This window comes from Pogona vitticeps, chromosome 14, assembly GCF_051106095.1.
Source record: "Pogona vitticeps strain Pit_001003342236 chromosome 14, PviZW2.1, whole genome shotgun sequence".
NCBI lineage: Eukaryota > Metazoa > Chordata > Lepidosauria > Squamata > Agamidae > Pogona > Pogona vitticeps.
Window position 1 is genome coordinate 20,078,537 of NC_135796.1, and position 136,575 is coordinate 20,215,111.

General features: G+C 57.7%; 5 protein-coding genes and 1 long non-coding RNA gene across 12 annotated transcripts in view; 1 reads left to right on the forward strand and 5 right to left on the reverse strand.

Annotated features, from left to right (window-relative positions):
- Positions 1 to 10,894: 10,894 nt before the first annotated feature.
- MYO18B (myosin XVIIIB) lies at positions 10,895 to 80,110 on the reverse strand. Its single transcript, XM_078381868.1, is given in 45 exon segments — positions 10,895 to 11,156; positions 13,062 to 14,338; positions 18,404 to 18,571; positions 19,623 to 19,664; positions 20,752 to 20,885; positions 27,040 to 27,225; positions 27,569 to 27,706; positions 28,046 to 28,129; positions 28,553 to 28,669; positions 29,143 to 29,256; positions 36,608 to 36,763; positions 37,429 to 37,533; positions 38,008 to 38,118; positions 38,272 to 38,472; positions 38,680 to 38,803; positions 40,180 to 40,256; positions 40,258 to 40,335; positions 41,780 to 41,904; positions 43,267 to 43,378; positions 44,519 to 44,638; positions 48,093 to 48,182; positions 48,299 to 48,442; positions 49,032 to 49,160; positions 49,392 to 49,457; positions 50,410 to 50,519; positions 50,927 to 51,134; positions 51,964 to 52,147; positions 52,265 to 52,424; positions 52,590 to 52,737; positions 53,381 to 53,461; positions 54,537 to 54,729; positions 56,563 to 56,653; positions 58,711 to 58,884; positions 63,173 to 63,317; positions 66,257 to 66,320; positions 68,473 to 68,573; positions 68,768 to 68,910; positions 69,749 to 69,947; positions 70,422 to 70,604; positions 71,544 to 71,656; positions 71,868 to 71,934; positions 72,792 to 73,763; positions 74,183 to 74,338; positions 75,334 to 75,483; positions 79,916 to 80,110. Coding segments are annotated over 43 exon segments (7,428 nt in total). The 5' UTR covers positions 75,373 to 75,483; positions 79,916 to 80,110; the 3' UTR covers positions 10,895 to 11,156; position 13,062.
- A 1,604-nt stretch (positions 80,111 to 81,714) lies between these two features.
- Positions 81,715 to 109,470, reverse strand: GRK3 (G protein-coupled receptor kinase 3). Of its 2 annotated transcripts, XM_020801892.3 has the most exons (22): positions 108,655 to 109,470; positions 104,242 to 104,318; positions 99,645 to 99,721; positions 98,062 to 98,163; positions 97,527 to 97,601; positions 96,614 to 96,675; positions 95,299 to 95,350; positions 94,438 to 94,529; positions 93,844 to 93,943; positions 92,699 to 92,777; positions 92,286 to 92,416; positions 91,966 to 92,060; positions 91,245 to 91,352; positions 90,752 to 90,818; positions 90,445 to 90,545; positions 90,068 to 90,134; positions 89,315 to 89,410; positions 88,688 to 88,850; positions 88,145 to 88,281; positions 87,938 to 87,973; positions 86,690 to 86,803; positions 81,715 to 86,092 (listed from the first exon to the last, which is right to left on the reverse strand). In XM_020801892.3, exons 1-22 carry the CDS (start codon positions 108,765 to 108,767, stop codon positions 85,931 to 85,933), a joined length of 2,106 nt encoding a protein of 701 aa, XP_020657551.3. In that variant the 5' UTR covers positions 108,768 to 109,470; the 3' UTR covers positions 81,715 to 85,930. The 2 variants fall into 2 exon arrangements, with proteins under 2 accessions (XP_020657551.3, XP_020657552.3); XM_020801893.3 differs by lacking the exon at positions 87,938 to 87,973 and having other exon boundaries at positions 108,655 to 109,468.
- An 8,489-nt stretch (positions 109,471 to 117,959) lies between these two features.
- Positions 117,960 to 123,290, forward strand: LOC110083455 (uncharacterized). Its single transcript, XR_013539261.1, has 2 exons — positions 117,960 to 118,266; positions 123,007 to 123,290. It is a non-coding gene; the product is annotated as an uncharacterized LOC110083455 (long non-coding RNA).
- CRYBB2 (crystallin beta B2) lies at positions 118,493 to 123,176 on the reverse strand. Of its 5 annotated transcripts, none has more exons than XM_072983410.2 (6): positions 123,094 to 123,176; positions 122,030 to 122,098; positions 120,623 to 120,741; positions 120,179 to 120,311; positions 119,639 to 119,781; positions 118,493 to 118,677 (listed from the first exon to the last, which is right to left on the reverse strand). In XM_072983410.2, exons 2-6 carry the CDS (start codon positions 122,075 to 122,077, stop codon positions 118,509 to 118,511), a joined length of 612 nt encoding a protein of 203 aa, XP_072839511.1. In that variant the 5' UTR covers positions 122,078 to 122,098; positions 123,094 to 123,176; the 3' UTR covers positions 118,493 to 118,508. The 5 variants fall into 5 exon arrangements, with proteins under 5 accessions (XP_072839511.1, XP_078237995.1, XP_072839513.1 ...); XM_078381869.1 differs by having other exon boundaries at positions 122,030 to 122,099; positions 123,098 to 123,170; XM_072983412.2 differs by having other exon boundaries at positions 122,030 to 122,092; positions 123,094 to 123,157.
- Positions 123,291 to 127,292: 4,002 nt separating the features above from the next.
- Positions 127,293 to 134,294, reverse strand: CRYBB3 (crystallin beta B3). Its single transcript, XM_072983413.2, has 6 exons — positions 134,210 to 134,294; positions 133,071 to 133,150; positions 131,832 to 131,950; positions 130,886 to 131,018; positions 128,726 to 128,868; positions 127,293 to 127,598 (listed from the first exon to the last, which is right to left on the reverse strand). The coding sequence occupies exons 2-6, from the start codon at positions 133,143 to 133,145 to the stop codon at positions 127,433 to 127,435; spliced, it is 636 nt and encodes a 211-aa protein (XP_072839514.1). The 5' UTR covers positions 133,146 to 133,150; positions 134,210 to 134,294; the 3' UTR covers positions 127,293 to 127,432.
- A 1,388-nt stretch (positions 134,295 to 135,682) lies between these two features.
- Positions 135,683 to 136,575, reverse strand: part of KIAA1671 (KIAA1671 ortholog) — a 46,910-nt gene continuing 46,017 nt past the window's right edge. For both annotated transcript variants that reach the window (XM_072983406.2, XM_072983405.2), the window contains exon 13: positions 135,683 to 136,575. This exon is cut by the window's right edge and continues 2,307 nt beyond it. The gene's annotated coding sequence lies outside the window, so the exon portion shown is untranslated.

Below are 136,575 nucleotides of genomic sequence, written 5' to 3' on the forward strand. Positions count from 1 at the left end.
CACACTCAAATTAAGTGCTTGACTTTTCTCTGCACGGTGGTGGAGGTGTGTGTGTGTGTGTGTTTTCCCACAGAGGAATGTTTTATAGTCTCCTTAATTAGTGCATTAACCGGCCTCCACTTTCAACGCAATGCCCCTGGATTGCTCAACCTTTCAGGGACGCAGGCGTGGGCGTCTAGAATGGCCGGGGGGGGCTTTTCCCTCTCTCCTTGCTTGAGGGGCCGGAGGCCGGGGTGCCCTCCTGGGCCTTGTAAAAGCACCTGGGCTGAGAGAAGGGGAGAGAGAGAGAGAGAGATCCGATCTCATTTTCAGCCACAGACTAGGTGATTAATTTCCTTCACTGGCTGGCTGGGAAGTTTCTAATTTGGAGAAGATGATGGCTGGGTTGGAACTGTGCAGCGATGTCAAGGCAACCATCCGCCCAAAGTCCTCCCCGCACGCCACGCATGCACGGCAGCCGCTTCCCAGAACCTCCAGGGCAGGGCAGGGCAGGGCACAGGGGAGTGGGGTGGCCACCTTCCCCTTCCAAGTCCTGCCATCCAGGGGAGTCAGGATTAGGCTCTGTTGGGCAGGTGGGGGGGGGGAGAGGCTTGGCTCAGCCCCTGATCGCAGGGCCTTCTCAGGATGCCTCTAAGAGGGGGGCCAGGTTGGGGGCCTGATTCCCACGGGGCCCCGGTGGCCCGTCCGGCCCCTGGTTCTCGGCTTCTGGAGGCAGACCGGAGGAGCAGGAGGGCCTCCTCTTCGCCAGGCCCTCTCCCAGCGGAGGCAGCCCCCTCTCTCCAGACACGCCTTTATTTCCTTGCTGCCTGATTTTGTCTGTGAAAATCTTTCCCTGCCTGCTGGAGTGAAACCCTTTCAAAAAAAGGCCCCCTTTCCCCCATCTCTCTGATCAAGGAGCCATCCTGCCCGGCATTCCTGTCGCAAGGCCTCTTCCCAAAGAAAACGAGGGCAAGAAAGAGATGTGGGGATGTTGTAGAATTTTGACAGCTTCTATGTGTCCCTGAACAGAGAATTCTGTGAAACCTGGAAGCTGATGTACATAATGCAGAGATCTTTTTTTTTTTTTTTTTTTAAGAAAAACCAATGTGCTGAGCCCTGAAGGAAAAGAAAGGAAAGGCCATTTTGATTCCTGCCCTTTCTTCCAAGCACTGAGATGGACTATTACGGAGCATTTAAAAAATAAACACAAAACTTCCCACTGTGTAACTGCTTCCTTTCACATTAACCTGCAATGGAAGAAGAGCGCACTCGCCCTGGAGTTTCAACTCCCACGGATAAATCGGCCATAAAAGAGAAGTTTTCCTTCCTCCCTGAAGGGGCTGCGTTGGCTTCTGAGTTTCCCCGGAGAGCGTCTCCCTTGTCTGTTGCTACCAGAAATAGGTCCTTATGGGGAGCTGGAGAGAGAGCCCCCCCCTCAATGCCCCCCTCCTCAAGGCTGGCGGTGGAATGGTTGAGGGTCCCTTTTGGTATGCAAGGGGGGGAGTTTCTGGTCAGGCTCCGTCATCCATGTGGAATGGGGTGTGCAAGGGGTCAGTCCATGTGAGCACCCCCTACCCCAGCGCCCTGCCTCCCTTCTTTCCCCTCCCCACGAAGGCAATCCGGGGGGGGCTGGATCCAGTGTCACCTGCACCCATTCTGACCTCAGAGCATCTTCCTAACTGTTGCCATCGGTCCGCTCTCCTGCCCTCTTTCTTTGCCAATAAAGTCCTCCTGCCAGCAAACAGCGAGCGGAGAGGCAGCCTTCCTGCCTCAACCTCTTGCTCTAACTTCTCGGCTACTAGTCCTCATGAGGGCCAAAAACAATTGCGAGAGGACAGAAGAATGTGTTCTTGAGTTTTTCAAGAAGGGTGAACAGAAATGTAGCAATAGATACCACAGAGAAACAGGTTTCCTTTCTGGAAAAGCTGGTCGGCAGAACAAGAAAAGCCCAAGTCTGAAAACGGGGGCTGCAAGAAATATCAGACCCACCAGAAAGGGTGGGTGGGTGGGGGAGGGAACCCTTCTCTCTGTTTCTGCTGCCGCAACGCAGTGTTTTTAAGCAGCTTTATCTCGGCAGTATTTTTAGATCCCTTCCTCATGCCTGTTTGAGCCTCTTCCCCTTTTAATTGATTGCTGCTTTTAATTGATTGATTGGCCACGATTGTGCATTTTATTTCCTGTCCTTATGGAACATGTCCCTGGAAGCCCTTAGATATTAGGTTGCAACCAACGCTGGGAAATCTATAAATGCATGTTAAGTAGGAAGCCGTGTCCGCAGCACACCCACAACTTGTGTAGGATGGGGTTGGGGTGGGTGGGGGTCACTGCCATCTTTGGTGTGAGGATAAGGCATGTTACAAAAAGGCTCTCTTCCATCAGTTACAATGGAAGGGCGGGGGGGGAGGGAAAGAGAGAGAGAGAGAGAATGAAGAACGAATGCCAGCCAGCGCCGGAGGAGACCTCCAGCCTTTCTCTCACCCCGAGGACCATTTCTCCTCTGGCTCCCCGTCTCCCTCCCCCTAGATCTGTGGGTTCGCCTTCCCATTTTGCTGCCTGAGAGGAGGGAACGGCAGGCCGGGTGTGGGGCTCAAGGCTCCCGATTTGTATTCCGCGCGGGTCCCTTTTGCATTAGCCTCGGCTCAGGCCTTCACGGCGAGAGAAGCAAGAAGGACGCGGCTTGGCTCGCTGGCTCCAATTTATTTCCTCACCCGCTTCAGCAAAGACGGGCAGGCGTGGGGGTCGCAGAGCAACACCTGTTCCCTCCTGGTAATGGGAAGGAACCAGGGCCAGCCACCGCCTGGGTGCAGAGCTCTGCGGGGATCAAAAGGGAGGCTGGCATTGGCCTACACACACACACACACACACACAGAGAGAGAGAGAGAGAGAGACACACAGACACACACACACACACACACACACACACACACAAGCCCCCTCCCCTGACACACAGGGGCCAGCCTTGGCAAAACAGAAGCAGAAAACGCAGGCAATGGCCTCAGGAGCTCATAATGAAATGCTCCAGTAGCTTAATTTAATTTCTTTTTTGGTTTCTCTTCATTGCTTAAAATAAACACACATAAGATTGTTGAATTCCCATGAAAATGCCTCTAAAATGCTGGAAAATGCTCTTAATTGTAACTTTGAAAGCTAAACAGAAAACATTGCTGATTACAGCAGTGGGTTGGGGGCCTTTCACACAGAAAGGTAATTTAGTTTCCCCCCCCCTTCTTACGATGACCGGACACAGCAACTTTTTGGGCTGCAACTCATTTCTCCCAAACTCTGGATTTCTATCCTTCCTGCTGAAGCTCACCTGAGCCTGCAACCCTCTCCTCATCTTGTGGCAATGAGTTCCCAGCCCTGTTCCGTGCTTCAGATAAAGGCACCCTCTCTGTCACCAGCAAGCATTTTTGACAGAGGACCCTGTGATCTAACCTTGCAAGAGGAGATGGTTCTTGCGTGCTGTCATGTTGGAACCTAGCCTTCCGCCCCCCGGGGGGGGGGAATCCCAAATGCTCCCTGGCCCCAAAACTTCAGACATTCCCTCCGAGTCACTGGTTTCTCATCAAGTGATCAGAGCTTGCCAGTCTGAGGAGAGGCTTTGTAGCACCTGAAGGCCTGACTTTTTAAGGGAAAGATGTGATTTTGAGCTCTTTAGCCTCAGGCAGGACAGGGTTCAGGGCTGGCCCTGCTGAAAGGGCCCCTCACCTGTTACTACCTGGCAGCCCCACCTCCGGCCTGGGCCTCCTCTCTCTGCCAGGAAGGCTCCCTTTTGCAGAGTTTTCCAGCAGCCCTTGTTTGTGCAAGGGTTTTATTTGGGGGGGGGGGCGCTGGGGATGTCTTTGTTTGCTGCCAAGAAGCTTAGGGGGGTGTTTAAGAAGCTGCCCACATAGTCTCACTAAAGATTTCCTTCTCAACCCACAAAAGCATCATCTGTTTGGAACCTTTGATGCTGGTATATTTGCATGGAACGCTTCTCTGCAAACAGTCCCCTGGATCTGTCTTTTGGTTTCATTAATTGCCCGGTGACCTGCATGTCAACATGCCTGCTTCCATTACTGGCCCTTTGTCTTTATAAAGGAAAGCTTCTGTGGTTCTGATTGCAGTTTGGAGCTGAAATGCTTCCCTCAGCCCCTAAGGGCTTCTGGGGGATTCGTTTCCTCTTTTAAGATGCTTAAAACTTTCCTTCCTTCCTTCCTTCCTTCCTTCCTTCCTTCCTTCCTTCCTTCCTTCCTTCCTTCCTTCCTTCCTACTTTCCTCCCTCCCTCCCTCCCTCCCTACCTACCAGGAGAGGTCTCCTTGGTAGGCCCTGAGTTGTGTCTTCTGCACTTGATTTTTCCTGGGGCAGTTTTATGTCTGCTTTCTTTACTCCATGAGAGATTTCCCAAACATTCAAGTTTCTCTGGCCACATGCAGAGTGATGCTCTCTCTGGAGGAGGAGACCAAGCTGCGGAGGGAGGAAGGAAGGAAGGAAGGAAGGAAGGAAGGAAGGAAGGAAGGAAGGAAGGAAGGAAGGAAGGAAGGAAGGAAGGAAGGCCCCTTTCCTACAGACCTGATCCAACCGGCAGCCTGGCAGACGAAGGGGAACTGCAGCCAGGAAGGGAAAGGGAAGGGGCAAAGGGAAGGCAGCGAGGCCAACCAAGAGGGGGCAGCCCTCCTGCCGGCCTCCCTTCCCTCCCCATCTTCCCCACAAGCCATTGGACAGGATGGGGAAGGTGGCGCACTGGAGAGTTCGCACACAGCACCGTTGGCAGTTTATTTTTAGCTGCCTTGTCGAGAGACACACAGCCCAGCTGCCTCCAAATTTGTACTCCAAAAGCCCATTAAGCTTCAGAACAAACTGTTCACATGCGTATTAATGGCCGCTGGTGCGTCTGCGGTGCTGAATGCAGATGCCAAGCTGCTTCCTCCCACCTTTGCTCCCTCCCTCTCTCTCTCTCTCTCTCTCTCTCTCTCTCTCTCTCTCACACACACACACACACACACACACACACACACCATCAGCATTCCCAGCCTTGCTTGTGAAGGAGTAGTGGCAGGAGCAGATGGCTCTGGAGCTGGTGCCCTGCCCTAGCCATCATCCTGCTCCGCCTTTCTCTTCCCTAATCCATCTCCACCTGGAAAGGCATCAGGTCTTCCCAGCCCATGGTTTTCTCCTCTGAAAGGATGATGGGACCATCCAGGGCTGGTCCTGCCAATGGGCAGAACAAGGTAGTGGGCATTCTGGGCAGTCCAAAGAGGCATGGCCCACAACCTCAGGTCACAGTGAGTTGTAACAAACGCTTAGCAATGTTCCTTTTGCTAAGTAACAAGGCCCTGGGTAGCACTGCCGAATTTTGTGTAACCAGTCACACTGACTTCTTGTTGGAATAACTAGAAGAGGCTCCAACTCCAGAAGGCTCAGAGCCTAGAAAATGTGTCTCTATTTTGGGGGGGAACAGCAAACTCCAGAACTCCCACGCCAGCTTAGATCTCTCCTCCTGCCAGAGCTTAGAAGGGTCCCCCCCTCTTTTTTTTTGGCCCACAGGTACTCCCAAGATGGCCTGGCCACTGGCCCTCAGCTCCTCTGTGGCCACCCCCAGGGAACCGCCAGGCCAAGGGCAACCCGTCATTTTTCACTCCAGGGACGAGAGACGTTTGCTCTGCTCTGAAATGCAAGGCTTGCCTCTGCATCCTTCCTGAAAAACAAGGATCTGTGTCATGTTGGCACACACCCACATGCCGGTGTGGCAAAATAGCACCAGCGAAACTTCCTCCTCCAGTGTTTCTCCTACACAAGACGGCTGGCAGGGAGGGGAGCCAGAGCGATCCGTGCCTATTTTTAAAAACACGGAGGAGGCCGGGAGCATCTCCAACAATAGGTTCTAATAAACACCGGAGTCTGTAAGTGGGAGGGAGGGAGGGAGGGAGGGAGGGAGGGTGAGCACTCGTGTGTGTGTCTGTGTGTCTGTGTGCATGTGTGAGTGCGTGCCTCCAGGGAGTGAGTGAGTAAATGAACGTCATCAGCCTGGAAGGAATGGACCCTCCCCCACCCAGGGAAAAGGGGCTCCTGGGTGCGCCCAAGTTAGGAGGGGATTCTGATTCTGGCTCCACCACAGTGTGCAGGTGTGAGAGAGTGAGCGGGGAGACCGGGGTGTGTGTGTGTGTGTGTGTGTGGCCTGGATGGTAGGAGGAACCAATCTTTTTCTGGGGCTGGGATTCAGCACCTCGGAGAGTTCCAGTCAAGTTTTGGCTGCGTGGATGGGTTTCCTCCTCCTGATCTCTAGGGAGAACCAAAACCACTCCCCCCCCGCACCCCCACCCTTCTGGACTGAGCCCAAGAAGGCCTCAGAGCCATGGGGCAGGCAAGCGGGCGGGCGGGCAGAGAGGGGAGGGCAGCCGGCAGCCCCACACGGCAGCCCACGGGCAGAGTGGGAACGTTCCTGTGGATTCTCCCCAAAGGTACCAGGAATAAAAGCGCCCCTCGTTCTTTCAAGGGCATGTGGTTGTGTGTGTGTGTGTGTGAGAGAGAGAGAGAGAGAGAGAGAGAGACCCCGGTCTCCCCATTTTTCTCCCTGACTCCTCAACCCAACCAAAACAGGTTGCCATAAAAATTCTCAGCTGTGCTCAGTCACCCTAACCCTTTTCTCTCCCCAAATTACATTATTTATTCCAACAAAATGTGCTTACAATGGCAGAAGTGATTCCCTTAATTGAAACCACAGCCAGCATTTTAATAACGCTCTAAAGAGGATGCAAATATGCCTGTAAAAAGAGGCAGGAAAGCGGCGAGGCAGGAAAGACGGCTCTGGGGCTCCCTTCCTGCCATGACGAATGGCTCCCGGAGGCAGCAGATGGGCCTGGCGTGCCAGGGGCCCAGAGATACACTGCGTCTGAACATGGAGGTTCTGCTGAAATGTCTCATAGTTTGCTCTCAATCTTTGGGGGCTCGCGCGCCTCCTGCCAGGCTTGGTATCCAGACCTGGTCAAAGAGGCCACCCCTCCAGAGGACGACCACCCCCCCCACCCCATATCGTGATCTGGCTCACAGGGCCGACAGCCGACCCTTTGCCCCACGCAGGCTGTCTCGGGTGGCACTTCCTGCCGGCAGGCGTCCAGCCAGCCCTTCCTCTCTGCCCAAGATCGACCCCGGGGAGCAGCTGCGGCTGCCGCAAAGGTGGCCTGGTGACGAAGCCGAGCGGAGCTTTCCTGCCAGGCTTTGCCTCGCTCTCTCGGCTTTGCAGGGAGGAAAATCCTCCTGGGAGCCCCCGGGGCCTCCAGGTCCTTGTCCGCCTGCAGGTCAGCTGGTTTTACAGGAGGGTTTTTATTTCCAAAGAAAAGCAGGCTAGAATAAATTAACATGGTTAAGGCAAAAATCCCTTTAATAAGGATTTGGAGGGAAGGGAAAGGCCGATTAAATTATGCCGGCGCCTGCAGAGGGTGCCGATCCCCCCCGCCTGCCCCCCCTTTGGGAAAGGGGCAGGGGATTGAGGGGGTCTCTCTTGGTGACCTTCAGGCCCTCACCTTAAAGACAAAAAGAGGTCCTCAGAAGGGGAATGACCGGAGCCCTTCTCCTGCTATTCTCTCCCCAAGGAATCCAGGCCACCTTCCAACAGGTTCAACCCGAAAAAGGCAGTTGGTGAATTTTTATTTTAAAAGTCATGTCACATCTGGACTATTTTGTTTTTCAAATCTCTGGCATTAAGCGCTCCCAAGCTTTGTCTGAGTCTCTGCAAGAGCAGATGGGCAAGAGAGGGAGGGAGGGGGGAGGGAGGGATGGAAGGGCACCTCGGAAGCAGAAGCAGCTCAGGTGGCACCTCTTCTTTTGGGGAGGGCATTCGGGAGTGGGTGGGGTGGGAGTCATGTGGAGATGGAGGGGGGGGTGCAAGGAAGACCCGACTCCCTGCCAGCCCAGCTCCTCCTCTTCCTCCTCCTCCTCGCCACTTGCATGGAGCGTGGCCCAGAGCAGAGCACAGTCTGACCCATGCGTAGAAATAAAATCAGATGAAGCCGCTTCGTACCAGGCCCTGGAGGGGCTCTTCTATTGCCAGAGACGCCTCTAAATACGCATCAGCAGCCTGGCTCACAAGAGGGTCTCGTGACAGTTGAAAGGCCAGCCAGCTTCAGTTTCCTGGCTGGCAGCAGCCCCTCTGGTTCTGGGAAGTCAAGTCGAGAGGGTGAGAGGCAAGGCCACGGGCCGGCGGGCGACTGGGCAGAAAGGCCCGGCCAAGCCCTTGCCAGGAAGGCTGGCAGGGAGCATCCTTCCACCAAGCCCTTCCTCGCACGGTGTTCCAGCCACCCGTCGCCTTTGCTGCTGTAGGAGTTTTCCGGGCAGGAGTCAGTTTGCAAAGACTTGCAAAAAGAAAGATTGTGTGTGTGCGTGTGTGTGTGTGCGTGTGTGCGTGTGCTGCACAATCAGGAGGGGAGAGAGACAAACGATGGCCTGCAGAATTCTGCTGCCAGTTGCAAAGTTCCTTCGGAATAACTCGGCTCTTCTCTCAGCTGGGTTTATGGACACCCTGCAGGGCTGGGAGTGATTTAAGGCAGAAATCAGTCACTGATGAATGTTCTACAAAAGGGAAGCCATTGCAGACAAGCAGAGCCTTTAATGGCATTAATTAGAAATTTGGCAGGCTCTGGTGGCAGTTGGCCTTGCTTTCCCTCTCTCTCTCTCTCTCTTTCTTCCTCCCCCCCCCCCCACACTCCCGTCTGAGGTGGTGATGTTTCTGTCTTCCTGGATGTGATTCCTTAGAATTCATGAGTGGGGTGAGGTGGGGTGGAAATCACAAATGAAGGGGGCGTTAAGACTAAGAGGGGTTCCAGCGGTTGAGTCGGGTCCCCTGCCAGGCTCCACAGAGGGAGGGGCAAAATGGGGGCCACCCTTTAGACTCCCAAGTTTTGTAGCCAGCAAAACAGCCAACAGAGGAGATCCAGAGGCGGATCTGGAAGGAAGAGAGAGAAATGGCCAACCGTTCCGGAAAATCGACAGGAAACGGGCAGCGTGGTGTGACAGTTGAAAGGCTAACGGATTTAAACCACGGTGGTGGGGCTGCATCATCTCCACTGAGCTGTGAGCAAGCAAAGAAGCAGGACTCAATGTTACTTACTGGACCACCGCTCCTCAAATCAAAGGATTCTGGGAACTGTAGTCTAAATAAGAAATTTTTCCAGGGATGTGGGGCGATTGTCCAGGAGAAGTGTTACTAGACCTCTGAAGATGCCCTATGGCCACAGAGACTGGCGAAACATTCGGAAGAACAACCTTCAGAACAAAGAGCCCAAAAAACCCACAACAGCCATTAGATCCCGGCCGTGAAAGCCTTCGCGAATAGATTTTTTTAAAAATCAGAGTAGCTCCTGAGCTGTTAAAAGAGAGAGCTTCTCAAAATGATGAGTCCTCTTTGCTGTGTGATGATGTGTGATATTGACATAGGCAGAGAGCTGCAGCTTGGTGCAGACCTTGCGAAATCACTTTGGCCGGAAATGGTAATTTGGCGAACGTTAGAGGCCTAACTTGGTTGCAGAAGCCCCTACGACCGTCACGCTTTCCCCTGGGAAGGGAAGGGATCCCCCCCCCCCCAGCGACGAATGATCAGTCCTGACCTTTGTTCCTTTGCCAGCCGCCACCCCCACCCATGGCAGCTGATCTCCTGCCCTCTTCCTCCTCCTCCTCCTCCTCTTCCTCGCCCCCCGCTGGTGCTGTTTGATCAGCCCCTTTGATGTTTTATGTAACACCCTGCAGTTGCCAGAGAAGTAAGCAAGCTGCTATTTAAAGTTTAATCAGATCAGATCGGCTTTCCCTTCTAAGGGCGCCGGATCCATTACGTTAATGAGCTCTGCCACTGGGGGGCACTCGGCTTGGCCCCCCTCACAAACATTTCTGGCAACGCACCTTAGCTCACTTTTCATGGGGGGGGGAAAAGAGTTTTCCCTATGACGCGCCACTGACCCCCACTCCATCCGCTCTTGCTGGAAAAAAACTCTTGTGGCTTCTGCAGCAAGGAGCCTCCTATGAGACAGGACGGGGTGCAAAAACACTGGAAGTGGCAGGCCAGCTGCGGAGAAGAGAATCAGATGGGGAGCGGGGGGGGGACTTTTGGATGCCCTCGGTGGAAGGGGGATGTCCGGCCCAAATCTGAGTGGAAGACCAAGAACCAGGGGCAGGAGGGAGATGGGGGAGAGGGCGAATCTTGCCCCCGCCCCCCGGGAGCCACCCCTGTTGCACCCACTGGGCATTCCCCTCCAGCCTTAGGAGGGGATCCTCCTAATTATAATGCCTGGCCTTGCACGCCCGGAGGGATAGCCCTGCCTGCTTTGAAGTGGAGGCGGCAGCATTGTTTCTAAGCAAGAGAGAGAAAGCAACGGAAGGGAAACAAGGATCCTCCGTCGGGCTCACACAAGGCATCTCCTGGGGTGACTGGATCCTTGTCCTTCAGGGGCCACGGAAGAGCTTTTTTGCTGCTCCCACGGCAGCCAGCCACGATGGTCCCCCTAACCTTGGGAATTTGTTCCCATTCAGCATGGCTCCTTTGCCTGGCCCTTGAATCGTTTCCACCACTCTCTTTATTTCACACACACACACACACACGCACACGCACGCACGCACGCACGCACTCACGCACACACACACACATGCGCGCGCGCACACACACACACACACACACACACACTTCCGAAAGGTATCTCGGGAATGGAAATGTCAGCCCCCTGGGTACCATCTCTCCTGGGCAATGTCAGACTTTGAGCGCAGACACAAACACACACACACACACACACACACACACACACACACACACACACACACACACACACACAGACAGACAGACAGACAGACAGAAGGGCACCTGAAACAGAGCTCCGTTCCATCGTAAGGCCCTCAAAAGCCACTTAGTCCAAGCCCTGAGACACGCAGGGAGGGGCAGGAAAGAGGCCTGGCTGAAAGAAGCAAAGCTTTTATTTTATATAAATCCACAAGAGTTCAGAAAGCAGCTTCCCAAGGGAAAGTGCCTCTCTGCCTCTTCCCCTCGGTCACACAGACACGCATGCACGCACGCACACAAGCCCCCCCCTTGCTTTGGAGTCCGACACAAAGGCAGCCCCAAAGTGGCGAGAGATACCCCAGTATTTGGAAGAAGAAAACGATGCCTCCAGATCCACCTTGTGGGCAGGGGGGGAGACGTCTGAAGAAACCTTGGCTCCTGGAGGAGAAAGAAAGAAAGAAAGAAAGAAAGAAAGAAAGAAAGAAAGAAAGAAAGAAAGAAGAAAAGAAAAGAAAAGAAAAGAAAAGAAAAGAAAAGAAAAGAAAAGAAAAAGAAAAGAACAAGAATGAAGAGATGCCACCCTTACAACAAAAACCAAACCAAAGCAGGGTTGATCCGCATTCACCCACCGGCACCTCCATCCCAGCTTTGTGGAGCCGGCTTCCTCCTCATTTTCCTGCCCATCCTGTTTCGAAAGTCAGCTTCCACCACCGACTGAGCTCCCGGTCCCTTCGCTGGGACGGATCTCCCCACAAAAAAACTCGGGCGCTCCCCGATTCCATCAAATGACCAGGAGCTCAGCTGATGAGATTAAAAGCCGCCTCCTCAAAGCATCTCAGAGCCCCTGTGAATGTCACACCGTCTGCAGATAAATGGAAATACCATTTGCTAAATCTGAGCTGCTCAGATCTAGTTTCTTAATTAGCTGCTAACGAGCTCATCTGCTAGCAAGTTAAGAAGAGGACAGACACCTCCATTAGAATCTGAAGCATGAAAGCTTGGCAGGAGAAACAGACGTCAGGAGAGAAGAGAGCAAACTCCCAACCTGTTTCCTGGTCTCAGCGCCCATCGAGAGGGTGGGGTGGGGGGTCTCCACCCGCCCTGAAAGTTTTGTCCTGGGTGGAACAAGGGAAAGGGGGCGGCCGAGGAGGGCCTCCCACTCCAGAGGGAGAAAGAAAGCGCCTGGCGCCTGAAGGCCAGCCTAGTGTTGCTGAGGAGGTAGGAACCAAACCAGCTCCCGTGGAAAGGCACTGCAGGTAATCTGTCAACCAGATGCTCCCCCCCCCCAAAAAAATGTCCTGTGCTGTATTTTTGGAGAGCCACAAGGCCAAGAAGCAGCAGAAAGGACCTGCTCTGCCCCCGCCCACAACTCACCCCCATTTTGGGGCTGAAAAGGGGGAAAAGACGACCGGACCAGAGCAGCAAACTGCCCCTAATCCCGGCTGCCGATGGATGAAGCCTCCCTGCAAAGCCTCCCTGGGCTGGGATTCTCGTGGGGGCCGAGGATTTTCCCCCCCCCCCCGAGCACCCTCGTTTTGTGGACCACTGCGGCTGTTTTTCCTCCTGACGGACGAGAGTTAAGGGCGCGCACGGGCAAGACACAGGCACGGAAAGCACGAATGTCAGCGTGACACTCCCCCCCCCCCGGAGGCGTTGCTGTGGCTCAAGGGAGGAACCGTGGGCCCCGGCTGCCAGGCACCCTGCCAGTTCGGGTCCTTCTCCACGTCCTGGTCGTGGTGGAAACAGGGCCCCCAGAACACAAGGCCCTCAGCGACTCCGCTGCCCCCCCCACCCGCAGCTCCAGCTCCCCGTGAATGATTTAAATGCCCCGGCACCCCCCGGCCACCTCCATTACGCAGACGGCACTCTCTATAAAGAAATGCTTTATTAACACATCCAGGCCGCTTCAGCAGATTTGATCGCCGCGGGACCCCAGAGAAGCTACTCCAAAGAGAGGATCTTCTCACAAAATGCTGTCTAGTTTGTTTTCCCCGCATAATTGCAGCAGTGGGCTAGTTGTTGTCCTCGTTGCTGCTGCTGTTTTGGGCAAGGGGGTCAGTGTTCATTTCCACTTGGCTTAGGCAAATAAATCTGGGTTTCTGTCATGGCTACGTTATTGAGAAACTGAGATCTGCGTTTAACGTGCAAGGTTTGCGGCCTTTTAGTTTCAAGAAAGGCCACGTGGGGAGAGGCGAGATGGTGCACCAAGGAGAGGGCGATGAGGCTGGGGTGGAGGCGACGCTCTCCTTGCTCTCCCCAAGCGGGAGAGGGAGCGATCCACCGAGGCTGAAGGGTCTCCACGGCCCACCCCCCTCCCGCCCCACCTGAGGCTCCCCACCTTACCTTACTCTTTTCCTAGGTACTTCATCATGATGCTGTTCACGTCATCTTCTTTCCCCTCCGCCTCAGACCGTGGGGCTCCGTGGGCCCCTTCGCCGCCCGCTTTCCCCACACAGCCTTCCCCCTCGGGCCTCAAGGTCTTGGGCCGACTTTTGACGCTGTCCGCGCTCTTGCAAGACACCACGGACCCCGAAGAGGAGTCGGAGGAGTCGGAGAGGTTGCCGGGGTCCTCTTTGGGCCGAGGACTCGGAGACAGGAGGGTCTTGATCTCGGAGAGGAAGCTGCGCCCGGGGGAGACCTCGTCTTCGAAGCGGACGCTCATGGGCCTCTCGCGGGGGCCCCGGGACAAGCTGCTGGTGGACTGGGCTTTCCGGATGGCTGGCAGGAAATCCTCCGCCTCGGTGCCCACCTTCCTCTCATAGCTCAGGGTCGGTATTTTCCAAGCGAAGGGGTCACTTTCTTGCCCCACCTCCCCGAACCTCTTGCTCTGGAAGACCAGCGGTTCCCTCCCCAGGCCGGCCTCGGGGCCTTCTTCTACGGAGGCCTCCAGGCTGCTCCTCCAGGGCTTCTGGCGCGACGGACTGAGGGGGTCCCCATCCGGGGCCGGCGAGCCCAGCTTTGAGTAGGCGTCGTCCATGTTCTGGACCAGAGAATCGTACGACCCAAATCTGGGCGCCCGTTTCAGGGCTGGCGAGAGGCTGGGCCGGGCCATGTTGTCTGAGGAGACGCTCCTCAAGCTGGCTGAGCGCACCAACCCGGCCGCTCCCACCGTCTCTCCGAGTTCCTCCAGTCGGGCGGGGAACTCTTCGCTGTCCTTCAGCGTCCTGCACCTTCTCAGGGAGGAGGCTCCTGCTGTTTGGTAGATGGGCAAAGGGGAGGCATCGTCCAAGGCCAGGCTGCCCGGCTCTTTCTCCTTCAACCTCTTCCTCCGCAGCTCCTCGACGTACTCCGACAGAGCCGAGGACGAGCGGGGCGGCTTGTCTTCCGCCGCAGGCGAGGCCCTCCTGGCCACCGAGGGAGATGAAGGACACGGTGGTTTGCTCTCTGCCACCGTGGGAGAGGACAATCTTCTCATCATGGATGGAGAGGCTGCCCCCACGCCTGGGGCACTATCACCTTCCTCTTTGCAAAAAGGTCTCCCGTATTCTCGTCTTCGGGCCCCAAAAGAAGGGCTTTCCGCTTTGCCAAAGTCGGCCTCCCCTGCCTTCCTTCCGTTCTCCTTTCTTTTGGGGCCTAACGGAGACACCGGCAGGCGGCCCACGCCGGGATCTTTGCTTGTCCTAAGACACAAGGGAAAGGGAGACAGCGAGCTGGCTATGAGACGGAACAGCCAAGTACATGGAGGATTTTTGCCTCCCCCCCGATCTCACACCCGCAGGAACGCGTATCACAGAAAACACCACATTTAATTGTAACACTTCCACCAGCAATGGATTCAGGGGCAGGCAGCGTGCTCTCTCGGCATCCTGGGACGTCATTTGCTAGACATCGTTCAGCTGATCACAAATGGCTGAATTATTCATTTGAAATATTTGTATCCTGCCTTTCAACCAAACCTATCCGTGTAATTAGAATAAATATAAACGAGCTGCCAAATTGCTGGCAAAAGCCTCAACACCGGATTATTCGGGGCACAGTATTGTTGGAGCTATTTAAGACCTGCCACCTCTTTTAGTCCTGGCCCAAAACGACTCGCCTCTTTGACCTTGCGGTCCCTCCTCTGCCAGGGGCCAAGCCTCCAAAGAGGCAGTTCGGCTGCCGGGGGGGCGCATTAGGAAGAACCATCCCGAAGCAGAGTGACTCAGAGAGACCGGGCTGGATTGGGGCCCTGCGGGAGGGGTTAGACCCCATCTTCTGCTTCTCCTGAGCCATCTCAGGTGGAAGGCCCAGCCGGTGGGCCCCTCCACCCTTCGCGCTCCCTTCTGTCCTTCCTCCAGAAGGCCAAGACATGGCTGGGAGACAATCCAGCCTTGACACGAAGGGACCCTTCTGACGAGAGAGAAAGGATGCTGTTGCCATAGCAACGTCGGGCAGCTCGCCATCCTCACTGGACTCCTCATCCAGACCTCTCCAGGGTCAACAACCTGGAGGAAAATGTCCGGGCGGAAGCCTCTTGAGGCCGAGGGGAGAGCCGGGTCCTCTCAGGAGCCGACGGACCCAGGTCCGGGGCGTGGGAAGGGCCGGGCCATCAGCCCTTCCCGTGAGTGGTCCACGATTCAGACCTGGGTGGCAGGACGTGGGCCCGAAGGAGCCCCCTTTTGGGGATGAACCACAACCCGCATGGGCGGTTCCTGGGCTGCAGGGGCTACTCCCGGCAAAACCCTGCCCCTGTTGACCTCCGGAGACAGAACCCGCCCGGGCCCCTGCAGGGTTCGGGAAGCCACCTTCCCGCCTTCCAGCCCCATTCCTGAGAGCGAGACCGAGGCTCGGGGGCTTCCAAAATCAGGCCGTCTGCTGAGAGGTAAGGAGGCGGGAAGGTGCTGCCCCGAGGGTGCCCTCCATGGCTGCCCAGCCGGCGCTGTCAGAGCACACGTCCTACCCAGGTCCTGGCAAAGCCCGGGTCCCAGGAGGGTCAGGCCTCCAGCAGCCGGACGCCTCCCGGGCAGGCCAGCAAGGTCCCTTCGCATGACATGGAGCCGCCCGGCCGGCTTTGGCCAGAACCTCCTGCCAGTCCACCTGCCCTGGTGCAGCCGCCACCTCGGCCGCCACCGACACACTCACAAGAGCAGAGCGTGAAGGAGGCTCTCTGGCTGGCCTCGTGGGGGGGGGCGCTTCTTCCCGGCCTCAACCCCACCCCCGCTTCTCTGCCAGGCCGAGATGGCCGGGCTGGCCTAGAGTCCTCCATCCTTCGCCCGCCCTCCCAAGTTGAATGTTAAAAAGTAGGAGCTAAGATCGGATGAGACCCTAAAAGCCTTCTTCAGCCAAACAGAAATTTTTGTAGCGTGCAATCTGCACCAAAGCAAATGACATACAACAGTAATTAGCGAAGATTACACAGCAATTAGGGTGATTATGCTTATGCTAGTTGAAATAATTTATGCAATAATATCTGTACTCGAATTGACGCACAGTACATGTCCAGAAACAAAGGAATACATGCTGTAATTCTGCACCGAGGCTACGCCAAGAAGGAGGGAGAGGAGGGGAGGAGATGAAGGGCCGGGGGGGGTCCTCTCCCTCCCTCCCCCTCCCTTGGAGGAGTCCAGAAAGAGCTTCCCTGGCCGTTCTGGGCCCAGCAGAGGGCCTTGGCAGGCGCACCCCCGGGCACCGAGCCCAGAGCTCCTTCCGCCCCAGAGGCACCTTCCTCGGGCCCCCCAAGCCCCTCCGGCAATGGGGGGGGTGTCCCCTTTTCCTCCTGCCCCTGCCTCAGGCCTTCATCCTCCATCTTGCCTCTTTCCCTTCTTCCTCCAAAACGGCCTCTCCACAGGGTGACATCCCCTCTCTTGAAGCGGCCCCCCTTTGTGTGCCAAGCCCCCCAGCCCAGGAGCCTGGCAGACGGCAACCCACACGCCTCTGGGTCTCCGCAGGAGGAGGCCTCGACGCAGGGGTAGCTTCTGGAAGCCTCTCCCCAAGAGTGCCCTCTGCTTCCCAACCCCGAGGTGCAGGAACCCGAGGCAGGTGGGAGATGCCCAGCCAGCCTTCCCGACAGGTGGCATCAGAGGGGCTGCCCTGCCTCCCCCCCCTCCAGGACACACACTCTCTCTCTCTCTCTCTCTCAGCACACGCGCACTCTCCCTGGCTGACTAAGAGACTCCTGAAATGCTTTAATATTCTCTACCTTATGCAAACTTTGTAAAAACGACACGGCCCTGTTGTCGATTTTTCACGGCACAGCAAGTGCCAAGGAACTTAATAAGCGGCTTTTGCTGCTCGGCAAAATCCAGCAGAAATGCTTGCCATTGATTTCCTTCTCTTCCCCCCCTTCCCCGTAGTGTGTGTGACAGTGTGCACGCACTCATTCACACTTACACAGAGTCAAGATGATATCTGCTGGAAAGAGGAATGGAGGGAGGAGAAATCAATGCAACCCCCCCCCCCCCCGGCAGTGCCCCCACCCAAACAGGCAGCTGGCTCAGTCCGCGTCTCCCTCCGTTAACCCCGCCATACACAGCGGGTCCTGCCTCAGAAGCACTAGCAATACACTGCATGGGAAGGGGTCCGATCCGTCCCAATGGCACACCACACTGCCCTGGCGAGGGACAGGCTTGCTAGCAGCTTAAACGGCTCAGGTACATTAGGAACATTCCCTCACAAAAGACCTGCAGACTTTCTCAAGCACTAAATGCCAGCCAGCGACCTGGACAGCGAGAAAACGCCGTTTCTTTGGGAGTCCTTCAAAAACAGCCACTATTTAGCAGCCTCATAAACAGAAAGGTTAGCCACGGCGCTCGGTTCTTTCTTCTTCCTCCAGAAGGGAAGGAGTCGGGAAGTCAGCAAGCAGGCGTGCGTGCGTGGGTGGGTGTGAGCGCAGAATTTTTAGGGGGCAGTTTGGGCCGCCTGCAGAGGCACGGACAGGACCAGTGGTTTGCTCTGGATCCGCAGGCTGGGAAAGCCGCCAAACGCAACAGAGAGAGTGAGACAGTGAGAGAGAGGGGCTCAGAACCGCTTTGCAAAGACCCCCCACCTCCGATATCGTCCCCCCCTCCTCCCGTCCTCTGGTGCCACAGCTGGTGCCACGGCTGCCCTGCGTGCTGTGCAGAAAGCGAGCAACGTCTCTCCGGCAAAGTCCCACGCCGAGCAGAAAGAGGGGGAGGGGGGAGGCCGAGCAGCAGAGAAGCCTCGACATTGCCAGAGGCGTACCAGCACCCACGGTGCCCATTAGGGCAAGCTTCACCTCCTGTGACCCAGCACCTGACTGGATCAAGCCGCCGGAAGAGATGAGTGTCAGAAGGACTGGCCTCTTGGAGGCGGAAGCGCCGCCTCCTTCTTTCTCAAGGTCTGTTGAGCAAAGGGAAGGGCTGGCGAGAGGCGGCGCTTGGCCACAAGCGTGGCAGCTCTGCCGGACCCCCCCCCCTCCCAGCAGTGCCACGAAGCCCAAGGGCCTACAGGTGAAAGCCACACCGTCCTTGGGGGCTCCCGGAGCAGGGAGAGGCTCTCCGTCCCTGGGGTTCCCTGCGTTTGCGTTTCGGTCTGGTGCAGGAAGGGAACAGAGGAGAGACGCCCAGCAGCTTCCCACTTCCCGAGTTAAGGCCTGAGATTCATACACAGCCTGCCCAGCCAACCCCCCCCCCCCACGACACACGTTCCTTTTCTCCCTCCATGACGGGACAACTCAGAGGAGCTTTCCCCCCCCCACCTCCCTCCGGGTCCCCCATCCTCTGGCCCTGCCTGTACATGCTGCTCACCTCAGGCCTGGGGAACTCGAGCTGTCCACGGATGGCCGAGACACGCTCCCGGCCACGCTGGGGCCGGACGGGGAGGACCAGCCGGATGTTGAGCCCAGCCACGATGCGACGCTTCCTTCCGGCTCCAGGTGTAAGCTCACGGTTGAGCCCAGGCTCAGCTGACTCTCCCTGGGAGGTAGGCAGGCGGGGGGGGGAGGAGGAGGAAGAGCAAAGAAGCAATCCTTGTACCCCTTCCATGCAGGCCCCCCCAAATAATCAGGTCGCCCCCATGCACCCCGCCCAAAAAGCCCACCACAGTTTGTAATACTTTTACTAATAATCAAGTAGTTAAAAACCTTCACATGGTTCTCCCACAAATTACAGAAATGAGGCAGTTTTTGCCTGCAGATTTGGGCTGACAGACAGAGCAGGAAAGGAAACGGCCATGGGGAGGGAGGAGGAAAGCAAGCAAGCTGGTCGACTATCTCATGGTCAAGGCCACCCAGAGGTCTCTTGGCCCAGGGGAAGGGCCACAGAGGGAGACGGGACTAAAAAGTTCCCTGCACGGCTCTTGGCCCCTACCTACTGAACTGCCTCAGAGGGTTGTTGTAAAGATAAAACATGGGAGAAGAGAGCCACATACGGGCATGGGAGAGGGAAGGGCAGGCACGAGGTAAGGCAGGAAATAAACAGAAGTTCGTAGCCAAGGCCCTCGAGAAGAACGGAAGAGGCCCCTCCCTCTCTCCCCCTCCCCAGGGGCCGCATCGGTCACAAGTCGGGTCCTACGCTGGTCCTCCACGGGCTCATTGTGAATGTTTACCCTCATGCCTAGACCTTTATTGATTTCCTTCCAGCACAGTTTTTTCCCTTTCCCCTTGGGGTGGGGTGTCCAAAATGCTCCCCCACCCCAGACAAATTGAGACATCTTCTATAAAACTGCTGGGTCAAGGAAGTGAGGTGGTTAACTTCTTTGGGGTGGTGAAGAAGGAGCGTTTGGGAAGTGCCCCCTCCACCCAGCGCACGGAAGAGGGAACGAAACCCCAGATTAACGGGAAATTAATCACAGGGCATGTCCCGTTCTCCAGGGCCATCCGCTCTGGATGGGCTTGCATTCAGCAAACGAGCTTCCCGCACTTGCTAATCAATGAGGTTGATTCTCTGCTCACACGGCGACAGCATAGCCCCCCACACACACACCGTGTGTATGCAGGGGGGCATCAAAGGGGGGGTGTTCACTTACGTTTCTAGCCTAGAGCTGAGTGACTCCCGGGCTGTATGGACACTGCAAGGAGAGGGGGGGGGGAAAGAAAGAAGGCATCAAACACAGAGCCCTGGCTTTTGACTGAGGGAGGCAGAGGAAAGAAGCAGGGGTGGTGTGTGGAGTCCTTGAGACCAGACGCCGCCTTTTCTCTTTGGAGTTGGGCAGACCGACCAGGAGGAGTGTGGGCAGCTGCACTGAGCAGGGGAGGGGGGCTGTGACATAGCCCCAGATTTTCAGAGGGGGGTGGCTTAAGAAGGAGCAGGTCTCCAGACACCCTCTTCTCCTCCTTGGCATCTTGCAAAGCAGCCGACCCACTGAGTGCCCCCAGGCTGGGAGAAACCCATGGAAGGTGCATCAGCCGGCCACCCAGCCAGCCAGCCACAGAAAGCCTTGGCACAGCAATCTCTTTCCCAAGAGGCAAGAGGTCTTAAATCTGCCACTGGTGCCCGGGCCTTATCTTGACCGGCCAGCAGGAAAAGATGCATGCTCTTTGCCGGACTGGGGAGGGGAGAGAAGCTGCATTTCAGAAGTCTCCCTGCTCCCGACTGATTTGCTCTGGCAAGCTGAACAAAGGTGGCCGGGTGGGAAAGGGAAGGCAGGGAGAGTGAAGCAAACAGAGAGGCCAACATGGCCTGGTTTCCCTGGAGATCCAATCACATCTACCTCCTTCTCATGCAATGTTTTCCCTCCAGGTACCCAATTCTTTCAGAGCACAACCAGAACCGAACAGTCTAGTTCCCAAAGATGAATCTTTGACCTGGGAAAGCTGGTCACAGATTTCAGAGAAAAGATGAGAAGAATATTACAAAAGGCAGGTGAGGCAAGTGCCAGTTAGGACAACCAGACAGCTTTCCTCCTGGCAGGAAGCTCCGCTTCCAACAACGTGCTCACTTGAGCCGCAGAGTGTCACAGGAAAGCCTGGCAGAAGCAGATGCCCTGATTCTGAAAGAGGCCTCTTTCAGTAAGAGGACAGGGGAGAAAGCGTTGAACTATGCCATTTGATAAACCTGACCGATGGCGGGCCTCTACCCAGAGCGGTGACGTGCCACGAGAAGGAAAGCTAGGGACACCCGGCAGCCCCGAACCCCAGAGGTCTTGGCTGACTCGCCTCTCGTTGTCACTCTCGTCACTCGACTGGACCTCCTCCAGGGCCACCTGCAAGTCCGCAATGCGCCGGATGGACGTCTCCAGGTCGGCTTGCAGCGTCTGCCTCACCGCAGAGAGCTCGTCCACCTGCTTCTCCTGGGAAGGGAACAAGGGCCGAGTTTTAGGGCCTGGCGGAGGAAGGGAGCGGGCAGAGAAGCGCACCACGAGGAGAACCTCTTCCCGCTGGAAGCCCAGCTTTCCCCCTCCTTCCTTCGAATCTCCCACCCACCAGCTGCAGCGGCGGCGGCGGCAGAGAACTGCATGGGGCTGCAGCAAGGCCACCGAAGCAGGAGGGAGCCTCGCCTTCCCTGCTTTTCCCACCCCTGGGCGTGCCTTGACACACCTCTCCCGAGTTCCTCTTGGCCCAGCCTGGTTTTTCTCCCCAAGCAAAACCGTCTCTGCTTGCCAGGCAGACACCGTCCTCAAAGGGGCCCCTTCCACGGGCACCAAGCCCTTGCGGAGCACAGAAATCTGCATCAGGCGCAGAAACACCTTGCTGTTGTTGTTTGGTGCCGTCAAGCTGTCTCCACCTATGGCAACCCTAAGCAATGCGGGATCTCCCAAATGCCCTGCCCCCAAATTGATCAGCTCTTGCAAACTCAAGCCTGTGGCTTCCTTGAAGGGAGTCCATCCATCTCGTGTTATTGGGTCGTCCTCTTTTCCTGCTGACTCTCAATGCTAAAGTTGTGTCATTCTTCCGTAATTGTGATTTTTGTCTTCTTCGCGTTCAACAGCAGTCCTGCTTTGGCATGTCCTCCTTTCTTGAAGGAAGGAGGTACAGGACCTCTCCTGCAGCTGCGAGACCAGTAGAAACAACCTCTTTTGTTGGGAAATACCTTCGGTGGGTCTGTATAATTTTACCAGAAAATGAAAGCTTTTGATTCCTTCTGGACTCTTTTTCAGCCACAACTCTTACAAATCTCCACCGGCAGACTTGGATGGTGAGACAGTTCACAGATTTTCAGTGCTTCTGTACACATTTTACCCAAACTAGAGGAGAATTTCGGAATGAAGAGGGAAAGGCGGTTCCTTCCAAGAGAGGGACCTGTCCCGGGTGCTGAAATGTGTTCCTGTTAAAGAGCCCCAGGAGATCAACAGCAAGATCCCAAACCTGCCTCAAAAGCTGTTAAAAAATAAAATAAAAATAAAAAACATTTTAAAAGGGGGGGGGTGTTTACTGGGAAGGAAGCCAACGTTCTCAATGGCTCCTTCACAAGCACCCCGGAGAAGGCATGCAGTGAGACAGGGAAAGTCACGCAAACGCCCTCTGCCAGACGGTGGCAGGCCTTCCTTGGGGCAGGCCAGCCTTTGGGGGTCAAAAGCCATCAAGAAGCTATCAGGGGGCAGGCCAGACGCAGGGGGGTGGTGGGGGCGGGCAGGGGGGAACGGCCTGCTCTCCCGGATGTGCCAGGCCAGCCTGGTGCCGTATTTCTCAAATCATCTCTGAGCTCGTGTCCTTCCCTCTCGGGAGGGCGGAAAGAGCTCCATCACACTCCGTGCGGGAAGGGCTAAGCTTTTGTTCCTCCCAGGCTCTCCTTGGAGGAAAACGTGAGCCACTTTATTTCAACCGATGCAGGCAGGCATGGAGAAATTGCCTCTCCGACACAAGCTGGGGGGGGGGGCGGAAGCATGTGGTGTTGAACAGGCAGGGGCCGTTGTTATCGGCAATTTGTAAACATGGAATCAGAAAAGCAAACAACCGATCGGTGCAAAATTAAGTGCAGCCCTTCCAATGTCTTCTGATAACGACAACAGCGATTAAAATCATTTCTCTCCTCCCCGACTCAGGCACTTCAGTGCCTCCCCCATCACCTGCCTCTCTCCCTTCTTTTTACTTTCCCTCTTCCTGACATCCCAGAACGTTTGCCGGCCAGCAACAACAGGCGGGAAGAGCTCAGCAAGAGGGAGCATCCCTGCCTGCCCACCCCCCCCGCCTCCACTCCCCATCCGATGCTCCCTAGACCTGGATCTCTATAAGAGGATCCAGACCTTCCTCCTCCGTCTGAGAGGGGAAAGAAATGATTAACACACAAGGCCATCTTGGGGCCTTTCATTAGCAAAACCATTTCTCTCCTGCTACTGCAGATGCTCTCCATACGTCAGCTTGGCCCTCGCCTCCTTTTCACGGCCTCCTTTTCACGGTGGAGAGTGTGTGTGTGTGTGTGTGTGAGAGAGAGAGAGAGAGAGAGAGGGAGGGAGGGAGGGAGGGAGGGGAGAGAGAGAGAGATTTACAGCCTTCTGGTGGAACGCAAAGGCTGAAAGGTTTTCAGGCTGTCACAAGGATTTAGAGGCTTGGGGACGCAGTGGTGGAAACACGGCCCGGCCGAACCACTGAGGCGTGAGATGCTGCCATGCGTGGCCCATAGAAAGCAGGTGGGAGGGAGCGGGTGGGGGGGAGCCTCTTACAACAGAAGGAGGGCCGGCTACATTGCTGCCTTGCGTAGAGCCAGAGAGACTCAGGTGATATGGGCGGAAGCGTGTGGCCCCACTGGCACACGGGATGAGGTTCGTGAAAGGCCCATCGCAATCCATCCTCCAGGCTGATCTGAGACGATCGCTTCCATCACTGGCCGCCCTGGCTGGGGGAAGATGGAAGGCGTGGTCTACGTGCAGGGCCCTCCCGAGACCATCATTGGCCCAGTTGGCTGGGGCCTCTGTCAGCTGAAGGAGGCCTGCAGCCTCTGGAGGAAACCAGGGAGAGACTTGGAGGAACCTTCTCCATGGTGCTGAATCCTGGTCTGGAGACACTTGGCACAGCCGTGCCTCTCACAGCCACACACAGAGAGAGCGCTGGATTTCACGGCACCAACAGCACCCTGCAGCCGGGATTTCACAGCATGTAATTTCCGTGCGCTCAGAGGTGAAGGGCTGGATGTGACCTATTAGCGCCATAGTTTCATTCCTTGTGATCCTGAAGCTACAGATGTTCTTCATCTTTTCGGCTGGCTCAAAATGCTGCCTGTGGCTTGTTTTGAAAAGATCCCAGAAGCAAGTGTTTCGGTTCTAAAAGGGAGAGAACAGCCGCCTCTTGGAGGGGCCCGCTTTGCATTCGGGAGATGTTAAGCGAGGGTGATTATTGCTCCAGGTTGTGACAGTGTGTTTGAAAACCTGGGAAGTTAAGTATCAAGGCAGTTATTTGTGTATGAAAGCTATTTTAACGCTGCCGCTGATGAGATGAGAGTCACACGAGAAGGTATCTGTGCACCACGAATAGGAGAGGCTGCTTAAAGAGAGATGAAGTGGGAGGAATTTGACATAATTGAACACTTCTAAAGACAGATAATGGATCACATTTTATAGCTGGCTCCCTTGCCCCCTCCCCTCCGCTTGATATTTTAGGTGCACCTTGAAAATGCATCGTCCTTGGTGCATAAACACATCAGGCTTATTGATGGCAGAACTTATGGTATTTTCAGGAAATTGAACGATATCGGAGTGAGCTATTACGCAGAAGATTTGGGCCTGATCAAGTTAGGAACAGAAATAAGGAAAGATGACTCAACTCCGTCTGGCTCCTTTTTCCATCCTGGAGTGAGCGCACAGTGACTGGGATTCTCAGCCCACATTTGCCCAAGTTTGTGGTCTAAAGCCTTCTCCACGGAGGTCTCTCCAGCGACCATAAAAAAAAGGTGGCACCCTCGTTTTTTGCTTGGCGGGATGGCATGCATTTATGCGTTTGTGTGGACTGAGGGCCACATTCAATGTCAGACACATTCTTGGGGGCCACAGCTCTGTGGGACTGAGGGCCCAAGGGTGGGGTTGGGGATTCAAGATGAAGTTGGGGAAAGGAGAGAAGCCTGCACTCAAGGAAAGCAGCTCAGACTGTCTCACACACACACGTGCGCGCATGCTCCATGGGACAGAAAGCAACAGCTAGCACAGAACCCAGAGGCCCTCTGGGTCTCCCCCTTCAGGGGCGGGTAGGTTGTGACCTGAGAAAACCCAGCACGGGACATCTGAACATGACAACACTGATCTGCCTGCCCAGAGGGTGGGGGCATCGCGACAGTCCCGAGAAGCCAAGCTGGTGGGTCCACAAGACGGGGTTCTCTGGCCATGGCAGCCTGACAGTGGCACTCCTTCCCCCGGGGGGAGGGGGGAGTCAGCCGGGCTTTGCCCATTTGGGATCTTTGCCAAAACTCTACAGGGCGTCCACGCAGCTTTCAGTCCTGAAATGGAGGTGAAGGTGGGCGGTGCAAGAACATGCTTATCCCTACTGTTGACTGTATCGTGCCTTGCTTTGTTAGACCTGGTGGACAGAGGAGTGAGACTAATTCATAATAATCCATATTCATCATCCCCATCATCATCATCATCTTTTCTGCTCCTCTGCTTCACTCAGGTGGCTGCAGCTCTCGTGAACTCCGGACTTCAGAGCCAGAAAAGAAAAGAGGGGGAAGAAATGCGAGGAAATCAAACACAGGGGGAACGGCGGCCGATTTCACCAGCCATGGTTTCCCCGCCCGAGCAGGGACACAGATGGGTCTTTTCTGCTCAGGCTGACCTGACACCACAGAGAACAGTTTTAAAAATAATTTTAAAAAACACACTCCTGGCCTCATTCTTGCACCGGCACTATAATAAATGTGCGGCACTCACTGGTTTGGGCTGAAAAGGAAAGTGTTGCTTTGGGGGGGGTGTAAAGGGAGACCCACACCAGAGAGAGGTATGCCCATCCATCCACAGTTCGCAGGACTGGAAAACTCTTCTTTTGAGCTTCAAAAAGCTAGAAGCAGCCTCCGACGGGAGTTGGGCAGAGGTTTGGAGTGAAAAGGAGCGGCCTGTGGATTTGGGAGGGAAGAACATCTCCCTCTTCTGCCGTCTCAGGGGAGAAGGAACAAAGGTCTCTTGGCTATCCGTGCCAATGATGGCAAGAGTCGTCGTTAGTGCCCGGGGATCTTCGGAGCTGCTTAATTGCTCTCAGATGGATGGGGCTCAACTTCATCCAAGGTTGATTGGAATCAGCGTGCGAAGGTCAGCATTCCTCTGCACGGGACTAGAGAAAAGTCCCACAGCCTCTTGCGTGACTTTTTCCAACTCTCTCCTGACATCCCCGTGGATTTCACCTCCTCCTTTCGCCAGCGCAACTCGCTCACCTGGATTCCTCTCCCCCTCCCCTTGTTGCTTCTCTCCTCCCCCCCCCCCAGTTTCCAGCTGATGGGGAATCAACAGACCCTTTTTGAGGTGTTACAGGATTATTACCAAGCACTTGGCGTCTGCCAAACCAGCAGCCAGAGCCGAGGAACTACGAAGGCGTGCAAGTGAGGACAGTTTTTGCAGGCGCTGAAGCAAGGAAAGGCGCCCAAAGGGAACCAAGGACAGCTTCTCTGATGGCATCGTCTGCAATTAAGGAGGCTGATCCCTGTCAGGAGGATCCAGCACGCAGCAGGAAACGCCACCTAAATGATGTTCCACGAGGGAGGAGGAAACCCTCCTTTCCCCCAACAACCCTCTGGCTAACTTTCGTTCCTCCACGAGGTTTAAGGGGTAGGTGAGAAAACGTCTCACACGCACGTGCACACACAGCCCCTGATCTCAACCAGGCCTTCAGGATGTTGCCAAGATTCACCGGGAGAGGCACAGCCACCGCCATGAAGGTTGGGGGGTGGGGTGGAGAAAATGCCTTCCCCCACCCCGACGAACAGCCCAGCCCAGCCCCCCCTCCCCGTCATGTTCTGCACCCATTCAGACAAAGGAGGAAACCTCTACTCCTGAGGTAGCCAAAGAGCAAATGATGGGGCGAATATGGCCCCTCTCCAAGATTATTTGTCTGCCCCCCACCCACCCCCAAAAGAAGGTGAAGGGCCACTCCTGGAAGCAGCCTCCGCTTTCAAAGGGATCAGGGCCCTCCACTGGAGTCCCTTTCTCCCAAAGGGCCCCCTTCCTTCTAAAACTGGAAGGGAGCGCCTCTCCGGCTGCCGGTGTCAGTTTAGGTCATGGGTGGCGCTTGGAGAGAGGCGCCTGCAGCCCCCAGAGGGTGACAGGAGCCAAAAATGCCTCACCGCCACCCGGCCGAGCGGCCTTGCTCACTCCGGCTCTCCTCCTTTCTCTGGTGGACCCCCAGACCCCTCCCGCAGCCAGCATGGCCCCTAGGCATGGCAGACCCAAAGGACCACCTGTTCCCCAGAGCCTGGCGGGATGCCTCACAGCCCCTGCTGAAGCCCCACTGAGCTGCCCACGGCGGGGCCGCCCTGGGGAACGTGCCCACCCCCAGCCCCACCCCACCCACCCCGGTTACGGCCTGCCCTACCAGCTCGACCCGCCTGCGATGGGCCTCCAGCTCCCTCTCGGCCAGCTCCTTCAGGTCCGCCTTCATCTCCTCCATCCGCATCTGGTAATAGCGCGCGCTCTCCCGCTCCCGGGCCTCGCCTTCCTTCGCCTTCTCCAGGTCCTCCCCCATCTTGATCACACTGTCCCGGAGGCGAAGGACCAGCAACTGTGGAGAAACATGGGAGGCCCATTATTAGGGGACAAGCAGGAGGTGGGCTGGGCTGGAGAAAGGGGGGCGCCAGGCTCTGAAAGGGAACCACTCCAGAGACCAAGACTGTGGTGGCACCACGCTGCCCGCTGCCCGCTGGTGGAGGATGGAGCGGGCACGATTGCAGGGGCGAGAGGCCCCGGCTCCCCGGTGTCTGGGTTTGACCATCAAGAAGCCCCTTCCCACCTCCCGCCTTGCCTCTTTGCAGACTGAAACGCGGTGTGGGTTCTGCGCTCCCCCTTCGGATGGACCCACCGCCTGCCGCCACCACCCCCAAAACGCAAGGTCCCCGCCCCGCTACCTCAAAGCGCTTGATCTGGACGCTCTGGAACTCCATCTTGTTCTCCAGGTCGCAAATCAAGGCTTCCTGGCGACTGACAATGGAGCGCTCCACCATGGCTTGTTCCAGGTACGTCACCCGGGCCTGGGCTGCCTGCAGCTGATCCGAGAGAGAAAGAGGAGGGCCCCGGCCTCTCAGCTCCTGCCCTTTGGGAAGGGCCCGGGGGGGGGGGAAGAGGGGGAGAGGGGGAGCGGATGCCCTGCCACATTTAATAACCCACACTTCCCGGTGGGAGGGAGGGAGGGAGGGAAGGAGGGCGCCTGGAAGCATGGTTTGAAGACAGAAACCTCCCAGTGCCTCTATGTGATCTAGGATGGGAGAGATTCCATCCCAGAATATCTTGGTAGCCCAATCCTAGTTTCAGGAGCATCATCTGGTGAGCCACCTCCAAACACTGGAGAATGGGATTTGGGGTTCAAGGGAGGGGGGGAGGCTTACTTTCTCCTGCAGGCTGTGCTTCTCCTTCTTCATCTCCTCCACTTGGTTTTGCAGCTCCCTGATCTGGCCGATGTCAGCTGCAGACTGTTGGGGAGGCAGGCGGGGGGGGGGGAGGATGAAGAGACAGAGAGGGAGAGAGAAATCAAAATGGGGCAGGGTTTAAGGCAAGAGTGAGGGGCTCCCCCGCTTCTCTGAAGATCCAGGAAGACAGGGCTGTTTTCCCCCCCCACCAGGACTGGCCTCCTGGAGGCCCCCACCAGGCCACACGAGATGGAAAAGCCACCCTCTCTTGGGGGAGAGGCTGAGGCTGACGTGGGCCCCAATAAGATATTTGTGGCCATTTTGTGACGTTTTGCTACCTTCCCCAGGTATGCTTCAGGCCCAGAAGGAGAGGGCAGCTCAGCCCATCTCCCACCCTGGCAAGCCGCTGCCATGCCGCAGCCACCCTGCCTGGCCCTACCGTGCCCACACCCACCCACCCCACCCGCAGGCAGAGCCCCCTCCCACCTGAGCAATGAGCGCCTTGTGTTTGGCCATCAGCTCGTTCAGGTCCTCCTGGTCTTCCTCGATGCGCTGGAGCAGATCCGCCTTCTCGTGCTGCAGCTGGTATAACTGCTCATCCACCTGGGGCAGAAGGGAGCCCGGCCGGGCTGGCGTCAGAAGGAGGGGGCCACTGAGGGGGGGGGCCAGCCACCTCTCTCCCACCTGGGCTTAAAGGGCCCGGCATGGCTTGGGGGGAGGGGGGGAGGGGGGCACACTTGGTGGGGGGATCCCAGGGTGACCTTCTTGGGGGGGGGGGGAGGAGAGAGAGAGTTTGCTTCAGGAAAAGCCTTCTTGAAACCCCAGCTGGGAAGGGACGAAACGCTGAATTAGGCACATGTCCAGACGCTCTCGCTTTCCCTGCCAGCCACTGACTTCCCCAACTCTCGTTCCACCCAGGGAGGATCTGTGGAAGGGAAACTCCCGGGGGGGGGGGGATCGTGCCCCTCGATGGCACGGAAAGAGGTCCTCTTTTGCCTGGGCTCCCCACGGACCCCACAAAGCGAGCGGCTGAATCCAGGCAGCTGGGCCTGCCCCCCCCCTCGCCGAAGACCTACCAAAATCTTGTTCCGGCTGAGGGCCTCCAATTCTGTGTGCAGGTTCTCCACCTCCAGCGCCAGCACTTTCTGGGCCTTGTGGGCCTCCGCGCCTCTGGCCACGCTCTCGTCCAGCTGCAGGAGAAGGCGGAAGTCAGGGCATCGCTCCTCAGGCATGCATTTTCTCCCCCCCCGCCCGCCCGCCCGCCCCCCCCCCCGGTTGAGCCAGCTCAGCCCCTCTGCCTCCACCACTGCCCAGGGTGCTTCCCCATGAACGCCTCCCCCCTTTGCCCCCATCTTGCCAGGTTACAGGTCGGTCGCTCCGGAGAGCCGGGAGGCCTGCTTCCTCCAAGGGGGCCCCTTGCACCAGAGGAGACTGCAGGCTTGAGGCACCCTCCTCTCCCCAAAACTGTTTCGGACCCCCCCCAACACCGCACGGACGGGGGGGGGCTTTTCGGCCACAGTGTTCTGGGCGCCACGGCTCAAAGAAGGAGTCTTTCCAGGTTGTGGAAATGAACCTCCTGATGGAAAATTCCCCCCCCCCCCAACAGATCAGGGATTCTGGGAGTTTCCATCCAAAAAAAGGAACTGCCCGTAAGCCTCGCTGTCGCTCCTGGCTGTTTTCGTCCTACGGACAGGGAGCACGCAAAGATTCGCATTCCGAAACAGCGTTGTGATGGGGCAGGACTGGCCGGCCCTCTTGGGGAGGGGGGGGGCAGCAGCCGGGGACAGCGATCCGGCCGGAATCAGCAGAAGCTCCCCAATCCCTCCCGGACCCCAAACGTTGAGTCCAGCCTCCACAGCTGAGCCAGAGAAGCACTCAGCATTTCTGAGCGAGCGAGAGCGAGAGCGAGAGCGAGCGCGCGGGTGGGCAGCCTTATTACCTGAGCGATCCCGCTGTGCCTTCTTGGGGAGACTTATTTTGATGAAACAGCCTCGTTATTCACCACCCGTCCCCAGACGAGTCTCAGAGGGAGGGGGGTGGCGGAAGGACAGCTTAGGTAGCGACTTCACTGCAAGTGATAGCAAATCCCTTTCCACGCCAGGGCTCAAAATAGCCCCCCCCCCTTTAAAAATGATGCAGAACGCTTTGGAGATTATAATTAAAGTTTCTGGCCCAGGGGGCTCGACGTGATATGAAATCACAGCAACAGAAACAGCAACCAAGGATTCTGCTGGGGGAAACGCAGGAACAGCACAGCCTTGGCTAAGGAGGCCAAGCCCCTCACACACACAATCGCACACACACACACCCCACACACTGAGAATGTTTACACACTCCCGAAGTTACCTCCAGGGGAATGAACCATGGCTGGTCAGGCGGGGAGCGGGAGGGAGATCCCACATGTGCCACCAAAGCAATTAAATAAATATGTGACGCTCAAGACAGGCAACAAATGCTGCGCCCCCCCCCCTCCAAGAACCTATTCAAGCAAAGCTACCAAACTCATCATGATCGTAAGGAAGAATCCGCCCCCACCACAAGTGCTTGAAGGGCAGGTCCCAAGAGACAAAGTCCTCCTGGACGCAGGGAGAGCGGGCGCCGGTTGCTACCCCACGCCAGGGCCCACGTCCCACAGTCACGGGCCAGGGTGGGAACGGCAGGGCTTAACGGAATGAAAGCCACGGGAAGCGGATTTGGGAGGCAGTGAAGAACAGACAGCGCCCCACACCCCGAAAGCCTCTCCCCAGCCTTCACCGCAATCAGAGGACCACCGCCGTTGAGCCCCCAGAGCGCCGGGTTAAGGATGCAGCGAGGAGAAGGGAGAAGGGGCCGGGGGCCACCGGACACGGCCGTCTGCCCCGAACCCCTGAGCGCAAAGGCCAAGCACATTGCCAGGTCCCAGGCAAGGGGGGGACACACACTGGGGTGGGGGCTGCGCTGCTGCTCCCTCCCTCCCATAAGTCTAAGCCCAGAGACCTCCAGTCAGGTAAGAGGGACCTTCTTCGCACCCAGCAGGGCTATTCGGAACTGATCACTAAGTGCAGTTTCAAAAAACCTTTATCTTCTGAAATATTATTTCCCTCCTTGCACAAAAACACATGTATCTTTCCTTCCTTGCTTCCTTCCTTCAGAAAAACAAAACACGCTAGCAGAATGGAATTTTCCCACTTGGGAACAAACACACTGAAATTCCCATCAAAAAAAGGATGCATAATGGATGAAGGGGATCCACCGTGTGAAGTTCGCGCCGTGTTCTGCCATCTGTTGGCACCTGTTTAAAACGAATGTCTCTTCCCCCCCCCCCCCCATTCTCCGCTCTGAAAAGATCTGAATCCTGACGAACAGGCAGAAAGGGGGAAACAGAAAAGAAAAGCAACTAGAGGCATCTAAGCCAGGGAGCCCTTTCTTCTCCCTCCCTCCCCCCCCGACTCCTCTGAATCCCTGACCAGTTGCCCAGTTTTCCCAGAGGGATCCTTTGCACCAGGCAGGCCTCCGTCTTGAGCCTCCAGCATCCCAGACTGGCCACCGAAATGGGCTTCAGGAAGCCGATGAACCAGGCTTGAGGGCAACTTCTCTTCGAGTGGTATACTGCTCCTGCACGGGGAAGCTCTGCTCCGTCCCTGTGGCCAATCCTGAGAGAGCTTTTCTCCTCCCACTTCCTGTATTCGCCTGTTTTTTAAAGCCACCATGGATTGTGGCCAGGAGACCCTTAAGCGGAGGGATCTCTCCCTATCTTCCCACGAAGGCTGTGCCTTTGGCCGCCCCCCCCCCCCCGTACAGACCTTCCTCCTGGACCCACGAACCCCCCCCCCCCCATACGGGACCCGACTTCTAAAGCTACTTAAAGAATAAATCCCAGCTACGGGCGGCGGCTGTGCCTGGGCACGGTGCTGGCATTTAAGTGCTGGAAATTATTTCATCCACAAAACTCCTTATTTAATGGGACTGCAGCTTTTTCTTTAAAAAAAAATTAAATAAAGTCACCGCCGCAGGGCTCATGACAGCTTTGCTGGCATTAGGAAACTTTCAGTATGGAAATCCGAGACTTGGGCCTCTGCTCCCGGCAGTCAGTTCTGCCGCTGGGCCCCAATCCGCTCACAGATTTCCTGGAGAAGCAGGCGTAGCACATGCTTTCCTTTCACATCTGCACGCAGGATCCTAGGAAGCCAACATGAGAGGGCCCAGGCCCGCTCTGCAGGGAGGGCGCTGACTCTGCTCCCAAGCAAGAAACGTTCACAAGTGCTGCACCTTCTTATTGGGGGGGGGGCGGGAATTCCTGCACTGCCCCTCCCTCCTGGTTCTGCCCTGTCCGTTTCCTTGGAATCGGCAGGTTTTGGCAAAAGGCCACGGGGGGGGGGGTCCGGTTTCCTGAAAACCCTTCCCTTTGGTTTCCTTCCTTTGCCACGTGAGCAGCCGGTCCACAGAACACAGCAAATCATAACGAATTGCCAAATGAAGGCCAGGCGAGTGGGAGGGAAGAGGGGAGCGGATGACCGCCATCCATCTTCTGCGCTAGGGAAGCCCCCCCCCATTCATTCACCCACACAAACACACCCCAGTGACCAGCGGGCATCCGTTCCCTCATTTCTGGAAGGTGGCCTTAACCCCTCGGAGGAAGGGGGGCAAGAAGGCGGCTCTCCATGCCAGCTTCAAGGAAGAAAGGCGCCCCACCCCATCCAAGGGTGGAGGTGGCAGGACCTGAGGGTCTCCGTGGCCCCCTTGGCCCACCCAGGGGAGGACAGGCGCTTGAGCCTGGCAGAGAAGGACTCCAAAGGTCACCCGCGTACCAGGCCAATAACAAAGAGGAGAGCAACCAGCAAGGTTTCCGGGGTGGCCTGAAGTGGCAAAGGCCAAGGGTTTGGGCGTGGGGAGACAAGGGGCCAGGCAGGCCTTTCCGTGACAAACACACACACACCCTCTTTCTTCCTAGATCTTCACCCTCCCCTTCCAACCCGGCAGCCTGGTTGCTAAGCAAGCTTCGCCTTAAAGGAACAAATTATTCTGCCAATTAACCCTCTGCTCCCGTTACAGCCCGAGGGCAGCCCTCCGTTACCTCTCGTGGCAGAGGAAGAGATGTGGAACGTGCCACTTAACGCAACGCCTGCTTGTGTCCGGCACCGGGAGCGAGAAAGCCCTGCACAGCAAAGGTGTGGGGGGCTCAGCAACTCCCCACGGAGGGCGAGAGGAAGGGCCCCCCTTGCACACCCCACTGGGCAGACCCCTGCCACCCTTGCCAAGACCAGAATCCTCTGTGCGGCAGGGACGGGGGCTGGGGGAAAGAGTCCCACCTTCCTAAATTGGAGGGTTGATCTCTCCCCCCCTTGCACAACCTGACACCCCTGTAGCCAAGAAGCAGCGGCACACACACACACGCACACACACGCACATGCACACCCCGTCTGCATCGTTGCTCTCTGTCATTTCTGCAAATTGTCTTTGCTGGAGATTGAAAGCCGTTCTTGACCCTTGTCTTCCCAAGGGTGCCCCAAAACACCCCAGGATAATAATTTGGCAGCGCTCTCTCCCTCTCTGGGCAACCGGGCCAGGAAAGAAAGGTCTGCCTCCCTCCCCCCTCCTCTCCGCTCCCTCCCAGCCCCCAGCCAGGTAGAAATAGCTTGCCGCCCACAGATGCTCTTTACCCAGAATTACGATCCCAATTATAGGCATGCACTGGCTGTAATTGCCTCCGTTCTGGAATGGCGCCTTTTCAACGGGCATAAGTGAGGTGGACCATTTATTGAATGGCCCTGGGAGGCTCCGCTCACTCCCTCGGCACCCCGGCCCTTGCACGGCACCCTCCAGGCCCCCCGAACCCTACGCCCCCGTTTCCACACGCCTCTCGGCTGCCGCCCCTGCCTGCCCACCCAGGGGAGAGGGCTCTTGTCGCTCCGGAGAGAGCAGAGCCGCGCTCCGGGCCTCTTCTCCCGTGCTTGCTTTGAAGACTGCAGTCAGTTTGGAGGAGGGCCGGGATAAAGGCCGGCGGCTCAATTCCTCCCCGTTATCAACTGAAGCCTCCAAGAGGATCCCGAAGGGTCCCTTCTCCTCCAGCCGAGAGCCCGCCTGGCTTTCCTTCTCCCTGTCAAGCAGCGGCCCGCTGTCTTTGCAAAATACATCTGCGGGAAATTACAGGCAAGCCAAGAGTGTCTCTCTCTGTGTGTGTGTGCGGGCGGGCGGGGTGCGGGTGTGGGTGTGGGGGGGACTCTCTTCTGCCCACAAAAGAAAGCGGCCACCATCCTAGCTTTACCAATTGTCCTACCGACGCAAACTGCACCGTTTTGTGCAAAACCCGGGCAACGGGTGCAAAACGCAGGTCCTGCGGTGAGACCAATGACATCGGGAGGGGGTGCCTCCTGCAAATCCCTCCCTGCACGGGTGGGGGAGAAGAGGGTATCCCTTCCTCCTCCTCCTCCTCCTCCTCCTCCTCACTGGTGAGGAAAGGAAACACAAACATTTACATGACCCCAAGTACATTTTTCTACCACAGCCATGAACCGATGGCCCCTGTGGGCTTTCCCTGGGGAGGGGGGCAGGCCGTCCTGGGCTCTGGGGCAGGCCGTAGTCTCCTGTCCTCAGCCAGCTCTCTCGCTCTCTGTCTCCTTCCCCCCACCGCCTCGGCCCCCCCACTGCTCCCTCTTGGACCCTCCCCTCCCCCTCCATCCCCCTCTCTTCCCCCCCCCCCGGCTCCAAAAGGGCCCAGCCTTCCTTCTGCTCAGGAAAGGGCTGGGTTAAAACCCCACCAAAGCAGGGGTGCTGCCTTCTCTGCCCACAGGTTTGGCCGCACAACATCTCCGACACCTTCAGGCCCCTCCTACACACACAGCCGTGCACGCACACACACGTGCAAGCACACACACGCACCCTTTTTTTTTGTTCTCTCCTCTCTTTTTTCCTGGCAACAGATGCTGAAAGCCAGGCTTGGTAATTGCAACCAGCGAGAAAGGCAGAAGCAAACACACTGAGGAGGGACTAATTAGCCAGGGCCATGGAAATAAAGACAGAAAACAATCTATTTAACTAATTGCCTTAATTAGAATCTAAACGCTTCCTGAGAAAGACTCCTGTCTACACCGAAGGCATTTAAAAAAAAAAACCACGAAAGCAACCACAGAGAGAGACCGAGGATACAGGTGGCTGGGCTTTGATCTTTGGGGTTTGGTTTTTTTCTTTCAAAGTGAAGCCCCACCACCCGGAAACCCTTTCAGCCTGCCAAAAAAGGCAGGCCCACCACAGGGGAGGCTTTGGGGCTGACCCATCCCGCAAACCTCCCATTCCGCCCACCTTGGCAGAAAGGCCCTGCTCCGGAAAGGGAGGCAACCACAGCCTGGTTATTCTCTCTGTCAGTGCCCTGCCCTTCCCCGGCTGACCAATGAAGGACAGGCGGGCGGCCAGCCTGCTGACCCGCCAAGGACGCCCGGCCTCTTCCACCGCAGCTTTGCAGGTTATAAGAAAGGGGGAGACGGGCAGGGGAGGGCCTCCTCCCAGGGCTCAGAGGCCCCCAGCTGGACGCGCGGGACAAAGGGGGCCACGACATGAGGCCAGGCCTTTCGGATCCGTCCCCTCCCCTCAAGCCACGGAGGTTTTCCCCACGGGAGACCTCCCTGGACCAGAAGCAGCCGGGTGAGCAGGGACCCCCGTGGCCCAGAAGAGGCCACTGGCTTCCTCCTTGGCCGAGAAGCCCGGGTGCTCCGTGTCCCCCCCCCCCCAGAGGGGAAACGGCCCGAGGCCTCTCCCTCTTGAGCCGGCCATGCAAGGAGACCCCCCTCCCGGTGGCCAACAGGGGCCGGTGATAAAGGCAAAGGGACCCCCCCAACACCCCCCCACACACACACACACACATACCCCAGGGCCCACACTTGCTTGCTTGCTTCTTTCCTTCATCACCTGCCTGCCTCTGGAAGAGTCTCCCTGCGAGTCAGCCCTGCCGGCAGGCCGACTTCCTCTCACGTCCAAGCCCAGGGCTGCCTCTTTCTCTCTCATTTTTCCCTCTCCACCCCCAGCCCCTCTTTCACCTCCACGCAGAGGCCACAAGGAGAGTCAGGAAAATTGGGGGGTGATGGGGGGGAGAGAAAGCAGCCTTCTGGGTGGGGAGGGACAAGGGGGTGGAGTCCGAGAGGGGCCGGCCAGAACGGGGGACCCGAAGGCCAGACCCCTCCTGGCAAACGGCTCCGAGAGCAGCCGTCTCCAAGCAGAGCCCCCCCCCCGACGGACAAGGTCTGCGGCCGTCGGGGGCTCCCTGGTTGTCCACGGGAGCCACAAAAGAGGAGCCAGAGGTCCACCTCTTGGGGGGAAAGCGGGGAAGCCCTCCAACTTCAAACCCCGCCTCACCCCCCTGCTCTGTAGCCCAATGTGGAGCATCATCACCATCACTGTTACCGCCGTTTTAAAGCGGGAAGGAGGGAAGGGCACCTTGCTTTCCCCATGAGACCCTCAGTTCAGACCAGGAGGGTTTCTAGAGGGGGGGGCCACGGGGGTTCGTGGCAGGAGGTCACCGGACAGAGCACCACGCCTCAGCCCCAGCCAGGGCGTTCCCCTCCTTCTCACCTGGCCGCGAAGCTTCTCCAGGTCCTCTTTGGCCCCCGGCGGGACCGAGTCGGGCCCCGAGGTCTCCAGCAGAAGCTGCACGTCTGCCAGCAGCGCGTGAGTCCTCTTGAGGTCACGCCGGAGTCGCTTCTCCACGTCAAAATCCCGGTGGCCGATCTGGAACGGGACAGAACCCACGTCTCTGCTTTTAAAGCAGTCCCACAAGCTGGCCCTAGACCAGCCGATGCGTTGAAATAAGGAGACCGACAGTATTTGGACAAACTTGGAACTGAGCGTGGTGATTTACACGTAAGGAGGCCCAGTCTCTGTTGCGTTGCATTGCATTTTAGAATTGAAACAGAAAGGAAATGCCCCCTCAACTGGAGCAGAGACGACTGCATGTCTCCTGCCGTCTGGGGGCTACTCAGGGTGGACAAGGGGCTGCTCCCAGGTCGCGGATCTCCCTCCGCTTTACGCTCCTTGATCCAGAAATGAGACCGGGAGTGAGCCAGCCTTCAAAGGGAGGACTGTCTGGCCACCCTCCCACTTGGTCACCTCCACTGGATAAAAATCTCTGGCTTCCCCTGCAGCCAGGTGTTCGGGAATGGCCCCGATCCCACAGGGTGCTCTGGCTGGTTGGCTCCTCTCCTCTCTTCCAACCAACCTCAGGGCCCTCTTGTGGGAAGCTCAGTGGCCGGTGTGTGTGTGTGTGGGGGGGGGAAGCAGAGGCAGGACTCCCTAGTGCCAGGATGTGTGTGTGTGGGAGAGAGAGAGAGAGAGAGAGAGAGAGAGAGAGAGAGGGAGGGCATGTGTTCCTGACGCGAGGGCAACGCCTTCCTCACCTGCTCGCAGAGGGCGGCAATCAGCCCTTCCAGGTCCCTCTTCTCCCGCAGGGTCACCTGCTTCTCCTCGCATGCGCGCTCCCACTGCGTCTCCAGCTGGCGGAGCTGCGAACGCACAGACCGAGCCCCCGTGGGTGGGTTGGGGGGTGAAGGAAAGGGGCACCCCAGTCCCAACTGCCTCAACAAACCACCAACGATTAAATAATAAGAGAGAGAGAGGGAGGGAGGGAGGGAGGGAGGGAGGGAGGGACGGAGGGGGGGTCTGAAGGTGGCATCAACGGGAGCGACATTGAGGTCGTCGAAAGCCAAGGCCCAAGACCTGGAGCCGTAGGCCCAATCAGTAACGTCCCCGGGACTGTGCTTCAGAGCAGCCAACGCCGGACTGCGGGCTGGGGCCGGGTGGTCTTGGCTTCACCCCTCAGGCCAAGATTACAAAACACAAGGGATGCTGGGCCTGGAAGCCAGGACGGGCAAAGCAAGCTGCCCCCCCTCTCTCTCTCTGCCCCCTGCCCACTGAAAGGCAGGCCCCCCGGCGGGAGGAGGGGGCCGCCCATCCATCCATCCATCCCCCCCCCTTACCCTCTTCTGGCAGGACTGGCGGACGTCCTCCAGCTCCTCCTCCTTGTCTTCCAGCATCTTCTGGTGCAGCTGCTTCATCCGCTCAATCTCCAGCTCCAGCCTCAAGTGAAGCTGAAAGGGAGGCCGAGGCCACCTCAGAAAACGGATCCTTTTCAACACCCCTGCGAGGTAGGCCAGCAGCCTGACCGGCCTCACACTGCAGAATAAGGGCACTGCGGCCAGCCGGCCGGCCGGCACCCCAGAGGGGCCGGGTGTCCCCATTACCTGCTCCAGCTGCTCTGTGGTCCTGGCCTGAGTGCCCAGCTCCTCCTGCTGCTCAGCCGCCCTGGCCTCCAGGTCCCAAAGCTTCTTCCGGAGGGCGGCCACCCCGTCGGCATCCAGGCTGTTGGAGGCGCTGAGCTCCTGCAGGTGGGCGCTCAGCACCTCCACCCGTTGGCTGAGGCTGGAGTTCTCCGACTCTTTTCGCTGGTGGGAGGGGAAGAAGCCGGCCCGGTTGGGCAAGGCAGCATTTGGTCACCAGCCAGATCGAAGGTTCCTTCCCCAGGTCCCTCAAAGCAACCTCTTTCGAAAAGCCAAGAGTCGGAGAGGCCACAGATGCCACGACGCAGCCCCTGGGAGCAGCAGGGGGCTGGCCGTGTGCTCCCCCCCCCCCCCACACACACTCTCTCTTACCTCTAAGCTCTGCTGGAGCTTCCCCAGCTGAAACTGCAGGCCGGTGTTCTCCTGGGCCACTTTCTCCCGCAGACTCTTCTCAAAGGCAGACTCCCCCAAGGCCTGGGCCAGCTGCAGGTCAAACCTGCCAGGGAGGCAAGAAGGGTTTCAGGAGGGAGGGGGAGGGCCCCCCAGGGCCCCCCACTCATGCAAGGAGCCCTGCGCTGGGACCCGGTGGCCGACAGCCAGGTTTCAGGGCTCAATTGCTATGGAAAAGAGGACTCGAGGGGAAGGGGTGTGTCATTTGGAGGATGACCCCCCACCAGAAGCCAAAAGTGGCCTCTCTTATCCGCAGTGGGGCAGCCTGACTTTGCTGGAATACAGCTTTCCAGAACCCCCCCAGGCAACGTGGGCGGTGTAGTACAAAGAAGTAACTCCTCCCCAGAGATTTCGGGAGCTGCAGCCCACTCAAAGTAACTTCTCCATGCCTTGAGGGGCAACCCAGAGGGGGGGCCGCCCCTCCCAGTGGGGGCCAACAAAGGGCCCGGATTGCAAACAGCAGCCAGTGAGCAGAAGATTCTCAAGGGTTTGGGTGAGGGACGCCCTGGGTCAGCCCGAAGGGGGCAGCTTATACTTTGATCAGTGTGTGTGTGGGGGGGTCTTCACCCCCGTATTTCTGGGGAGTCCGGCCAGCCCCACTTGCCTCTGCTCTGTCTACCCCTGGGCCCTCCCTCTCACTTCCACATGGATGCTCTTATGATAAACAGCTATCTTGAAACCTCCTGCCTCCCCTCCTCCCTTGTGCAGGACTTGAACACTTTCCAGTAATGAGATGGAATTTGAATTATTTGATTAGATTAGCATTTCATGAGCTCACCATTCATAATTCATGGCTTGGCAATTTGGAATTCCGGGCAAAACGTCCCCCGGCTCTAATGAACAAACGTGGAAGTTTCGGTGTCTGATTCAACACGTGCCACAGAGACCTGAACGGGTGCGTGGCTGGAATCGGGGGCCTTCTGGGGAGCCAGCAGGAAAGTGGGCTTGGGGAAGGGAGGGAAGGCGTAGGATTGGGGCCAGGGCCAAGATTCGGGTTAGGGCAGGATTCCGAGCCAGGGAATGACGTGGGGAAAAGGGCGCCAAGCCATCTGGGAGAGAGAGGAAGGTTCAAGGGCACACGGATCGCGGGGAAGACGAGCAGCCCAGCCTGCTTGAGAAGAAGCGCTCCGTCCTAAACCTGGGTGAATAATTCTGGGCAGCTCCTGCCGTTTTGGACGGAAAGGGAGCCGACTCCTTTTTTTGGGGGGGGGGGGCTCATCTCCCCACTACAACCTGGAGCTGCTTCAGCCAAATGAAGATTCCTCCTCTTCCTTCTCGGGGGGGGGGGGGACGACTGGGGGCCCACCAGCACCTGCACGTTCCCTCCCACTCCCTCTTTCGAAATATCTGGCTGGGAGGGGCCCCCCTGCCCTCCTGCCCCCTCCCCACCGTCCAAGCTCTCCCTCGCCAACGGAGGCCTACTTCTTCTGCCTCTTCTCCAGCTCGTGGTTGCGGCTTTGCTGGCTCTCCATCAGCACGCGGGTGTCCTCCAGGTCCCCCGGCCAGCTGCTTGCTCCTCCTCTGCAGCTGCTGGGCGGTCCTCCGGGCTCCCTCGTAGGCCTTCTGGGCCTCGCTGAGCTGCACGGGCAGGGGTGGAAAGGCCATTCGGAGGGAGAAGCTGAGGCAGCAGGGGAGCCCCTAAGAGGTGCCCCCCCGGAGTGTCTCCTCCAAGCAGGCAGGGGCTCATTCAAGCACGCACACAAATACACACACACAACTGGCCTTGGCCCCTGCTGCCTGCGACCGAGGCCAACTGGAGGCCACCAGGAAACCCCCAAGGAGAGGGGAGAACCACGGCTCCCTCTGAGGACGGTCCCCTAAACCTAAAAGGTCGGGGGGGGGCCCACACGGACGGGCCATCCAGTCCCCTCTGACTACCCTGGCGAAGACTTGCTGAGGACTTTTCTTTCTTCATTCCATTTTCACCTTCTACACTAGAAATGTTGTTCATGGTGGCTACAGCGACATTGCTAAACACAAATTAAATAACACCAGTGTTGAAGATGTAACTGTGAGCGATCCACTTCTAAAAAGCCCAAAAGGTGGGTTTCGTTCCAAACACCCGGCATCGAGGAACAGAGGATGGCCGAGAGAGCGGAGGGCAACAGCCAGCCAGAGTAGGCGGCCCTGGTCTGCCAGGGCAAAGAGTCTCGCTGCTCCTCTAGACGAGCTTCCCCACGGGGGGGGGGGCGTCTCTCCTGCCACCCCACCCGCCCCACAAGACACAAAAGGGGCTCCCTGGGAAGGTCAGGACCGCCCTCGGAGAGCAGGAGTCTCACCCCTCACCCCCTCCAGGCTTGGCAGAGAAGGCGAGGCCAAGCAGCCAATGCTATGGAAGAGTCACTTTAAATAAGCAGAAAGTTGAATTAACGAAGCCTGTAATTCCAGACAAGAGTCGGAATGCACAAGCGGTTGTTTGCCTTCACCCCCACCCCCTGTGCTCTCAGGAACGGCTGAAGAAGCTTCATTGCATTTTAATGCCCTGTGAATTTTAGGGAATTTATTTCAACCTGCGTTTTTGGCACAGTTTTCAGCAATGGTGGTCATTGCGGCTTCACAGCAATAGGAAAAAAAGAAAAGAAAAAAACCCCAACACCAACATGAATCTACTGGGGGGGGTGGGGTGGGGTGGGGGGACACACACCACGTGCAAGGTCTGGTAAGCTTTTTGCTGCTGCATTGAAACAGAAGGCATGCTGATCCAAAAAAGAGCTTTTTTATAGCCCAAGCCAAACCTTGAAGGTCTCTCTAGGCCAGTATGATCCGCTCTGACTGGCAGCGGCTGTGGCTCTCCACAGATCCAGAGATGCTGCTGGGATCCCATGGGGGATCTCCAGCAGGAGAAGGGGCAGCCATCAGGGGGAAGACCCAGGAAGGACAGCAATCCAGCAACATCTCCATCTGGGGCTTACATGTTGAGCCCAGTGCAGAGCATGCCTGAAAGCCCTCTCACTCACCCCAGCCAGTCTCCCTCTCTCGCTCATACCTGCACGCGCGTCCACATGCACTCCGCGCGAGCTACCTTTCCTTCCAGTTCCTTTTTCGCCGCCTGCTCTGACTGCAGCCTTTCCTCCAGCTGCGTGATCCTCTTCCGAAGGAACCCGATCTCCGTCTGGGCGCACTCCAAGTGCATCTGCCACTCTTCCCCTGTGAACACACAAGGAGACCCAGCCCGTTGCCTCTCCTGACTGCCCGGATCAAGGCCGCCCTCGGGGCCGGCACGCCTTCGCCCAGAGAGCCTTGAGCCCCGTTTCTCAGCCAGGGGCCCACAGGGAGCCCCACACAAACAGAGGGAGCCCAAACCGCGCTGGAGGCCGAACAGATCGCCCTGGCCGAGGAGCGGGGCCCTCTTGCCCACCTCCAGCTCCTGCCTGGCTTTTCCTCCTCTCCTTGTTCTGTATCAACTTGTGAGACTCCTGTATTGGGTTCGGGGGGGGGGGAGTGAGGGTGCCTGATGGACATTCATGCCCATTTTTAATGCGGGGAGTAAATCCTCCCTCTCCCGGGGCTCCTGGGGTCAAGAAGCAAAAACGGCCAGGCGGTGCTCCCTTCCCCTGCTCGCTTCAGATCATTTTCCTAATGTGCTCATTTCTTTGTGCCTTTTACCTAACTTCCCTGCCTTTCCCATGGATTGTAAAGTACGTGGGAACAGGTCTTTCCCTGCTCTGCTTAGTTAGTTCTCCAAGACCTGGCAGGCATGGAGGGCGGGTGGGTGCAGAGGGAGGAGGCAGATCCCGCTCATCATCACCCTCTGCAGTAACCTTAGCTGCTGCACACGCTGCTCCTCATCACAGCCCCAGAAACCGGCCGCCATGACGTCCTCTTGACAGATCTGGAGCAACGCTTCTCCAGGGCGACTGAGGGGGGGCAGCAGGCAGGCTTGACACGAACTGACGTGCCTGCAGCTCTCTCTGGGTGCTTTGCTCAAGTCAGGAGGACAAGGGGAGAGCGGGACTGTCAGCTGGAGAGATCCCGAGTGGCAACCGAGGGGGGGGGAGCCAAGAGGGGGAAAGGGAGATGTGGCTGAGAAGGCGAGGCGAGAGCTGATGGCCTCAGAGAAGGGCAGGCGGCTTCAGAAGGCTTCACGTAGGAGCAGAAAAACCACACACAAAAAAACCCCACAAACCATTCTTTTTCGAAAGGAAAAGGAGACTCTGGCTCAGGGGGAAAGGACGCACCCCCTGGGAGGTGCCTCTGTGCCCCAAGAGGAGGGGGGTGGGGAACCTGGCAGCCCTTGGGCCGCATCCTAGCCTTCCTCGTGGCCAAATCCCCCCCCCCGGTGGCTTCCCCAGCATCCCTTGGTGGTCTCCGGGTTCACCCCAAAGTCAGAATGTCTCTGAACGACACTGGCTGATTCCCTGCTGAAGTCAGCCAGGATCTTGGCTTCCGTGCCTTCTGCCTTTCCCACCCGCCGGGACGGTCCAGAATGCAGCCCCGCAAAGCTTCCTGCCATTCAGCCTGGCCCTCGGGCTAAAGAAGCCCCCCACCCACCCCACATGGGCTCCCCACCTTTCCCAGAGGCCGTGTTGGCTCTGATTTCACGGAACTGGAGCTGCTGCTGCGTCTCCTCTAACTGCTTCTCCACAGACTCCAGCTTCTTCTGTAGCTGGTCATGCTTGTTCTGGAAGGAAGGAAGGAAGGAAGGAAGGAAGGAAGGAAGGAAGGAAGGGAGGGAGGGAGGAAGGAAGGGAGGGAGGGAGGGAGGGAGGAAGGAAGGAAGGGAGGGAGGGAGGGAGGGAGGGAGGAAGGAAGGAAGGAAGGGAGGGAGGGAGGGAGGGAGGGAGGGAGGGAGGAAGGAAGGAAGGAAGGAAGGAAGGAAGGAAGGAAGGAAGGAAGGAAGGAAGGAAGGAAGGAGGGAGGGAGGGAGGGAGGGAGGGAGGGAGGGAGGGAGGGAGGGAGGGAGGAAAGAGCTGAGACAGTGGGGCCAAGGCACTCATTCTCCATATCTATTTTACCGATGTGCCCTTCATCTCCATTGAACCACGGATCCCAAACACGCCTGACACGGGAAACACCAGAATGACAGCACCAAATCAGGGGTTACTTTCTCCAGCATAGCTCAGACCTAACTTTATTTTGGGGGTGTTCCCTGTATGCGAGACTTCTGGGTGGAACCTTATTTAACTGCCTCAAGGTGGGTTGAGATGGTGGTCAGGTCAAGATCTCTGGAATCCACCTGGAGGCCCTTCTCTGCCTGTAGAAATGGCCACTGGGGCCCGTTCTTCTTCCCCATTTTAAGAGCCTACTTTTAAAAATGTTCTCTTGCAGCCTCTTTTGGCTGACAGGCCCGGTTCCCGAATGATCTGTCAGCTGCTGAAAATTGACAGAAGAAACTAAGTTTTTCTTTTTGTTGCTGCTTTAAAACCTTATTTAAACTTATTGCTGCTATTTTAAGGCTGTCTCTGTTGACAGTCACGAGTGTGTTCCGTAATGCACTTTTTTTGTGTTTTCTTGTTTTTGTGTTTGATGAATTGCAAACTGCCTCAAAGTCTCCAGAGCAGAAATTGCAAAACCAATGAAAACAGATTGGCTGGGTTTGGAAGACAGAGAACAAGGATGGGTTGCACTCGGGCGCAAGAGTATGGGAAATCACTGCAGTGTGTGTGTGGGGGGGAGAGACAAGGACCTCTTCCTCAGGAGCCAAGAGGCACTGTCCCGAAAGGCCATCTGGGGGCCCATTTCCCTGAATGTGCAAAAATCTTACAGGAACCCAAGCCCCGCCCCCGCAAACCTCACCAGTCTTTCCATCACTCCCACCTACCTTTAGCTCTTTGATCTCCTTGCCCCCCCGTAGCCGTTCTGCCCGTTCGCCCTCCAGCACCTGACAAGCCACGTCCCCTTTCAGACGTTCATCCGACAGCTCCATCGTGAGGTCCAAGACCTGAGCAAGAGAGGAAGGTCATGGTCATACCAGGTGACCTTGGGCTCTGCTTCACTCCTGCGAAGACCAGGGGGCGCCTGGCCTGAGCTTGGACAGTGACCGTACACACACACACACACACACACACACACACACACACACACAGAGGGGGGGGGGATTTTGTGGTCCTCCTAAACTGTCCTACCCCCAGGACCAGGATTCAGATCCTGTCTCACAAGGGATGCAGACGGGAGGGGCCACTGCCCCCACTTCAAGGGGTGGACCCGAGCCCCATTTCATGAACCACCTGGCCCCCAAAAGCCCAAAAACCACAAGCCTAGCAAGATCCGTCCTGCCAGGAGCTTTTAAGTCGTTTACCCCAGGGGTGGTACATGCCTGACAGACTGGATGCTCCACAACCAAAAGAGCTAGCAGATGGTACAGGGGTTTCTTTAGGGGCCAATAAAGGCATCACCTGCTGTTAGATGGATATCTTGTAATGACTCCATGGCTCCTCTTTGACTTCAGCCGAACGATGGCAGAGCGAGCGAGAGAAGGGGCACGGACGCTCTCCATGGTCCTGAAATCGCCTCGCCTCCTGGCCCAGCCCCTGCAGAGCTGGCTTGACCCACATCTTGCCTCCCCCTTGCCTGAACTGTGGCCCAGAGCAGATGATGGGTTGATTCAGAATCAGCAAGACAGACAGTTATGGTCCTCTGGTACACCATGAACTCATTTAAGAAATCAGCCACCTCTTGCCCCCCTCCAAAAAAACCACGAATCTCAGCTTTCTTTAAATACAAAGGAAGACAAAGCTACCAAGATTTATGACTGTAGATTGTTGTAAGCCACCCAGAGACCTTTGGGTAGTGTGGGCGACACATAAGTTAAATAAATAAAGTGGTGTTGGGGGGGGGTTGAAAGTCTGCAAGGAAGCCAAGAAACTGTGCAAATAAATAAATACTGTGATCTTTATTATTACTATTAGTCTTTTCTGCATAATTTACTCCCGCCTGGGGCTCTTTGCATTCGAAGGGGGAAAAACAGACAATCCGGTTCTTCGTAAGCCTTAAGTCCACCCTGCAAAAGAAACTGACTTGTTAAGTAGGTGGCAAGAACTGTCGGCAGGAAAAAGGAGTTTTGTGGCCTGCCCCTTGAGCCGCAGGATCCCAGAAGGAGGAGGAGGAAGATGTTCTCAGCGTTTGTGTCTCAAGGAGGCAAAAGCACTGGGGGCATGTCTTACATCTCCGCTCCGACGACGGGTGACTTAGCGTTAGGGTTGTTTGCTGGCGTGGCTCCGCTCTGGCAAATCCTCTCTGCAGGTTTATTGGAAAACCTGAAACAGTTTGATAATCTCCAGGGTGCTCAAGGCATAATGATAGTGTTAATTAATTAATTGCTGAAAAGAGGCTTTGCTGTAGCTTGCCAAACAACTGTTGTACAACTCTCGGTGAAGATGAATACGTGACAAATTTGTTTCTCACTGTGGAGTTTACACTGGAGGGGGGGAGGCGGGGGGGAGCAAAAGAGGAACCCGATGCGGTTGAGCCGGAAGGAAGGAAGGAAGGAAGGAAGGAAGGAAGGAAGGAAGGAAGGAGCGGATGGATGGACGGACGGACGGACGGACGGACGGACGGACGGACGGACGGACGGACGGACGGATGGATGGATGGATGGGAGCAGAGGCTGCTGGGCATCCTGCCCCGGCACCCAGCTGGACATGGTGCAGTGCTTGCCAAGTGAATCCTTAATGATTCTGTGCACAGAACCACACAGTTGGAGGACTGCCCCACAATATTTAGAGCACATTTCCAGCCAAAAGCTGCCATAATCACCCTGTCAGTGGCGCGGCCTTGGCCTTCCCCTCTGCCGCCCCTTGTCCTCCTCTCCACTTGACATGAGTTAAGACTATGGACAGGTGGGCTGATAGCTAGACGTATGCCAACTACACCTAAGGCAAGCCCGCTCCCTGCCTGCACCGGCCGTGCTTGCCGGTGGATCATGGGAAGTGTAGTCCAAAAAGAACGACAGCTTCTCTGTCTCGGGCCCTGGTTCCTGGCTCAGAGGATCTCTGGAGGAGCGGCACCTCTCAGAGTGGACACCCTCGTCCTGTGCCATTGGCCTATCTCTTGCAGATGATGGCCTTTCCCAGGCCCCACAGACCTCACTCGACAAGTCACAAGGCTACGTTTCAATTCAGAGTACATTCCAAGCAACGCAGCTGCCAGAGTGGCCCCAAGAGCAGCGGCAAAGCCTGGCTTACTCCAACCAAGGAGCAGGATCCAGCCCCATAGAAGGACAGTGCAGGCAGACCTCCTTCCAGGTGGCTATCGCTGCATCAGCAAAAAACAGATCATTTAACTCCCTCGACAGGTGATGAAAGGGAGAAGGAAACGAGGCAACACGCAGGTACTGGAATGGTTTTCATCCTCCGCTGGGCAGCCTGATGGAACTCGGAGCCAATCTGTTCAAAGCGGCAGAACTGTGGGGAAAGTGGCGGGTGGGGTGGGGGGCAGAGGGAGGGGGAGGGGGCTGGGGCAGTGCGCTCTCCTCCCTCTGCAAAGAAAGCCAAGGGGACCCCAGAGGTTGGCCTCTACCGTCCCTCCTTCCCTGCTGCGCTGGGCATCCCGGTCTTTCTGCCCATGGGAGCCGCCCTCAACGGGCACGCGGCCTCCCTGCAGAGGTGCGGCGAGGAGCCCTCGTTTCCCCTCTCCATGAGACATGCCTTGTTCCTGAAAGCCTCCGCACCATTCCAGGATGGAAAAGCAATTCATGGCTAATGAATAGGAGCACTAGGCCACAGGGAACATCCTCGCTGGCGCCTGAGAGAGAGAGGCCTGGCAAGGCACGAGGCCTCCCAGAGAAGAGCTGCGCTGGGTAAGTTCTCCCTTGGCCAGCCCTGATAATAAGCCCCAAAGTGGGCTCGAGAGAAAAGCCGCTGGAAAACGCTGGCCTTCAGCCATCCCAGCTGCGGCTTTTCCAGCCCTGCCTGGTCGGGACCTCCTGAGCAGAACCGGGTCGGGCAAAGAGGCAAATCCCATCGGGTCTCTGTCTTGAGCGTGGCTGGCAAAGGGATGCCACGGGCGGTTGCCAAGTGGGACGGGCGCAGGCGTGTCAAATCCTCGTGAGGTTTCTCCCCACTGGACACAACAGGGGCAGGCTGGCCTCGCAAGCACCCATTCTCTCTCACTGCGCTCTCCTTTTGAGGGGGGGGGGAATCTGTGATTATTATGTTAGCAGAGTTAGTAAGGTGAGCTTGAGATGAGAAGTGGGAGACAGGATGTTTGTGGCAAAGTGAAAGGCCTGGCCGGGGGGGGGGAACCCCCTCCACACTCAGGACAAAAGAGAAGGAAACCTAGACCTGGCTGCTGCTTCATCAACACTCTTACTGTCAGCTCTCACACACACCACGGAGCATCTCCCGTCAAACGTAGAATGCAGAAAGGGGGGGGGGGAAATGGTCTCCCTGGCTCACCTTCGTTTCCAGCAGTTCTGTGCTCTGACGAAGCTCCTTGCGGCAAAGCTCTGAATTTTCCAGCTTCTTCCGAAGCATCATAATCTCTTCCTGCAATAGGTAGGTAGGTAGGGTTCCCTTTCTGCTCTCCAGCTTGGCCCCCTGCCTCACCCCATCCAGGCCCTCCCACCCCCCATCATCACCTCCTCCCTCTCTCTATCCCATACCTCTTTGGCTCGCAGCTGGCCTTCCGCGACGCTCACTGTCAGCAGTGGCCGAATGGCGCATAGCAGCTGCCACCACGGCCACGTCCTCACCCCCTGGAAGACAACGAGGTTCCTCTGGATGCACCGAGCAGCCAGACGCTGGATCTGGAAAGCAGAGGGCAAGGAGTCAGGGGCCGCCAGGAGGAGGAGGAGGAGGAGGGAGTGGATTTTCCAGCCGGGCACACTGGCCAGCATCACCAAGCCTACGCTCCAGGAGCCTCTAGTCTTTGGTCAAAGGCTTCCCCAGCAACCCTGGAGCAGCTCGAGGGGGTGGGGGTGGGGTGGGGGCTCTCACTCAGGCCCTTCTTACTTGCACAGAGAAGCAACCCCCCCCCCAACTGTGCTCCTTCCCTGGGAGAGCGAGGCCAAGAGAAGAGGAAAAGCCACACAAGTAGCTCTTGGTGGCAGATAACATAAAACAGCTGCCCAAGACCAGGATTTTGAGGATTTTAAGAATCTGGTTCCTGCTTTTTCCTTTCCCTGCCTTGAGGCAGGAAGGAGCGGTTTTTGTTCTTCAATGGAAGAAGCGCGCTAAGCCCATCCAAGGTCACCAGGACCGCAGCGGCCAACAGAACCAGGTCAAGAGCCTCCTCCCCCTGGCAGGGGCTGGAAGCACAATTTGAGATGGGGAGGGGGGGCGTTGGGATCTGTTGCTCCTCTCGAGGCTCCCCCCCCAGGGGCGAGAGAGGGTTACCTTGAGTCTCCTGTATCTCTGACGGGAGAGGAAGCCCTTGCAGGCGGCCTGGAGCGAAACCAGGTTCTGAGACATGAGCTTTTCCCGCTGCTTCTCCAGACTGGAGAGGATGCCGGCTTTCAAGAAGATCTGGGCAGACGAACGCAGGAAAGGGGGGCACAGAGGATATGAGGGGGGGAGGAGGGGGAGGGAAAATTCAGTTCCTCAGGGTGCAAATCCCAAAGAGAAGTCTTGCTCTCTCTCTCACACACACACACACACATACAAAGAGACACGGAGAAAGGCCAGCTCCGAAAGGCCGGCTGTTCTCTTCCGCAGGGGAGTCTCTCCCCCCCGGGGGGGAGCGTCTTCCCATCCTACCTGCGTGTGTCCCACTGCGATGCTTTTCTTCTCCAGATTCAGGGCCTGGAAAAGTTCCTCCAAAGCCTGCAGGGGGTGGGGGCAGGGGGGGGACAGAGGGGAACTGAGCTCAGGGCTCAACGGCCGCCCTGCCCTGGAATCGCCAAAGGCTTTGGGGAACACGCTCATACCCAACTCAGAAAGACCAAACACACCCCGAAACCCTGGGAAAGTTTCAACCTCTCTGGATGGGAATTCGCAGAACTGGCCAGACGTGGGACTTCTCTGAGCCCTGCTCAGCAACACCGCCCGTGAACTCAGAGCACAGGAGGGAAAGCTGGTGGCGGAGGGAGCGCCAGCGAGCCGTGGTGGATTCGAACACGGGTCTCAGCTCTGCGTTAACACCAGCCAAGGTGCTACTCGGGCAGCCAATCCATCTTTCTACAGCCTGGCAGAGACGCGGGCTCTCGTGCAGGAGGCAGAAAAGCCGGAGCGAGCGGCCTTCCCCCCCCCCCCGTCCTCTGAGCCTCCCCACAGGCGCGAAGGGCAAAATTGACCTTTGAAGACGGCCAAGCGTTTCTTGTTCAATCCTGAGGTCTTCACTGAGCTCTCTCGCACACCCGACCCAGTGAAAGCATGTTCAGGGCTTGTGTTCATGTATAATTCAACTCCCGGCTGTGCTGCAACTCTGAATATATGCATCGGATTTCCTGAACCAAGAGCCATTTGTCTGCCATGGAGCCTGGCTCTTCGATGGGGGGGGGCACATGAGGCCTTCCCTCCAGTGGCCCAGGCCACAGGCTGAAGAAGGGCTCCTGGAGGACAGAGCCCAGGGGTAGAGGGTGCGGGAGGGGTTCCCGTGGACACTCGTGGGCTTCCCCTTGATATATGGGGTAGCCCCCAAGGCCCCTGAACGCCAGGCCGGGTCCTGCCTCAGGACCCTTTCAGGGCCTGCTTTCTCGGAGGGGGAGCACCTCTGTAGCCTACCCCTACCCCTCTCGCCGACCTGTCTCTCTCCTGCTGCTTGCGCACCCCCCACCTTGTCCTCGTCCGTCGTCTCATAGGCCGAGGTGTATTTTTTCATCACCGGCTGGGCCAGAATCTGGAAGCGGCGTCGGAACTGCGTCAGCATCATGCGATCCGCATAACCTGTGGGCACAACAGGCAGATAGGACTGGCTGCCGACCTGCGAGGGCCAAGCCCACCCTCTGAGCTCTGAAGGAAGGGTGGGCCAAAAGTTCACGGGATACGAGAATCCCTTCTTCCCCCTGCCCAGAGCTTGGCAAAGTTGCCTTTCTGGACCCCTGTTCTCAGAACCAGCCACCGGCCATGTGAGCTGAGGAGGGACGGAAGTCCAATGCCTTCGCTAACCAACATGGCCGGCCCCGTCAACAGCCTCTTCCTTCCACAGTAGAAGAAAAGCGAACGGATCTGAGACCGGGAAGCCACGCCAACAAGGGGCCCCTGACCACCAATCCCTGGGTGTCCTGCCTGGGGCCCTCACGGTGGCTCCCCAGGATCCCCAGCCACGGCTGGCCACAAGAGCCATCTCTCACCGATCCTGTAGAGCCGCAAGGCCTCCAGAATCAGCCCCCCAGAGAGCTGGGCGCGAAGGGCCGGGATGTCCCACGATGGTCCGGCCGTGGCAGCTGGGGACAGGCCGGGCTGCAGGTGGGGCTCCTCCGCTCGGCCCACCTGCATCCTCGGGACAAGGCAGTGGACAAAGTGCAGCTGGGAGCGCTGGACGAGGTGGAGGAGAGCGTCCTGCGGGGAAAGGCAAGAAGAGGAAGAGGGGAGGAGCGTCTTTCTCTTTCCCATTCCCTGAAGACCGGGAAGGGCTTTAACCCTCGTAGACGCACGGCTGCCTCTCCTCCTTTGGCACCAGGGGTTTACAAAGGGCAAGATCGGATCCCGGGAAGGGCCATTCTATGAGATCAGACCCCTGGGGCCCAGAGATCAGGACTGTCCCGGCCAGAGTGAACCCTTTGGGAAGCCTGAAGGGCAGCTTCAGCCCCAGCCAGCACCACGTGGCAAAGGTGCAGCTTTAAGACCGTGGCCTCTTCCGAGAACAGAATGCCACACGTGGGACAAAAAAAACCACATGGCTCGCTCACTCCATTCAGGGATCGCTCTGTTCTTGTGAGCGGAAATATCTAGCTGTTTCCTACCTCGTCAACTGTATTTATAAGTTGTAGTTTAAAAAAAGAAAGAAAGAAAGAAATCAGCCAGAAGCCAAATGAGAAGAAGAAAACTCTAATGTTTTTAATATTTCTTCGTTTCATCCCAGCGGAATTTCAGAAGCTGGGCCCTCCCCTGTTTTTCTATGAATCAACCATTTTTAAAAGCACAACCGTTAACAAAACGTGCCAGGTCGGGAAGGGAAGGGCTAACTCAGGCTCCCTGGAAGGGCACACCCTGAAGCTTCTCCCTCTGTGGGGGGACCTGGAGGTCCCTTGAAACCTTCAAACGCAGACCAGAGGAACTCAGGGCAAGACTCACAACCGGAAACAGGGGGGCTCCTGAGCCGAACTCCAAGCCCCCCCCCGCCTCCCCCAGCTGAGCCACAGGAACAGGATCCCATCCTCGCACTCACCAGCTGCAGCTTGATCTGGGCGCACACAGACCTCTTCCTGGCAGCCGCCAAGCCGCTGGTGAAGGCCCTCCGGACGTGGCCAATGCGCTGCAGGGCCTGCTCGGAGCTGCCCTCCAGCCCGGCCACCGACCGGCAGATCAGGGGCATCTTTGACCGTGGCAGAAACAGGCTCCTTAGGGCGTCTCTGTGGGGGAGGGAAGGGCAGAGGCCGGGCGGGCATGAGACCAGCCTCGAGAGGGGGAACCGAAGCCCAGACACGCACGCATGCACGCACGCACGCAGCGAGGGGAGGGCCACTCACACTCTGGACTGGTGCAGGACCTGGACTGCGTTCTGCACTGAAAGGTTCCACTTGGCCTTGTTCACCCAGCCGGTGGCGTCGTAGCGCACGGGGTCCTTGCCCAGCTGGTGGGCAATCTCAAACTGCAGCGCTTGCTCACACTTGCGGAGGGCGGCCCGCTCTGCAGGGAGGAGAAGGTGGCAGATGGGGAAGGGCAGGGAGGTGAGAAGGGGGGCCAGACCTGTTCCCTCCATGGCCAAGGCCTTCCTTGGGCCTCCCCCACCCCCCTGCACGCTCCCTCCTCCCCCCCTCCCGGCCTTTCCTGCAAAGCAAAAGCCAGATTTACCTTCCACATTCGTTCCCTCCTTCACAAAGTGTGCACACAGCCGGTTGAGGGCCACACTGTCCCCAGAGCCCTGGATCAGGGCCTCCTCGTCCAGGATCCAGAGCAAGCCCTTGGGTTCTTCTCCCTGGCTCCCTGGGGAGACAAGGACCTGGAATGGGGGAGGGGAGGGGGCAGGGAGAGAGAAAGAGAGAGAGAAAGAGAGAGAGAGGGTGGGTGGGTAGCTATCATCGCACAGAAGGTCTGGCCACGCCGGCAATGGAAGGCCAGCAATGGTGGCACTTTGCAGACAACCAGCGACAACCCCAGTCCTTGCTCCTTTCCAAGGAACTCCACAATTCCTGCTGCTGTTAATTAATCATCCATTAATTATTAACAAGGCTTAATAACTGTTAATAAGTAGGAATTATTAATAATAAAGATTCATTTTTAATTATTATATAACTCCAGGAACATGCCCTTGGCAGAAAATAGGGCTCCCAGGGGAAAGGCAACATTTCTCCACCAGCCAAGCTGCAATTTTGCAAGTCAAGGTGGGACAGCTATTTTTTACACACACACACACCACGACGCAGAACTTCAACGGCACCAGCGGGTTCTATCCTGTGTCAGACTTCTCTTTTGTGGAACAGCAGAAATGGGGGGATGTGTCAAGGGGAACAGGGCCCTGGTTGCCTGGGGAGGGGGGGCTCTCCCTCCAGGCCAAGGGGGCGGCAGAACGTCTGCCCTGCAGCCCACATCCACCACAACGCCACGGCTGCCACAGCGGCGTGTCTCCTCTATTTATCCATTACCTTGGAGGTGTTTTGATCTATGAGGGCCACGACATGTGCCGGCGAGAGTTCGGGCAGATCAAACGGCACCTTGACATTTTCCTGGAAGACATTAATCAGGGAGATGGAGTTTATACTGGAGTGAAAGAACAAAAGAACCTCTTTTTCTTCCTTCCTTCCTTCCTTTCTCTCTCTCTCCCTTTTAACCACAAAGCACCCTTCCCAGCTCCGGGGTCCTTCTCCTCTTCTTCCTCCTCTCCTCCTCCTCCTCCTCTTTCTCCTCTCACTTGGGGAGACTCTGAAGCCAGTGGATCAAAGGCTGCCTCTCAGACACCTTTGAAGAGGCAGCTTCTCCACCGCCGTCCTCTCTTTCCGAGAGTCATTCTTGTCACGAGAGCAGCAGCGTCGCTCGCTCGCTCGTTCACAGAAGCCAGCGCTGAGCCGAGCCGAGGGGAATATCAACCAGGCACCCTCCACCCGGGGTGCCCTCCCCCTGATCAAAAGAACTGGGGCGGGTGGGAGGCACAGGGTCCCGACAGGGCTCAGTTTCCCCCCCCCCTTTCCGCCTCCCACCCTGCAGTTCTCACCCGATCAGGGCGCAGGGGAATTTATTCTGGGGCATCCAGGGGACTCCTTCCCACCACACCCCAGATCCAGAGGGAAAACCAGAAGCAGGCATTGAAAGTGACGTTGAAAACACCGCGTGGGATGTGCCTCCTTTCGGCACAAGACGGTGGGGGTTCCTTGAGAGGCTGCGGATGCCCAAAGACTCCCAGAGACTCCAGAAAGACCTCCACGTGGGGTGCAAACCCAATCAGGCCCAAACTCTTCACTCAAAGCGAAATGGCTCCGCTTGAGGCCATCCGTCCTTGGGATACGAGAAGATGGAGGGCAGCAGGAGAAAGGGAGCCACCGCGAGAGGCCCGGGGGCTCTAAAGGAAGGGCTCGCAAGACCGTTCGTGACGAAAGGGCCCTCCGGAGGGCCTTCGGGCCTAGGGTCACCTTTCGCGTCACGAGGAGTGACCTGATGGCCCGTGGCCACCGCACGTCGTCCTTCCCCGACGTGGCCCTGGAGCCCTGCCACGCAGCCTGGCAAGAGGCCCACATCCTGTCCCCAGAGGCTATCCCTGCGTGACCAGCGTGGCCTCTTTCCCGGCCGGGCAAGCGCCCAGCTCACCTCTCGGTACCTCTCCAGCGCTGCCACAAAGGTCCTCTCGTAAAAGAGCCCCTGGAGCCGCTCCTGGGCGTAGTTGTGGCAGAACTCTTCAAAAGTGGCCGCCCGCTCCTTCCTCTGGTGCCGAGGGTTGTGGAAGCCGGGGGTGTCCACCACCGAGATGGAGGCCACGGAGAGGAGGCTGGAGGAGAAGGACCTGCGGCGGGCAGTGGGGGGCGAGAGGAGAGGAGAGGAGAGGAGAGGAGAGGAGGCGTTTTTATTTTGAAGAACGGAAGGCAAGCCCAGGAACAGGATCCAGGCAGGGGCCAGCCAGTTGGCTCAAGGGGCAGAGAAGGAGGGCAGCCGGGCCCCCTCTCTATCGCAGGCTCCCCAGCCACACATTGATGGAGGCCTTCTGCCTCCAAGACTGGAGGCTCTTCATAGCTGTCCTGACTTGTGGCCCCCGATGACCCTCATCTCTGGGAAATTATCTAATCCCCTTCCCAAGCCACCCAGGTTGCTACATCCAGTGGCGGGGAGTCCCACCGTTCAAACCTGTGCTGTGTGATGTCCTTCCTTTGATGTATCCCAACCCTTTTAGTAGTGTGTATGTGTGTGTGTGTTTGTGTGCAGGGGGGAAGAGATTTTCCTGAGCGCCGTGCCAAAGCCTCTCGCTCACCACCTTTGTATCCACCTCGTAATGAAGATTTTTGAGACAGCAAAACCCTGCCAAGCCTCTCCCCGCCCCCCCCCGGCCCCAAACTCCCCTCCTCCTGTATAGCTTGTTATTTGACTCCCCTGGTCAGGTTATTAATCTGAACACGCTGGTAACCTTCGCTTCAATCCTGCAAAGTCACATCCATTATTAATCAGTAAACAAGTGTCGCTCTCCACACACACTCCCGCTTTCCTCTACGCATCCCCTACTCACTTCATTAAAAGGGGGGGGGGGGGAGAGAAGGAAAAAAAGGAAGGGCTTTCATATTTCGGGGGCAGCCGAGATGGCCACGGGGGCACTGGGCTCAGAGAAAGGGCACTTCCCCCACCCCACCCCCAGGACCAGCCCAAACGGATAGCACGCTGAATCAACAAAGTTGTGGTGGGCCAAGGGGGGGCCCTGGGTTGAGGGAAACATGCCTGGGAGTGGCTGCTTTTTCTGGCCTGGGGGGGTGCCTTCCCTCCACAGTAAAGCAACTCCGACTCCCACTAACAAGAGAATTAACTTGTCAAGGACCTCACATCCTGGGCGGGGGGGGGAGTGTCTTTGAACCCCACAGCCCACCTCAAAGGGGAAGGAGAGCGAATGGAAAGATGCACAAAGCCTGAAGATTGCAGGTAGCTCGTCCCCCCCCCCCCACACACACACCACCACCACGAGGATGCTCAAGAGACCTGACCCTGGTCTCTGTCCACACCACACCCCTGAAACAAACAAACAAACACACACACACACACACACACACATATACCCCAAGGCTCTATGAGACTGGGGAGAAGAACGATCTATGTTTTAAAGTTGGAGGGGGGAAAAACCCCAAAATGGAAGAACTGCTGCCCTCTCTTTTGCTGAAGGGCAGAACCGGGAGGCAGAAGCTCCGTCGTGGCCCTGTGGCACAGAGTCGCCCGAAGGCTCAGCCCACGACGGGAGGGAGGCCCTCCTGCAAGACCCTCCGGTGGGTCAGCATCTCCCTCAAGCCTGGGCCTCCCCAGAGAGGAGGAGGAGGAGGAGGGGTCTGTGGCCCCTGTCGAGGCCAAAGGACCCCCTTAAAGAGGAGCAGGGTCCACGGAGAACTCAGCCTCCCGTGGCCTCTTTCTTCTGCTCCGCACGGATCAGGGCCAGGGGCAAAGGACCCCCAGCAAGAGGGAAGAGAAAAAGGGAGAGGCCAACCCCGCCCGCCTTTCCGTTTTCTTCCTTCCTTCCGTCACTCACAGCACCACCGCCTTGAGCTTCTCCGGAAGAAAGGCATTTCGTTTTCACAAGTGCAGATGTGGAAGCAGAAAACCCTCCCATCCTCTCCCCCCATCCTCTCCCCCCCCCCCCGGCCAGTACCTGTTGATCAGCGACACCACGGTGGCAAACAGCTCCTCATAGAGCCCGGCTGCCATTCCCTCCACGCACTCCGTGGCTGTCAGCTTGGGGCCTGGGGGAGAAACAAAGACAGGGGGGTAGGTGGGGGGGAGTTTGCTTGCCAGCAGTCCTTTCGGGGTGGGGGGGCTCCTTCCCTCCCAACACACACACACACACACACACAGCTGGTTCAGAGGTTTGCTGCCAAAAGAGAAGCAGTAGCTGAGATGGGGAGGGGGGGGAGGCAGCCTCAGTAAGATGGGAGAGGAAGAGCAACCCATCACCGCCTGACAAGTGGGAGGGGGTGCCTCTCCCCCCCCCCACATACACACACACACACAAGGCTTTGCCCTGTTGCCTTTCTGTGTGCCTGGTGCCTCTCTGGGCTGAGGAGGGGCAGCTCTGGATTCCTCCTCCCCCCCCAGGTCCTGGGGATAAGGTGTGGGGGGGTGCTGTGGCTGGCCAGAGGAAGTGAACAGGATTCCTACCACCACCACCACCACCCCCCACCACCACCCCCTGCCTCCTCCCTGAAGGACTCCCCACGCCACCCCCTCCTCTTGGCTGACTGATCTGAGCGCCTGTGAAATGGGCAAGTTATGGCCTAAATCCTTAAACCGCAGAAGCCGGGCTCCCTGGCAATGGGGCAACTTGCGTGGGACCAGGGGGAGGGAGGGGACTCGGCATCTCTCCAGAGGCGCCAACAGAGCGTCTTCTTCCTTGTGCATCATCATCATCATCATCATCAGCCTGAGTCAAAGAGGAGGGGAGCACTGAAGGCCTTTTACAAGCAAAGGGTGCAGGGCCCGGTGGGGCGGGGGGGACAACCAGGTATTCTCCATCAGCAGCAGAGGATGATGCTGGGAACCTGAGGTGGTTGCTAGGAGACCAGCCCTCCCTCCCACCCTCTCCCCCCCTCTCAAGGGGCGCAGCTGGCACCTGCCTCCAGCACCAGGCCTCCGGGGCCCCTCCCTTGACATCTTCCAAGCGGCAACAACACTGGTTGTGACACCTCCAGCGCACAGAAACATGGAGGGGGGGGAAGCATGTGTATGGGGTGGGGAGGGGGAGGCAGAGAGGCTTTGAAAAAGGCTGGGGGGGGGGGCTCTTGTCAAAACAAGGAACAGGGACCGAGCTGGTAGGGAACAGCTTTCTCCCCCCCCCCCCAGCCCCAGATCTCAGCGGGTGGCTAACGTCTCTCTTCTCTGGTGGTTTCCACTCCCTTCCTCCCAGCCTTCAAAACACCTGCTATTCACAAGGCAAAGGGTGCTTTTCCCAGCCTGGGGGGTCCCCCCCTCCCGCCCCGTTTCTCCTGCCTCTTTCTTCCCCACCTGGTTTCTGGAAAGGGTTGAAAAGCAGCGGGATGGGTGGATGGGGGGGGGCGGGGGGTGGTGGTTCACTTCCAAACAAATCCCCTCATTCTCTCCATTTGGAGCCAAGATATGGAATAAAATGGGGGTTCATGCAACTGGATCCCCTCCAGTGGCCCCCAGGAGAGGCAAAGGCATGAGTGGGAGTTTTGTTCCCCCCCCCCCCGGTTGCTTTCGATTGGTTGCCATCTCCTGCAGGGCCAGAGAAACCAGCTCCAGATTGCCCAGAGAAGGATACGGAAAGGCTCACACTTATCATCTTCCTTCCTTTGCTGCCAACACAGGCCCACACAGGACCCCCACAATGAGGTGCCCCCCCCCAAGGAGAGCAACAATGGAGAAGGCAGCTCACTTTCGGGGGGAGGGAAGGCTCAGACACCCCCTCCCTCCTGGGTGCACAGGAAGTTCAGGGTTCAAGCAAGGGAAGCCCTTCGCCCGGTGCCTGTTTTCAGGAGAAAGGCCACTTTTTGGTGGTTCCCGTCCAGCCCCCCCACCCCCACCCCCACCCCCACTGCAGGGCCAGTTTTGCCCTCTGGGCTCTCTGGCCTGGAGACCTCAATGTCATATCAGCTGTTTAATCTCCAGCCTTCTTGATATGGGGGGGGCAGGTTTTGTGCATCTTCTTTCTGGCTCCATATGGGTCGGGCAGGACGCTGGCCCTCAGGAGGGTGGAGCCCAGCTAGGCAAAGCCCCCCCCCCCCCGGGCTGCCCACCAAGTTCCCCTACTATGGTACGGAGGAAGGGAGAGAAAGGCCGGTACCATCGGGCGGGTCCTCCACCTGGCCCGGCTGCCCCCCAGGCCCGGACGTGGCCTGCTCCAGGATCCGCTGAAGGTGGTGCTTGAAGACGGCCGTGCTCAGCTCCTCCACATCGCAGCCCAGCGCCTCGGCCGCATGGCTGGCCCACTCAAACTTCATGAACTGCTTCCTGCCAACTAGACAGCATGGGGGGGGGGAGGAAGGAGCGAGAGAGAGAGAAGAAAAGAAAGAAAGAAACGGAGACACTCCCCTGAGCCGCCTGTGGTTTCCACCTGCTTTGGAGGGTCTCAGGTTGCTTGATGGTGAGGTAGAGAGCATAGCCTCCCTGGGGGTTGGACTACAAAGCCCATCCTTGCCCATCCTGGGCTCTGACCATGTTCCCTTGGCTAGAGGGGGGGGAACAGATCTAGGGCTAAAGGGGGGGGCAGGGTCTGAGGCCAGTGAGATCTAGAGGAGGACCTCTGTTTCCCCAGCCCTGACCTATTGTCTGCAGGCAAACCGCCCTGAGACCTCCCGAGAGAGAGCATGGAGCTAAAATAGGGGACTAAAAATTAGGAAGTCTTGGGGGGGGCCCCATTCTAGGCCAGAAAACACCCCCTACCTCCCCTTCAGCCCAGCCCAGCCCAGAAACCCTGGGCGTCCTTGTCCACTCCTCATGGTTCTCAATCCCCTTCTCTCCTCCCTGCCTGTCTCTTCCGCCCCCCCCCCCCCCCGAAGCACTCTGGGAAGGGCTGCAAGCACAGCCAGGCAACACAGGTGGTGTGTCATCTCTCCCCCCCCCCCCCGACCCTTGTGTCCAGCAGGGCTAGTAAGAAAGCAAGAAAGGCACCTGGGGGGGGGCGGAAAGGAGGGAGGAAGGAAGCCAAGTCACCCCAAAAGGGAGGAAGGAGGAGGAGGAGGAGGAGGAAGGGAAAAAAGGAAAGGCTGGTGAAATGCCCGGGTGATAATTAGCAGCTGTGTGACAGGAGCATTCATAAAAGAGACAGAGAGCAGAACTAAACGGATTGTAGCAATTAGATTTCATTTCACCTCCGAGCAGCTCCTTCGATTTGACGCCACAGGACTGTATTTTCAGGTACCAGAAAATGGAAGCCCAGACTTTGCCTGTGGTTTTAAAGGGCTTTCACAGAGAGAGAGAGAGAGAGAGAGAGAGAGAGACCTCCAGCCCTGCTCCCCCCTCCCCACTTTTGGAAAAGCTTCCCATGGGACTCACACACACACACACAGAGAGAGTAAAGCTTCCTGAAACAGCTAATCTTGGGACCCCTGGAGTCCAACTCCGGAGAGGCCTGGGGGGGGGGTCGCTATCATGTTACGTTCTTGTGCCGTCAAGTCGGAACCAACTTAAGAGCGACCCTGGAAGGGCTTTCAAGGCAACTGAGATATTTAAGGAGTGTTTTACCCGTTCCACCACTAGACCCAGTGAGTTTCCATGGCTAAGCGGGGATTCGAACACAGGCCTCCTGTCCAGGCTACCTAAACCCGCTCCCTCTTCAAAAGCCTCCAGTTGCCACTTGTTTTAGGACTTCCTGTCCCCCTTTCTTGGGTCTTCTGGCAAAGGAAGGCAAAGATGAATTTCAATAAACACAACCAGAACCCTCCCTCTTGTGACAGGGAGGGCTGTCTGGGGTGAAGGAAATGCTGCCAGGCTATTAATACTCTCTTACTCTGTGCGTTAAATTCTCCGCCCTGCCTGAGGGCCGCCAAGGTGGCGGTGGCGGCAGCAGGAGCACCTGGTGGCAGGCGAAACGGTGACTCATTTCCCAAGCCCTTCTCCAGCCCTCCGCGCCCCCCACCCCATTGCCCACCCCACTGCTGACCTTGGCTTTCTGCAGATGGCAAAACCTTCTTTAAATAGCACAACCTGGCAGCTCAGAGGGCGCTGGCTTCAGAGGGCTGACCTACCGGCAGGCTCTTAAGGTACGTAGAGGGGCTGGGCTTCCGAGGAGGGAGTGCCTTTGGTGCGCGCGTGCACAAACACACACACCCCAGGGAACCTGGCCTCTGCTCCTCCGAGCCGTGCCCCCCCCATCCCAAGGCTTTCCGCTGGCTCACCCATCCAAGAGGGTGCCTTCTCCATCTCCCACCTCCTGGCTGGTTCTAAGGGGCAGCCAGGCCAGAGACAGATGCTGGAGAGAGCCCAGGACCAGGAGAAGTAAAAGCTGAAGTCAAAGGAGCCTCTGAGCATCCCATCACGAGCCTCTCTCCCTCCTGGGAGCGCTGCTCATGCGTAGGGTTGCCAAAAGCAGAGGCAGTTTGCCAGCACGGCACAACATTAGCCACCACAAGATGAGCCTGCTCCTGGTCTGAACGCAGCGATGGCGTGGACCGGCGGGCAAACGGGCAGGTCAGGAGAGACACCGGCCACGCCACTGAAATCACGGGTCTTCAGGGCATGGAAAGTAAGAGGAGAGGACGGGAGTGAGAAAGAGGCCTTGATCCACAATAACATATACATAAACAGAGTGAACGTGTGTGAAAGAGAAAGTACACACTCTGTTTACGTACATTTTCGGCTTTGATCCATTTTTAAATCCAAGATGTCTTTGATTCCTCCCCTCCTTTCCTGCCAGATGATGGCAGAATTGATACTGGAGTGAAGGCCGAAGTGCCGTGGAGAAGAGGCAGAAATCCATACCTTAAATCCTGTACACTGGTTAGGGTTGTTCCCCGCTCCTCCCCCCCACCCCACCCCCCCACAGCCTCACTCCTGATGTCCTGCTTCTTGGTCTAAAGGCAGCGAGCAGCACACAGATTTATTCCACCCCAGCAAGTGGAGCCAGAGAAGGTTTGCTGTCTCCCTGATCCGGACACCCTCACAGGAATATCCCCCCCTCCCCAGCCGTGCCATAAAAGCAAATTTAACTCTCCAAGAAATGCTGGAAGGAAGAGGGAGCATGCAACCCAATAGGCCAAAGGACATTCTCCAAAAGCCACTCATTTTTCTAATTTTTAAGTAATTAGCAATTGATTCATGGTAAAAATTGCCGTACGGTGGTGTGCCACACATGCCTGAAAGACCTTTTTATAAATGGCCCCCCAGCCAATTTCACAGCATTTCGTACCTGCAGCCCTTTGAAACCCAAGTAGATAAATCACTAGGAGGCTGTCTTTTGAATAGGCTGGAACACATCTTTAAAATAATTTATGAGGAGCACTAGTTTCTCCCTCCCTCTCCCCCTCTCCCTTTTCTCTCTCTCTCTCTCTCTGTGTATACGTGTGGGTGCTTCAATAAAGCCTTCACGATACTTGCAGAGGCTTTAGTGAAGATTCTCCCAACAGCGACTCAGAGGCAGCATCCAATCCGCCTTAGCAGCCAGATTGCACTGAGTGGGGCCCTCCTGGTACTACCTAGGAGGACAGAGAGTCGGGAGGAGCAAAGCCCACGTGGAAGCTCTGATCCTGGCCCTGGGGGCGCACCCTGCTCTCTTTTGGCCACCTCAGCCTGTTCCCCTCTCCCCCTCCCCCCCGGCCAAAGAGGCACCCGGTCCAGATTCACTTTGGGAACACTCGGTTCCATTATCATGAAATTATGATTCTTACAGAGAATGTAGCAGGCTTCTTCTCACGACCACCACCCCCGCCATAAGCCCTACTTGAACTTCGAAGAGGTTGTTTTTGCACCCATCCGAATCCATCCATCCATCTGCTCCTTTCCTTCCATCCATCTATCCTTCCTTCCTTCCTATCCATCCATCCATCCATCCATCCATCCATCCATCCATCCATCCATCCATCCATCCATCCATCCATCCATCCATCCATCCATCCATCCATCCATCCATCCATCCATCCATCCATCCATCCATCCATTCATTCATCTGTCAGCTAATCCCTTCCATCTTTCTATCCATCCATCTGCTCCTTCCTTCCTTCCATCCATCCATCCATCCATCCATCCATCCATCCATCCATCCATCCATCCATCCATCCATCCATCCATCCATCCATCCATCCATCCATCCATCCATCCATCCATCCATTCATTCATCTGTCAGCTAATCCCTTCCATCTTTCTATCCATCCATCTGCTCCTTCCTTCCTTCCATCCATCCATCCATCCATCCATCCATCCATCCATCCATCCATCCATCCATCCGTCAGCTAATCCCTTCCATCTTTCTATCCATCCATCTGCTCCTTCCTTCCTTCCTTCCTTCCTTCCTTCCTTCCATCCATCCATCCATCCATCCATCCATCCATCCATCCATCCATCCATCCATCCATCCATCCATCCATCCATCCATCCATCCATCCATCCATCCATCGCCACATTAGTACAAGGCACTGTTCTGGACAGTTAAGCACGAATAAAATCAAATAAGCAAAACACACTCTTTGCTGCACGCCCAGGGTGGCCTCGCTCCCAGTTTCTGTAAAGGGGTTAGGGAGACCCAGGAGGGGAGGTCTATCTACACACCTCGGCTGTATCACCTTCCCTGCCAAGGCCCCTTGGCGGCTCACCTTTGCATGCCCCGGCGGCCCCCAGGTGGTAGATGCCAGCCAAGACATGCCAGATGGCTTCCTCCTCGCCTGCGGTGATCCCCAGGGTGCCCATGGCCGCTCGGAGCTGAGAAAAGGCGGCCGAGGCCTTCTGCTTCTCTTCTGGCTACAAGGACAAGAAAGAAAGAGACAGTCTGGTCTTGGGAAAAGTCACTGGCTTGGACTACAACTCCCAAAATCCCCAGCCAGCGTCGCCTGGAGAACTTTTTCCAAGCTCCTCAAAAGAACAGGGCCAGAGGAAAGAAGGAACACCAGCCACTGACAAATGGGACATTTTGCTTGCTGAAGGTGACTCGAAGGGTGACCCCCCCCACTGACCTGCAGCATGAGGCTGTCGGCCTCCCAGGGCTGGGATAATGCCTCTCCCATCATCCTCCCTGGCCAGCAGAGTCAAGGGTGAGAGGTTCCCGGTTGCTCGAGAGCCTCTGCAGAGGGACCCATTGCCTGGCCCGGAAGGGGCCCATCAAGGCAGGAGACTTTGGGGGGGGGCTGCTCTCCCTCACAGGGTGGTTGTGCAGGGGAAGGTGGGCAGACAGAGAGCTGGGCTCTCCCTCTCCTACTGTATGGCTGACAGCTCCAAGCCACCCAGGTCAGCAGAGTTTTTTAGGGGGGGGGACTATGTGGGGGGAGGCAGCCCCAAAAGGTGTGGAGGGCCCCGATTCCCCGTCCGCCTGCCTGCTCTGTCTGCCCGGATCTCCACCTTCACACTCCCTGTGGAGGGAAAGCAGGAGGCACCTCGGAACAAAGACCGCCCTGGTTCCAAACCAGCACGTCGGGTCTTAGAGGAGAGGCAAGCTGGCCCGTGGGAGGCAGGCAGACAGGCAGGCAAGGAGGGCCAGGGCGGGGCGGGGGGGGGCTGGCAAGGAAGGTCCTTTGACCCCTGGCTCCCCTTGGCCCGTTTGTGACAAGCAGGCTCCGAGGGAAGGAATGGGCGAGGGTTCCTCCAGGGCTGAGCGTCGCATGAGCCAAATCCTTTCCTCCGTGCTTCTGAAACCTTCTCTCCCAGGCAAACTGCAAGAAACAGCGCTTCCCCCCCCCCATTGCTTCTGAAACCACCCCCACCCCACCCCACTGCCACTGCTTGATGGCTCCTGATGGAGGCACCGTCCTTGCCTATCTCCCCCCCCCACACCCCACTCCCGGCCATGCACAGCCCCGGCTCAAAGGAGGTGCAGCTAAGCCCCCATCGGCCACGGTTCTCCTCCTCGGTGGGCTGCTCGGACCTCTCTCCCCGGGAATCCTGTCGCAAGGGACCCTTTGAAGTGGTGCTTTCTTTAAGCCGGGGTGGGGGTGGGGGCGGTGCAACGGGGGATTGCGGGGGGGGGGAAGGTGTGCTCCACTCAAACTTCACAGACACTTTGGTGTGAAAGCTGCGACCAGGCAGAGCAGCGGGAGCCTTAACCCTGGCGGCTTTGCTGTGTGCCACAGGGACCCTCTGAAGGTCCCAAAGGGTTGGGGAGAGGGGGCCCTGGCCTTAAGGCAAAGGTGGCCGACCCACGGCCCCTCCAGACCTTGTCTGACTCCAGTGTGTGTGAGTGTGTGTGCACGCGTGCGAACAGATCCTGCATCCGTCTGCACCATCTCTCCTGAACATAAATGCCCCTCAGCTCGGTGGCATTTCTCTCCAAGTCAGCAGGAATCGGAGTGCGCTGGAAATTGCTAACAGGACAAGTTCACTGGGCGGTTGCCCTAGAAGGCATCCCGTCTTGTGTCAGCCATACCCACCCACCCACCCACCGCCACAGGAGCTGCCCGGCTGCATCAGCAGCAGCAGCAAGAGGACCTTTAATAAGGGAGCCAACGGAGGGGGGGGAGAATCTCTGGGGGGAGGGGGGAAGGACCAGCAGAAGTCCAGAGGCGCAAAGGCCCATCTGAATAACCAAGGGGCCCCTTCCTTCCCTCTTTCCTCCCACTAAGGATCCCACCTTTGCATAATCCTCCAGAACCCAGGAGACAAGCACCAAAGTTGCACTGGTCAAAAAAGGACTCTGATTGGAGAGGGAAGAATCCACAAACTGAGGGGAGTGTGTGTGTACCTGTGTGTGTGTGCGCATGTGTGAATGCCCCAACACACATCACATTCTGGGCTCACAGTTTTTTTGGTTCCCTTTGTTTTTAAGCCTTGCTAAAATCCTCCTCCTTGCAGGGGAGGGAAGGGGGGAGGCACAGGAGAGGAGAGAAGCAGCCGCTGCTGCGAATCTGGAATCTCTGTTGAGCAGAAAAAGGAAGGTCATGGAGGGATGGGAAGAGATCCAGCTGAATGCCAGAGAGATGGAGAAGCGCCATCAGGGCTGCCATCTGGTCTCTGCCGGCCACAGAGGCTCTCCACAGAGGCTGGTCCAAGCTCCCTGCTTTGTCAGAAGGACATCCAAGTGGCCGGAGATGCTTCCGACTCGGATGGGCTGCTGAGGGCAAGCCAGAGTTTGTGCCGCCATGCCTGCTGGCTGTCAAGGATCATCAGAGATTGCCCATCATCCTACAGTATCTTCCAAAATAAAACAGGAGCAGCACAGGTAGCTCTGCGGACCATTAAGGCCTAGGTGCCACCCCCTCACATAATCCTGTTTGGATGGCACGGGGGGGGGGCTGTGAGGAAGCAGAAACGCAGGTGGTCAGTGCCCCAAAGGTAACCCTAATGGGGCCCAGTTAATTGGGCCTGAATGCAGCAGGGCTGCTGGGAGGCCTTGAGAGCGCCCGCCGGGCAGCAGGGGCTCCCCCCTTTTCAGGGGGGGCCCACAAGACTCTCCCACAGGCTTTGCCCCAAGGGCTTAACCCAAGGGCAGCCTGCCTTCCCAGAAGACCTTCCTGCACCCTGGAAAAGGCCCCGGAGCGCCCCTCCCTTCCCCAGGTTCTTCCTCCAGGGGGGGTTCCTCGGGGTCCCCTCCCCACCGTCTTCCCTTAGAAGGAGCTGCCGGCTGGCGTTGCCATGAGTTCACGACGACGCCTCGCCTGCCCTTGGGCGTGCCATGGCTACCCCCTCCATCATCCTCAAGAATGCCCGCAGCAGCAAACAGAGAGGTGAATCCCATGAACTCAGCTCCCTACCTTCGAGAAGGGCCCGATTCCAAAGCTGTGGCTCTCCGCCATCTGATGTAAGTGCAGAAGGGTCCTGGAGGAACACAAAAAGCCAGAAAGAAAACCCACACTTATCGCGGTGACTTCAAAAGTGCTGTTCCTTCTGTGGCTGGGAAGTGACATCACTCTTCTGGACAATTACCCAAAAAAGTAATTTCTCCAAATTTTTGTTCCCCGTATAAACTGCTACAACGTTTTTGGTTTTTGCTCCTGCCTAAGAGCAATAAGAACCCCCTCCCCCCTTTCATCATTCATAGAAACCATTGTATTCTGTACAAAACAGGACTTTGCATTTTTTTAAAAAAAATGCTTGTTTTTGTTTGCTTGCTTGCCTGCTTGTTTTGCAAGAAGGTGGTAAACGGGGTAACTGCTCAGAAAGCCTTGCAGGTTTGTCCCACTGGGAGAAAACATGGCAGTATTTTATTCTCACTTGTGGGTCTGAAATCAGTGAAGACTGAGGACCTCTCTCCTCTGGGACATCCCCCCCCCAAGCAAGCCAACAGCCTTCAAGCAGTTCCTGCTGCTGCGCCCCCACCCCACCCCTCGGCCACTCCTGGCTTCTCTTTCCTCCTCTTTTACTTACTTAACTTACTTCAAATATTTGGACCCTGCTTTCCTCCTTAAAAGGACCTCTCTTTGCCAGAGGAAAGGCATCAGGGCCGCATGACCTCCCTATAGCAGTGAATTGATGGCTTGCTTGAAGATGAGGTGGGAAACAAAGCCGAGCCTGCCCCCCCCCAACCCCTCAGGGCATCCACTCCCTCTTGGAGGGAGGCTTTTAAGTTACTTCAAAGCCAACTCTGCTGGGCCCAAGGATGGAGAAAAGCAAGGCATTAAAAAAACATGGCACCCAGCCCCCCTCCCCCAAAGATCTCCCTTGGCCTGGACAAAAAAAGAGGAGGGAAGGAGGAGAGGAAGGAAAGGCTGAGAAACCCAATCCCCCTCCCCAATTACCACCCCCCCAGGGTTCAGTATCATGGCTCAAGCTTGACAAGGCCCCTTCTTTCTCGCTGTTCACCTTCCTATGAAGCTGGAGGCTGCAATGAATAAGGGGCACGCCTGTGTTCCTCTCCTCTGAGCCTTGCCTTGTTATTTAAATCTTTTAAGGGCACCCCAACCAGGAGGTCCCTTCCAGACCTGCCCTCCAGGGAGAACCTCTCCTTCTGCTGCAAGGCAAGGACCACGACAGGCCACCCACCCACCCCCTTTCATCCTTCGGGCGGCTGTGCCACCAAAGTGAGGGATCTTGGCCCTGTCCCCCCCCCCGCCCCACCCAGTCCCAGGATTAAGACACCCTCCTGCCCCTCTTTGGGGAAAGCGTGCCAGAAGAGAGCCTTCCCTGGTTCTCCTGCTCCCTCTGCTGGCGCATCAGAAGCTCCGCCGTGCCCAGATTTTCTCTGCCAGGAAGGCAGCATTGCACCCGTGCCACCTGCCCGCGCCAAGCCGGTCGCCGCCTCAGGACAAAGCCATCTGCTTCTGAGTGCCAGAAGCTGGGGAGGAGCGGGCTTCTTCCTGGCACTCTTTAGTCCCCATGGCGGTGGCGGCAGCAGGGGTTAGCCAAGCGGCTAGGAAGGCATCGCAGGGGCCAGAAAGGGGCCGCGAGGTTCCTCCAGCCCAGCCCCCTCCTGCCAGCGCAAGGACCCGCCACTCGGGCATCTCTGACCGGTGAGCCAGGGCCCTTCGACACAGGGAGAGAGCCCACGTCCTTCTGTGGGACTCGGCCATCCCACCCCCCAGCTCCCCAAAGAGGTCTTGCTTCACAAAAGGAGTTCCCTCTCATGTTCCGTCTGAATCTCCCTCCTTGGGACTGGGAACCAGCGTCTCGGTTCCTGGCCTTGTGAGCTGTGGGAAACGAGCTCCCTCCGTCTTCTGCGGGGCAGCCCTTCGAAAACATGAACAGGGCGACGCAATCGTCCCTCAGCCTCCTCATCCCCCAGCAGCTCCGCCAACCCTCTCTCTTTGGAGGGCTCTGAGGCTTCCAGACCGTGTGCCGTGTCTGCGTCATGGCATGGAAGGGGCCCTGCTGTCGACCCACCACCAAGGCAGCCCCCTGCGCCCGTCGGAGGTGCTCTGGATGGCACGGTGGCCCGAGGGCGGCGAGAGGGGAGGTCTACCGGTGTTCTGTGGTGACCTTTGCCCACCTTCCCACCCACCCCACCCCCACCGTGAGCCTTGGTAGCCCCCACCTTTGATCCAGACCCAGTCCTGCCAGCATCTGAGCGAAGATGTTGAAGTTGCTCTCTCCCTCGGGCTGCTGCGCCACACGGACCCGCTCCAGCAGCATCGTCTGGGCAGCCGAGAGAGAAGGGGAGAAGTGAGCACCCAGCCAGCCTCCCGCCCAGGCTGCAGCCAAACAACCGTTCCTGGTGTTCTAAGACCACCGCCAGCCACACCAGCTGGGACCCCTGAGCCATGCCACCCAAAAAAAGTAACTTCTCCAAACCCAACCCCACAGAGGCAAAAGGGACAGGATGGCCCTACCTGCAGGTGCGCAGCAGTGATGAAGCCGGAGGCACTGAAGTCCAGCGCCATGACCATCGAGAAGCGGGTGGAGGCTTCGTTCTGCGCGGTGGTGATGCTCCCGAAGGCTCGGAGCACCACGAACATGGCCTGGATTTTCTCCACTGAGAAAAGGGAAACATGCGTTGGGCCCTCCTCGGAAAGCAACCGAGGGCCCTCCTTCCCTGCTCACACGTTGGTCTCCTCGCACTGGGGACTGCCAGAAGGGCTTAAAATATTCCCAGTGTACAAATGTCTTATTGCACAGATGGACCCACGGATTCCCAGCTATGCCCAAGCCACGAAGGCCTAAGGATCCCACTGCAGGGGAGAACGAGGCCAGAACTTCCCACAGGCACAAGGCTCCAAGCGCCATGTGGCCACCTTCACGTGGCCCCCAAACGGGCCCCCGAGGGGAGGCTTTCCAGACATGCCTCTGGGAGCCGGCCAGGTGTCAGACGGAAGACACGGCCGCAGACAGAGAGCTTCGCAGCGTTGCTCAGCATTGCTCCATAGCCCTGGGTTTGTGGTCCTTTCATCGGCAAGAGTCTTTGTTTGACAATAAAGCCGCACAAGGAATTGAGCTGCCGTTCACGAAAATGTCCGGCCAAAGGATCTGGCTGGCCCTCCAGGCTGTTGGCTGCCTTTACCGGGAGAGGCCATGGGAGTCACCCTGCCTGCCTGCCTGCCTGCCTGCCATGGCTTGTTTCATTTTCAGTCCCCCTGCTGACCTGGCGGCTGTTCTGAAAGAAGGGCAGAGCAGTCACAACATCCACCACCAGCCACGCAGAGGCTTCCACTGAGGATGGAGGAGCTCTCTTTGAGCCCCCTGCACCCCAGAGGCACCCCCACACCCCCACACACACATGCCCCTGAAGGCGACCAGTGCCAGCCAAACCCTACAGGGTAGGTCCCCAGAGAGAGAGAGAGAGAGAGAGAGAGAGAAGCACCACACACACACACCTGTGACCCGGTCGTCCGCCCCGCCTGCCATGGCCACCAGGTATTCCAAGGCATTCTGGCAGCAGGTGGTCTTGCCGGCACAGCTTCGGCCCAGGGGGACCAGGGCCTGATCCTGGCGCTGCGTGAGCATGCTCCAGTAAGCCCTCTGTGCCACCGAGAAGATGTGGGGGGACATCCCGTCCCTCTTGCCTTTGAATGCCTGGGAGGGAGGGAGGGAGGGAGATGCAGCAGAAGGGCTGAAACAGGAGCCGTGGGGCAGGGAGGGAGGGAGGGAGGGGATCCTCTCCCCTGACACCCCCCCCAACTCCCCCCAACCCCCAACTCAACTCAAGGCCTCCCCCTTCTTTTTCTCTGCGTGGATGACTCTCTGCTGCCACCTGGTGGCCATCCAGCAAGCCATGGAGGCAGACCCCTCAAGTGCCGCCACCACCACCACCACCACCACCAGAGGGGCAGGGGGGAGCAACGAATATTCAGCAGACCCCTCCCCCCAAAAAAAACCCTGCTTGAGACTTTTGTGGAGGTCCCTTTGGCCCTACTTTTTTCAGGAAACTGGCCTCACAGCCGCACCCAGTCTTGGCCCGACCAGTGCCGGGGCGGAGGGGGCCGCCAGGGGGCAGGAAGGAAACCACCCACCCCCACCCCAGACACTGGCAAGGCCGCCACCCCTTACCTGCACCTTTTTGGAGCCCTTGGTCGCGCAGGGAGGGGGCTCTATGGCGATCAGGTCAGACCCGCTGTAGGTATAAACCAGCTGCGCCTGGAAGCGCTGGCGCAGGGTGTGGACGGCGCTCGACTCGTTCAGACTGACCAGCGAGGCCAGGTCTTCGGCAAAGTCCAGCCTGGAAGGATTGGTCTGTCGGCAGGAAGAGGCGAAGTCATTCTTGGGGGCAGACGGGGCGGCAACAAGTCCCCTCCAAAGCCTTCTCTCCTCACGGGGAAAGCTGACGAGAATCTGTCCGCCTTTTTTCATATTTCTAGACTTATGTCCAAACTCCAACCCACTTGCCCCCTAAAACCTGTTCTTTATCCCAAAAAATTATATTTACGCAAAGATATTATATTGTTGGGTTTTTTATTATTGGGGTTTTCTGGAATATTGCTGAAGAATTAAAAAAAAAACACCACAGCTCTTTTTGCACAAATGCAGGGTGAAAAAAATCCGACGGTGGCAGATCCCTTTCAGCTGATAGGCTGAGAAGTCTTTTCTCACCAGGGATGAGGACAGGGGCAGGAATTTGCAAGATCTCTCCTTGAAGCTGGGAAAGGCGCTGCTTCCTTCATCCTCCTCTCCTCGCCATTTTAGGAGCCAGCCTTGGGGGGGGGGGGGTGTTCAGGATGCGCCAGGCCACTAAGGAAGGGTGAGGGCAAAAATCTCCCCCCTTCCTTCCTCCCTTCTTTCTGGGTTCCTGCTTCTTAAACCTCAGGTTCTTTCTGTTCTCAATATGCAATTTCCACATTTTGGGAAATTTTTCGGCAAGGAACCGAACTGAAATTCTCATTTGCCTGGAGGGGTCAAATTCAACAGGTGCAGCTTCTGGCTGAAATGGGAAGGTCTGGGCTTCTCCCTCCTGCCCTAAAAGGGTCGGGAGCCTCTTGGTCATCCTTATTCAGGACCAAACAGCTCAATGCCCAGGTGTTTTTTTTGGGGGGGGGAAACGGAAAGGACATATCCCTCCCCTCCCCATCCTTAAGGGAAATCCTTGCTTTTGGGAAGGTTCTCAATGGCAGACCCACAAAAGAGGGCCAAGGGTCCTTTACGGGAAGAGCGAGAAAGAACGAGGCCACCACTCACTCTCTGGATGGCCTCTTCCTCCACCTCAAGGATGGAGCCGTCTGCTTCCACGCGGACCCGGACCTTTCCAGCAGGAAGCTCTGGAGTCCCAACATCCGGCTTGAGCTGGGTGGCTGCAAAAAAGTCAGTGGGGAAGGAGGCCACGCTGGTCTCGGCCGGGACTCTGTGGACCCCTGAAGGGGCTTGTCCTGACCGAAGGAGCTCAGCCCTTCCCGGATCTGAAGCACGAGGGCATCGCTCTCCCCTGCTCGGCCACAGAGGCCAACCCGGAGCTCGTTAGAGGGAGCCGGAAAGGGGGGCAAGCAGGTGGAGGGGGCATCTTACCAAGGGTGAAATCCTCCTTCTGGACCAGCCAAACCTTCTCCGTTTCATACCACGTGTCCTCACATGCCTAGGGAAGGGAGGGTCAGACAGACACGCCACGGGATTCATTCAGCAGGAGGAGCCCCTGCCGGGGGGGGGGTGGGGGGAATGGGGATCCCCTTTTCCTTGGTATGAGCAGGACACCCCAAAAGAGGGTCTGTGACCCTTCAGAGCTTGCCCAAGCCCCTGCTTTCCCCACCAGCCCCCAGGGATCCCCCCCCCAGGTCGAAGATTTAAAGTGAGTCGAGTGGACATGCACGGGGGTGGGGGGGCGAGGGAGGGGGGGGCTGAGCCTTTCTGCCCTCCTTGGCCACTGTGGGAGAGGAGCAGGATCTGGGCATCTCATCCCCACAATCCTGGGTTCCAGAACTGCGGGAGAGGCATCTCGGCTGCTGCTACTCCCAGCCTCTCCGTTTCTCACCCCAAGGAGCCCTTGGGCAACCTCAGTGGGACAGAAACAGGGAAAGGTGCCTCAGGGAACCCCGGGGGACCCTCGTCACGTCGGCTGGGGAATCCCAAACGGGGCTGGCGTCCCCCATGGATCCTCTTCCCAAGCTACAGCCCGCAAGATGGCCGGAGGCGTGCTTGGCATTGCTCGCTTTCATCGTGCTTCAGCAACTGGGGTGAGGTGGGGGGGGTTAGAGGGCTGGCTCTGTAGCAAACATTGCCATCTGGGACCCCCCCTCTTGGGAGATGGGGGAGGGTGAGACCCACCAAGAAAGTTGGGAGGAGCCTTTGGAAGACTGGCTTCTTTGCATGTGCAGGATACAACCCTTCCGACAAAGGTGATGCAAAGCAAGCCGTCCAGTCAGGGCCCCCTCTCTCCTCCCCCCAGGGTTCATCCGCCCCTGCCCCCCCCAAGTGCCAACCCTGAGAGCCCCTCACCTTGTCTGGACTGGCCCTCTCGCTCCACTCCTCCAGGCTCTCTCCCGCAGGCCCTCGATGGCGGTTCTCCTCCGGTTCTCCGTCCCCCTTGCCTCCTGCCGCTGCTGCCGAGTCCGGCTCCCTTTCGCCCGCTGTCGGAGCTGGATCTTCTTTGGGTCCTTGGGGCCCTTTGCCGCTTATTCCTCCCTCCTCCTCCTGAGTTTCTGCCAGCACCTTCTCTCCCACATCTTCCTCCGTTCCTCCTGGTCCTTTCCCGACCTCTCCCACTTTCTTCTGGACGCCCCCCATCCCTTTCCCAGACTTCCCTGCCTTCTCCTTGACTTCGGCCAGGCCTTTCCTAATTTCCCCCGTGTGCCCCGTGGCGTCGGCCGATTCCTTCCCAGGCCTCCCTGTCCTCTCCTTGATCTTCTCCCCCAGTCTCTTCCTGGCATCGCCCGCCTGCTTTCCAACCTCCGCTGACTTCTCCTTGCTCTCGCCCGGCTCTCTCGCCTTGCCGGCTCCTCTGGTCTTGCCAGCCAGCCGGCTCGGGAGCTCTTCCTTGGCCCCCACGTCCACGTTCTCTTTCCCTGGGCTTTCGAAGCGCTTGTGCCAGGGCGCGTGGCCCTTCCTTGCTGGCTCAGGGCCGGTCCCTGCATCCTTCACGTGGCTCCTTTCGCTCTGCTCTGGGGAAGGAGCTTTAGGAGGCTGAGATCCAGCAGAGGGGACGGCCTCTCCGCATTTGGGAGCAGCTGGCGGTGCCGGCTCTGGTGCCAGGGAGACCGGCGGCTTGGCGCTGCTCCTTGCGGTGGCTCTCTTGCATGGCGGAAGCTTCCTCTCTGGGATCTCGGGCAGAGCTTCTCCTCCGGGCTTCTCCCCATTCAGCCTTCCTTGCAGAAGCTGGCCCTGACCCTTGCTGGCCATGCCAACTTCCAAAATGTTGGGGTCCTTGATCACAAACGGCTGCACCGGTCCATCCACTTCCTTCCCCGGCGGCTGAAAAACAAAGGGACGCCGAGCTCCAGGAGGATCCCACCACACGCCGCGCACCGAGGGCAGGTGGGGAAAAGCCACTTCGCGTTTTGGCCGGCTGGCCTTTTCCCAACCGACCTTCTCTCTTCGCGTTACTCCCACAGGGCTTCAAAGAGCAGCCAGGTGGTGTCGGCCGAGCAACGCACCCGTCTGCCGCTCAGAGCCTCACGCCCGTCCCCTTTTCGGTCACCCTGTGGCCTTGTTTGCAAAATGAATGAACAGTCCAGCTGGGCCACATGGGAGGTGTGGGTGCAAAGGATGCCGAGAGCTGCATCCAAGGTATAAACGTTCCAGGTTCTGCTTTTAACACACATCCAGGGGTGCGCGTGCACGCACATACCTAACTCCCCCCCCCCCTTGCCACCACTAAAATGACCACTTACGTTCTCTTTGGCATTCAAAGCAACCTTCTCTTTCCGTTTGGCTTCCTGGGACTCCTTTTCTGTTTCCCGCACCAGCTGTTTGATGAACCCCCCAGGAATGACGGAGAAAAGAGGGGGTGGAGAGGAAGGTGTGGGGGTGCGGTCCTCCTCCTTAATCTGTTTTCAACAAGCAAAGGGGGAAGGTTACTGAGCAGCAACCTCTCGAACCACGCGAGAGCCCGTCCTCCGTGGCACTCCTGCCATGCTATGGAGGGCGCAGGCCAGCTGGCTGGCCGTGGGGGGGGGACACGAGCATGTGTGCCCATCACTCCTCCCTCAGTCCCCTGAAAAGGGGGAGAAACCTCATTGCTCCCGCACAGATTCTTCCCCCGGTTCTCCCAATACAAGGACAGAGAAACACACTTGAGAGGCGGAGGAGCAGAGGCTGTGCCTGCAGATGCCAGAAACCAGCTCTAGGCACAGAAGCATTCCAGCCTTTCCAGAGAATGAGAAGCATTCGGAGGGAGAGATTGTGTTCCACGTGGGAGGCTGAGATGCAAACTCTTTTGCCAACCCAGACACACTCTGATGACCCCCCCACAGGAACCTTCCAACCTATGCAGCCGGAAGCCCACGTGGGAGGAGGGGACGCACCCACGTGCAGACCACCACCACCGGCCCCCTGCCTCCCACAGCAGCTGCCCCCCCCCTTTCAAACAACATTCAGCTCTGGGCAAAGCTCAGGGCCAGCCTTCAGCCAGAGGCAGGCAAAGAGGCAGAAGCCGAGCGCAGAGGCCGCCACAAACACCAGGCTGGCAGGAAGCAAAAGGCGGCCGCAGCAGCCACAAGGCCTTTCTAGGGCAAGCAACTGTCCTGAGGGAAGCTGGTCAGTGCTGGGCACGGTCAAGCAGAATGTCAGGCAGGCAGCTGGCGGTGCTGGCCTTGCTTCAAGTGTCCGTGGAGCGGGGCCACCCGAGCTTCCAGGTCACATATCTGGACTCCATCTCCAAAGGACACGGCCGGCCGGCCGGGAGCTGCTGTCTGGAAGGAAACCAAAGCCCCCTCCCCAGGCTCTGGGAGGCTCCAACCCCCACCCACCCCCACCCCCAGGGCCATGCCAGAGTGGGCTCCTCACTCATGCACCCCTCCCTCCCCGCCTGCATGCCACTTTCCTTTTGCTCCCACAGAGCCAGGCGTGATGAGATGGCCATGCGGACGTGAGGAGGGCTGGGCTCAGAGGTGCTGGAAGGCGGTGATGGTGGCGGCCCTTCGCAGGTGAGATGAGAGAGACACAAGGAATGGATGCTTTGCGGTGACGGTGACTGACGTGGGACCAGGAACAGAGAGGGAGGAAGAAAGGGGGGGGGGAAGAGGAGTGGTGCCACGGGGAAGGAAGGGGGAGAGACCGAAGGAAAGAGAGAAAGGGGGAAAGTCTTGTCAGGCGGGTCACACACACACACAGAGAGAGAGAGAGAGAGAGAGAGAGAGACCGGCTTCCCTCCACAGCAGCCTGGCCTCCCTCTCCGTCTGGGGCCTCCATTTCGGCTCCTTTTCTCAAAATCCCCCCGACTCTTGGCAGAGACGGAACTGGGGCGGGGGGGGACAGAGAGCTGGAGGCCAAACCCTCAGCAGGGTCAAAGGCTGGGAGCCTCACCTGGGCAGGGCTTTGCATGGGTGGGGGAAAGCTGGAGAAAAGGGGGCAGGCGTTCTCAAACGGCGCTATAACGAGGCCACGTGGAAGTGCGGCCAAGACCGTGACCCGCATCCAAACCCGCCAGGTGACCCTCAGTCTTCTGCCTGCCCAGAATCTACGCAGCCTTCTCTTAGCCACGTCCCACGGATATCTGCGCACTGCTCTGAGTGTGGGAGCCAAAGTTTTGTCACTGTTATGCGGTACAAGCCGAGACTGTGCAACAGATAAACGGGGGGGGGGGTCCCACAAGACCCACGATGCCAGTCATTTCGCAGCAGCCCCAAAAGGTGCCACGGCCCTGCGTGGGGGTGGGGTGGGGGCTCTTCCAGTGAAGGCAAAAAGCCCGCCCCGCCCTTTCCTCTCTTCACCGGCCAGCCCACCTTCCCCACCTTCCCCACCTGGCAAGTCCACCTGCCCGGAAGGACAGCCATTCTGACATCTGGCCACACGGTGGGGGGGGGTGCGCTTTGGGGTGGCTTCCCCATTTCCTCTCAGTTTTACACTGCCCAGCTTAAGCAACAGCAGCAGAAAACCCAGAGTAACACTTCCCATCTTGGTGACATGTTAGCAAAAGCTACTGAATGTCCTTTTTAGAAAATATGATGAGGTGCCACCATTTTTAAAAATCCTGGGTCACAAAGCTCTTCTTTCTTGACCATCTGACCCATGAAGCAGCCGAGCCCAGGGCCTCCTCGCTGTTCCCAGAGGGAGTGACCCCCCCTCCACTCCACATCTGGTCCCCTTCCCCCCCCCCGTTGTTTCTGCAGCCCCCCTGCTTCCTCCTCCCTCCCCCAGCCCTCAGCAGCAGACAGCTGCAAAAGACGTCTAAGGAGTCCCACACACACACACACACACACACATTCCCACACACACATAATACGAGAGCAGAGCCACCCGGGTGACCTTCCCCTTGCTGAGGCAGGAGCGGGGGGTGGAATCTGGCCCGCCCCGGCCAGCTCTCCTGGCAGGCCCCAGGCAGCTCCGCCAAGCGAATGGCTCTGCACTCAGGTCACTTTACTGGACACGTCAGGAGAGCCAGGGGGGAAAGGCAGCGCCCAGGCCCGATCCGTCACTGCCAGGCTCTTCTGAGTCGGAGGAGGCAGCTCACGGGTCTCCGGAATTCCTCACGGAGGGGAGGGGCCCCCTTTCAGGAGGAGGACCGTCCTGTCCGAGCACCGAGCACAAAGCCACCGTGGCCCCCATATTCCTTCCATCCCTAGAGGCCACGTTGGGGCGTGTGTGTGTGTGTGTGTGTGTGTGTGTGTGTGCGTGTGTAAGGGACAAACCTCGGGGTGAGCCTCTAGGCGCCAAGGGCCACCCCTACCATAGGGCCGCCTTCCTTCCACACCCCCGGGGTGTCTGGACTAAGTGCCGAGAGCAGCTGGATCCCGCACCTGCCCACCCCAGGCAGGTCTCCACCTTTGGCCAGCCCAGAGGCTCTCCTGGCCCTCCTCCCAGTCCCGGCCAGTCCCACCCCTTGACCTCCCAAGAAACCACCCGCCGACCTACCCCAAGTTCAATTGTCACAAGGGCCCCCTCCCCGCCAGTCCCGGCCACAAGATCCCGGCCCTGGGATCTCGGGGGGGGGGGAGGAGGGATGTCTCTCCCCTGCTGGGTTTGCAGGCCTGCCTCCCCGCCCTCCCGGTCTCAGAAATGACTCCGGGAGCAGCAGCAGCAACTCAGAACCCCTTTCCCCCCCCCCACCCATAACCCTGCCAAGAAGCCCCTGCTGGGGAAGAGCACAAGGACCACAAAGGCCAGGCTGAGTGTTTTTCCCATGGGGTAAGGCGGGAGCACAGTGGCAGGACAATAGCCCCTCTACCCCCTTCCCCCCCAAAAGAACAAAAACTCCTCAAAAGGTCTGGATTGTAATCCTCAGCAACTCCAAAACACACACACACACAGAGAGAGAAATGGAAATGAGTCTCCGCCTTGGACAAACCCAAGGAGAAATCTTCTACCTGGCTTGCAAGCGAGTCAGAACCAGGCAAGGCAAACCTACTCCCTGATTTCTCACAGAGACCATTTCAGAAAAGACGTCAGATAGTCTTCTGACTGGGAGAACCAGAAGTCCAAGATTCAAGGAATACACAAACCAAAAGAAGGAGATTTAGGCAACCAGACACGGCAAAAAACATCCCCTTTAGTCCCAACCGTTGTTGTTGTTGTTGTTCTTTAAATTCCGTTCCTCCAAGCGTGAATAGGCATGTCACAAACGTTGGTAAATTCTTCGAAAGCAAACTGAACCAACATTTCTCCCACACACACACACACACCCTGCACAAAACCCATTCTGTCCCTCGCGAGGATCCCAACCAGGGAGAGGGTGATGTGATGCCTGCTTGCCATACCGTGGCTAAGGCGCAGGAGCCCCTCAGAAAAAGAGGTGGCCGCTTTAATCCGCTGTTATTAATGTGGCTGAACGTGCACGGACTTGATCCTCGGAGTTCAGCGCTACTTAGCACCCTGGGCCTGGACAGCAGAATCTGGCCAATATCGCTGTCTGTCCATGTCCTATTTTTTTGGTTAAGGTCAAATCCTTTTCAAGGAAGAAATATGCCCTTTCCTTGAATTACGGTTAAAACAACAACAACAACATCCAATTAGCCTCCCTCCCTCCCTCCCTCCCTGGCAACTTTCAGGACTTTTCAAAGATAGACTCATCACGCCAGTGAAACTTTCTGAGTTGTCTCTCTCTGTGCAGGAGAAAGTTTTACTTTGGGAATTCTGGCAATGTTGGAGACAGAAAGACATCAGCCTTAGGAGTTTCTCCCTAAAAGAATAAAAATCTGTACTGTACTAGAAACAAACATTGGGGGGGGGGGAGAGAAATCATTTGAGAACCCTAAGGCCAACTTCTCACTGGGGCCGATCCCAACAGAGCCTCTCGCTGAAAAAGTAAGCCGACATGTCTCTAAATCCCACTGATGCAGTGGGTTGGGGGGGGGGGGGAAGGGAGCAACCCTTCTGCTTAGGAGGCCATGAGTATTTCCCACCACACTACCTCTACAAATCTCAACACAACTGTGTATGCACGTGCATGCGCATGCGTGACATCTGTGGGCTGGCGTGCACCTCTGTGGAAAGAGATGTGCCCCTCTAGGAGGCCCACTCCATGCCGCCACGTTGTTTTGGGGGGAGCAAGAGACCCCCCCAACAGCATCCAAAGGCCTTCTCCTCAGCGTGGCCACCAGGGGAGGCTGGGATCCGTGAGCCAAAAAAGGAACTTTCCCAAAGAGGTCTCAGCCAGGCACAACAGGGCCACTCAACGGATGAGTCCCGAGCTTTTATTAGTGGTGTGAATGCGGGGGGGGGGGGTCTCGGGGTTGAAAGGCAGGTGGCTCTTCTAAAGGTCCCCTCATGCACTGAAAGGGTGACCGAAGACACCTATGCCAATACGTATGTCCTGCCCCCTCCAGTCCCCTCGCATGGGGACCTCTCAGGAAATCTGTCTGTGCCTACAGTACAGCCAGACTGGCCGGCCGAGTCAGCCCCCCCCCCCCACCGCCGCTCTGTCTGTTCCCCCTCCCCAAAACAATTAGCAAGAAGAAAGGGGGAAACATCTCCCCACACCCTGCTCTCTTCAGACTTCAGGGTTTTCTTCACGCCTCCTTGAAGTCCCGACTCTCTTTCTCTCTTCTCTCTTCCTAAGCAGCCTCTTCCCAGGGGGTTGGCGGGGGGGGGGGGGCTTGGAAATCAAGATTTTGAGGCCACTTTAAGATTCCTGCCCACTTCTAACCGTTCCTCCGGCAGTCACTAAGATCACCCTGCTTGCAAGAGGCCGTCAGGCGAAGGGCGAGGGCCGCCGGCCAGCCGGCCAGCCCCAGGACCGGCGGCCTGGCGGGCCCGTTGAGGCCCCTCTTCATACCTCTCTAAAAATAGCCCCCCGCGGCCGAACAGCCCACACGCCCAAAGCGGGACATTCAGGAGGACCCGGCAGCTGCCCCCCTTCCCCCCTGCCCGGTTGCTTCCCCCACCACCCCCACCACCCCCACCCTGCACAACCTCCCCCCCCCATTTGCTCCCCCACAAGCAAACCTGGGGAATGTGCTCTACAGTACCTTCTCTATTAGCAGCGCGACCAGCCCCAGGCAGGATGATGGCGGGGGTAGGTGGGGGGGGCTTCCTACACAAAAACAGCCCCCCAGGCTCTGTCTGGGAGCAGCTACAGGTTCCTACCAAGCAGAGAAAAGCAAAGGGACGAAGAGGAGGAAGAGGAGGAAGAGGAGGAGGAGGAGGAGGAAGGCCGTCCCAAAGAGGAGGAGGAGGACCCCCCTCCCCTCCCCTCCCCCAGAAGAGAGCCAGCAGCTGAGCAGGGAGAGAAGGCCAGGTCAGGGCTAAAAATACACACACACACACACACCCCTGACATCGGGGGGGGGGAGAGGGAGAGGCGCTTGAGTGACAGGGGCAGAAACACCCGCAGAGCGAGCGAGGGAGAGATTGAGAGCGGCCAGCTGGGCAGCCGGGCCAGGCCAGGCCAGGCGGGGTCCAGAGGAAGGGGAAGCCGAGAGGGGGAGGGGGAGGGCCAGGACGCCCCCTCCCTGCCTCCCTCCCTCCCTCGGGCACATCTCCAGGGGCAGCTCCTGCACGCGCAGCACGGCCCCTCTCGCTCTCCTCCCCCCCCCCCCCGGCCCGGTGAGCCCACCCTCGACCAAGAAAGAGCCGAGGCTTTTTTAGGGCCCTTTCGCGCCAGGTGGTCCCCCTGGAGCAAACCAAGGAAGAGCCCCCGCCCCCCCCCCCCAGGACACGCGCGCACCCCCCCTCCAGGGCTCGGCTCTCCCCTCCCTCGGGAAGCCCGCAAGGCGGTGGGCGGCCGGCCGGTCCTTCGAAAAGGCACCATCCACTCCAAAAGGACCGACCGACCTCGAATCCCTTCTGCGGCGATTGGGGGGGGGGCGGGTGGGGGGGGGCGACCCCCCCCCCTTGGGTGACTTCGGCGGCATTCCAAAAAAGAGCCAAAACGGAAGCGCTCGCGGAGGGAAACAAGCACGTGCCCCCCTCCCTCTTGCTCCCCCTCCTCTTCAAGGACTCCCCCCCCTTTTTTCCCAGCAGGGCCTGGAAGAGAAACGCGCGGGGGGGGGGCGAAGACGGGAGGCGCCCCTTCCTCGAGTCCCTCGCGGGTCGTCGGCTGGAAGCTTTCCTTCTCCCCCCTTCCCGCCCCCCCCAAAAGGCCCTCCCGGAGGAGGCAGCCCAAGGGCCGGGGGGGGGGGGTGGGAGGGGAGAGGCAGCCTGAGGAGAGCCGCCACCCCCCCCCCAAGGGCCCCTTTCCCCGAGGAGGCTCCGGGAGCCAGAGCAGTCCCAGGGCCTCCCCTTCCTCTCTCTCTCCCCCCCCCGGTCCCCCCCGGAGCGAAGCCTGCCAGCCAGAGGCCCCTGGGGCTCCCCAAGGCGAGGAGGAGCCCCCCCCCCCAGGGAAAGCCTCCCTCTATCCGCCTGTTGGAGAGACGCCCTGCCGGGGCAAAGAGAGCCCCCCCCCCCGCCCGCCTCTCCCCTTCTCGTCCCGTCATGCCCCCCCCTCCGGTACCCACGGGAGAGAGACCCCCACCATGCTCGGGCTAGGTGAGAGGAGGGGGGGAAACCCACCAACCCCCCCCCCGCTCCCCAGGGCCTCCACTCCTCATCCAGCTGCCGGGGGGGGGGGGGGCTCCGGAGCCCCTCCTTCCCTTGGCTCCCTCCCTCAGCCCCGGCGGGGGGGGAAGAGAGAGGAGGCAGGAAGGGGGGGGTCCCCCGCTGCTTCCCCTCCCAGGCTAGAGAAGGTCTGAGGAACCCAAGGAAGAGCAGGAGGAAGGCCTCTCGCTCTCCTCCTCCTCCTCCTCCTCTTCTCCGGCTTCCTTTCCAAATCACAGACAGAAGGGTGAACTTCAACTGTTACTGGAATTAATTTATGAAAATCATAACAAAACTGTCAAGTCCAAGTGGGGAAAAAAACGGCTCTCACTTAAATAAGACAGACGACAACATTGTACAGGGCATGAAATAAATTGAACAAATGTGCAGACTTCAAATAAATAACATTAAAAATGCCTGGTGTTTGTCAATACCTCCGCGGATAAAAGCAACCAGGTGGGAGAACAAAATAAAGCTGTGACTGTTAGTTTCAACACGTTTTTTTTTAAAAAAAATACATTGAACAGATTTATTATGGACACACATCAATATTCAGTAGTGCTAAACCACCTCATATTTACACATTGTGAAATATAATATCAGCCGGCAACTGAAAGCAAACAAACGAGAAAGAGGACCCTCATGTATTCCATCAGATGTCCTGAGTATAGATAGAGTCATTCTATTTATACAGTATATCTTTTCCTCATTTTTGTACAAGACTAAAAACTAAGTGCATATGTATTACTATTAATGTGCTCCTCTGTTATTAACAACAGCTATAAATCCTTCCAGTTCCTACCACACAGTTCGAAATACTTTCCACGTGTTTATCTGAGATGACACCTGTATGTCAGAGCTCCGAGACAGGAGATGCCCCAGAAAATGGCTCCAAGATGATGCTGCACAAGGGGAAGGAGAGGACTACTGCTACTGGGACGTTGCCAGAATCCCTTCCTTCCAGTCGCATGCGCTGGGATCACCCGGCAGAGGAGAAAAGGGAGGCTCTTCATGCAGCCGCCAGGCAGGGAGGGATGCTTAGCTGAGGCAGGAGGGAGGGGGGGGGAACCCCACAATCACAACCGGAACACCCCGAGCGGCATCTTGAGAGGTCCCCTTTGGAGGACTTTGCTTTTCTGGACCCTGCCTTCCAGAATCCCTCAGCCAGCATTTGGCCCCAGGAGGCCGATGGCTAAAAAGAGGGAGAGCTTCCTAATTTCAGTATAGCCCCCATCTCTCCAGACACACACACACAGAGAGAGAGAGAGAGAGAAGGAAGGTGCAGCAGTCCAAACAGACAAGGCGAGGCAGTGGTTTCTGCTCATAACTAGCAGAAGGATGCTATCCAGATCAAGCAGGGAACCTTCTGGGACCGGAAATAACAGGGCATGGACGTTCCAGTAGGAAACCCTGGCAGTGCCAGCCCCTCTTTCTCCCCACCTCTCTCTCATGCCGCCCCTCTGCCTCTCGCCTCCTCATATACACTCCTGCAGCCCAATATCTCCAGTCCTGTTCTTACCAGGTCATTCCAACAACATCGGAAAGCTCCTGTGGCTTCTGAAGGACTTCTTTGTGTGTGTGCTTTGAAAGCATAGGAAATAAACATCGCCCAACTTTTAAGAAGTGTCCTCAGATTCCTAACTGAAAAGCATTGCAGGCTAACTATCTTTTCAGAGGGAAAGTTTATCTTGTTCTTGCTGGAGGTTCACCCACCTCTCCCTCTCCCTCTCTCTCTCTCTCTCTCTCACACACACACACACACACACAACGGTGCTGAATCCCTCACAATGAAGGTTAAAAGGGGAGAGAAACAGAGGGAGCACACACACTGCTGATTTTGTTATGCCAAGAACCGTACTTAACCTGCAATCCACAAGAACAACTTAAAAAAAAAAAACAGGTGTTCTGAGCCTCTGTTTGCCAAAGTTAACCCGTCCCACGACTTTCACAAACCAGACTTTTAAATTCTACCGATGGAATATTTTTTGATAATCAGACCTCTCTTCGTCCTTCATCTACACCCTAATAGAGAGGTAAGTTCACCCCACCAATGCACCACCCCCACTCCACCTCATGGAAGCTAATAAGTCACAGCAGATTCCATGGCCTGATCCTGACAAGCCTTCAAATGCAACACAACTTCCCTGGGTTGGGCCACCCAGAAATGCTTCTCCAAATAAAGATACAGGAGTTGAAATGGAGACACAGACAGGAATTTAAAATTCACGACTTCCTGTAAACGTGGCACCGTGCAAAACGGTCACACGATTGAACCAAGAAGGTTTAATGCAAAATGATGACAAACCCTAACCCTCCCCCCCCCCAAGGCCTATGTGTATTCCCTGCTCCAAGGACATCAGCAAGGGCAGGTCTGGAAAAGACAGAGCCAGCAGGACCACCAGAGGAGGCCCGCTCTGGCATGGCCCGTGCGCACCGCCTCAGGCTATTAGAGGCTGGCCGGCCAGACGGCTGGAGGAGATGGGCCCCTACGCCCCTGTCGCCCCGGAGGGCAGGCGGGCCAGGGGCCCTGCCATGACTGCCCAATGCACAAACCTCCTGTGCAGAAAGGGTGGGCTGCTCCCGCACAGCTAGTGCTCCCGGAGCCCTACCGGTCCCAGGCCCCAGCTGCTCTTCCCCCCCCCCCCCGCAAAGGCCAGGCGAGGCTCTGCCGGGGACCGACCAGGAGGCAAGCCTCCCGGACTTTCCTGCACCAGCCGGACCTTCTGGAGGTTGGGAGTGGAGCTGGAGACGGGCTCACGGGCATCTCCCAAAGCGGGACCCGGGAGGCATTTTTCACATGACCCTTGGTGATGACGGGGACGCCACCCAAGCTAAAGAAAAGGTTCACAGTTCAAGGAGGGGCGGGCGGATGATTATGAGAGGGCCTGCCCACTCTCACACAGCCCACTAAGAGCACCCAGGCCAAGGGCGGCTGTTCGAGTCCATCGTTCTGACTCCTGAGGAGAGCCTCTTCCTTGTTCGAGAAGGAAACCCTTTTCAAACTCTCTGGGCCACCAAAATTCACAGCAGGCCAGCCACGATGCCCCGGCAACCCTCTGCTTCCAGAGGTCTTCTCAGAGAGCGCCAGCCATGCGGCAGCAGCCACCGATCCCTCAACTGTCGAGCACTATCGGTGAATCATTCCCTCTGCTCTCTCTTCAAAATATGCCCCAGAGAAAAGATCGTCTTTAAAAAACCAAGAGGGAATGGAGGTTCCCAAAAAGGGACCACATTTTGTCAGGGGTTCCACCCGATCCCACAAACGGCCGGCCTCTATTCCTCTTCCTCGCTTTTCCTCAACAGACACTCAAGACACACAATCTGCTCACAAGCCAGAAATGTCAGACGGGAAAGTCACGCAAGGGTGACACATTTCACAACGGTGAGCCAGCAGAGGTCACTCAGCCCTCTCCCTATCTAGAGCCCTGGCAGTGGGTACGCGCGCGTGCGCGTGCCACCTGTGAACGCAGGCAGCTTCGTCTGGGACCCTTTTAAAAGGCCACCGAGCTGGAATGGAGGAAAGCCGATTCAGAGTTTACTGCGAGGGGTCCAGTGGAAGCAGCAGCTGTTTACAAAACAGAGCCGCTGCCGCAGCAGCAGCAGAAGAGAGAGAGAGAGAAGCGTGCAGATCCATGCACACAGACGCGCGCACACTCTTGAGCTGCCCACTTCTCCTCATTGGTCGGTCCCTTCCTAATGTGTCCGCTCCCTCACTCGCTCCCTCACTCCCGTCACAGAAGCAAAAACAAACAGCAGCAGATACTCTAGTTAATAAGTGCAATAAACCAACGGACTAGTCAGAGGCCGATTCTTGGTTTCCCCAAGTAGCAGCAGCAGCAGCAGCAGCAGCAACGACATTTAAAACCACAGGACACAAAGAGAGTCCAGTCCGGCCAGCGTACAGGGGGCAGTCCAAGCTGCCACTGAGGGCCAGCCGGCTGGACGGCAGGAGGAGGCAGAGAGCCACCCGTGGGTGACCTGACGGGCAGAAACCAAACAGGGAGAGTCACCGGGGGCCACCACCTCTGCTCCCGAGGGTGAAGGTTCTTCCCAAAGGTGTACCGAACCCCAAAGAAGTGCAGTCTGGGGGGAAAAAAAGCAGCCATCCTTCCAAGGTGCCACCTGTGAAATCCCACCATGGTCGGTCGGCCGGCAGAGGCTCATCCTCCCAACCGAGAAGTTCCTTCCTGCAGTCCTTTCCTGGGGGGGGGGAGCCAACTGGGTGGTTGGTCTTGTGAGGCATCCGTCCCCAGTCTCTGTCCTTCATTAACCACGATCCACCACCCGCTCGGCCTTCTTGGGTGCCGTGAAGCCGGTTCCTGGGCACCGACCCCCACGGTGCTCAGCACCACCCAGGCTTCCATCCTTCTTGAGGCAACTCCTGCTTCAGGGACCGCAGGAGGAGTGAAGGGGGCGCCACCGGGACACGCAGGCGAGCTCCCTACCGCGCACTCTCGGCCACCCTGGCCCTAAAGGCCGTTGCTGTTCCGGTGGTTCAGGGGCGGCTTCGGAAGCTCCACCACCGCCGAGCGAGACTTGTTCAGGAACTTGGGAGCCCTTCGCAGGAGCCGCTGGGCTTCCGTGAAGGCCTCGGTCAGCTCCTTCTTCCACTGAACATACTCCGGGTCGCTCTAGAAGAGAAGAAGGGGAAGCAGAGCCTTGCATTAGACGGCGGTTCTCCCGAACCCCTTTGGCTGCAGAAGAAGAAGAAGAAGAAGAAGAATGGGCTTCCTCACGCTGAGCGGTCACGTCCCTGCTGCCCTGGGACCGTGGGGTGGGGAGAAGAAGAGGCCCCAAAGCCCCTGGAAGATCTGACGGGAAGCCGAGGGGCGCGGTTTGGAGCCCGCCTCATCTGGCCACGATCCGCCCTCTGCACTGCCAGCTCTTGACTGGCAGTTGGGACTCTCCCAAGATTGGAGGGGGAAGCAGGGAGAACCTCACACCCAAGTCCCAACCAGGCCTGATCCTGCTTAGCTTCTGGAATCAGGCAAAACCTGGTACGTTGGAGGTGGGAGAGTCGTTCGGGAGAAGGATGTTCAGGCGATGGACCCTTTGAAAAGCACCACCATTTTGCTTGGTTTTCGGCTTCTCAGAGTCAGGGAGGGAGGGAGGATCTGCCACATCTCAGCTTTGAGTTCAGAGCAGTCATTCCTTCCCAGCCACAACTGAAGCCACCCTTCAGGAAATACATCCCCCCACCCCAACCCAATGAAGAGTCCCCTGGTTACCTCACACTGCAAGACGAACTGTTTGCCTCCCTTAATTCGGAGCAGAATGCACTTCTTGTCCTTGATCTGCGTTTCCTCCACGGAGACAATCTGCTCCATCGTCAGCAGGTTTTGCTAAGGGAGCCAAAGAGGGAACCAGGTTCAGGGCCGCCGCCCCCCCCCCCAGGCCCCCAGCCGAACCCTGCAAGACCCTGGCCAGACTCCTTGGGCAAAACAGAGGAACGGAACGGAAAAGGAGCCTGTGTGGACGGGGCAGGACACAACATGGGGACACGCCACAATGCACTGTTGGCTTTAAACATTTCCAGACGTTTCCCCTCCTGACCAAAAGGGAAGCCAAGGGGCCCCACAGAGCCACCCCTGTGGACTGAAGGAGGATGAAATCATACTGTCAGGAAATTCACCAAACAGCAGGAGAAAAGGGCAGGGAGTGCCAAAATGGCAGCAGGGAGCAAAGCAAAAGGGCGGGGCAGGGGGGGTTTCCTCTAAAAGCAACAACGGGCCACTTTTCTATAGCTCCTACAGGCCTGCCTCTCAGTTGGAGTTGGGGGCAGGGGCCACAATCCTGCAGAGCAGCCGTTCCCAAAGGCCCAGGAATGGTGGCACACTTTTTTCTTAGACAAACGGGGAAGAATTAATTCCGCGCATGGCTTTGTTGGCCTGCAGATTTTTGCTAGGAAGTAACCATGCGCGAGCGCTTCTTCGCTTAGCATCTTTCTTTAAGGTTTATGCTGCTGCGTTATTCTGCAACACACACCCCTTTCAAAGTTTCCCCTTGAAGTCAGAGAACATTTTCTCCCGGAAGGGCTATGAAAAGGGGAATAGGCCCACTGCCCTATTCTCCCCCAACTCCCGACCCCCAACTCTCCTCGTTCAAAACAGGACACATACACACTCCATCACCCAGCAGGTTTAATGTGGGTGAGCAATGTTTGTGAAATGCAGCTTTAGGGAGAGTTCAGGAGGGTTGCCCCACGCGCAGGGAAGCCTCTCCCTGCCTTTCCAAAAGTGCCACGGAGGGTGAGGAGCCTTTCTGCCCCATCCTGACTGGAAAGGAAGCGTCTAGAGTCCCACCCAGTTCAGCAGAGCCTGGGTGGGCAGTGGATCGTGCAGAGGGGCAACAACGCCCCCCTCTTCCGACGCCCCTCCCTTGAGCACAGAGAGAAGCTTCCCTGGCCTCCCCACAGCTGAACACGGGCTCGCTTTGGGAACTGCTGCTGGAGCGGAGCGGTGCTGCTGCTGCCTTACCCGCCTTGGCTTGTTGGCGTAAGAGCGCCAGGCACCCTAAATGGGGAAAGGAGGCTGTCACAGGCTTGCCAGCACCCTGCCCCTCGTCCAGCTGGCTCAGTAGAAAGGGGCAGGGGGCACAGGCAGGGAGCGGCAGCTTGCCACCCTTTCCCCCTTCCTTCAAAGGGGGCAGGCAATGGAGAAAGGCGGGCGGCTTGCTCGACTCACCCGCGACTCCCCTTCTCCGCGCCACTCGAGCCGGTTGGGAAACAAGTAAAAATAGCGCCGCTGCCACTGTGTCAGGAAGGGGTTGCCCAGCTTCAGCATGTACCCGTGCATGATGCAGTCCTTCCCTAGGGCGTAATCTGTGGCAAGAAAGGAAGCGGTTCTAGGGGAACGGGTCCGTGCTCATCGCCTCTCTTAGGGATGTGGCTCTTTGGGGGAACAGCTCCCGGAAAGCCTCAGCCGGCCCCTTGCCTTAGAAAGCCACTCTGTCCCCGCTCACGGCAACCCAAAGGGAAGGGAAAGGGGTCTCTGCCCTCAAGGAGGTTCCAGTCCGTTCCTTGCTCACAAGGGGACACTTGAGGCAAACCTGACAGCTGTGCAAGGTGGGCCATGCTAGCACGGGCCACCGGCACCCTCGCTCGAAGCTCACACATTTCTCCTCCCAGTTTCCCCTTCCAGGACACCAAGCGCTCCCCCCTCCCTCCCTCCCTCCCTCCCTCCCTGACACCCCAGGGTCTGCTGGCGCTGCCCCTCCCCACGCCGTACCCTCGGCGTGCCCCAGCTGCTTGTTCTTCGCCCGCTTCCTGGCTTCGATCTTGTCCGTGTCCGCATTCACGGCCTCGTAGACGGTTTCAGCCACTTCCTGCTGCCAGCGCTCCGAGATGACCAGCGGAAAGTTCTTGTAGAGTTCCTGGTCGCTATCCAGCAACTGAGGAAAGAGGCAGCAGGAGGAGATGAGGGGGAGCCGCGGGGGGGGGGGGGGCTCCTGCGAAGGGCAAGTCCTCCCCCCCTTTTTGCTCCCTCTTCCCTTGACCTCGCCACCACTACACCCCTCCTGAGCCTCGTCTTAGCCCAAACCTTTCCCGGCCTGACCTTACGTGAACCCCTTACAGCTGTAGCTTCCTTCCTTCATTACTGTTCACTCCAGAGCATGCCCAGTAAGGGAGGGGGGGGAGATCAAAGCCCCTGTTTGGTGAGTCCCACTTGCTGTGCCAAAGAGCCAACCCTGCACGGAAGAGCCACCAAGCCCCGCAGCAGAGGAAGCAGGCAGGGAAGGCACGCACGCCCCTCCGCCCCGGTGGAATCCCTCCGAGTCCCCCAAAGGAACCCCCTTCTTCCTCTCCCCCCCCCCCAGCCAGTCCGAAAGGTTCCCACGAAGGCCCCGCCGCGCACCTTGATCCCTTTTGTGTCCTCCTCGTCGAAGGAGCCGATGTCAAAGGCATCCGCCGCGTTGACTTCTCCCCTTGGAGGAATCAGGGGCGGGGTGTACTGGGAAGCCAAGGGCAGGCCCACATCATACGCCTGCCACCTTTTGGAGATCTTCTACACATTTATTGGGGGGGGGAGAGACAACCAGGCAACCCCTCCCCATAAAAAGAAAGGCCAGAGGGACGGCACCAGACAAGCACAAAACGGCTGGGGACTCTCCCTTCGGAATCCCTGCCTGCCTGCCTGGAGTCTCCTTTGGCCCCTGGTCTGCTCCTCAGGGTGGTTGTGACAAGAGGGCATGGTGTCAGCATAACCCCTATCAGGAAGAGGAAGGGTGGCAACCCCTAACCCCTAAATGAAGTGAGGATCGGGTCCCCCTCGACCAGTCAGCCCTTCCACGGCTGACAATGAGACTCTAAAACAAGGGCCCTGATGAGAGGCCGGGGGGGGGAGGGGGGCAGGGAGGAGGAGGAGGAGGAGGAAGGCCAGCAGAAGAAGCGTCCGAAGCCAAGAAAGGGACAAAGGGACTCGGCAGGCCTTGGAGACGGAGCAGAGGGGCCTGGGGGGGGGCAAAGGGCTGGACAGGCTGGGCCAGAGGGGCAGGAGAGGGCGAGCCAGCCAAAGGGCCACTGCTGGCCTTTCCCACAATGATGGTTCGGAAGGATTCTTCCCAGCAGCTGCTGGTGGTGCGAACGCCGGTAGCTGGAGGGGTCTCACCTTCTGCAGGTAGACGTGCTGCCAGTCGATGCCTTTGAAGAAGGGGTGCCCCTTGACCTCCTGGGCCCTGAGCATGAAGAGAGAACCAGGCGGGGACTGGAATGTGGCCCCCCCCGAGGAAAAAGCAGGGCCTCCTCCGTCCCATCAGGCCACCACCAAACCAAAAACCCAGCGGCGGGCAGCTTCCTTCAGCCACTAAGGGGCCCCTTCCAGCCACTGAAGAGGTTTCCTAATCAATTCACTCCATTGCTTCGTTTAGCAAGCCAGCTGCTGCCACCAGGCCCCCCCCCCGCACCCCAGTTCTTTCTCATGGGGCAGGAGCGCTGCTTCCGAAAGCGCCCGAGCCCAGAGCCCACCCTCTTCTGGCCGGGACTCACCCGCTCCCCTGGCAGCCCAGCCTCTTGACGACCTCCCTCTGGAGAAGGCCTTCCAGCAGGGCCTTGAGTTCAGGGGAAAAGGATTCGGGCAGCTCCACATTCTAGGGATGAAAAACAAGAGCTGGAGGAGACCCCCCAACGAGCCCTCTAGCATCACCCAGGGTGGGGCTGGGGAAGGTGGCTTGGACCCTAACAACTCTCCCATCAAAGCCTGGAATACACCAAGAAAGAACCGAGCGTGGCCAGAGGGCGGGCGGGAAGCACCGAGAAGGAAGCAGAGAAGGCGAAGGCTGCTCAAAGTCCTTACCACAGTGAGGGTCATGCGGTCAATTTCATGCTTGTCTTTGGTTTTGTGCTGCCTGAAAGGGCTGTGCCTGAGGGAGAAGAGGGAGGGAGGGGGAAGGAAGAGAGAGAGAGAGAGAGAGAGAGAGAGAGAGAGAGAGAGAGAGAGAGAGAGAGAGAGGTTTAGCAGGGCAGGGGGTAAAAGGTCGGCAGCCTCACAAGCACAGCCATCTGCAAACAAAGCCCTCAAAGGCATCCGTGCATACATGCGGGGGGGGGTGAGGGGGAGAGAGCTGCCTCCCGCACCCCTGTGTGAGTCTCTGCTGCTCCTTGCCAGCAGAAGGCGCGCCCAGGCCGGAGCCTTGCCGAAGGACGCGGTGGTGGTGCTGAGGTCCTGGCTGCTTCCATCGCTCGCAGCCTGTGCTGGACAAAGCCTCCCACAACGGCCACGCTGTGCACCCGAACCTGCCAGGCGCCCTTCAGGGATGGCCGCCCGATGCCTGGGGACCAGGACTCACCCTCGGAGGAGCTTAAAAAGCATGCAGCCCAGGGAGAACCAGTCGGCACTGCTGTCGTAGGCCGTCCCTTTCTGCAGCACTTCGGGGGCCATGTAGCCGTGAGTCCCCCTGGCAAGGGAGTCAAGAGGGGCGCATGAGCATCCTTGCAGCAAGGTGAGTGGGAAACCGCCAGGGAACGCCAGCCTTGCCCCCAAAACCCTGGAACCCGGAGGGCCACCAGCCCACACAGGCAACTGGGTATCGGCCCAGCCTCATGCGCCCCCCTCTGCGGAGGCCCCATGGGCACCCAGCCTCCCACGCGCCACGTGCCACCCACCGCTCTGCCCAAGAATGAGAGTCCCCCTCCACAACAGAATCAAAAAGCCCATTTTTTTTCTGAGAAGGGAAACCATTTACACTCATTGGTGGTCAAGGAAATGCAGCATCCGGAAGGTTCCACGGCCATGCCAGGAGGTAACGGGTGGTCCGTCTATGCCAGGGGAGAGCGGCACGAGAGGGCACCCCACACCGCCAGGTTGGGGGACCCTAGGGAGAGCGAACGCTTCATAGAGGAGGGAGGACCACTTCTGTGCCCCACGGGTGGGAGGTGGACCACCCACAGGCGGGGGGAGAGAGCCTGCCTCAGCCCCGCGGAGGGCTGGGGGCCGGGGGCCGCCTCAGGCGTCCCAGGCAGAGTCAGAAAACAGCTGTGCCCACCACCGGCTTCGGGCCGGGTACTCACACACTGGCGTGAGGCTTCTTCTTGGAGAAATCGCACGCCAGGCCCAGGTCGGAGATGCGGACGTGGCCATGTTCATCCAGGAGGATATTGGCGGGCTGTGGGCACACCAAGAACAACGCCCCCCCCCCCGTTACTTAACAAACGAGACACAGAAAGGTTTAACCCACGGGATAAGCTTGCGGCGACTTTCCCAAAATTAGCTCCCTGCGAGAGGGCCAAAGTTACCACCAGCACCACCCCGGCAGGAGGGCCTCTCCTCGGCCGGCCACCTCTGCCCAACTCCGAAAACCCTGCGGATCGAGGCCCCGGGCAAGGCTCACCTTCAGGTCTCTGTAGACGACGCATCGGCCGTGCATGTGCTCCAGCCCCAGGATGATCTCGGTGGCATAGAAGCGCATCTCCTTCTCGGAGAAGACCCCGTGCTGGGAGAGGTGGTAGTGGAGGTCCCCACCTGGGGGAAAAGACCGGGGGGGGGGGGCTTGAGTCCAGCAAGGCCTTCACCGCTGAACGGGGGGGGCGTTCTAGGCCCTGCCCAAGAGCTGACCCAGCCACACACACCCACAGCCCCCGGGGGATTCAGAGGAGCCCTGGCACCGAGGCCACAGGAGAGGCGGTGCGCCTGTCCAGTAGATAGGGGCGGGGGCGGGGCAGGGGAATGCACTGCACATTCAACCGAATCCAAGCCCAGAACTTGCCAAGGGAGGGGGCAGGCAACGCTCCCTCCCTCCCTTACCGTTCATCAGGTCCAGGATGAAGCAGAGCTTGTCCGGGGTGTGGAAGGCGTACGTCATGCAGACGATGAAAGGGCAGTCCTGGGAAAGGCAGGCCGGAGGGTGACTGGGAAGCAGGCGGGGGATCCCCACCTCTCCCCAAAAGGCACCCCCACCTCCATTGAGAACAACAGAGTCGTCAAGGCAGCCGCCCGCATGTGTTTGTGTCCTTTCCTGCTTCGCTCTGGATGAGAACAGCATGAAGCCGGAACAGGCGGGGGGGGGGGTTTGGGGGGACTCTGGCCTCCTCCCCCCACCCTCTCCTGCCACTGTTGCTGGCGCCATGGGTGGATCATGCCCTGCACCCAGAATTCCTCTGTAATGGACTTCCTCTTTCCCTCCTCCAGGCCCCTGGCATCTGAGGTCACACCGGTGGACAACCTGGGCACCTGAGACCCGCAAAGGTCAGCAAGGAGCTGTGGGGTCCAGCCAGCGGGCCACCTGCCGAGGCAAAGGGCTCTGCCATCCGCCCGTTCCCCCCCCCTCCACCGCGGTTTACGGGCTGACACTGACTTCTTTAATTGGAAAAATGGAAGAACAAGCCGCCCCCTCCGCTTGGGGTGGAGTTTTTATCTGAAACACAAAGCTGAGCCTTTCTGCCAGCCTCTCTAGTAAGGACGGCCATCAGAGCCACGCGGGGCCTGATATAGCAAAGGTGGAATCGAGCGCCGAGGACCCTCTGTTCGGAAGGCACTCCTTCCTCTCTTCCCCCCCCCCACCCCAGTCATTTGGGTCCCTCTTCCAGATGCCTTCCTGGATCCCCCACCCCCAGATCCCAAAACACTTCCACTTCCTGTCAGAGCAGCCCAGACTCTCCCCAACATTGCAAAGAGGGCCAGGGTGCCGAAGGCCACAGGCAAGTCCCCCAGGCGGCCCCGGCCATAAGGATTTCCTTCCGTGGCCACCTTTCATTCCTTCATGGAGACGCTCTGCAGCCTCCCCCTCAACCCACACCCTTTGGGGTTTCCACGGCTGGCTGCCCCTCACACAAGGGAGGATTCACAGAATTCCTGCAGGAACCACTTTCTCTCTGCAGGAGGAATGTCGGAAGACGGGTTACCGAGCAGAAGGGCTTCCTGAGCGGGAAAGGCTGGAGCGACATACTCACCCCGGTGCTGACGAGGGAGAGCATGATCCTCTCGTTCAGGGCGAGGGTCTCTCCTTGCTTCATCTTAATCCTCTTTTTATCCAAACACTTCATCGCGTACCTAGAAATGTTGCGCAGTTGAGGGAGGGGGTTTGGGCAGAGTTCCCTGCAACCCCCAAGCCATGTTGGGCCCTTTTGGAGGCCCTGCTCTGGACAAAGTCTGGTGCCCAGGGCTGGCCAGCCTCGCTTCCCCTGCAGCAGGACCCTGACCCTGCCCAGAGACCACCGAGCAAATAGTCAGGGGTGGCCCGGCCGTCCTGCAGTGTCGGCTGCCAGGGTGACACTCGGTTGTCATGCCGAGAGCAAAATTTAGCCGTCCTGCTAGTATGGACGCCTGGGAAGACTCAGGAGGTCACCGCTCCCTCCCTCCCTCCCTTCCACCCCCACCCCCATGTGTGTGCCTTTCCAGCTGCCCGCCGAGGCCCTTGGAGCCCTTTGGGGACCCGGCACAAGGCGGCCATCCTCTGCTGGCTGGTTTATTGTTCGGTGGCTCTTGGTCTTTAGTCCGGAGGCCTCAAAGCAAATTTCGTCTTCATGACAAACCGAGCCACTCACATCTTTCCTGTGTCTGCTTTTCGACAGCCGTAAACCTCTCCAAAGCCTCCCCTCCCGATGATTCGGTGGACACTGAAGTCATTCATGGTCAGCTGGGGACAGAAGAGATGGACGGGCGGGCATGAGAGGGCCAAAGGCCAAGGGGCCCACCTCCTGCCAGGCGCCCCCTCCCCTGGACTCCACCACCCAAATTCAGATCAACGCAGGCAGAAAAGTTGGCTGCCTTCTTGGGCTTTCCGGGGATTTGGTAGGAAAGTTGGCCAAAAGGGAGCCCTCGTTCCTGGCAAGGCAGCAACGGGTTCTGGAAACCACCAGAGGCCACAGAGAGGGGGAAGAAAATTATCCTTGATGTCAAGGTTCAAAAGGAGAAGAAAATCGGGCCACGCATGGCCTAAATCCATATCCAAAAGTGTTCCTCGTGAACTTAAGAGCTTAATCGGAACCAGGGGGCATCAAGACAAGGAGAGAAAGGCTATGTCCTGGGTCCTCTGGGGCAACTTCTGAGACAATGCAGGAGAACAGACCACCTGCAAGCATAAGCAGAGTGCTTACGTCTGAGAAGGTGCAGGAGAAAAGGCCAATTCTGCACCCCAGGGATCAGCCATGATCCGCTCCCTCTCTGCAAGGGCGGCATTTACTCATTTTTCCCGAAGCAAGAAGTAGTCAGGGGCTTCCCTTGGTTTTTAAGCCCACCCCTGAACCGCCACCTCCCACTACCCGCCGTGTGGGAAAGAAAGGAGCCAGGATTCCCCTCCAAACGAGTTGGCCCACCACAGGAGGCCGGCCTGCCTTCCAGACTCTGCTCCTCGACCACCCCTGATATTTAAGAGCACGCACAGAATGTTACCTGCAAATACTCACATGAATGTTGAGCTCTACGTTCTTCCACTGACAAAACCTAGTGAATTTATCGCTGCAAAAAAGCAGGAGAGAAAAAGTCCGTTCCATCTGTTTTGGTAATTAGGGGCACCATCACTTTAAAAACCTTTAAATATTTTAAAATTTTAAAAGCCCTGTTGGTGAATCTTCAGCGAGCAGGTGTTGGCTGAAGACAAGTCCTGAGTAACGCTTGGTTTATGATGCCTACTGCAAAAATGCATCAGACATAAAAATCCCCGAGTTTTTTCTTATTTGATTTGTAGCACACTAATAGCGGTGGGGGAGGGGGAGGGAGAAATCCCCAGTACCTTAGTAAGAAAAATCATCAAATGCTGCAATTCAGAGAACTCTGTGAAATAATTAAGGACTAACAATATATGCAGTGAGGAAACAGTTGTTTCTGCCGCAAAGTAAATGATTCACGCTTTGTGCCCAAGGTAGGAAAACACGCCTTGGAAAGATCTCTCGGTACAACCAGCTTCCTGTCTCACATTCATCATCTTAAGTGATTCACGTTGTGTTCCACGAAGCTGCTAAAAACATGGGTGGCCTCACTCTTGCCCTCCAAGCAAAGAGGGCTTAAGAACCAGGCCACCCCAAAGGCCACCCTCTGGACTCCCCTTCCCCACTGGCCACCTGACCACCCACAACGGGCAAGGGTCCAGCCCGCTGGCCGGGGGCTCCAGAGACGTGTGGCCCCAAGAGCCAGGGGCCTCCAGCACCCACCCTCCCAGGAAACGGGCTCCCTCTTAGAGCAGAAGGACCGCTCACGCTTCGTCCCGATGGAAATAAAACCAGCCGTCCTGCTACAAAATCCTGCAGGGCCGCTGAGCCACTTTACCAACAGCAGCAGAGCTGGGCTATTGACTCAGCTCAGTTCCTGCAAAGCTCATCTCAATTGCCAAGATCAGACCTGGTGGGAGGGAAATCCTCCCATGATCAAAGACAGCATTTGGAGATTAACTTTTGCCCAAAGCTGGAGGGAGGAGAAGCGAGCTAACCATCTCTCTCTGTCTCTCTCTGTCTCTCTCTCTCCCACTCAGTACAAGGGGCAGCTGGCAGGCATCTGCCCAGAGATCGGGAAAGGAGCCCAGAAAAGGAGCCTTTTCCCTGGTTCTGGGCAGGCCCGAGCGTGGCGTGTGCCGACTCTCCGCTCGGCTCGGCTCCCGGACACGTGGGACGTTCCGTTCCCCCCCTGGCCACACTTCATGGGAGGGCTTGACAGACAAAGATGCTGATGCCGCGGCAGCTGCTAATGGCCGTACAAGGGGATCAGCGGTCTGGCAAAAACACATACCTTTCAAGAAACATCTGGAAGATCTTTCCTCGGAGGCTGTCACAGATTTCCTCTATGTAGGGCTGAAGGAAAACCCAATGCTGGGTTAAAAGGCTGGAGTCCCACCCCTTGGTCTTCCACACCCACACACGTCTGTCCGTCCGTCCTTCCCTCCTCTCAGCCCTTCTCTGCTTTAAGCCTCTGACAAGAGCCGTCCGATCAAAGAGACCTGGAAACGGAGGGGGGGGGGTTGCCCCTCTGGGAGCCTGGCCTCTGAGGCGAAGAACTCCCCGTTCGCCCCTCCTTTCCATTCCCAGCCACCCCGTCTGGCGTCTTCCTGCCCCCCCCCGGTGTGCTTTCTTCCTCGGCCCCCATTCCCGGAAGCTGCTTCCACGCTGCCACCCAAGCCTCTCCGGCCAGGCCCCTGCAGCTGAATTCCCCTGTGATCCCGACCCCTGGGGCTTCGGCAGGGCTCCACGGACCGGCTCCATGGCCGTTTCTGAGCAGCCGCAGTAATTACAGCCACGGCCATACAGAGACGTACACCTGGAATTCCAGAATTGTGACAGCACCCGAAGGGCTGAGCTACGGCCTGCCACCCTCAGCTCGCCTCCGCCCTCATTGTTCCCACTTTACATGGGGGGGGGAGTTGAAATCAGGAGTCAGAAAAGACGACCCCCCCCCCAAGCTACAACTTGACTTCCCAGGATGCCTGGCTCGCCCGCCCCACACCGACTCTCCCATGGAACACTGGCAGGTCCTTTTTAATTCTGAAGCCTCGTCACATGGCTTGAAAGAGTGAAACCTTATTTGTTGCGAATTGCAACGTCTGAACGGGGCTATGCTGAACCTGTCCCTTTTTTTAAAAAAGGAAACTGACTAACTAACCCACGAGATCTGCAGATGCCAGAGAAACAAAAAAGGCAGTGCTCACCTGGAAAAGGGTGACGGGGACCTGCTTCTTGGCCAGGTGCGTCTGCACGTGGTCGACCGTAGGCTTCGAAAAAGGCTGCGGAGAAGAAGGGGAACAGGGACATCAATGGGCTTTAATAGCTGAACCCCCCCCATCAGAAGAGGAGCTGGGGGGCTGGGCTCTTCTGCCTACCTGGCAGGGCAATCGGGTGCGCGAGGAGGGGCGCCTTGTGAACAGGGAAGGCATCCGGGCAGAGGCTGCACCCGAGCGGGGCAGCTGGCATGCAGGGGGAGATGAACAGCCTCCCCTCCCAAGCCAGCTCTTGTCGGGTCTTTGGTGGAACCACCAAGAGGGCCGTTTTTCCCCTCCGGTTTTGGGTCGTTTTACCCCGAGTGCCATTTCAAGGGCAGGAGAAGGGACCCCAGAGGAAGGGAAGGACATGGGCCGACGGTGCCCAGATCATCCATGGTGGCATTGAGCCCTGATGGGTTTTAAGGATGCCTCATGCCCCCATGAGGGAAACGTATAGTAAGACCTCCACGCTTAATGCACGCACGTGAGAACAGGAGAGCAGCTCCTTCATGATGTAGGTGTCGTAAATCTGCCGACTCCGGCTGAGGCGCTCCTCCTCCGAGTCCAGCTTCTCGTACTCTTTGATCTGCAAGAGGCAAATCCCGTCACAGGAGGCCAAGTCCTGGGCCTTGGGATGGCTTGGTCAGCTTGGCCCTCAAGGAGACACCCTGAGGCTTAACCAGTCCAGAGGCTGGGGTCCCCTTGACTTCCAGGGGGAAGGGGGCCAGTGGGAGTTTGGGGGGCCAAAGCCAGGCTCACACCCCTCTGTCACATGGATGCAGGCTTGTGTGCATGCACAGACAGCCCTCCACATGCAACAAGGTGGGTCCCTCTGGTGGGGCCGAGGGCCAAAGTTTCACCTCCAGCACCCTCCGGGCTGCTGCTGGTCTCCCAGACCCTGGTCTGCTCTTTGGGGTGACATCCGGAGCAGCTCCCCCTGCTGCCCCACGAGGGAGGCCCGGCAGGTGTGGGGAGTTGGCAGGCAAGCAGCCCCTTCTTGGCCGAACTGGCTCAGTTCTCTCCCTCCCTCCCCTAATTCCGCTAATGAGTTCTATGGCGAAGAGACGTTTGCCTTTCCATCAGGACTGCCGCCCGCTTGGACTCCATCCAGAAGGGGAAGAGGCTTGAATCCCACCCATCGGAGCCTCTCCATCACGGGGACACACCGTCCACCCCAGCTCAACACCCAGACTCCCCAATGGAGATTCCTCTGTTTCATGGCTCGCGCTGATCCCACGAAGGGACGAAAGCAATGTCTACCTTCTTCAAAAGGGATACGACTCTCACTGGGGGACAGGCAGCCTGGGTCTTTCTCATCAACCTCTCGTGCTTGCTGGGGGTGGGGGGGGGGGGAAGAAGAGCCCTTTGCTCCCTAAAGGGAAAGCGTCTTCCTTCTCTGTCGCACGCGGAGGCGGAGACGTGCCCAGAGGACAACCCCACACACACACAAGAGGGACATGCAGGCTTCCCCACCTTGCCAGTGACCCAAAGCCAGGCCAGCTTCTTTTACAGGGATGTTCCCATAAAGGGGTGAGTCCTTCAGAGGTGAGGGACTGTGTGATGGAAGGGGCCGAGGGTCTGCACGGGACTCAGGAGACCGGAGTTCAAATTCCTTCTCAGCTCTGGAAACTCCATGGGAGGAGAGCAAGCTCTGGAGGACTCCCCCCCCCCCGCCCACAGACACCAATTCAAAAGGGAGAAAGGGAACAACCTCCCCACTGCAGCCCTGGGTTGAACTGTGGAACTCACCACCACAAGCTGCTGCTGCCTCAGATGGCTTTGAAAAAGGATTAAGATCAATTAATGGAGGGTGAGGCCAGCGATGGCCATGAGCCCAGAGAGCAGTCTATCCCCTCCAGTACTGGGGAGACGGGGGGGGGCCTCTCTTGGCTGCCTACCAGTGACTGGAGAAAATGACCCTTGCCCTTCCAGGCCCTTATAGGAGTGGCCACCGCAGGAACAAGGGGTGCAGACAGGCTGCCCTGGCCAGGCGATCATTCCCACCTTTCGCACCTCGCAAGTTCCCCCCTTGCACAGAACCCGTTAAATCTAAACGAAGCCTCCTACCTCCTCGTAAAACTTCAGCTGTGGGACGCCCTCCTCCTCCATGTCCGTCCGGCAGAAGTCCTTGAAGAGCAGGAACCCTGGTGGGAAACAAGGGAGACTCGTGAGGGGCAGCAACAGAAAAGGGTTCAAAGGCGGCCTTGGGCCCCCCTCCCCACAGAAATGTACGAGGAAACGGACCCCGTCCCTTGTGGGACTTCAGGGGCTAAGAGGCAAAGGTCCACAGGCCGCCTGCCATCCTTTGGCTTCTGCTAGGGGAGGGTAGGGGCAACAACGGGTTCACCCTCCCACCCAAAGGGGCCCCGTCAGGCTAACAGAAAGTGCCCGTCGTTTTGCAACCCTAGTTGTAACTCTGGACCCTCAGGATTCCAATCAGGAGCCCCACTCCCACCCAGTCTCATGGATGTCCTGTTTTCTGCCTGGGATTATCTGTTCCAAACAGGCAATGCAGAAGGAAACTGCCCTCTTCAGAAGAGGAGAGCCCGTCGTTTCTCTCTGCAAGAGGCATCGGTGGAGCCTCAGGGCCAAAGGAGACCCAACGCCCCATGGAAGGCAGGCGGCAGCCTCAGAGGTTGGCCAGAGGCTCCCAGGGTGGGGACAACATCCCTCCCACCCAGAGGGCCCCCATGCTCCTCTCAGCCAGCCGCCACCCCCCCACGGGTGGCCCCACAGAAGCAAACAAGCGCTCGTCCGATACCCTAAGCAGCCCTGCCTTGCCTCCAAACGGTTTCCCGTGCCCCCCAAGGACATTTTCCCAGAGAGCCCAGGGAATATGTTTGGACGTTCGGCTGCAGAGGCGGCTCCTGCCAAAGACACCTTCCCAGCCAGGCTGGCTCACAGCCCACCGGGGAGGAATGCGGCTCCAAAGCAAACAGGCCGTTCAGTGGGTTTTGCTGAAGGGCCACCTTAATCCCCTTGGGAAAGCACGAGAAAGGGTTTACCCACGCGGGGGCTGGCTGGCTGGCTGGCTGGCTGGCTGGCTCCCTCCCTCCCTCCCTCCAAGCCCCTTCCCGGCAGGGGTGGGCAACGGCTGGGCAGTCAAGAAGATGGACCTTCGTTGCAAAAGGAACACACACACACACAGCACACCCACCAACCACATTGCCAGCTGGATGCCCACTTTACAACCCCCAGGATTTGGCCATGGATCTTTTAAGATGGGGGTTGGCCAACGGTGATCCCCAGACGCGGCTGGATGTGGCACCTCCCGCCAGCCCCAGGATGCGAGGAGGGCATGTCTCCCACCCCTCCTTCAAGAGCCTCGGGAGAAGAGTGATGGCCTAGATCCATTGCTTGCTCCTTCAGCGTAGACCTGCAGAGCCGACGCACCCTAGAGAGCGGCACAACCGATGACCGATTTTCACCCTTTTGCGACAAGCAGCCACGCGATGGAGGCCAAAGTCGGTCTGGCCGGGAGCTTCCCTGCCTTCCGGTTTTAGAGCTGGAAAAACAAGCTGGCTTTTGAGAAGAAATGTTCTTTAAAAGTTTGGCCAGCCTAAGAATGGTCTTCTGACACACAGCCGCACCAGAGAGAACATCCTTCGCCGTGCTATTTTCGGCGGCCGGGGAGAGGGGGAGCGCAGCCAGTCATCCGCCAGAGACTCTTCCCACCCCCTGCCACTGCTGCCCCCAAGTTGAAGGCTAACCATTTCCTCAAATTGTTGCTTCACACACTGTCCCTTTTATTTTATTTCATTTTTAGGGGAAAAGTCCTGACAAGTCACTTCTGCTTCTAAAAATATAAGGGGCAGCTGATTTCATGGCTTTCTAGGAAGGAACAGGAAGACCAAGCCAGAGGAAAGGCAGCTGGCCGCCCGCACCGCGCTTAGAGTGTTGTTGAGGTGGTGGGGGGGGCTTTTCAAAAGGCTGCGTGGCTACTGCGTGGCTACCCTTGGCCACGAGTCACTCAGGCAGGGGAGACTATGTGGGAATTGGGTCCCTCCCCTGGCTGGGAAGCTGGAGGTCTGGAAGCTCCCTGCCTCTGGGGCAAAGAGACAGCCTGCGTAGCCCGAGGGTCCCGCAGCCCTCCGAGAAGAAGGGGAGGCCAAAGCACTTCTTCCGAATGCTTTCTCTACACAGTGAGAAATCTCTTGAAAGGAGCACTCTGAGTCAGTTTGAGGGCATGTTATTATTATTGTTGTTGCTATTGTTATTGTTATTAGCACTGCTGTGGCATCGGGAGAAAGCAAGAGAGAGAAGGTTGGCAATACACCGATGCCCTCCTTCCTAGCTGGCGGAGAGATTCACTGCAGCTTCTCTGCAACAAGGGGGTTGCAAAAGGTTAAGAATGTCTCCCAGAAAACCCACTTCACACAGGCCTTGGCGATGCGTTGTTCTATTATTTAACAACAACAGAAAAGTTGCTCCAGCTGCTGCTATAAATAAAGGACGGAGATCAAATATTTATAAAGAAAAACAGCACACTTTGCTAGCACAGTTTCAGAAGCTGTGATGTTTTGGGAGGCAGAACCTGGAAATCGTCCTCCATCTCAAGCGCTTCCAGGAAAGGACACATAGTGAGAGCAACACACAAACAAACAAACAAACAAACAAACACACACCGAGGGAGAGACAGAGAGACCCCTCCAAATCCCAGCAATTTGGATAAAGCATTGCGAGGTTCTCTTCCTTACCCCCTTCGGAAACGCCAGGTGCCATGCATTTGTGCACTCATCAAAAGCCAAGGAACAACTGAATGGATTATGCCAACAGGCCATGTTTAAAGAACCGCTTTGGCAGGCAGAAGGCTGCTCTTGCTTCGCCTCTGTTCAGAGTTATGCGCTTTTGCACCACCGGGCCCACCCTGGACTTTGCAGGCTGAGTCCCTGGGGCGTTAGGTTAAGGGGTACACACTGTCAAACCCCAAAGGACCCTTCTTGAACCACACCAGCTCCCCAATTGCCACAAGACGGGTGAAACACATTCTCTCCCTGGATTCCGATGGGCTAAACAGCTCCCCAGTTTCTGTCTCATTGAAAACGCTCTGAGATCTTTGTCGCATGAAATGGGGAAGGAAACCACCTAAGTTGTCTGGCTTCAGTGAGGAGTTTTAGACTAAAGAGCCCAGCGAAGCCCCAACCAAACCCACGCTCCTCATCGAGAAATCTGCTCCTTGGAAAGAGGCCGGCGGAAGGAGGGCCGTGCCAACATGAACAGAAGCTGGTGGGAAGGCAGCGGCTGAATCAGAGGATGGGGAAGCTTCCCAGGAGGAAAGGCTCCACCACCGACAGAAAGGTCAGCGTGCTCTGATTCCATTCATTTCCATTTGTCTCCTCGGGGGTGTCCTGAAAATAGTAATAGAGCCTGACCTCTTCATGCCTTGGGACGCCGCCCGTCAAATTCGGCCACCAGGCAAAACAGCCACTCAGCCTAAGACACCAGACAGCAAAGGGACTTGCCTCCCATCCCTCCCACATCCACCCTGGTGGTCCAGGGCCCGGCCCTGAATGATGCCAACCACGCCGGTCGTATTGTTTGCCTACTGCTGTTTGTGGCAAAGGAGAAAGCACCCAACTTGACCCATGAAGAGGCAGGAATCTAAAACAAGGGCACCGCCCGCCCTCACCGGCTGCAACACCTCCCTAGCCAGGCTTCTTGGCTTTGTCCTCTCAGGAAGCCTCCATTAGAAAGATCTACAGCCAGAAATAGAATACATAAAATTAAATAAAATCCTATCCATGTTCACCCAAGGCAAGGCATAACTTGACGCAGCTAATTGTGGCTAGTTGACGGGTCGGTGGGGGGCATCTTGGCTGTGCAATTCAGCTTGTGGCAAGACACACCCCTCACCCTCATTAGTTAGCTGCAGCAAGCTATGCTAAACTTACACAAATCCCATTAGGGTTCTGGCCAGAGAGTTCATCCTTATTTTTTTCACGTGTGACCTCAAGGCCACATTGATCCAAATGGCATTTTTAACGCAAAGCCGATTACCTCCACCTAATTGGAATCTCCTATGTGTCACAAAGACCGAATCACCATCCAGTTGACCAGTTCCTGCCAACCGTATGGGAACAGGCCAAGCCCCAAATCTGTGCCATGCTTCAAAACAAGAAAACTTGTCCCAGGGAGCTCGTTATTATGTGATAAACAGGATGTGGAGAGGAGCAAAATGAGTTAAAAGTAGTTCACTGACTCAAGACAGAACCCAAACTGCGCTTCTCCCACACACAGAGAGACGCACACGCATGCACACAACACACTCCAGAGGAAGCAGCTTGTGCCGGGACAGAAGGAACCGCTCGCCGGCCAACTGCTGATCAAAAACAGGCTTTCAGATAAAGGGGACGCCACCAGCCCCTGAACCAACAACGGCCTTGTTTCCTATTGGAGGAAGAAGAGGAGGAGGAAGATCATTGTGGGAGACCTTTCTCCTTCTCTTCAGCTCTGAGTGACTGTGCCCAATTCTCCCTCCTGAAAAGAGAACAGGGCACACCCTTCCACGCACACAACAGCAAAGCCTTTCACTGCTCCCCTGGAGTCAACATGCAAGGAGCACTCATTTTGTGTGGGCAGCTCTGGTCACGAGCACAGCTGGGCAGGGAGCGAGGGAGCGAGCAAGGGAGGGCATCCTAATAAAACGTATTACACCATAACTTACCAATCTTCTGATTAAAAATCTTGTCAAAGGTTAATTCTCCTCTCTCCTCCAAATACTTCTGCATCACACTGCGGATACTGAAAGAGAAATAATTGCAAACCAATGACTCCATGCTATTCTCGCCCAGTGAAAGGAAGACACACCAAGCAGGAAACTGAAGTGAGCCAAGGAGCTGCACAGCTCTGGAATCATCCTCGCAGAGGGTAGTCCTAACCTTCTGTGTGCCCTGTGGGGCGATTAATATTCTTAATAAATAAGAATAATCTCTCTAGTACTCTAACGAACCGATTGCTCTCAGATACATTTAGAAGGCATAAATGTTAATGTTTTGGTCTACAAGTGCCAGAATCTGCCAGCCAGCCAGCCAGCAGGTCCTCCTGGAGAGCAGATTTTCATCATCACCTTTTGCAGCTATGGCCTGCCTCTCTCCAGGGCAGAGGAGACCTGAAAGCTGAGATACGGGGGGGGGGGGGGGGGTCCACAGATCCACACGGGAATGCTGCTGGCTCTGTCTGCAAAGTGACACAACCCTGCAACGCATGCGCACGCGCTCTCTCTCTCATCCCAGAGCTGAAATCATTCCCCCAGGGAAGGCCCTCTGACACTCTGTTCTAACGTAATTAGTCCGATAAACTTTATTCATTATTTTGAAAAGAAATGGCAAAGAAGACACGAACCCTGCTAGCAACAGTTTCCTAGAAATGGAGAAAGGAGAGGGTGGCAGAAGTCTTGCCTTCCTCATACAAATCATTTCCAATCTGCCACCGAAAGTCAGCCCCCCGTTTCCTTCCCTCGGAGTGGCTTTTCCCAGCTGGTCTGTGCTTTGACCTAAACAAGGCCCCCAGTTCTAGCTGACCAAATAGGACTTTCCAAAGTGGGAGCTGTTCTTTTTCTCAAAACTGTATTAATTAATTAAAGGGCAAAATTGGATGGGTGGGGAGTCCTGAAGGTCATCTAACACAGTGGTTCTTAACCTTGGGTCATCCACGTGTTCTTGGACTGCAATTCCCAGAAGCCTTCACCACCAGCTATGCTGGTTGGGGCTTCTGGGACTTGCAGTCCAAGAACACGTGGGTTACCCATGGTTAAGAACCACTGATCTAACGCAAAGAGACATAGACACAGCAATGCCCTTGCTCACCAGGCAGCATCACCTATATTCCATGCTCCCGCTTCCCTTTCTGGCTGCTGTTACCAAAATATGATAATTTAGCACGCTCGCAACAAATGTGGCACTCTCATCCTGCCAAAACGTGGCTGGCTCTGGGACCAGAAATCCCAGGAAGCAGGACGGAAAAGTCCCTGGGTAGCCGCTGTGCGGATGAGGCTGAGAAGAGGCCAAGCAGGCCCCGTCAGAGGGAGACAGGAGGGGCCCGCCTGGACCCCTCCTGCACCCTTCCCACCCATGGAGATTTCACAGGGGTCCATCCTGCTGGATCCTGCCCTTGGCGGATGCTGGGAACAGCTTGTTTCCTGCATTCCGAACATTAGATTATTCAAGTTATTTTTTTAAAAAATAGCAGTACACAGACTCCAAATGTTATTTTATCACCTGCGGCTTGGTTTTCCCCTTTGCTAACCTTGCCTCTGGAGGTTTCAGGACACCAAAGTCCCCACGGTTATCTCCCAGGGATGGGGGTTAATGATCACCTGTAATTAAGAGAGGCTGCTTTTTCACCCCCTTCTATTCTAGACGCGGTGGAGATTACATGCCCAGAAACAAGAACACAACCCAGTTGCCTCTAAAGGGTCGGTCCTGAACCACAACAGACCGACCAACCGGGCACACACACATCCCAAGGCTTGGCTGCACAACTCACACACACCCAGCCCACCTGCTAGGGGTGCAAAAAGGGCCAACCAGTGCGGGAACTGACGAGTTCACTCTGAAAACGGAGCGAGAGAGCACTGCAATTTCAGGACACAACAGGGTTCAGCGGAGGTTTCTGTCCTGCCCTTCTTCACTCTGTTCATCTCAGGAAAATTTCAACCCTGGGGGGTGGGGTGGGGGGGAGTGCAAGCTTGCTAGCACACAAGGTGTATGTAAATGGACAGGAGGAGGGGACACTTTTTTCTCCTTGCTTTAAAGTTACTGCACCAAACAAACAAACAAGCAAACCAACAAACCGCACAGACGTGTCCTTCCTTCCGCCTCCAGGGCTCCCCATCCCTTGACCATTCCTCCCGACCTCTTTACCCGACAGGTAACCAGCAGGAGGGACGATGGCCCTCTGGGCCACTCTCTCTCACCTCCCCCCCCAAGAGGGCACCATCAAAGTCCTCTCCCTCCCTCTTCCATCTCAGGACATAAGCCAGTGGCCAGGCTGCCTCTGTCCAGAAGCACCAAGGCCAGGAGGCCTGGCCTTCAGTCCCGGCGCCTGCCTGGCCAATGGAGAGCGCAGGGGAAGAAGGTGGCGTTTTCCAGCTACAACCCAGGTCCTCCTCTCCTGGTTAATGTCCGACATCCGCTTATGTCATTAAAGCAAGGATGTGGGCAATGCTCACCCATCCAGTTCAAAGAGAACAGCGGCGGCTCAAGGAAGCCACTGGAAGCAGCCTGGCCTCCTCTGACCAGCAGCCACCCTGGCCGACCAGGGTCTCAGAAAGGGCCCCTGTTTCTCAGGTCCACCTGGAGAAGATCCTGGGGGGGGGGAGAGGCTAGGGGGCCCCATCCAGGGGCTAACCAGGCCTGCCCCTGCTTAAGCTTCCGAAATCAAGTGAGGTGGGGGGGCAGCCTCAAGGCCTGCCCCATGCACGGGTCCCGTCCCCTTCCAAAGGGATGGACCAACGGACTTCTGCAAAGCTCAACAAAATGCAAGCGAAACAGCACAACAGGATCAGGCCAGAAAAGAGGAGAAAAGGGGACCCTTGGCCAGGAAGTGCAAGAGGCAGAAGCGGAAGCCCACAGAAGCCACTTGCTCCTTGCCATGGGCCCCAGACCCACGTGGGACTGTGGGGTGGGGGGATCCTTGGGCTAAGGATCTCTCTGAGGAAACAGGGTGCTCCCAGCAGGGGCAAGAAGAAAACAAAAAGCACAGAGAGCCACAGGGCTCCACGAGAAGAGAAGCACTCAACCCTCTCCTCCCTGGGCAACCCTGTCATGAGAAAAACCACCAAAGCCCCACAGCGCCTGGGGCAGGCCTTGGAGCCCCCTTTCCAGGAAACTTTGGTCATCGGAGGGGTGATGAGGAAGAGGCCGAAGGGCTGCTCCTTCCTCATCACGCTTTGCCCGCTTCCCAGAAGAACAGGGAGGAGCCCGTAAAGAGCCCGTCCAGCCTTTTACGCTCCAGGAGGCCCGGGGACAGGATCCCAACCCCACAGCCTGAGAAGCATCCACTGAGGTGGGTCTGGATCTGAAGGCAAGAAAAGAGCGACCCAAACACCACCACCGGCCGACATCGCCTCAACAGGGGCCCAGGAATCGTGGCTCATATCCCAGGGGACCTGGCCGGGGGGCGGGGGGGGGCGGCAAAGCACAAGCCCACCTCTAGCTGAGTTTCTCCTTTATTTCAAGATTTTGGGCAGAGGCTCCCCAAAGAGACCATCCACCACTCTGGCCAGGGCTGGCCAATGGGGGGGCTAGGGCTGGGGGTCGGATCGGGGCAAGAAATCCCAAGAAAAGACAACGTCCTGAAAGGGCCACTGGATGCTTGCCATGGTCGGGGTGAGGGTGGGGGGTCAGAGAGAAGGTGGCTAAAGCTTCAGAAAAGCTTGCAAAATTGCAAAATCCAAGCAATATGTTCACAAATCCTTTGACATGCTCCATAAGCCAAGAGGTGTGCAGGGGGGGGGGTGTACAAGATCTAACATGATGGGGGGGGTAGTGGCTTCTGAAGCCTTCAGGGCTTCAGACAGGAATGGTATGCAGGCCGCACGGGTGGCTGGGGCCTTGGGGAGGGGGTCACGTGAGGACATGACAGAGCCCTTCCCTTGAACAGGTGGGGGGGCAAAATGTTCCTGCTCCCTTAGGGCCCGCCAATCACCATCCATCGGTAAACAACAACAGCTGTCTTTGAAGAAACACAATACTGTAATGGGAGGAAAGAGGCATGTGGGGGGGGCATCCTTTATGCGCAGGGGCTTCTGACCAGGGATTGTCCCTCAGATGAGTTACTTCTGGGCAAAGGGGGGGTTGGCACAAAAAGGGTGCAAAGCTTGGGGGGGAGGTGTTATTTTCCTGGCTTTGCCAAGGAGCAGAAGGTTGGGGAGTCCAGTTTTGGGAAATGAATAAACTGCATGCTGTGAATCCACCTGTGTGGGGGGGGCAAGGGGGGGAGGGGTCTTGGAGGCCTCGCCTGGCCTGGCCCAATTCAGGCAGAGGGGGACCCTAGGGTTGCTTTCGGCCCCCTCCCTGCGCTGCCACCTGTGAATGGTAAGTGCCCCCCCTTGGGCCCCCCCCCACGCCCTCCTCACCTGGGCTCCGGGAGGGTGATCTTCTTGCTGGCACGGGCGGCCGGCGAACTCTTGCTCTTCTCCATGGCCATCAGGTAGCTCACGTCGGCCAGCACGGCCTCCAGGTCGGCCATCTCGGCTGCCCCCCCGCCTCCTTCCCCACACACCCCCCCAGCCAAAAACAAACAAACTTTGGCCTGGCCCTGGCTCTGGCCTGGCCTGGGGGGGCAGGGGGAGGGGGACTTGGGGGTCAGGGAAAGAGGGGAGGGGGCTTCTTTCTACAGGAGACCCCCCTCTCCTTCCTGCCTTGGGGGGCAAGGAGGCCCCCCAACCCTCACCCCACAGCTGACAATCCCTGGCCCTGTCAACAGCACCCCACCCCCCAGCTAACCCCTCCTCAGAAACTGGGGTCACCCTCAAGACTCCTTGGCAAGGGGGCCCTGGTACTAATAGGAAGGGAGGGGGCCCTCCCTTGCCCCCCTGGACTTGGGCCCTACAGAAGCCCCCCCCTATTTATCACCCCAAGGACAAGTAAGTCCCTTTAAGGGGGGGCAAGGCTAAACTCCCACCTGCCACCCCTCCCTGGCCCTTTATCTAGGGTGGCTCTCTCCCCCTCCCCGTGGGAAGGGTCTGCTACTCCTGGGGAGTCATCGCCCCACCTCTGTGGGATGAGGGGGAGAAGGAGAACTGGGGGGGCTCCTCGCCCCAAAATACGACAAACACCCCCCCGAGGCTCAGGGGCACCCCTCAGCCCCCTCCTCCTCTTCCTCCTCCCGGCCCATGGTGAGGGGGGCCGCCGCCGCCCGGGTCCCCCCCCCCGCCGCCGTCCTCTCTCCCCTCCCCTCCCCCCTTTCCCTCCCCCCCCCCCCGGCCGGCCAGCCCTCAGCTCCCCTCAGGGGGCGAGAAGGCTCAGCGGCCGAGCGGAGGGGGGGCGCATGGCCCGAAAGACGGGGGGGGAGCCGGGGGGGGGCTGCAGCCTGGGGGCCGGGGAAGGGGGCCGGGGGGGATCCCCTTCCCCAAAAACAAGGGCAGCTCTTCCCCAGCCGCCGCCCCCCCCTCCGGCCGGAGCCCCCGCCACAAAAGAAGAAGCCCCCGCCTCGCCAGCCAAGGGCCCCGGCCGAGGCGAGGCGAAAGGCGGCCCCGCTCCCGCTCCTCTTCCTCCTCCTCCTCCTCCGGCGTCCTCGCTTCCCTTCCCTTCCCTTCCCCGCCGGCAGGAACGAAGACGCGGCGGCGGCGGCGGCGGCGGCCTCAGGAACGGCCACGGCGGGGAGATTTGGGGGGGGGGGGAGAGAGAGAGAGAGACGAGGCTGCGCTTCCTCGGCGAGGAGGGCGGGCGGCCGGGCGTTCGGGGGGGGGGGAAAGAGAGAGCGCGAAGCGGCGGCGGCGGCGCCTCCCAAACCCCGGCGCTGGATCCTGCCCCCGCCGCCGCCGCCGCCGCCGAGGAGCCCGGGCTGGGAGGGCTTCGGGGGGACCTTCCCTCCCTCCCCCCCCTGTCCCGGCACACGCCTCTTGAAGGGAGGGGCCTCCTCCCGCCCCCCCTTCTCTTCTCTTCCCCCCCCCGCCGCCGCCGCCGCCGCCGCCGCCTCGAGGGGGGTGTCACTCAAGCCAAGGCTTCGGGTCGGGAGGGGGGGGCAGAGGAAGAGACACCTGCGCGGGGGGGGGCGAGTGAGAGAAAGGCGGTTGGAGGAGGCTCCCGAGGCACCACCTGAGGGACCGGGCGGGGGGAGGGGGGGCCCGCGCCCGCAGGACCACCACAGGTGTGGCTGGCCCTCGTTAAGTAATGAGCGTGGCGGCCCTCCCCGGTCATCATCCTCATTAAGGGCAGCTGGCTTTTGAGAGGCGGACCTGTCGGGTTTCGCCCTTGAGCTGAACGGTCTTTGGGGAGGGGGCGGGGAGGGGATGGGGGACCCTTTTTGAAGGAAGGAATGGGTCTTGGCCCGTAAAGGTGTGTGTGTGGGGGGGGGGGTTGGAAGCCACCTTGACAAGGCAACCTTTCCCTCCCCCCCACACACCCCATTTGGGGGGGGCGGGAGTCCCTTCTAAGAGGTTTGCTGTGCAGATGCTCAGACCCGGGGGGGGGCTTCCTTGACTCGTTTTCCAGGCAGATGTGCCCGGTTTAATCCATTGCAACTGATTTGATCCATTGGCTACACTTGTGGTGAATTGGGGGGGGGGCGCGTGTGACCGCCATCATCTTCCTCAGAGTGAAACTCCTCCTCGGAGGAGGAGGAGGCCGGGTCTGAAATCTTTCCTCCCCCCCCCCCCACCCGAGTCGGGTCGGAGGCTGGGAGGTTCGTGGGCCAAACGCCCAGGGGAGCTGACAGGACTTTTGGCTTCTAAACCAAGCCCTTTGTGACTGACCTCAAGGCACCCGGGGTGGGGGGGGGGGGACGGGGGGGGCAAGGCACCCTTCGAGGAGAAGCTGAAAGTAAGTTGCCTTTTTTGCTCCCAGTTACCAATTGCCAGGTTTGGGGATTTTTAAAAAATAATGCTAACCCTGCTGCCTATGAGGAGGGAAATAGGCGGGTGCTGTTTTTCACCCTCCAGGCCCGGGGGGGGGGGGAGGGACCGTCTTGGCCAGTGGAGGGAGACGGGGGGCCTCTTGGTCAGCCCCGGCTGGGAAGGCCCGGTGGCTTGGCTTCGTTCACAACGTGGGGGCTCTGGTTCAAATTAAGCCTCACGGTAGCCCCGGCCTTGCCAACCGCTTGGCAATAAACAGGAATAATGGTCGGATCATTGTGGGGAAACTGGGTGTTCGGTGGGGGGTTCTGTGTGTTTCCGCTTTAAGAAATCCCTCCTTCGTGGCAGGCCTCGTCTTAAAACCCGATTTTGTTTCTGACAGCAAAGCGGGCCAAGAATTGTGGGGGTGGGGGTGGCATCCGCCCTGAAGGGGCCAGGTGGGCCTTCATTCGTTTTCCACCTGTTCTTTTATTTCTTTGGCAAAAGGAGGACTTCGCTCACAAAGAAAGAAGGGCGGGCGGTCCCCAAACGCCCAGGGGGCTTGGCATGCACCCCTGGCAGCAAGCGGGCCTGGTGCCATCCCTTCTAGGCCTCCGGAGCAGTTCTTTCCTCTCTTCCCTTCTTTCAAGAACTGCTCACAATTAGCACAATTTAATATTTATTACATGCAAAGGTTCTGCTTAAGTGCTGCACAGAATATTACTGTAGGCCCTGCTTACATTCATTATGAGGAGAGCAGAAATAATCTCAAAATATAAGCATCCAGGACGTGACCTTGTTCAAAACTGGAGTGCTCCTCGACCGTCTTTCTGTGGTTTTAATCAGCCAAGCACTGATTATCTTCCAGGCCCGTTCCGTGAGCCCTCGAACAAAGATGGCTGAACGTCCCGTGCAAGTTGGGGTACAAATGCGAGGCACCCTCTTGCGCATCTGCTTTCCAATACGATTGACTGCTTCAGCGTCCAGTGAATTGTTTTTGCATGCTACGCTTTCATCTTAAACTGGATTTCAAGGTGTGTTAGGTAAAAATTGAAATCAAGAGAAAGTTAAAACGTTAACAGCGCCATGCATTTGAGAGGTAAGCAATTGTTTATTTTTGTGTTACTTTAAAAGAAATCATTTTTGAACTGGTACTGAAAGGGGATAGAATTTCTTCCTCTGGAAGCTCTCAAGAGACTTTGGGGGGGAAGATGCGCCCTCAAGAGAAGTACGTCGGGTCTCCTCACCTCAGTGGGAAGACACTGAATTCGCAGCATGTGGATTCCCAACACGTTCACAAGATGTCCCCAAAATGCAATCCCCGGACAATTTAAGGAGCTGTATTGGGCCTTGGGGGGGAAAAAAAGACCAGGGAGAGAGGGTTATGCCCACTTGAGCCCCACCAGGCAGCGGAAAGGTGACTCCCGAACAGGTGCGAGACACACCTGTGGCTCTGCAGCAGCCACGTGCCACATCCTGAGCCTCCTCGGACGACCCTTCCCTCGGCTCTGGCCGCTGCCTCGGGAAGCCTGGGGGTGGGATCTCACGCAGGTGCCAGAAAGGAGCTCTCCTGCCCCCACCCCACCCCGATCTACAATGTGGGAGGTGGAGGCCTCCCCCCCCAAATGACCAGTCCCTGGCTTCCTCCCAGGGACACGCCTTCAGTGAGTGGTGTCAAACCACTTTAATGGCCTCACTTTTGAGGCTCCCCCTCGGCCTCATCATCCTTCTCTTTTGAAGGAGCCAAAGGTTAAGAGAGAATGTCGCTCTTTAGAACACATGAAAAAAGAAGGAGAGGCACCAGTGTCTCTAGCCTGGCCCAGCCCATAATACCACTCAGCCCCTATAATTAGAAGGCAAATCTCTTTTCCACCCAACGTCCCACTAAAAAAAGGAAGGAGGGGCGGGATAAACAAAGCCCTCTAGAGCGGGTTCTGGCGCAGGATCAAAGCCAGGATCTTGAAGGCCCCTCCTCCAGTGATCCAATTGAGCTAATCCCAGGTGAGCGGAGTGGAACACGTCAGAGTGGGTCAAGCCCCCACGGAGGGCTTCACCCAGGCCTGCACGCAAAGAGAGAGGGCCGGGGGGGGGGGCGCGGGTGGGAAGGAATGGGGGGGGGGGACAGAGAAGAGAGCCTGGAGGCTCCCTCCTGGCAAGGAGGGTGGAGGGGCCTTCCAAACCCACGGTGGTCTCTCTTACACGACAGCGTTTGAGGGCCTTCTAGAAGAGGCTGCTTCGCACCTTGGGCAAGCCGTCCCCAGGATCTGTTCTGAGGCAAGGCCACAGAGGTGAGGAGAGGGACCGAGGGATCCACTGCGTTCCGTACTAGAACCCAGAGATCACTCACTCACTCACTCACTCACTCACTCTCTCACTCACTCACTCTCTCTCTCTCTCTCACACACACACACACACACACACACACACACACACACACACACACACACACACACACACACACACACACACACACACACACACACACACACACACACACACACACACACCCTCTTGGTTTTCACGTCGGAGGCCTTTTCAGCAGGACTTGGTCATGTTACTCCTTGCTTGCTGAATGAAGAGCACCACGTTAGGGATGCGTTGACAGCATGTAACTTTTAAATTTATTTTTTAAAATAGGCAAATAGCATCCCAAGCCACATTTTAGGAGTAACAAGGACAACTTTGGTACATGAGTGTGGCCGAGTGTGCTGCCGTTCGTGATGTTATAGTTTAAAGTGCAATAAGGCCAGGGTGCCCTGCCGGGGAAGCCTTGACCTGTCCCGCCTTCTGCCCGAGTTCTATCGAGGGCCAGGCAGGACAGAGTTTTTCTACACTTCTGCCCCAAAGGTCCAAAGCCAGGGATTCAGCCACGCCTCCCAGAGGCCGTCCACACCTGCCCTTAGCCTCCCACTTCACCGAGCAGGCAACAGCCTCGGTGACCGAAGGGCCAGAACACTGTTAGTTCTTGCACAAACCCGGGTCTAAGAGCATGGGGGGGGGTCCGTTTCCCCGTCTCCTGGCCATCTCAGTCTCAGTTTCCCCCTTCCGCTTCTCCTGCCGCCACCGCTGCTGCTTCCACTTGGTGTCTTGTGCCCCATCGTGCCTTGGCAAAGAGGGTCAACGCCTTTGGCCAGACGCCCACATAATGCCCTGTAATCCCATCACCTCTTGGAAGGATTATTCCTCTCTGATCATGTGATGATGGGCAGGCCTTTAAGAGACGGGGAGCTGGAGATTCACTGGTTTAGCCATTCTCAAAAATGCCAAATGCCTTTCCTTTTTGGAAAACTGTGCCCAAGACAAATTGTCCCTCCTGGCGCTGACATTGGGGGGGGGGGGTGTTTCTCACCTACAGGACTGAGTCTGTTCTTGAAAACATACACACTGCAGAGAGAAGGGGAGGCCCAGGAAAAGCTGCTTTTCTGAGCCACACCTCACACAGATCATAGCCACCAGGCTGTCTTTCCAGGCTGGCTAGTTCTAGGGGTTCTCTCCCAGAACTGTCACTTCGCTTAGCTCTGCCCTACCATGAAAAATGGAATTATTGTTGCTTGATGATGTCCTGTCCATGGCTGTGGTCAGGGGCTCAAGAGATTGCTGGACAGCAGCTAAGGCCTGTCCCTAGAGGTCGATAGCTGTTGCACATCTGCAGGGATTGGGGCGCTGGTCTGGAGAAGGACATCATCCAGCTGTGCTCTGACACATCTGGAAGAAGGCAGCAGCTGGCCGGTGGCCAGCTAGACGGTAATCCTCTCAGGAGCTAAGCACAGCTTTGGGAGGAACAGATGTTCCCTAATTGGCGTTTTGGGCTGCCTGAGCTAGGGGCGGGGTGGGGGTGGGGGTGGTGGCTGTAGTGGCTCATCTGCCCAGCGGCTTCCTGTGTCAATGATATTCCTTGAGCAACTCCAGCCACTGGGTACGTACCTGGGGAGGAGGCAATGATCAGCTTCCTGGTGGCTATTTTTTCCCCTTCCAGTGGGCTTTGGAAACAGTTAAAGCAATGTTACGACGGGGGAGGGGAGGGGAGGGGGGACCAGGGGGGTCACATCTTGGTGCTTGGCCTCCAGGACTCACTGAACGGGTCTGGCCACAGAGGATAAACCAGCCATTCCCCAATCCTGCCCCACAAAGATGCAGATCTGTTCTGTAAACGGGGTAGTGGAGGTGGGGGGGGGGTCTGGTTATCCTCCAGGTGCTGCTGTTCCTGTCCAGCCGTGGCAATGAAGAGGAGGAGGGTGAGGGGGCCATTCCTGGAAAGCCCAGAGGAAGGGGGCCGTGGCTTCCTGCCCAAGATGGTCCCCCCCCTCTTTGACTCTCTTCCCACCTTCCACAAAGGAAGTGCTGGTCCAGAAGGGAAGGAAGACCCTCAGCTGGCTGCTTCCTGCCACTGGAATAACCAGGACCAACCGAGGCCACCGTTCCGTGATGTTCCTGTTGTAGTGGAGCTCAGAAGTTCCTCCCAGGAGCTAAAGACACAACCCCCCCCCCTTCAGAAGGAGACCCTGTGAGCTACTCCAAGTTCCGGCTAACAAATGGTCATCTGAGATTCGGTTGAACTCGCCTTCTTTTACTCCTGAAGCTGCCTCTTTAACCACCTTTTGGATCGGTTTTAGAAGGTTTAAATAAGGAAGAAGACCATCCTGATCATCACCTTCCCCCCCCTTTTTTGGGGGGGGGAGCAAGGGCTCCGTGCCAGTCAGACAGACCCTGCTCTGATCTGGGTGCGAAGGAGCAGAGAGGAAAGGGTCTGCCCAGCCCAGACGGGTCCGAGGCCCGTGACCTGGGCACCACGCGGTGTTCGTCACGGCTCATTTCCTGCTCTGTTTTAATCTGGCTTCTTGGCTGCTGCGCTCAGACCATGAAATGGAAAAATTATTGGAAGGGCAGAAATGTTTTTTAGATGAAGAAGGAAAAAAGGGAGAGAACCCGCACTCAGAATGATAAACACAGGAGGAGATTGACTAAAATAGACCTGGCCTGGCCCCCCCACCCCACGGCAAGGACGTCATGGAACAGTTTCATACAGCAGGCTCCTCTCATACACAGGCCTGATCCTGGCATGCAAAAGGCGCCCATCGCTCCTCAGATAGGAAGCCATTCGCTGTGGACCCGGAAGGAGGGAAGCGGAGGCCTGCCCTTCCCCAACCCTCGGCCCCTGCAGGGGGTCACCCAGAAGGCTGAGCAGAGGAGGAGGGAGGGGTTCGGAGGCCACTTCGTTCTCCACCAAAGGGTGGCCGGCCAGGTGGTGGGAGGCGCGGATCCCGGGGGCTGCAGCCCAAAAGAAGCAGCTCCTCTGAGCTCAGCGGGCAATCACCCCACAAGGAGAAGGAGGCCTTTGCAACCCCCCCCGACCCCCCCAGGCCTTCCCAGAGGGGGATTTTTGCCCAGCAAAGCACTGGAGAGCTGGCGGGCTGTGGTGTTAGGGGGTGGGAGGGGGGCCACCATTGCTCCGTGGACAGTGTCCGCTTGGCCATTTGCCATCTTCGCTGACTGGCGTGCGGGTCAGGATATGTCACCCGTGGGAGGGGGGGAGTCTAGTGCTCTGGCGGTTTCTACTCTTTCCTCATAGCTGGGATGGAAATCGCGGTTTCCCCAGGAGGATCCAAGCCTTCCCCCCCCCGGACCCTCAGCAGCAGCCCCCTGCCCTCCCCTGCCGCGCCAGCTCTTCCCCAGACCAGGCGGGGTGTCCTCGGCTTGCAGGATGTGTCTCCCAAGTCCTCTGCCTCGAAGCAGAAAATGGCAAATTGTCTGGGATCCCCACCGTTGATGGCGGGAGGTGGCCTGCCAGGTGGGCTGGGGCTCAGTCAGCCCCTGGAGGCCTCCGTGGCTCCTGCGAGAGGGGCCAGCGCTGCCTTCTTTCTGGTAGCTCCATTCTGCCCTACAGATCACAACTGTCTGGACTCTGATGGATCCGGGGACCCTCTCGGACCTCTTGGCTTGAACCCAACTGGGAGACCGGGTGTGTGTGTGTGTGAGTCAACCAGAAAAGGACCCTCCGTGTCCAGGTCTTCCTCTCCCCCCCCCCGCCCGCCCGGGGCCCAGGAGCTGGGCTGAGGCACCTCCTCCCAGAGGCCGAGAGGAACACTGAGCCCCCACCCCCTTTTTCTGAATTGCACTCAGAGCTAATCTCGGCTAGTCTCCCAAAGGTTTTTGGGTGCAGGGGTGGTGGGGGCACCAAGCCCCTTTGTGCAACTAAATTCTTTCGGTACTTTACATGGGGCTTTATTGCATTTTGCTTTTAACACGGCTTCTTCCAAGAGAGGGGAGGGAGAGAAAAAGGGCTGGTCCTGGCCGTGCTTGCTGGACGTCCCCATCCATCAGCAGAGCCAGCAGGCACCGGCAGGCCGCCGAAGAGGGCTGGCTTCCACCCCTTCCTCTGGCCTGGGATGATGAACAGAGGGGAGGGAGCAAGAGGGGAAGGCTGAAGACTCAGCCACTGGCCCTTGGGGGTGGGGAATTCTGAAGGATCTCTTTTTCTTTTTCTCTCACTCCCCCCCCCCCCCCGTTCCAAGCAACAGGGACATAAAAAGCAAATGTTTGCACTGAGAAGGGAAGAGCCTGAAGGTGTCAGGGGAAGGGGGCGAGGGCAGGGGGTCCCGTGGGGACAGGTGGGCGCCCGGGGGGGGGCAAAGGGGCTGTTTTCTGCCACCTGGGTTTGGACCCTTCTCTGGTTTTCAGGGGGACCGGGCCAGGAGGGAACCCGCAGCTCCGGCAACCGGCGGAGGAAACTGGTAGCCAGAAAGGAAAGCCTCGACCTTCCCCCTTCTCAGTTGATGGCCCCGGAGACCTCCAGCCGGGAGGGGGGGGGGGAAGAGGGCCCCCCAAATGCGGAAGGGGAAGCTCCCTGGGGGACCCTCCGGGGAAAGGGTGGGGAAGCCGGGGAGGGAGGTGGGCAGAGAGGTGGGCGGGGGTGCGACGGGACCTTCTCTCAGCCCAAATGGAGGAACACATTCCATGTCAGGGAACAGACCACGTTGGAGAGACAAAAGGACGCGCGCGCCCCCGCCGGTTTCCCCCCGACAGCTTTCCTGGGAAGCAACTCAGACTTGGCAGACCCTTTTCTGACTCCGAATGGTGTCTGTGTGTGCGTGCGAAAGTGGCGGCGTTAGGGGGACACCCTCCGCAGAGACCCAAGGCGACCCCCCCCCCCCACGGACGAGGCGGCGGCGGAAGAGAGAGAGAGGCCAGGCGGACGTTGGAATGGCAAAAGCGTGTTTTTTATTCAGGCTCTTTGGCGGCAGCGACAGCGGTGGCGGGGGCGGGCAGGAGTGTTTCTCGAGCAGCGGAGGAGGGGGGATCAGGCCCTGGCTTGGCAGGGGTCAGGGAGGAGGGCGACCAGGTAGAGGTTGGGGGGGCTCGCTCGGAGAGGGCCCCCGCGCACCCACCCCCACCCCCCCAACCGGAGGCGGCGGCGGCAGCAGCTGCGGCGAGCGGGCTTAGCTGGCCGGGTGGAAGGCCCCCCGCTGGTGCCACTGCATGTCTCTGATCCGCCGCACCGACTGGATCTGGGGCTGCTGCGCCCCGAAGTCGGCGCTGTCCTTGTAGTCGCCCTTCTCGAACAGGTACTGGTAGCCACGGTAGCCGGGGTACTGGTAGCCCACCCACCTAAGGAAGGAAGGAAGGGGAGGAGGAAGCGGCGTCAGTGTCAGGAGACGAAAAAAATAAACAAACCCTGCATAGAACAAAGCCCCCCCCCTCTCACTCACTCACTCACTCACACACACACACACACACACACACACACACACACACACACACACACACACACACACACACACACACACACACACACACACACACACACACACACACACACACACACACACACACACACACACACACACACACACACACACACACACACACACACACGCGCGGCCCCAAACCCCTGGCAGCCACTTAGGTGGAAGCACTTCTGTTCAGAGGAAGAGCCACGGCGGAGGAGCCTCTAGAGCTCCTCAGGGTGTCCCCCAGCTGCCTGCTTGGGGATTCTGGAAACTGTAGTCCGTGAAAGAGACACGGCAAAGAGGGCGCGGGCAGAGCCGGCAAGCAACGCGTCAGAAACACACACACACCCCTGCATGTGACCCTCTGCCAAAAAGATTTGGGCAAAAACACAGCCTTGGAATTCCCTTCCGAAAGCCACTGGGCAATTGGCAAAAGGAGGTCAAGCCACCGTTTGGGCTACGTAATCCCTGAGGCTGTCGGCTCCCAAATGCCATTTTCGGAGTGCTTTTGACTTTTGGAGATTTGGGGCGTCGTGCAAGTCTCCCGTCCATCCCGAGAGCTTTTTGGGAAGAAGCAGCACGCTCGAAAACTCAGGGACAGGCCACCGCCCACCCGTTCCCAATACATAAGTTTCCAAGGTGTGGCCAAAGGGGGGGGGGAAGGCCCACGTGAGGCCCTCTTGATTTGGGGAAGCCCAAAGCGTTCTAGCTTTTGAGGCTCTGCCGTCAGTCGAGCAGCGGGGGGGGGGGAATCCCCGTTCTCAGGAGGACTGAGGAGGACCAAAGCTGGTCCATTTCGGATGGGCTCAGGTCTGCCCCCCTCCCAAAAAAAGACTTACGTGCCACTCTGGACGCGGACAGAGGACACCTTCTCCTGGTAGCCATGAGCGTAGAAGCTGGGCACATCGTCATCAATGATCTCTATTTTCTTCCCGGTGAAGCTGGGATTCTCGTAGAGGACGATCTTGTGGTCCTGGCTGTCCTAGAAGGGGAAGCCACACCAGACCACGGTCAGTGGGAGGAAGCCAGAAGGAAAGGGCAACACGTTCAGCCCAGGAGAAACCACGAGAGGCAAGGAAGGGTGAAGGAGGGGGAGGACCGGAGGTTCGGGCTTCGCTGCAAATCCTGGCAGCACCATGGAACCGGGAAGGGCCCACTGGGCAAGGAAGCCGCCCTCTTCCCCAGCATGGTCTACCTCACAGGGTTGTGCGGTGGATGAGTGTCGGTGGAAGAACTCTTATGTAGACAGTAGGGGGACAGAGGTCAAAGGAGACAGGCCCAACTGCCAACCCCAGCACCATGGCTCACCCGATGCCGACACCACCCGAGAAGAGGGCCCCATCCCTCCTCCCCAGGAGTCCCCAGAGCATCCTGCTTACCACTTTGACTGGCCTGAAGGCCCAGACGCAGTCACTCCTCCGGCTGTTGGTCCAGGCGTCCCAGCGCGGGTACTCGCCCTTCTCAAAGACAAACTGCTCCCCTTTGCAGTTGGGCTGCTCGTATCCCACCCACCTGCAGAGGGGAAAGGGGGGAGGGAGAGGAAAGGCTGGGTCCACGGAGCCAGGTAGGGAATTCACAGAGCCTGGAAAAGGGACCCCCAGGGGCTGATGTGGGGGGGGCGGGAGTTGGGGTCCAGATGGGGATCCAACTTTTCATCTGCTGTGCCTGCACAGCGTGGAGCACGGATGTGCTGTAAACGCAGAAGGAGCCCAACTCCCAGTCTCCCCCTCTCGGGCCCTGGTCCCTGGTGGGTGGGGGGTGGTGGCCCCACCTCTACCCCCACCCCCACCCCCACCCCTTCTATCCTCCGTCCTCAGACTTACGGCCCGGAATACACCAAAATGGAGCCGACTTTCTCCAGCCCAGCCTCCTTCAAGTTGTGACAAGTGGCATTCAGCTCGTGGCATCGGCCCTGGAAGTTCTCCTGTTCGAAGATCACAATCTGGAAGTGGACAAGTGGGGGGGGTGGGGGGGGATGGAAAGGAGACTGAGACAAAACTGGCAGGGAGGCCGTGGGAGATGCCAGGCTGAGCACGAAGGAGGGGGGGAGAACCGGATTCCCCAGCCCTGGCTCTTGTTGAAAACACAGCTCGTGGCCTAGCCCTACGACTCTCTCGACACCTTTCATGTGTCTTGCGTGAACCGAGTTGGCCTTGAAGCCAAAAGGGTGCGATTCGGAGTGCCAAGACTTCTCCAGGGTGCCTGGGAATGCCTGACCCTGATGCTGGGAACAGCTCCAACAATTCAGACACACACACAAACACACACAAACACCCCAAGGATGCCACAGCACGGCTTCAGGGCACAGCTCAGCCCGTGGCTTGGGAAATGGCCCTGCTTTTGCAGCCAGGGTGCACCAGTGTTACTTTTTGAAATCCATATAATGAGTCACTTATTAAGCTACTTTTAAGCAATATTTCTGTAGGTTTGTTTTTTCCGTATTGTTTGGCTTTGCTTTGTTTTGGGGGCAGTAATGAGAAGCTCATCAAGCAACACTGCTAATTGCTTTGTAAGCATGGCCATGTGTAATGACAACTGTTTCCAAATTCTGTCACAAGTAAGGGGGACAAATTACCTTTAAGAGGTAATTTTCCAAACTCGGGACTAGGGTTAGGGTTAGGGCAGGTAGGACACACTCATTGCCCAGCGGGACGGCCAGAGGCATCCCCAGACCATTTCCCGTTCCCTCTGCACATCTCCCTCCCTCCGGGCATTCCTCCTGCCACCTAGCCTGCCCCCGCCACACATACCCTTAAGGGGCCCTTTTGGGGGCCAGGAGTCTTTAAGGTCTCCCCCACCTGGGCTGTTCTTTGCAGCACATTGGAAAGGCAGGGGGTGGGTGGGGGGAGGTTAACAGGATGAGGAAGGTTTCATCCTGTAGTAGCCCCAGCAACATGGCAAGGGCCTCCTTCCAGCCAACGAGGGTGCTCGGCTAAGGGCAGAGAGAGACACAGAGGATGCTGCATCATAGTTTGGTTCTAAACATGTATTTAATATATCATCGATTTGATGTAGTTTTATCCCACCTTTCTCCTTCAAAAGGACCCATTTCAAGTTGATTTTAAAATCAAATCGAAAAAGCCTCCTCCAAAACCCTTCCTCCCCCTTCTTGGGCTGAAGTCAGAAAGCAGCTCCGTGGTGCTTTCTGCTTTGGGCAAATTCCCACTTTGGCAAGTTTGTCCCAGGATCTACCCCCCCACACACACCCCACTGCCCACCCCCTCACTGACCTTGGAGCCAGCGGCTTGCTGTTTCGATGCTTGGTGATCCGAAGCCATGATGAGGAGGGGGAACTGCTCCTTGGGAAGAGAGACTGCGTTAAAGGACCACAAGGGTCAAGAGCGCGTCAGGATCTTAAGGATCTTAAAGCTTGGGGGGGGGCAACTTTCCGCATCCCTCGGCAGCCCAGACCAACAATGTGCTAGAACCGGGCCCAAGCTCTGTGACTGCCTTGTCAGGCAGGATCCTTCCTGAGGGCCACTCTGATTCCCCCCACACACACACACACTGGGTGCAATGGGGGGGGGAGCACCCAGAGCAAATGGAACTAGCCCTGGTGGTCTGGGCTGGCAGAGTCCGCCAGAGAAAGTCCTGCAGGAAATTCTCCTGCCTGCCGGGCAGAGTCTGACCCCTTGAAGGGCACATCCACTTCCTACAAGAGAGGTTTCAGTATGTTTCTATGGGCATGGGTCAAACCCTTGAAGGGTGAGAGAAGAGAGAGAGAGAGAGAGAGTATGGGACCCAGAAATCATGTATCTTTTTACCAAAAGGCATTAACCATTTTGCTAAAAAAAACGGGGGGGGGAGGATACTTGGGGACAAGGAGAGCAAGAGAAAAAGCGAGGGAGGGAGAGCAAGACTGGGGTCAAGGATTTGCACTCTCTTGGGGCGGGAAGCGGTTGGCCTCTCCATGGACAAGAAGAGGGAAGAGGCCACCATGGGCCAAGCAGCCAGAATTGGGGAGGGGAGGGCTCGCAAGATCCAGCTCTGCTCCCTGCTTACAGGTCCTTGGAAAACAGAGCAAGAGGTGGAGGGACTGGACTGGACTGGACCGGGCGGGGAGGCTGGGGAGCCTGGAACCAGCTCCCAAAGGTTACCTCCATCTCTCCACCCCCTCATCCTTCCCTGCCCTCGAGGTCCTTGTTTTTGTTTTTTTCTTCTTTGGCCTGGCTAAATTCTAACAGCCTGGCGGTCCTTTTTTCTACAGGATGTTCCAACCTGGATAAGAAAGAAGAGGACCAGAAAGCTGTAAAGCCTGAGCAGGGAGGCAAGAATGCAAGCGGGAGAGTCTTACCCGGCGGCGGCACCAGAGTTTGCTTCTGCCACTGAAAGAGCAGCGGCCGAGCGGCAGAATTTATAGGCGGCGGTGGCATCCCCACCCCGGCAGTATTTATCAAGCTCACGAAAGTGTGATCAAAATCGAGAATACTGGATTAAAAGGCAATGAAAACCAAGGTCAGCTGACCCTTGGCGGCCTTTTGTCCCACCAAAGACCGGGAGCAGAGTTATTTCATGAGCTTTCAGTTTGGCGTTGGGGCTTTGTCGGGTCTGTGGGCAAGGAGAGCCGGTTTTGTCGACCTCAGCAGGGTCCGTGTGCCAAGCCCCTGGGCATCGCCGCTCTGGAACAATGCCGCTCCCGGCCCGAACTGGCCCGAGGGCCGTGTCAACCGGAGACGGTCACCCAGCGACAAACCCAACAGACCCCCCCCCCGGCCCGTTTGGGGGAAGGAAACAAAAAAGCACCAAGATCAGCATCTGTCGGGAGGTGGAGGTTTGTTTTCATTTTGGGGAAGGGAAGAAGAAGAGGCTCTTTCCCCAACTTTGTGCCTTTTGTCCTGGGCGCCCCTCCTGCCAGTTCAGCCAAGGGGAGAGAAAGCGCGCGCGCACACACACACACACACACGGCCAGCCTGGAGGGCCAGGAAGGCTCCAGACGGTTCACCCTGGGGACCCAAGCAGGGCCCGTTCAGAGGAGAAGGCGTGGAGGTGGAGCCGCACGCAGCACCTCACACCCTTTTCAGATCCCCCTCAGCTGAAAAGAGGGCCAGGGGGGTGGAAGGGGTGGTGGTGGAATGGAGGGTGACAGACTCAGGGGAGCTGGGTTCAAATTCCCCACTCCATCACGGAAGGGAGGTGCCATGGTAAAGGCAACACCTCTTCGTCAATCTCCCACAGGGTTTGAAAACCTTCTTAGGGTGGCCCCAAGTCCCCACGGGGCTTGAGGGGAGGCAACCTGACCTCCCAGAGCATCCAGCAGAAGATCATGCCAATAGGAAAGGGGAAACCCATCCAAAGGGGAGGCCTCTCTCGGGCGCTCAAGCGTTCCCTGCCAGCCCTGACGGGGGCCAGAGGGAGCACGAAGGGCTCAGAGAAAGAGGACGCCAAGGAGGGGTGGGTGGCTGGAAGGAAGGAAGGGGGCAGAGTGACCAACTGGGGGGCCACGGCGTGCCCGGGATCAACCCCCCCTCTCCCAGAGAGTGTGTCTGTCGTCTGGGCCTCTTCTCCCTGTCCCAGAGCAATGAGGCTGTTTACAACGGCAGGGGCCATGGGGCAGCCCTCCAGGTGTGGGTGTGGGACTCCGATTCCCAGCAGGCCTGGGTTTGCTGAGTGAGCAGTTCAGCAACACCAGAAAGGCCGCCGGCTTTCCAGCCCGAAACTGGAGGTTCTTCCCCCTTTGATTCCAGAGAATGCCCCCAACACCCACCCACCCGCACACCCCTCTTTGGGACCCAAACACCCGTTCCTCTGTGCTCCTTCCGTGATACTGGTGATACTGGGGCAATGCGCATGGCCGCCCCCCTCTGTTGTCCTCTGGAAGTAGGGGTTCCTCTCAAAGGGAACCATCCGGAAGCCATCTGGTCTCTCCCTTCCGCCCCCCAAAAGCCGGACTCCTGGCCCTTCAGGCTGGACTCTGAAGGCAGCCTCTCTTGACCACTTCATGAAGAGGGCTGAAGGATTCCTGTCCCTTCAGCCTCAGGGAAGATGCATCAGCCAGATCCTGACCCCACTCCCACAAAGCACCAACAGTCCTTGCAGGAGGAATCCCGTGGGGACAACTTTATGTGAGGGTCAGCGTCAGGGTCAGGGTCAGGGTGTGACCAGCTGTTGACACTGGAGGCCGCCTGCCTTTGGTGGCCTCGGGAGCTCTCAAGCGCAGCTTGGAAATAATTCATCACACAGGAATCTGTTGTGACTGATTCATTAAAATTCTAGGCAGCAAATTTAACATGCAGTCTTCCACACTTCTCCCTCGAATTACGTGCAGCACTGTTTTGTCTAGGCATGGGTGGGTGTTTTTGGAAAACCCCTCCCTCCCTCCATACTGTGCTGCTACTCATCTCCAAGACGTGGCCTGAGAAAGGTGGACCTTGGGCTGACCGTGACATTGGCCGATCTGAAGGCAGTAGCCCTATAGGGGGGGCCCTCCCCGCCACGGAGGGTGCTGGGGCATGTCGGGATGCTGGCACAGGTTGGACGGGGGAGAATCTCTGTGTGTGTATCAACTGTTGATGCTTTGTAGTTGCCCTTTGGGGGGGCACAAGAGTTCTACATGGACTCTGAGCTACACGGGGGTCTGGCAGCCCTCACCCCGGTGCTGTTGAAAGGAAAGGTGGGCTCTTCCGAAGGGCCAGCTGTTTCTCCCGGCCTTAGCTTAGGGCAGTGGTTGTCAGTCACGGAGGAGAGCTGTTCTGGGGTCTCTTGGGTGATGTTTTAAAGTGGACTCATCCAAAGAGGTGATGAACCAACCAATTAAGAGAAACCCTACCCCTTCCATGCTCTTCTTTCCAGGCAGCTCCCTGTGACTGGTTTGTGGTGAGAGCAGTGGCTTTTTCAAAAAGTGTTCCCTCCTCTTTGAATGCAAGGTGCCTCAGAGCGGTGTCCCATCTAGGCCCCTGACGCCTGAACTGACTGGCACCTGCCTGGTCCCCCCCCCCCCAGGAAGGAAGAGCTCTCTCTCATCTTCTGCTATCATTGGGAGATGGCGGGAGCGGACCTGCTCCATCCTGCAGGCAAAGTGCAGCCTCTCCTGGCAGGCCTGGAGGAAACAGACCTCTGCCAGGCTGGGTTCTCCAAGTGACCAGCATGTTAGCAGGCGGAGGGAGGGAGGTGGAATCCTGCACATGCCGCACACCTAGCCCCACAGTGGGTTTCGTGGCTGGTTTCATGGAGCCCTTGTGGGGGGGAACCGCTCCAAGCGGGAGGGCCCTTGGGTGTCTCATGGGGGTGCCCTGTGAGCTTCATAGGAGCTCCTTGGGGCAACGCTGGGGGGGGGAACGTCAACTTAAACCAGGAGATGCCACTATTTCTTGTAATCTTCTCAGCACCGAAAGTCCATGGGGGTGGGGGGGCATTGGTTGGGCTCAGGGGGTGGGGAGACCTGCTTGGGAAGGACAGGGCAAAGATATAGGAGGCTGACAAGAATCAGACAGGTGCTGTGTGGAGGGTGGGCTGTGCCCTGGCTGCCTGGCTCTTTCCAGGCCCCTATCCACAGGGGCAGCCCGTCACCTCACATGCCCTGCTTGGCTTTGTGGCCGCGTGGCCTGAAAGTGGGTTGCTTCTCTCCACCCTCCACCCCCAATTTTAGGCAGCACGGGCGCAACGGGCCCCCCTCACAAGCTGCTCCCATGGGCTCTGCCGGCTGGGACAGATTGGGGGGGTCCTGCCGCTGTCCTGCCTCGGGCAGAGTGTGGGCCAGTATCTCCATTCCGCCACCTCCCACCCAGTGGGCTTTTTGATGCTGAGGAAGAAGGCACTTGAGCCTGTTTGATTTTTCAAGAGGCGTCTTGGGTTTCTCGCTCTGCGGCTCCTTCGCCACCAACCCCACCACCCCTGTTGCCTCTACTTGGAGCTGCTTCTGAGGGGTTTCCTGTGTTTGTGTTTGGGTCAGGCGTTATCCTTCATTCTACCCAGAGATCTTGGTGGACTCCAGGTGGAAGGCGAATCGCAGAGGCTGGAGTTGGCCTTGAAGGGAAATGACCTTGCATTGGGGGGAGGGTGGGATTCCCCTTTACGGCCAGCAAGACCACCAGATTCGCCAACACATAGTTTTCTTCTGTTTTCCAGAAAGCCTCCAAAATGCCTGGGCTGGACGAACTCATTGGGAGCGCTGAGCCCCCCCCCCCCCCCCCGCCTGCCCGCCTGAGACACCGCCAGGATCCTTTTTATGGAGGTCACAGGGTGGCGGAGCCTGGTTTTCTTCCCTGGCCCCACTGCTTGAGAAAGTTACTTTTTTGGGGGATACAACTCCAGGGAGATCCTAGCAATCTTTGTAGTGTAAAGAAAAGGGGGGGGCAGTTGCTCAGTCTTTACTCCCACACCCTGCCCAAAGGAGCCCAGAAAGTGGCTTTTTAGTGTTGAGCCCCTGAGTATGCAAAGCTGAGGTCTATCATGGCAATGCTCCCCCCCACACACACTTTGTATTTGCCACTGGAAGCTGGGGAACGGGTGTGTGTGTATGTCAGGGAGTGAAAGAGCAGACGGGACCACAGAAAATTCAGCCTCTCAGACTTTTATTGAGAGCGTCAGATCATCTTCTACAGAGAACTGCTGGGGGGCCGTCACCACCGCCGCTTCCTCCTGGCAGGAGCCCCCCCGGTTCAGGTTCTTCTAACTCTTGGGTCAGCACGACATCTCTAGCTCTCCTCGAAGCAGCCCCGCTTGTGCCACTGCTGGTCCCGGACGCGCCGCAAGGACTGGATGAAGGGCTGGCTGGCGTCCCACTCGTTCCAGTGGCGGTATTCGCCTTTCTCAAAAACATACTGCCGGCCACGGTACCCGGGGTATTCGTACCCCACCCATCTACAGAGGGGGAGAAAGCGAGGTGAGGGAGGGGGCCACAGACCCCAGCGCCAGGCCCCGGGGGGGGGTCTTGGCCCCTGAGAAGGCCATCCCAGGGGCTGCTGGAGTCAGGGGCCACGGGGTGCCCTGTAATCTCGCTCTTGGTGCGAACGACCACCAAAAATTGATCAAATGCCAGAAAGGATGGTTAAAAGCAGCCCCCCCAACCAAAAAAAAAAAAAAAAACAGGTCTGCAAGAAGGAGGATAAGGAAAACACATCAAATGCCCAGAGAAGGTATGAACTGCAGCGTGTAGAATACACCCTCACTCCCCACCCCGCCAGGATGGAAGCCTTTGGACCTGACCCCGTGGGAAAGTCTGCATCGTTTCCTCTGCCCCCCCCCCAAATATTTCCTGCATCAACATCACACTGTGCTCTACGGCAAAGCTGCCTCAAGCTCTCTCTCTCTCTCTCTCTTTCTCTCTCTCTCTCTTATACACACACACACAGACACACAACCCAAACAATGTCACACTGCCCATTTTTACTGAGTTCATCATCCTATTTTTATGTAACTTTTGAAGGCAGAATCTCTTCAAGGCAGTTTTCAAAGTGTGCCTTTAAAATATGTTTGTGTGCATGTGTGAAAGAGGAGAGATTAAAACTCTTACTTCCTGAAGTGGCAAAAGGGAGATGATTGTGAAATCACACCCCTTTCCTCACCGGGCATCCTAGAGAGCTTAATCTCGTGACTGGCCATTGAAAGGTAAACATGACTTTATCTGCAAACCTGATTGCTCGGCTAGGAAGGACAGAGAGTGGCTGGAGAAAGAATGCTGATAATAGGCATTTATTAACGTGCCAGAGGTCGGGGGTTTGATTCTCCGTTGGGCCTCCTTGGCAGGGGCTGGACTTCATGAGCCCAAGGGTCCCTTCCAGTCCTGCTATTCTAAGATGATGTCCTTCCTTGTTTCCCTTGACCCAGAGAGAGAAACAGCAACGGGGGAGAAACACTGGAGTCCATCCTTTCTGAAACCTCTGCTCTCTCTCTCCCCCTCCCTCCCTCCTTCCCTCCCTCCCACCCACACCCTGTACCTGTGCGTAAAATTTTGCTTCCTTCCACCCACCCCTTTTCTCCCCCCTTACATTCCATTCAGGGCCTTGACGCTGGCCACGCGGTCTTGGAAGCCGTGAGCCCACAGGCTGGGTACGTCGTCCTCCACAATCTCCATCTTCCTCCCGCCGTAGTTGATGTTTTCAAACAGGTGGATCTTGTGGTCCGGACTGTCCTGGTGGAGGGAAGGAGTGGGGTTAGCAGGTGAGTGGGGGGCTCAGTCCCTCAAAGAACACCCACCCACCCCAGGGACCGCAATAGACACATGCAGGAAGCCTCGGGTTCAGCTCCTGGGCCTCTCCAGCTTAATGGCTCTTGAGGAAGAGTGATGGGGAAGACCCTCCATGGAGAGGCAAACCTTGATGCTCCTTCCCATGCTGGGCTAAGCTGGAGAAAGGGTATGATCTGATCTTCAAGTCCTGTCCTGTCCTGTCCTGTCCTGTCCTTCCTTCCTTCCTTCCTTCCTTCCTTCCTTCCTTTTCCTTCCTTCCTTCCTTCCTTCCTTCCTTTTCCTTCCTTCCTTCCTTCCTTCCTTCCTTCCTTCCTTCCTTCCTTCCTTCCTTCCTTCCTTCCTTCCTTCCTTCCTTCCTTCCTTCCTTTAAATCACAGCTCTCAGAAACAGGCTGTGGAATTCTGGGATTTCACTCCATGAAAACCAGGTTTCCAAGCTTTGCAGCTTTCATTGTGTTCAAGGCACTCGCACAAAATGGAAGGAGGCGTTCTTGGCTGCATCTGTCCATGGACCTTTTCTTTGTGAACTGTTTTGCTTGCTGGAGGCTCGAGGGCTCATTTTTCAAAGGAAAGGGAAGCAGCAGCAGCAGAAGAAAAAGAAGATGATGGGAAAGATGCTGCCCATCCAGTGGACAATCCGGGATTAGGCAGACAAACAGTCCGTTGGTGTTAAGAGGACAAAGCAAGATAAACGGGGTGATGCCGCAGGGTGTTTTAACCCCTGCACTGGCAAAGGGGGAGGGAAAAGGCAGCGCCCCAGGCCAAGCTGAGCCTCTGGCCAAGGGCAGACCTCAGGACGGAGGAGAGGCACAGAATGGTGTGATCCTGTTCCAGCTTTTGCAGACCAGAGCTGGGTTGCCTTTCCTTGCCCCCCCCCCAACAGGTTTTGGCCTTCAGCTTTTAGGATTCCTGACACCCAAACCATTTTGGAGGCTGAGACACCCTGATCCAGGAGGGCAAGCAGGTGCAGGGGGTCAAGGCTTGGCTTCGCTTATGGGGACTGCTTGCCATGGAGGTCACGTGCTGGGGAGCCATGGCAAGGGGTGGGGATGTCTCTTGCCCGGACCATGTCTTGCACAGGGTGGCTGGAAACAGGGCATGGAGCAGGATGGGATCAGGGTCTAACCCTGCATGGAAACTTGATCTCTCTGCAGCAGGAGAGGACATTTTACTCTCCCCCCCCCCCCCGAGTTGCATTTCTGTTGTTGGCTGTTTCCTTTCTTTTTTAGTGTCCAGACACAGAGCGAGACCTTCAGCAGACACATTTCTGCTGCATCCTCAGCTGGTGGTTGTAAGCCATGGCCTTGAGATTAGCTACTTGTTGCAGGCTTTAAAAACAAACAAACAGAAAAACAAACCTCCCAGCGGTTAGATTGCTTTCACCTTTGAGGGACTGTTTTTTACCCGGTCAATGCAGTGTGTGTGTATGTGTACACCTATGGTATTCCATTCACACACACCCCTCCTCACGATCCCTTTCTGTCTCTCTTCCACTCCACCCACTTAAGCTTTGCTTTGGTTCAGTTTTTTTGGTGAGCCAAGAGGCCCAGAAGCAGAAAAGGCCTCCTCTGGTTCTCGCAGGAAGCAGCGATTTCTCACAGGACGAGAAGGAAGTTCAAGAAACAGCCCGCCCTGCAAAGAGGGACCGTTTGAGGCCACCCTCAAGCGTTTGGAGTCTCCCTGCATCCCAAAATCACCCCACACCTCTCCCACTGCCAGGTTTTAGAGGGTTCCAGTTTTGCCCCTCTCCTTTAGAGAGCAACCCGGGACTTGCTCTTTGTCCACACATGCATAGAAACCTTCCCACATGTGCTTGCTGTTCACCCCGATCCCCACTTGCACTTGCACCTCAACCCGAGCCCCGGGCACAGGCGACAGAGCTACAGACATGGCGCAAGCTGACCACCATGGGGCCTCTTCTTGGTGTGTGTGTGGGGGGGGGGGGCTGCTGTATTACTCACAATCAGGAGGGGACGGATGGAGAGGAGGCTGTCACTGCTGTGGCTGTTGGACCAGGAATCCCAGCGAGGGTAGTCCCCCTTCTCCAACACAAACTGCTCCCCACTGAAGGCCTGGCGCTCAAACCCCAGCCAGCTGTGATCAGGTTTGGGGGGGAGCGAGAGAGAGAGAGAGAGAGAGAGAGAGAGAGAGAGGAAGGGATGGAGAGTCAGTGGGTTCCACTGGGCAACATGGAGCAGAGCCGGGAGGTGGAGGGCTGTTCCAAAGATCCCCCAGCCGGTCTGAAGGGTTCAAGAACTGCAGTCAACCCAGGTCTTTCCTGCTTCTCACTTTGCTTTCATTGGCATTTTTTAAGCCACCCTGAGGGTCTCTTTCATAATCAGGCAAGTTTCCCTTGCCCCACCCACTCTCTGCGGGTCCAACAGAGAGGGCCTGTGAGTGTTCATGGGGACCCCGTGTGGAGTAATTGGGAGGGGCTCCCCCTTTTAGAACGGCCTGGCCATGAAGGCCTCTCCCCGGAGTCGTTCCCAACAGGCCGAGCCCGGCCAGCGCCTTGCCTGGCGTCCCTGCCCAAACAGACCGCCCGAGAGGGTCCCATCCGCTCAGCAGCCCCAGAACCTCGCCTGCCTCCGTTATAACGTGACCCACAGGCCTCCCCCCCCCCCCGGGGCAGTGCACGGTGACCCCCAAAAAGAAAGAAAGAGCAGGCCAGGGCCTTTGCTTGGCCCGAAGAGGAAGGCGGCCCTCATGCTGTGCCTCCAGCGCAAAGTCTCCTGGTGATTAAAAACTGTTTTGGAAAATCTTGGGGGCTCTCAGATTAAGGGCGGGGGGGAGGCCAGCCCGCCTCTCGCCTTCAGGAGCGTTCTCGCTCTCGCTCTCTCTTTCTCACACGCGGGCGCGCGCAGGCAGGCAGGCAGGCGGGCACGCGGAGAGCGGGAGGTCACTCACGGGCCGGCTTCCACCCGGACGGAGCCCACTTTCTCCAGGTCCTTCTCGGTGAGGTTGGGGCTCTCTTCGGTCAGCTCGCACTTCCGGCCTTGGAAGTTCTCCATCTCGTACAGCGTGACCTGCGGGAGGGGGGGGGCGAGAAGGCGGGTTCAAGCTTGGCAGAGACCAGCGGGTTTTTTTAAAAAAATAGGACGTCAGGACGAGGGAATCATCTGGGGATGGGCATTTGTTTCGGGAAAAGAAAAGCGCGGAGGGTTTGCCCGCAAGGACTTGGGGTGGGACTTGGGGTGGGGGTGGGGGTTCGGAGGGGGAGCCAACCAAGCTCCGGCCCCGGGGTTGCGATACAGCCCACCCCCCACCCCAAAGAGGACCCCCTCCCACCGGCCCGGCCCAACCGGCTTCACGGCTCTGAAAGCGGCCGCTCTCCCGCAAGGAAAGCTCTGGCCTCGGCGCCCTTCCGACCCCCCGTCGGTCCGCGAGGGGAACCCCCCCCCCCCTTGGTGCCTGGGCTCTGGGCCGCCCGCCCACCCCAGCAGGGACCGGGCACCGTCCCGGAGAAGGTTAGACCCTGTTGGTGCAGAAGACGGGCAGGCCGTGGGTGAGGTGGACGAACGCTGCCCGGTGTGGGACGGAGGGAGGCCACGCGGCGAATCCTGGCCGGGAGAGGCTCCGGGAAGCGCCGCCAGGGAGACGAGGGGCGCTCCGAGAAGGAGGAAGCCATCGGGTCCCCCTCGGAGCCCAAGGGCCGCGCAGCTTCAAGCCCCCCAGCGCCTGAAGGGCATCCGCTGCCCCCTTCCTCTCTAACTGGAGGCAACTGGGAGAGCAGAACAGAACGTGGCCTGGGAGGGGCGGCTAAGCGGTGTCAGGAGGACAGCCACGAGCCCCCCCCCCGCCCCTCCACCCCAACCCCGGTGAGGACGCCCCAGGGCCCTCCGGGGGGGGGGGCTCCGCGAGGTCTTGCGGGCCACGGGGCGGCCCCCGGGGAGCCCTCCAAAGGCCCGCCTGTCGCCAGCCCCGGGCGTCCTGGGCCAGGGAACCCGGAGAGAGCAAGGGCGCCACCTCGTGTCCGGATCCGGGAGCTGCAGCAGCCTGGAGCCCCGTCTGGCCGGCGGTCGGAGAAGGCGGGGGGGGGGGGGAGCTGAGGTCGAGGTTTTTCCCTGGAAGGTGTCCCGAAGGGCTGGACCCGGCCGGGGGGGGGGCGAGCAGGAGGGCGGCGAAGGAAACCAGCCTGGGCCCTACCTTGTAAGTGGGTCCCGCTTCCTCCGGGCTTTCGGCCGTGGCCATTTCCTCGGGTGGGCTGTGCTGTTCGGTCATGGTGCCTGCAAAGCCCCGCCGCCCCCCCCCCCCCCCAGCGAGAGAGGGTTAGCAGCCCATAGAGGAAAACATTCGCTTCTCTCCCCCCCCCCCCCCCAGCAAAAGCAAAGGTTTTCCAGCCTGGGCTGGCTTTTCGGCGACCGGGAGGAGAGGGAGGCGGGCGGTCCTCTTTCGGGGAGCCTCAAGTTAATTTGGGAGAGAAGCCTGGCCGAGCTGCCCCCTCCCTCCCGGGGGGGCACCCCAGAGGCTGAAGGATGGCCTGAAGGTGGCCAAGAGTGATGGGGGGGGCTTGAAGCAGTAGAGGCCTGGGGAGGGGGGGGAAGAGACGGAAGCGCTGGCGTTCTTCGGCTGGGGGGGGCAGTTGCAGGCCTGCTGTGAACTCTCCCTTTGTTTGCCATCAGTGAAGGCTGAGGGGGGCTGTCTGGTGGGGGGGGGGGTAGCGGGTGGTCAGGCCTGGGTGGACATGTTCTGGCCCTGCATAGCAGATGTTGAGCCTGAGCTGCTGCCCCCCCTTACTACCCCCCCCCCCGCCCAGCATGTGTTCCTCCTGCTGCCACTGAGTCAGGTGGTTGCAAAAGTCTTTTTGGGACGACCACTGCCAGAGCCCCCCCACCTCACCCTCAGCAACGGATTCTGGGAGCTGTCCTTTTAGAAATAAACTCCCCAAATAAACCCCACCCCACCCCCAATTCTGGCGGATATAAATCCCCCCATCTTTGTGGGCCGTCTTTTCACTGCAAGCCGTGGAAGGGGAGGCAGAGGCACCGTTTGAACACCCCACCAGTTTTTCTTGGGAGGGGCTCCTGGGACGCCATGGCCAGGCTTCCTTGGGGGCTTTCCTGGTTTCCCCCAGGCTTCAAGAAGCCAGCGGGAGCCTCCCTCTCCCCCCCCCTTAGCAAAACTGCTGGCATCACCCCATAGAACCATTTCTGCACAAGGGTGCCCCAACGCTGTGGCCGGGGGGGGGAGAGAAAAGCCCCCCCACCCCCACCCCCCTAAGTACCACCAAGGAAACGATTTGCCCCTACTTTGGGGAGGGGGGCAGGGGAATGGGGGTGGCATACCTCCTCTCCCAGGTGGTGTTGGAAGCTCTGGCGGGCCAGGCTGGCTCAGGGGCAGGGTTATTTATGGGGCCCTCTCTGCCCCCAGCCCAGGCTTTCCAGGGGTGCTGAGGCAGCAGCCGCCGCCTCGGCCTCCCTCCCCAGACCCCACCCACCGCGTGGCACTTCAATAGCAAAGGGCTTGACTCCACACTATGGCCCCATTATGCGGGCCGAGGGCTGCTGGCCGCCGGTTTAGAGAAGATTAGCGGTCCGGCCCATCAGCATGTTGGCGGTGCTCCTTGCCAGAACCTCACAGATGTTCTGGGTCAGCAGTTTTGCAGTGTGGGTTCATCTAAAATGCAGGCCCTCATGACAGCCCCACCACAGCGGCCCACTCCAGGCAACAGAGAGAAACAGAGAGACGGGGGGGGTGTCTGTTTGCGGCCTTTGCGCGGGGGAACCTCAAGAAGGCTTTCGAGGCCTCTAAACACGCACTTAGGGCCAAACTCATGTCTAAAAATCAAGCGTGGAACTGCCACAGGCTGGCGCGGCCCACAGAAGAAGCCAACGCTTGCCAGGGCGTTCCAAACAGCCTCTCGCCCTGGTCAGCTGCGCGGGGATCTCCCGTGAGGGCCAACGGTGGTCAAAGAGGGAGAGTGATGCTGCTTCTGGGCTGCCACAGAGCTGGGGATTTGGGGCGCGCCGGAAGGGCCCGACTGGCTGCCTACAGTCGGGGGTGGCATATGCCTCACACAGCAGGCAGGCCTTCACGAGAGCTCTTTGGGAGAATCTGCAGCCATGTAAAGGCTCTTATAGCAAACGCAACGGAGAGTCTACCTTGTGGCACTCGAAAAACGGACATGTTTTATTTGGGTGAAATTTGATGGACAGCATTTCAGTGCCTTGTCTGAGCACAAAAACGAAGAGGGCCTGGCTGTGCAGAATCCATGTCTGAGGGTCCCTGTGGGAGGGCTGTCTCGGGGAACGCGCCTCAACCAGTGGTGGCTTGACATGTTTGTTCTCTCAATAGCCACCCCCCACGCACACACACACACCTCCCATACTCTTATTTTTATTTATTTTATTTATTTCCTAATTTCTGTTCTTGGATCCTAGAATCATGAAACGGAAAGGGGCCTCTAAGGTCATCAAGCCCAACCCCCTGCTAGAGATAGGTATCCAAATCAAGCGTTAACTGCCAGATGGTTGTCTAAGTTTCTCTTGAATGCCTCCAGGGTTGACGTGCTCACCACCTCCTGAGGAAAACTGGCTCCCCTGTCTGGCTGCTCTAACAGTCTGTTAACAGACGTTTTCCCCCAATATCCAGCCGAAACCTGCCTTCCTGGAACTTGCACCCACTCTGGGGTGATGGAGAAAAAGCCACATTTAAACAGAAGGGACACAAAGAGAAAGAAAGAAAGAAAGAAAGAAAGAAAGAAAGAAAGAAAGAAAGAAAGAAAGAAAGAAAGAAAGAAAGACTCTCAGGCCTTGTCGTTCTGAACCATTTGTTTTTTATTTGACATTGTTAAGTTTGAACATTTCTCAGTAGTAAAAACTACCAAAATACAGCATTTCAGTGCCTTGTCCGAGCATCAAAGCAAAGAGGGCCTGGCAGTCCAGAATCGGCCACGCGCCCCTCCCTGCCGGCCATAATCCCAGCCTATTATGTGAGGCGAGCAAACGGCCCCGGGCTCAGCTCCCCCACCCCAGCTGCAAACATTCCACCAAAAGCAATGCGGATGGACAGACAGTCAATCGCCACCCCCATTCCAACCCCCCCCCCAGCAGAGGAGGAGGGTCCAGCCTGGCCCGGCCCACGGCCCAAGCAGGCTGAGAGCCACTGGGGTGTGTGCGAGTCGGATGGGATGGGAGAGAAGGCCTGAGCACATCCTCGCAGGCTGAGGGGAAATCAGAAGGGAGCAAAACGGAAAAAAATCAAGAATAAAAACGAGGAAGATGGTTGAGACAGACCCAGGGAAGGGACGGCAAGGTCACCACCCCTTGAGAGCCGTCTCGCCCCACTTAGGAGGGTGGTTCCACTGAGGCCCCAGCCCAGCCAGCCCAGCGGACGCCACCTGGAAGCATCCTCAGCCTGAAGACATGGGGTCTGGGGTTGGGGGTGAACCAGGCAGACAGACACAGGCGAGCGCCAGCAGAAGCTACTCTTCCCAATGGGCATCCCCGGACGGACCCTCTGGCTAGAGAGAGAATCTGGGAGGTGTCAAGTTAAAACAAAGGTAACTTCTCTACTCTGTAACACACTCTCTCACTCTTAAACACACAAACACACACACACACCTGATGGGAGCTCAAAAGGAGGTGGGGCTTGACCGGGACTCCTCCATGACTCAGGTTTTGCTGCTGCCGCCGCTCTGCCCCCAACCCTC

What these genes read in the sequence shown, in the direction of transcription:
- GRK3 (XM_020801892.3), bottom strand. Translation starts at nt 108,767, where the DNA reads ATGGCCGACCTGGAGGCCGTGCTGGCCGACGTGAGCTACCTGATGGCC. An exon ending in GATTTTTAATCAGAAGATTG is followed by an intron (nt 99,722 to 104,241) that starts GTAAGTTATGGT and finishes GTTTCCCACCAG; the next exon opens with GGTTCCTGCTCTTCAAGGAC. An exon ending in AGCTGCTCTCCTGTTCTCAC is followed by an intron (nt 97,602 to 98,061) that starts GTGCGTGCATTA and finishes TCTTCTCCGCAG; the next exon opens with CCTTTTTCGAAGCCTACGGT.
- CRYBB2 (XM_072983410.2), bottom strand. Translation starts at nt 122,077, where the DNA reads ATGGCTTCGGATCACCAAGCATCGAAACAGCAAGCCGCTGGCTCCAAG. An exon ending in ATTTTGGTGTATTCCGGGCC is followed by an intron (nt 120,312 to 120,622) that starts GTAAGTCTGAGG and finishes TCCCCTCTGCAG; the next exon opens with GTGGGTGGGATACGAGCAGC. An exon ending in GTCCGCGTCCAGAGTGGCAC is followed by an intron (nt 118,678 to 119,638) that starts GTAAGTCTTTTT and finishes TTCCTTCCTTAG; the next exon opens with GTGGGTGGGCTACCAGTACC.
- CRYBB3 (XM_072983413.2), bottom strand. Translation starts at nt 133,145, where the DNA reads ATGACCGAACAGCACAGCCCACCCGAGGAAATGGCCACGGCCGAAAGC. An exon ending in AAGCGGGACCCACTTACAAG is followed by an intron (nt 131,951 to 133,070) that starts GTAGGGCCCAGG and finishes CCCCTCCCGCAG; the next exon opens with GTCACGCTGTACGAGATGGA. An exon ending in CCATCCGTCCCCTCCTGATT is followed by an intron (nt 128,869 to 130,885) that starts GTGAGTAATACA and finishes TCCCTCCACCAG; the next exon opens with GACAGTCCGGACCACAAGAT.